At 46.5% G+C, this 134,182-nt stretch overlaps 1 protein-coding gene across 1 annotated transcript; it reads right to left on the reverse strand.

The window, feature by feature from the left end:
* Nucleotides 1–9,095: 9,095 nt before the first annotated feature.
* LOC143981559 (uncharacterized) lies at nucleotides 9,096–80,675 on the reverse strand. Its single transcript, XM_077479505.1, has 4 exons — nucleotides 80,555–80,675; nucleotides 51,125–51,418; nucleotides 46,670–46,903; nucleotides 9,096–9,694 (listed from the first exon to the last, which is right to left on the reverse strand). The coding sequence occupies exons 1-4, from the start codon at nucleotides 80,652–80,654 to the stop codon at nucleotides 9,504–9,506; spliced, it is 819 nt and encodes a 272-aa protein (XP_077335631.1). The 5' UTR covers nucleotides 80,655–80,675; the 3' UTR covers nucleotides 9,096–9,503.
* Between the last annotated feature and the right edge of the window lie 53,507 nt (nucleotides 80,676–134,182).

Consider the following 134,182-nt stretch of genomic DNA (forward strand, 5'->3'; position numbering starts at 1 on the left):
ACTATGAGCCGCTGCACAATAAAAAAATTAATCCCCCCCCAAAGATTCCCAGACCCTTAAAAGGATTCCAACCTTCACTAGCTACAGCTCTGGCTTTGCCTTTCAGGGATCTGAACCTTATCCATATGGGCCTGAACTTTGTCACTAATATCCCTGATCCAGGTATAGCAATCTTTACTTATGAATTCCCAGAAACCCCCCTTGGATTGTGGGAACTTCCTTGTAGCTTCAAAAGTTACATGAAACATCCCATCCTCAATGGATGAGAAATTGTTCAATCGTTTCATAAGCTCAAGTCCCCACCGTGTACAAGAAATTCCCTTCCAGCTGTCCCTGCCATTCTTACCTTCTCTCGCGATCGGCTGCGACATCAGATGCTGGGACGAGATTCACCAGCACACAGGAACCTCTTGCCTTAGGGGGAATTACCTTATAAGCTGTAGATCCACATTAATACAAAAATAAAGTTGAAACACACTTGTGGGCTACCTAGTTATCCCCATACCAAAACTGGCAAGAACCAGAGCGATTGTAAAAATTATAATTAATTTTACCCTCTAGAAATGTATCGTTAAATTCTATTGACAAGTATCTGTTTGGATTTTACTAGTTTGTCAAAACTTCTCACATCAATATGAACATCACATATATCATATACCGCCATCATCGCTGGGGCACTAGAGCTCAGTGGAGACTCAGAGTACACCCAACCATGTGTCCTGCTTCGCTTTCTTAGCTAGTTGGAAAATACACTTTAAAAATATAAATAAACAAAGATACTTCTCATCCTTTGGTGTAGTTGAGCAGCTTCTTGCAGTGACTGGCGTGGACCCAGTTGTCCCGTCCCTCAAGCTTCTTTACAATGGACCAGTCACCTGTCACAAACTTGTCTAGAATTAGAGCGGTTCGTATTATTGGTTTGAAAAATTGTCATTCTCACCACTCTCATCCCTCCTTTTTTTTTTCGCTCCTCATTACAAAATCCTCCATTTTGTAATGCGAACAGGACACGCAGGGTTTAGAATGGTGCAGAGAAAAAAACAGTGAAATAGCCTATGATACTTTTACCTTCTTATACACCTACTTTCTATGTACATACACTTTCAGAAACTCCTGAGACCTGAAAAGATACTTATAAACAAAAGTTATTACTCCGTCCTTCATATTTAACCTGCAAAGAATGGTAAACAATACAACATTCGTGTACACTGGTAAATTGTCACTAACATTCCTCAGATCCGATAATAACGAAACTCTCTGTAACCCTTAAGCCACGTACACACGGGCGGACTGTATGGCGAACTTAGTCCGTCAGACAATCCGACGGACAGTCCGTCCTACTTTCGAATGAATGGACTTGACCACACACGGATGCACAAACAGTCCGTCGAAAGCTTGTGCGATGACGTGTACAGCACGTACGACGGGACTAGAAATAGGAAGTCCAATACACAGCAATGCAACCTTTTGCCGTGTAAATCCTTTCTGAGCATGCGCCATACTTAGTCCGTCGAACTAGCATACTGACGAGCGGACTGTCCGCTGAAACCAAAGTACGACGGACAATATTACGGAAATTCCGAAAGACTTAGTCCGCCAGACTGCACGCTGAAAAAGTCCGCTGAAGCCCACACACGAGCGGACTGTCCTCTGAAATGTGTTTCGACGGACTAAGTTGGCCAGACAGTCCGCCCGTGTGTACGCGGCTTTACTTTCACGTTCTTTCTAAAATACAACACCCGCGACACGTAAGAGGGCTGTCGTGGTGGGTTCAGACATATTCTTTTTACTGCATACAAACAATGAGAAGACTAAAAACATGAGACAAACATTTAGATACAAATGTGGGGGGGATATTTCATAGTTCCCAAATCAAAAAAAATTAAAATTAAAAGCAAAGAAATGGAATGCTGCCTTCACTCTTTTAGCGATTGAAAAAAAAATACATACAGTGCGAAAGACACAAAAGTATCTCAGAATATTGTATGGACCAGCCACACAAAGTTCAAAAACGGGCATGAGAATTTTAACCACAGTTCCTCCTCTGAGAATCACAAAAGCAAGTACTACACATCCATCAATGCACTCACCATTACAGATTTCTGAAGCCGCAGTCGTGATACATCAACTCCAGAGGGATACCCAAAATAGTATCCTTGGACCACCTATGTCAATCTTTAAAGGGGTCTAATGGCCTTAGCCCCAAAACTAGGCTTTTATGTACTGTGCAGCTGTCTGACTGTGGGAAGCCTCCAATCCTTCCCTTGCATGGACCTCCTACTGCCCATGGCGATTTGAATCGGCTTATTGTCTTACCCCTGCGTCCAGAGAAACCATTGCACCTATTTAGTAGACCACCGCCCGGTGCCTTCTTTTACGGTGGATCGACAGACTACAACTACTATATCTGGTCTCGTCTGCCAACTAGAAACCCTCACCGAGGCATTATCACCCCCCAAATTAGGTCTCTACCCCTCACAGTGTATGCAAACACAAGCGTTTCCGTTGCACGCCCGTACACTGCGTTGCCAGACGAAACTACACAGAGCACTTACGCCTGCTTTCTTTTACAAAACAGCGCAGCTTCTCTCTGTACCTCCATATTACAATAACATGAAGGCCTCCTGTTTGCTCTCTACCCAAAACTGTATTACAGTATAAACTTTAGAAAAAAACAACTGGAATAAAAAATTTGAAACACTCTTTCAAATTCCAGTGTTTTCCACATTATCCTTCCAAACACATCTCATTGCTTGTGTCATAGGGCCCCAAGCTCCTCCCACCAACTTCCTGTGGATACATAAAATGCTGAAAAGAACTTCCTGTTGCATGCCCAGCTCTAAAAAAAAACAAAACATCAAAACTGGTTTATTTACATATCAATGCTACAGGAAAGGAGAGAGGGAGGGTAAACCTAGATTCATATGCAGGCTATACAACACAAGCCTAAAAAAAAAAAAACACTGAATTGCCCTCTGGGAAACCCCCATACATTTGTAAAATAGAAATAACACACACCGCTGTGTACAAAAACTCAGTTAAAGCTGGATTCACTATCCACTGAAACCAAGTGCAAAGCAGAGATCTTCACTTAAAACAAAAATTCAATACAGAAAACGCAATAGCTTTACTGAAAAGTTGACAAAAAGTACAAACCCAGCTAACCTACAATAGCTTGCATTCACTTATAGGAAATCAGAAATGATGCCTAGAAACAAGGTGGTGGCTCATGTCACATGATTTCACACACAGAGGAATGGTGGCTGCACCTTCCCCTATAGGATGACCCACAGGTCCTAAAAATGGCCACCGACCATGGCCACGTGGCAGACTACAAAAGCTAAGCCACGACAAAATGTCAAATTTTCCCACCAAAACCGAAATTTCTTCACTTAGCTACCCAAATTTCTCCCCACACAATTACACATTTGAGATACCAAATGAACACTTACAAACATTTCCCTCTACATACCACTAAGGACCTTGATCAACCAAAGAGCACCATTAAAAGTGTTAAAGTTACATGAAAAAGCACAATTTAAAACAAAATGGTAGATGAAATCTGGACCACAGCAAAATGGCCGGTGACAAAAGGGCCACACTAAAACACAAGCACATGAAATGCAATTGTTGAACACTTAAACCATAATAGAAACACTTTAGGAACAGTTCCACTGAAAGCATGTAATCTCGCCGCACAATTGAGAATGCAAACTTAGGAACACACGTTATCCAATGAAACAACAACGTCACATAACACGGCTGAAACATCATATTCCTGTCCCCCAAACAAAGTTCATATAGTCACTGTGGCATCAGCTTCCATAGCAAGCCATTGGGGAATACAAACAGTGATGCTTGCTCAGAACGCTCCCCTCCCACAGGGCGTAGCCCTTTCAACACAAAAATAGTTCCTATTGTAAAAACCATGCCTGCCCCTCCTCCACTGAACCTCATGGTAGCTAGCAGGCATTTTCTCAAATCAAAACTTTCAATCCCCCAAAACACAATGTCTCCATTTCTCCTTCAGTTACTTACACATACACACGAGCTTGCAAATACAAATCACCCCCCCCCCCCCACACACACACACACAGACATACGATCAAACTTCCAGCATTATTTCAAAAAGACGAAAAATGTGATCTTTCGCCAAGCAGTGCCTCCCCAGCACATCGGACCATGGACCCATTCTCCCTCTCTGCTGATCCGATGTTTAAAGAGGCCCTGTTCACTCCTCCTAAGGTCCTGACTCGCAATTGGGTGAAGGAGTAAATGTAGAGGAGGGAGAGGAAAGACAGAGATTAAGATAGAAGGTTAGAGGGAAAGGAGGAAAAGGTGAAGGTGAAGAGTAAAGGGGAAGGTGGAAGAGGAAGGGCCGAAAGGGAGGAGAATGAGTAGAGGAGGGAAAATTAAGGGAGGAGGGGGAGAAGTAAGAAATAAGAGAATTAGCAGGGGAAGGAGCAAATGTAGAGGGGTGAAGAGGAAAGGCAAGGGTGAAAGAGGAAGGTAAGAACGGAAGGGGTGAAGAGTAAAGGGGAAGGTATGAGAGGAAGGTAAGGACGAAAGGGGTGAAGAGTAAAGGGGAAGGTGGAAGAGGAAGGGCAGATAACGAGTAGAGGATGAGGAGGAAGAGCAGAGGGGGATAAGAAAGGGGAAAGGTTAAAAGGAAGATCAGAGGGGGAAGTGGAATAAAAAGAGCAGAGTAAGAGGAGAAAGAAAGAGAGGAGACAGAAGAAGGGCAAAAGGGAAGGAGGAATAGTAGAGAGAGAGAAAGAAGGGTAGAGGGGAAGGAGGAAGAGCAATGAAGAGAAAGACAGAAGGCATAAGAAGAATAATAAAGGTGAGGGTGGAAGAAGGGCAGTGGGAGAAAAAGAATAGAAGGGAAGGAGAAAGAGAAGAAAAGAATAAGGAAGACAAGAGGGGGAGGCAAAAGAATAGAGGGGGAAGGAGGCAGAGCAGAGGGGGAGAGGAAGGGAGGAGGAGGAGTAAGAAATAAGAGGAAAAGGACAAGCAAGGGGAAGGAGTAAATGTGGAGGAGGAAGAGGAAAGACAGAGGTGAAGGAATAGGGCAAGAGGCAAAGGAGGAAGGGGTGAAGGGGAAGAGTAAGAAGGTGGAAGATAAAGGACAGAGGAGGAGAAAGTAGAGGGCGAGGAGGAAGAAGGGCAGGGGGGATAATAAAGGGTAGAGGGGAAAAGGAAGAGCAGAGGGGGAGGTGGAAGAAAAAGAGCAGAGTAATTCCGCGTACACACGTAGCCAACTATCTGGCGCACTTAGTCCGGCGGACTTCCCGCCGGACTGTCCTTCGGACTTTACGAACGGGCTACTTGCCCACACATGGCACTTTTTCAGCGGACTAATACGGCGTACTAAGTCCGCCGTACTATCCGCCGTACTTTTGAAATGAACGGACTCGCCCACACACGCGCAGGAAAGTCCACTCATTTCGAGCGCGTCTCCAGGTAGGCGGGGCCCACGAAGGAGACGTTGCTGGCCCCGCCACCTGGTATGGACTTAAAGGGGAACCCCAACGCCGAAAAAAATCGGCGTGGGGGTACCCCCCAGGTCCACATCAGACCCTTGTCCGAGCACACTACCCAGCCGGCCAGGAAAGGGGGGGGCGAGCGAGTGCCCCCCCCCCCCTCCTGAGCCGTACCGGGCCACGTGCCCTCAACATGGGGGGTGCCTTGGGGAAGGGGGGGGGGCGCACGGCCCCCCCACCCCAAAGCACCTTTTCCCCATGTTGATGAGGACAAGGGCCTCTTCCCGACAACCCTGGCTGTTGGTTGTCGGGGTCTGCGGGTGGGGGGCTTATCGAAATCCGGGAGCACCCTTTAATAAGGGGGCCCCCGGATACCGGCCCCCCACCCTATGTTAATGAGTATGGGGTACAATGTACCCCTCCCTACCCATTCACCTGTAAAATAAAGTAAAAAAAAAACACAACACACAAGATAAAATAGTTTATTGCACAGCTCCGGGGGTCTTCCGTCTTCGGTGGTCTTCTCGCCGGACTCCTCCGCTATCTTCTGCTAGCTCTTTTACTAGCGGAGGAGCCCGGCTTTCTTCCTCGCCGCCGCCCTCTTCTTCCGACTTCGGGGGTCTTGTTCCCCTCTTCGGTTCTTCTGCCGGGCCACCGCGCCTTCTTCTAGCTCTTTTACAGGTGGTGTCCAGGTCTTCTGTCGCCGCTGTCGTCATCGTCGCCGCCTTCTGTTCTTCTCTTATTCTTCAGATGTTGCCTCGTTGCGTCCTCCGCTCACAATGGCTCCGACGCGACGCGCGGCGACTTATATAGGGACATCACCGGATGATGTTCCCGCCCATTATGGTGTCACAGTCCCAGAGGATGCTGGGACTGTGACATCATAATAGGCGGGGACATCATCCGGTGATGTCCCTATATAAGTCGCCGTGTGTCGGGTCCGTGCCATTGTGAGCGGAGGATGCAACGAGGCAACATCTGAAGAATAATAGAAGAACAGAAGGCGGCGACAACGACAGCGGCGACAGAAGACCGGGACACCGCCTGTAAAAGAGCTAGAAGAAGGCGCGGTGGCCCGGCAGAAGAACCGAAGAGGGGGACAAGACCCCCGAAGTCGGAAGAAGAGGGCAGCGGTGAGGAAGAAAGCCGGGCTCCTCCGCTAGTAAAAGAGCTAGCAGAAGATAGCGGAGGAGTCCGGCGAGAAGACCCCCGAAGACAGAAGACCCCCGGAGCTGTGCAATAAACTATTTTATCTTGTGTGTTGTGTTTTTTTTACTTTATTTTACAGGTGAATGGGTAGGGGTACATTTTACCCCATACTCATTCACATAGGGTGGGGGGTCGGTATCCGGGGGCCCCCTTATTAAAGGGGGCTCCCGGATTCCGATAAGCCCCCGCCCGCAGACCCCGACAACCAACAGCCAGGGTTGTCGGGAAGAGGCCCTTGTCCTCATCAACATGGGGACAAGGTGCTTTGGGGTGGGGGGGCCGCGCGGCCCCCCTTCCCCAAGGCACCCCCCATGTTGAGGGCACGCGGCCTGGTATGGTTTAGGAGGGGGGGTGCTCGCTCGTCCCCCCCTTTCCTGGCCGGCCGGGTAGCGTGCTCGGACAAGGGTCTGATGTGGACCTGGGGGGGACCCCCACGCCGATTTTTTCGGTGTAGGGATTCCCCTCTAAGTCCATACCAGGTGGCGGGGCCAGCAATGCATCCTTCGCGGGCCCCGCCTAGCTGGAGACGTGCTCAAAATGAGCGGACTTTTCTCCGGCGGGAAAAGTCCGTTCATTTCAAAAGTACGGCGGACTGGCATACACACGCCGGATTGTCCGCTGAAATGCAAGTCCGGTGGGAAGATTGGAGTGCAAAACTACTTTCTAAGTCCGCCGTACTTTCGGGTCAAAAAAGTCCGCCGGAGGCTACACACGGGGGGGATTGTCCAGCGGACTTGAGTTTGCTGGACTTTTCCACCCGATTGTTTGATCGTGTGTATGCGGCATTACAGGAGAAACAAATAGAGGAGACGGAAAAAGGGCAGAAGGGAAGAAGGATTAGTAGAGAGGGAGAAGGAAGGTCAGAGGGGGTAAGAGAAAGAATAAGGGTGAGGGTGGAGGAGGAAGGGCAGTGGGAGGCAATAATAGAAGGGAGGGGAATTAAGAAAAGAAGAATAAGGAAGACAAGAGGTGGAGGAGAAAGAATAGAGGGGGGAGAGGAAGAGTAAAGTAGAGGAGGTGGAAGAGGAAGGGCAGGGGGGGAGAGAATAGAGGAGAGAAGGAAGGCATGGAGGGGAAGAGTGGAGGGATGTAGAAGAGGAAGTTCAGACAGGGAGAAGGAAGGACCAGAATAGAAGTGAGGGGGGAATGAAACACTCTGTCATTTCAGTTTGGATCTAGGAGAGGAAATATCCCTCCAGGGATATAGTTTAGAAATTCGGAGTTTTGTTATAGCCTTGTCTGTCTGACAGCACACAATTTCTCGGCCGTCAGTTTCAGTATGGTGTTATCATGAGTTGCTCCAACATAATCGTAAGTTCAATTTCTATATTTACCTAATACCTCCTCTTCGTCCTTCTCTCACTCCATTTCATCTTCCTCTTCATCTTCAAAAGTGTGATAGGTAGGAATGAAATGAGATGTGTAATTTATTCTCCTAGAACGCCTGAAGGTACTACTTCAATGTTGAGCCTCTGTATGTGGCCAGGCTGTGTAAAAGTCTCACACATGTGGGATCGCCATACTCAGGAGGAGTAGCAGAATGTGTTTTTGGGTCTAATTTTTTCTATATACATGCTATGTGTTAGAAATATCTTATAAATTGACAACTTTGTGTAATAAAATTTGTTTTTTCATTTTTTTTTCCACATTTTCCAAAAACTTCTGGAAAAAAAAGTGAACCATTCAAAAGACTCATTATGCCTCCTAGATTATACGTTGGGGTGTTTGCTTTCCAAAATGGGGTCATTTTGTGGGAGTTTCCATTGTCCTGGTGCTCCAGGGCCTTCAAAAATGTAATAGGTGGTTGAGAAATGAGATGTGTCATTTATGCTTGTAGAACGCTTGAAGGTGCTACTTCAATGTTGGGCCTTTGTATGTGGCCGGGCTGTGTAAAAGTCTCACACATGTGGTATTGCCATACTCGGGAAGAGTAGCAGAATGTATATTGGGGTGTAATTTGTTGTATGTATATGCTCTGTGAGAAATAACCTGTTAATATGACAATCCGGTTAAAAAATAAAAAAAATCTTAATTTTGCAAAGAATTGTTGGAAAAAAATACAAATTAAAAAAACTTACTATGCTACTTGTTTAATACCTTGAAATGTTTACTTTCTAAAAAGGGTTCATTGGGGGAGGGGGATTTGTACTTTTCTGACTTGTTAGTGTCTGAAGAAATGCGTTAGGCCTTCAGTACATCAAGTGTAATCAGATGTGATCAATTTTCAGCGATTGGCACCATAGTTTGTAGATGCTATAACTATCACAAAGAGCAAATAATATACACTAATTTGGGTTATTTTTACCAAAGATATGTAGCAGTATAAATTTTGGGCAAAATTTATGAAGAAAAATTTCTAATTTGCAAAATGTTATGAAAGAAACAAAGAAAAAGGCATTTTTTTTCACAAAATTGACAGTCTTTTTTATTTATAGCACAGAAAATAAAAAACTTACTAGTGATTAAATACCACTAAAAGAAAGCTCTATTTGTGTGAAAAAAGGATGCAAATTTCATATGGGTACAAAGTGTGAGAGCGCTGAAAGCTGAAAATTGGTCTGGGCAGGAAGGGGGTGTAAGTGCTCTGTATTGAGGTGGTTAAACACTAGTAGCCCACTGGGGCGCTACATAACAGGTCTTACAGTCGTACAGTGGGCTAATGAGCTTTAAAAAGAGAAAAGATGTATGTTTGCTGGGGAGAAGGTTAGGCAGCGACCAAAAGAAAGAAATCTATACATATAGATACAAAATGGCAGATTAGCGTTCCTTGCAAGATAAGGGCAGATTTACAAATCCAGCACAGTAGATGTTTCAGTTACAGTCATCATAGTCAGTTGTTTCCATTTCCATCTCCATCTGATTCCTTCTCTTCGTCCTCCTCTCACTCCGACTCTTCTCATTTTTCCTCTTCCTCAGGTCATTGACTATAAAGATGAGTAGCCCAGTGTAGAGGACAAAGACCGCACCGGATGACAGGAGGTGACCCCAACTCTCAGGCCCACCTACCGGTGAATGAAGATAAAAACTAGGCGTTAGACAGCAATGTGAAATATAAAACACAATTAGAAAAAAAAAGCAAGGCAGTGGGAAGAGCAAAGTGCAGTGATTGACCAATCAGGTGTCAGGTAGTTGGGTCAGTGGTATGTGATATCTGATTTGTTGTTATGAATTTGTATGCAAAATACTAAATAGAGCGTAGTACAGATAGATCTGATGTTCTCTATATCCCTTGGGTCTGGTTGCGGGAATGTCGGTTCTGAGCAGCACATGAACCAGAGGTTAGACAGGCAGGTCAGGACAGGGTTGTGGAAGCATAAAGTAGCAGACCAGTAATCAAAATGAAACAAATGCAAACCAGTTCAGATCACTCAACTTCAGTCTTCCAGATATTTCTGAAATAATGTCACACTATTGTGGTGATATGAAAGTCACTGAAAGACTTATCTGTGAAATGCTTTTCTTGGGGTACATCACAAGACACAGGAATCGGTTAATTCTTCTACGTTGGGTTATGCTCCCCCTTCAGGTGATTGGACATGGGCAAATAGAAAAGCTAAAACCCAGTCCTGCCTAACCCCTCCCACTCCCAGCATGCCTCAGTTCCGTAAGCAAGCAATATATAGGTGAACATAGAAACAGAGGGGGTAGGGACTTGTGTCCTCTGATGTACTAAAGGATTTTACAGGGAAGTCAAATTTTTCTATTTTCTTTATCATGCATCCCAGAGCACAGATATTGGTTAATTCTTAGACCTTTTGGGCATCCAAAAGCAAGTATATGAGGGGCAGGTAATATGACACGCAACCGCTTATAAGGACCAACAAAAACCCAAATAAGGTAAGTGGAATGGAACCATAAATTAGACTGAGACAGAAATGCAGTAAACATCACACCTTTAATGTAATGGTAAATATGGTACAGGACAGTAAACATAGTTAAAACACAAGCCAGGGATCGGTAACCAAAGCGGGTAGTCAGGCAGGCCAGTAATCAGGAATCCAGAAATCAGCGTAGTCAGAGGCTAAAGATGAGCCGAACACCCCCTGGTTCGGTTCAGACCAGAACCTGTGAACAGACCCAAACTTCGTGTGAACTTTAGAACCCTATTAAAGTCTATGGGACTCGGACGTTCAAAATCAAAAGTGATGGGGGGCGTGGCCAGCGCATGAGCTGAATGGAAGCTCTGTGAGAGAGCTCCGTGACACGAACGGGCATATTAGCGACAATTCAAAGCGAATATCGTTAAAAAAAATACGAACAGATGACGGAAGAGTTCCTGAATCCGAAGGTGATGTCAAAAAAGCGGAAAGACGAATGGAAAATGAAAAAACTAACGACATTCTCCTCTCAGTCAGCGGGAGGGAGAAAAAAAGATGGCACAGATCCTCTCACAGCTGCTGTACCAGCAGCGGCCTCCTCAGGGAGAGCGCAATACACTGACAGGCCTGATGCTGCTCTAGAAGAATCACCTCACAAAACACATCTGGAATCTCCTCATGAGGAAGATTACCTCAGCCCTACATGTCGCAGCCCGGCTAAAACTCCTATCAAACTGGATTTCACAGGCCAGGAGGTAAGTCATAAAATACCTCATATTAGTCAAGATAACACAGTCATAACTCCTATAGCTTCACCTATAGCCGCATTCCCCACTAATAACCAGCCTATTCTGGACACCCAATTAAAAGAAATGCTATTAACTTTACATACTTCGCTTCATACGGATATTTTACAACTCACAAATCAATTCTCCAAAGCAGTGAACTCCTTAGGTGAAAGAGCACACACTATTGAGAACTCTATGGGAGACATGACCAATACTATTAATGACTTAATAGATGCTCATGAAGAAAATAAAGCTGAAAAAGAACGGCTTCAATTTAAAATCGCAGATTTAGAAGACCGCTCAAGGAAGAACAATCTCAAAATCAGGGGTATCCCTGAAAATATACAGCAGTCTGATCTTAAAAAATATGCCGCTGACTTATTCTCCAACTTGCTGCCAGCTATACCAGCCTTAGAGCTCACAATTGATCGTATCCATCGGATTCCAAAACCGTCATTTCTCCCTCTACAGATACCACGTGATGTACTACTTAGAGTACACTTCTACCATGTTAAAGAACAAATCCTATATACCGTATATACTCGAGTATAAGCCAATATTTTCAGCCTCTTTTTTGAGGCTGAAAGTGCCCCCCTCGGCTTATACTCGAGTCATCGCCGTCTACCTGCCCGATCAGCGTGTTGAGCAGACAGACGGCGGCCATTCAACTATTCAAAAGCCGCGCCTCCCTGTCTGTGATAGGCGGAACACTCAATTTCCCAGCAGTCAGTGGTCCGCCTATCACGGACATCCGCTCATCCTCATACTACGGACGAGGATGAGAGGATGTCCGTGATAGGCGGAACACAGACTGCTGGGAAATTGAGTGTTCCGCCTATCACAGACAGAGGCGCGGCTTTTGAACAGTGGAATGGCCGCCGTCTGTCAGATGAGAAGAGGTGCGGCGATCCTGGCATGGCCGCCGTATGTGCAGAAGCACACAGGCTCGGGACGCAGGCTCGGGACGCAGGCTCGGGACACAGGTAGGCTGGACACACAAGGCTGCACACACAGGGATGGACGGACACACAGGGATGGACGGACACACAGGGATGGACGGACACACAGGGATGGATGGACACACAGGGATGGACGGACACACAGGGATGGACGGGCATGTCTCACCCTCGGCTTATACACGAGTCAATAAGTTTTCCCATTTTTTTTGTGGAAAATTAGGGGCCTCGGCTTATATTCGGATCGACCTATACTCGAGTATATACAGTAAAGTGCGACATCTAGGACACTTCCACAACCATATAATACAATCCAGATTTATGCTGACTTGTCTAAACATACTCTAGATATGAGAAGACAACTTTCCACGATTACAAAAGCTCTGCGTAATCATAAAATTGAATACCGTTGGAAACAACCATCTAAACTACTGATACAGAAGAACGACACCTACCATACAATCACTTCTGTGGAACAAGGCATTAAGTTACTTCGCACATGGGGGTATTATCCCCGAACCAACTCCACCTATCGGAGCTAAGAAGAATCCGGAGAAACTTACGCCACAATGGCATTAGCTTTCATTGACTAGATCCGGTCAAAATACAATCCTATCTATAGGAAACCGATCTATCAGCTTACCCGCCGTGCCGTGTGATACTAAATCTTTGGAACAGCTGACCTTTGAACTAATTCCCCATTCTAATGTTGCAGTATGCATTGAAATGTTTACCACTGCAAGTTAAGTTTAATGTTTGGTTATATTTTTGTTTGTGCTTTTACTTTTATTTTTTTCCTCACAGTATCCTATACACAACTCATAGCATTCAAAGGGACAGGTATGTTGTGAACCTACAAAATTTGAATCAAAACTTTTCAGTCACTAAATTTTTGGACATTCATAGTAATTTCAGACTACAGATTGTTCACATGGAAGTAGAATTTAAAGCTATTATCAGGCTATTATCAGGCTAGTATGTACTTACTTTTTCCATCTTATTAATATCCTTTTATGAGTATAAAGTTAATATCTTTAAATACTAATGGTCTTAACTAGTGATGGCCCGAACCTCCGACGGGACGTTTCGCGAACGCGGACCGCGAACGAGGCTGACCGTTCGTGAAACCAAACGTTCGCCGCGGGCCCCATTGACTTCAATGGGAGGCGAACATTTCAAACCTTTAGGTCGAATTTGCAGCCACGAGGTAATTATTAGCAGGGAAAACATAGTCCCACCACCTGGCCAATGACATAATACATGTATGAGGTGAATTTGGGATCGATAACTACAAGCATTCCTTTTTTATATAGGAAATTGTTTTGACAATTCAGGACTGTGGAGCGCATGAAGGCAATGGAGGAGAGGGAAGGTCAGGGACCAGGGTAGGCAAAGAAGAGGGTGCAGGAGATGAACACCAGCAGCGTGACATACAGCACTGACATCAGCACAGTGATATACAGCACTGACAGCAGCACCGTGATAGAGAGTACTGACATCAGAAGCGTGACATTAAGCACTGACATCAGCACCGTGATATACAGCACTGACAGCAGCACCGTGATAGAGGGCACTGACATCAGAAGCGTGACATACAGCACTGACATCAGCACAGTGATATACAGCACTGACAGCAGCACCGTGATAGAGAGTACTGACATCAGAAGTGTGAGATAAAGCATTAACACCAGCACAGTGATATACAGCACTGACAGCAGCACCGTGGTAGAGAGTACTGACATCAGAAGCGTGACATTAAGCACTGACATCAGCACCGTGATATACAGCACTGACAGCAGCACCGTGATAGAGGGCACTGACATCAGAAGCGTGACATACAGCACTGACATCAGCACAGTGATATACAGCACTGACAGCAGCACCGTGATAGAGAGTACTGACATCAGAAGTCTGACATAAAGCATTAACACCAGCACAGTGATATACAGCACTGACAGCAGCACCGTGGTAGAGAGTACTGACATCAGAAGCGTGACATTAAGCACTGACATCAGCACCGTGATATACAGCACTGACAGCAGCACCGTGATAGAGAGTACTGACATCAGAAGCGTGACATTAAGCACTGACATCAGCACAGTGATATACAGCACTGACAGCAGCACCGTGATAGAGAGTACTGACATCAGAAGCGTGACATAAAGCATTAACACCAGCACAGTGATATACAGCACTGACAGCAGCACCGTGATAGAGGGCACTGACATCAGAAGCGTGACATACAGCACTGACATCAGCACAGTGTTATACAGCACTGACAGCAGCACCGTGATAGAGAGTACTGACATCAGAAGCGTGACATTAAGCACTGACATCAGCACAGTGATATACAGCACTGACAGCAGCACCGTGATAGAGAGTACTGACATCAGAAGCGTGACATTAAGCACTGACATCAGTACCGTGATATACAGCACTGACAGCAGCACCGTGACATTAAGCACTCACACCAGCACCGTGATATACAGCACTGACAGCAGCACCGTAAGCAGCCCCAGGAGTAAGTCAGCACAGCACAGGGATGGTGTGATCCCCTCATAATAAGAACCCCCAGGAGGAAGTCAGTACAGCATAGGGATGGTGTGATCCCCTCATAGTAAGCAGGCCCAGGAGAAACTCAGCACAGCACAGGGATGGTGTGATCCCCTCATAATAAGAACCCCCAGGAGGAAGTCAGCACAGCACAGGGATGGTGTGATCCCCTCATAGTAAGCAGGCCCAGGAGAGACTCAGCACAGCACAGGGATGGTGTGATCCCCTCATAATAAGAACCCCCAGGAGGAAGTCAGCACAGCACAGGGATGGTGTGATCCCCTCATAGTAAGCAGGCCCAGGAGAAACTCAGCACAGCACAGGGATGGTGTGATCCCCTCATAAGAAGAACCCCCAGGAGGAAGTCAGCACAGCACAGGGATGGTGTGATCCCCTCATAGTAAGCAGGCCCAGGAGAAACTCAGAACAGCACAGGGATGGTGTGATCCCCTCATAATAAGAACCCCCAGGAGGAAGTCAGCACAGCACAGGGATGGTGTGATCCCCTCATAGTAAGCAGGCCCAGGAGAAACTCAGCACAGCACAGGGATGGTGTGATCCCCTCATAATAAGAACCCCCAGGAGGAAGTCAGCACAGCACAGGGATGGTGTGATCCCCTCATAGTAAGCAGGCCCAGGAGAAACTCAGCACAGCACAGGGATGGTGTGATCCCCTCATAAGAAGAACCCCCAGGAGGAAGTCAGCACAGCACAGGGATGGTGTGATCCCCTCATAGTAAGCAGGCCCAGGAGAAACTCAGCACAGCACAGGGATGGTGTGATCCCCTCATAATAAGAACCCCCAGGAGGAAATCAGCACAGCACAGGGATGGTGTGATCCCCTCATAGTAAGCAGGCCCAGGAGAAACTCAGCACAGCACAGGGATGGTGTGATCCCCTCATAGTAAGCAGGCCCAGGAGAAACTCAGCACAGCACAGGGATGGTGTGATCCCCTCATAAGAAGAACCCCCAGGAGGAAGTCAGCACAGCACAGGGATGGTGTGATCCCCTCATAGTAAGCAGGCCCAGGAGAAACTCAGCACAGCACAGGGATGGTGTGATCCCCTCATAAGAAGAACCCCCAGGAGGAAGTCAGCACAGCACAGGGATGGTGTGATCCCCTCATAGAAAGCAGGCCCAGGAGAAACTCAGCACAGCACAGGGATGGTGTGATCCCCTCATAATAAGAACCCCCAGGAGGAAGTCAGCACAGCACAGGGATGGTGTGATCCCCTCATAGTAAGCAGGCCCAGGAGAAACTCAGCACAGCACAGGGATGGTGTGATCCCCTCATAAGAAGAACCCCCAGGAGGAAGTCAGCACAGCACAGGGATGGTGTGATCCCCTCATAGTAAGCAGGCCCAGGAGAAACTCAGCACAGCACAGGGATGGTGTGATCCCCTCATAAGAAGAACCCCCAGGAGGAAGTCAGCAGAGCACAGGGATGGTGTGATCCCCTCATAGTAAGCAGGCCCAGGAGAAACTCAGCACAGCACAGGGATGGTGTGATCCCCTCATAATAAGAACCCCCAGGAGGAAGTCAGCACAGCACAGGGATGGTGTGATCCCCTCATAGTAAGCAGGCCCAGGAGAAACTCAGCACAGCACAGGGATGGTGTGATCCCCTCATAAGAAGAACCCCCAGGAGGAAGTCAGCACAGCACAGGGATGGTGTGATCCCCTCATAGTAAGCAGGCCCAGGAGAAACTCAGCACAGCACAGGGATGGTGTGATCCCCTCATAATAAGAACCCCCAGGAGGAAGTCAGCACAGCACAGGGATGGTGTGATCCCCTCATAGTAAGCAGGCCCAGGAGAAACTCAGCACAGCACAGGGATGGTGTGATCCCCTCTTAATAAGAACCCCCAGGAGGAAGTCAGCACAGCACAGGGATGGTGTGATCCCCTCATAGTAAGCAGGCCCAGGAGAAACTCAGCACAGCACAGGGATGGTGTGATCCCCTCATAAGAAGAACCCCCAGGAGGAAGTCAGCACAGCACAGGGATGGTGTGATCCCCTCATAGTAAGCAGGCCCAGGAGAAACTCAGCACAGCACAGGGATGGTGTGATCCCCTCATAATAAGAACCCCCAGGAGGAAGTCAGCACAGCACAGGGATGGTGTGATCCCCTCATAGTAAGCAGGCCCAGGAGAAACTCAGCACAGCACAGGGATGGTGTGATCCCCTCATAATAAGAACCCCCAGGAGGAAGTCAGCACAGCACAGGGATGGTGTGATCCCCTCATAGTAAGCAGGCCCAGGAGAAACTCAGCACAGCACAGGGATGGTGTGATCCCCTCATAAGAAGAACCCCCAGGAGGAAGTCAGCACAGCACAGGGATGGTGTGATCCCCTCATAGTAAGCAGGCCCAGGAGAAACTCAGCACAGCACAGGGATGGTGTGATCCCCTCATAATAAGAACCCCCAGGAGGAAGTCAGCACAGCACAGGGATGGTGTGATCCCCTCATAGTAAGCTGGCCCAGGAGAAACTCAGCACAGCACAGAGGTGGTGTGATCCCCTCATAATAAGAACCCCCAGGAGGAAGTCAGCACAGCACCGGGATGGTGTGATCCCCTCATAGTAAGCAGGCCCAGGAGAAACTCATCACAGCACAGGGATGGTGGGATCCCCTCATAATAAGAACCCCCAGGAGGAAGTCAGCACAGCACAGGGATGGTGTGATCCCCTCATAGTAAGCAGGCCCAGGAGAAACTCAGCACAGCACAGGGATGGTGTGATCCCCTCATAAGAAGAACCCCCAGGAGGAAGTCAGCACAGCACAGGGATGGTGTGATCCCCTCATAGTAAGCAGGCCCAGGAGAAACTCAGCACAGCACAGGGATGGTGTGATCCCCTCATAAGAAGAACCCCCAGGAGGAAGTCAGCACAGCACAGGGATGGTGTGATCCCCTCATAGTAAGCAGGCCCAGGAGAAACTCAGCACAGCACAGGGATGGTGTGATCCCCTCATAAGAAGAACCCCCAGGAGGAAGTCAGCACAGCACAGGGATGGTGTGATCCCCTCATAGTAAGCAGGCCCAGGAGAAACTACGCACAGCACAGGGATGGTGTGATCCCCTCATAATAAGAACCCCCAGGAGGAAGTCAGCACAGCACAGGGATGGTGTGATCCCCTCATAGTAAGCAGGCCCAGGAGAAACTCAGCACAGCACAGGGATGGTGTGATCCCCTCATAAGAAGAACCCCCAGGAGGAAGTCAGCACAGCACAGGGATGGTGTGATCCCCTCATAGTAAGCAGGCCCAGGAGAAACTCAGCACAGCACAGGGATGGTGTGATCCCCTCATAAGAAGAACCCCCAGGAGGAAGTCAGCACAGCACAGGGATGGTGTGATCCCCTCATAGTAAGCAGGCCCAGGAGAAACTCAGCACAGCACAGGGATGGTGTGATCCCCTCATAATAAGAACCCCCAGGAGGAAGTCAGCACAGCACAGGGATGGTGTGATCCCCTCATAGTAAGCAGGCCCAGGAGAAACTCAGCACAGCACAGAGGTGGTGTGATCCCCTCATAATAAGAACCCCCAGGAGGAAGTCAGCACAGCACAGGGATGGTGTGATCCCCTCATAGTAAGCAGGCCCAGGAGAAACTCAGCACAGCACAGGGATGGTGTGATCCCCTCATAATAAGAACCCCCAGGAGGAAGTCAGCACAGCACAGGGATGGTGTGATCCCCTCATAGTAAGCAGGCCCAGGAGAAACTCAGCACAGCACAGGGATGGTGTGATCCCCTCATAATAATAACCCCCAGGAGGAAGTCAGCACAGCACAGGGATGGTGTGATCCCCTCATAGTAAGCAGGCCCAGGAGAAACTCAGCACAGCACAGGGATGGTGTGATCCCCTCATAATAAGAACCCCCAGGAGGAAGTCAGCACAGCACAGGGATGGTGTGATCCCCTCATAGTAAGCAGGCCCAGGAGAAACTCAGCACAGCACAGGGATGGTGTGATCCCCTCATAAGAAGAACCCCCAGGAGGAAGTCAGCACAGCACAGGGATGGTGTGATCCCCTCATAGTATGCAGGCCCAGGAGAAACTCAGCACAGCACAGGGATGGTGTGATCCCCTCATAAGAAGAACCCCCAGGAGGAAGTCAGCACAGCACAGGGATGGTGTGATCCCCTCATAGTAAGCAGGCCCAGGAGAAACTCAGCACAGCACAGGGATGGTGTGATCCCCTCATAAGAAGAACCCCCAGGAGGAAGTCAGCACAGCACAGGGATGGTGTGATCCCCTCATAGTAAGCAGGCCCAGGAGAAACTCAGCACAGCACAGGGATGGTGTGATCCCCTCTTAATAAGAACCCCCAGGAGGAAGTCAGCACAGCACAGGGATGGTGTGATCCCCTCATAGTAAGCAGGCCCAGGAGAAACTCAGCACAGCACAGGGATGGTGTGATCCCCTCTTAATAAGAACCCCCAGGAGGAAGTCAGCACAGCACAGGGATGGTGTGATCCCCTCATAGTAAGCAGGCCCAGGAGAAACTCAGCACAGCACAGGGATGGTGTGATCCCCTCATAAGAAGAACCCCCAGGAGGAAGTCAGCACAGCACAGGGATGGTGTGATCCCCTCATAGTAAGCAGGCCCAGGAGAAACTCAGCACAGCACAGGGATGGTGTGATCCCCTCATAATAAGAACCCCCAGGAGGAAGTCAGCACAGCACAGGGATGGTGTGATCCCCTCATAGTAAGCAGGCCCAGGAGAAACTCAGCACAGCACAGGGATGGTGTGATCCCCTCATAAGAAGAACCCCCAGGAGGAAGTCAGCACAGCACAGGGATGGTGTGATCCCCTCATAGTAAGCAGGCCCAGGAGAAACTCAGCACAGCACAGGGATGGTGTGATCCCCTCATAAGAAGAACCCCCAGGAGGAAGTCAGCACAGCACAGGGATGGTGTGATCCCCTCATAGTAAGCTGGCCCAGGAGAAACTCAGCACAGCACAGAGGTGGTGTGATCCCCTCATAATAAGAACCCCCAGGAGGAAGTCAGCACAGCACCGGGATGGTGTGATCCCCTCATAGTAAGCAGGCCCAGGAGAAACTCATCACAGCACAGGGATGGTGGGATCCCCTCATAATAAGAACCCCCAGGAGGAAGTCAGCACAGCACAGGGATGGTGTGATCCCCTCATAGTAAGCAGGCCCAGGAGAAACTCAGCACAGCACAGGGATGGTGTGATCCCCTCATAAGAAGAACCCCCAGGAGGAAGTCAGCACAGCACAGGGATGGTGTGATCCCCTCATAGTAAGCAGGCCCAGGAGAAACTCAGCACAGCACAGGGATGGTGTGATCCCCTCATAAGAAGAACCCCCAGGAGGAAGTCAGCACAGCACAGGGATGGTGTGATCCCCTCATAGTAAGCAGGCCCAGGAGAAACTCAGCACAGCACAGGGATGGTGTGATCCCCTCATAAGAAGAACCCCCAGGAGGAAGTCAGCACAGCACAGGGATGGTGTGATCCCCTCATAGTAAGCAGGCCCAGGAGAAACTCAGCACAGCACAGGGATGGTGTGATCCCCTCATAATAAGAACCCCCAGGAGGAAGTCAGCACAGCACAGGGATGGTGTGATCCCCTCATAGTAAGCAGGCCCAGGAGAAACTCAGCACAGCACTGGGATGGTGTGATCCCCTCATAATAAGAACCCCCAGGAGGAAGTCAGCACAGCACAGGGATGGTGTGATCCCCTCATAGTAAGCAGGCCCAGGAGAAACTCAGCACAGCACAGGGATGGTGTGATCCCCTCATAATAAGAACCCCCAGGAGGAAGTCAGCACAGCACAGGGATGGTGTGATCCCCTCATAGTAAGCAGGCCCAGGAGAAACTCAGCACAGCACAGGGATGGTGTGATCCCCTCATAATAAGAACCCACAGGAGGAAGTCAGCACAGCACAGGGATGGTGTGATCCCCTCATAGTAAGCAGGCCCAGGAGAAACTCAGCACAGCACAGGGATGGTGTGATCCCCTCATAAGAAGAACCCCCAGGAGGAAGTCAGCACAGCACAGGGATGGTGTGATCCCCTCATAGTATGCAGGCCCAGGAGAAACTCAGCACAGCACAGGGATGGTGTGATCCCCTCATAAGAAGAACCCCCAGGAGGAAGTCAGCACAGCACAGGGATGGTGTGATCCCCTCATAGTAAGCAGGCCCAGGAGAAACTCAGCACAGCACAGGGATGGTGTGATCCCCTCATAAGAAGAACCCCCAGGAGGAAGTCAGCACAGCACAGGGATGGTGTGATCCCCTCATAGTAAGCAGGCCCAGGAGAAACTCAGCACAGCACAGGGATGGTGTGATCCCCTCATAAGAAGAACCCCCAGGAGGAAGTCAGCACAGCACAGGGAGGGTGTGATCCCCTCATAGTAAGCAGGCCCAGGAAAAACTCAGCACAGCACAGGGATGGTGTAATCCCCTCATAAGAAGAACCCCCAGGAGGAAGTCAGCACAGCACAGGGATGGTGTGATCCCCTCATAGTAAGCAGGCCCAGGAGAAACTCAGCACAGCACAGGGATGGTGTGATCCCCTCATAAGAAGAACCCCCAGGAGGAAGTCAGCACAGCACAGGGATGGTGTGATCCCCTCATAGTAAGCAGGCCCAGGAGAAACTCAGCACAGCACAGGGATGGTGTGATCCCCTCATAAGAAGAACCCCCAGGAGGAAGTCAGCACAGCACAGGGATGGTGTGATCCCCTCATAGTAAGCAGGCCCAGGAGAAACTCAGCACAGCACAGGGATGGTGTGATCCCCTCATAAGAAGAACCCCCAGGAGGAAGTCAGCACAGCACAGGGATGGTGTGATCCCCTCATAGTAAGCAGGCCCAGGAGAAACTCAGCACAGCACAGGGATGGTGTGATCCCCTCATAATAAGAACCCCCAGGAGGAAGTCAGCACAGCACAGGGATGGTGTGATCCCCTCATAGTAAGCAGGCCCAGGAGAAACTCAGCACAGCACAGGGATGGTGTGATCCCCTCATAATAAGAACCCCCAGGAGGAAGTCAGCACAGCACAGGGATGGTGTGATCCCCTCATAGTAAGCAGGCCCAGGAGAAACTCAGCACAGCACAGGGATGGTGTGATCCCCTCATAAGAAGAACCCCCAGGAGGAAGTCAGCACAGCACAGGGATGGTGTGATCCCCTCATAGTAAGCAGGCCCAGGAGAAACTCAGCACAGCACAGGGATGGTGTGATCCCCTCATAATAAGAACCCCCAGGAGGAAGTCAGCACAGCACAGGGATGGTGTGATCCCCTCATAGTAAGCTGGCCCAGGAGAAACTCAGCACAGCACAGAGGTGGTGTGATCCCCTCATAATAAGAACCCCCAGGAGGAAGTCAGCACAGCACCGGGATGGTGTGATCCCCTCATAGTAAGCAGGCCCAGGAGAAACTCATCACAGCACAGGGATGGTGGGATCCCCTCATAATAAGAACCCCCAGGAGGAAGTCAGCACAGCACAGGGATGGTGTGATCCCCTCATAGTAAGCAGGCCCAGGAGAAACTCAGCACAGCACAGGGATTGTGTGATCCCCTCATAAGAAGAACCCCCAGGAGGAAGTCAGCACAGCACAGGGATGGTGTGATCCCCTCATAGTAAGCAGGCCCAGGAGAAACTCAGCACAGCACAGGGATGGTGTGATCCCCTCATAAGAAGAACCCCAAGGAGGAAGTCAGCACAGCACAGGGATGGTGTGATCCCCTCATAGTAAGCAGGCCCAGGAGAAACTCAGCACAGCACAGGGATGGTGTGATCCCCTCATAAGAAGAACCCCCAGGAGGAAGTCAGTACAGCACAGGGATGGTGTGATCCCCTCATAGTAAGCAGGCCCAGGAGAAACTCAGCACAGCACAGGGATGGTGTGATCCCCTCATAATAAGAACCCCCAGGAGGAAGTCAGCACAGCACAGGGATGGTGTGATCCCCTCATAGTAAGCAGGCCCAGGAGAAACTCAGCACAGCACAGGGATGGTGTGATCCCCTCATAAGAAGAACCCCCAGGAGGAAGTCAGCACAGCACAGGGATGGTGTGATCCCCTCATAGTAAGCAGGCCTAGGAGAAACTCAGCACAGCACAGGGATGGTGTGATCCCCTCATAAGAAGAACCCCCAGGAGGAAGTCAGCACAGCACAGGGATGGTGTGATCCCCTCATAGTAAGCAGGCCCAGGAGAAACTCAGCACAGCACAGGGATGGTGTGATCCCCTCATAAGAAGAACCCCCAGGAGGAAGTCAGCACAGCACAGGGATGGTGTGATCCCCTCATAGTAAGCAGGCCCAGGAGAAACTCAGCACAGCACAGGGATGGTGTGATCCCCTCATAAGAAGAACCCCCAGGAGGAAGTCAGCACAGCACAGGGATGGTGTGATCCCCTCATAGTAAGCAGGCCCAGGAGAAACTCAGCACAGCACAGGGATGGTGTGATCCCCTCATAATAAGAACCCCCAGGAGGAAGTCAGCACAGCACAGGGATGGTGTGATCCCCTCATAGTAAGCAGGCCCAGGAGAAACTCAGCACAGCACAGAGGTGGTGTGATCCCCTCATAATAAGAACCCCCAGGAGGAAGTCAGCACAGCACAGGGATGGTGTGATCCCCTCATAGTAAGCAGGCCCAGGAGAAACTCAGCACAGAACAGGGGTGGTGTGATCCCCTCATAAGAAGAACCCCCAGGAGGAAGTCAGCACAGCACAGGGATGGTGTGATCCCCTCATAGTAAGCAGGCCCAGGAGAAACTCAGCACAGCACAGGGATGGTGTGATCCCCTCATAAGAAGAACCCCCAGGAGGAAGTCAGCACAGCACAGGGATTGTGTGATCCCCTCATAGTAAGCAGGCCCAGGAGAAACTCAGCACAGCACAGGGATGGTGTGATCCCCTCATAATAAGAACCCCCAGGAGGAAGTCAGCACAGCACAGGGATGGTGTGATCCCCTCATAGTAAGCAGGCCCAGGAGAAACTCAGCACAGCACAGGGATGGTGTGATCCCCTCATAAGAAGAACCCCCAGGAGGAAGTCAGCACAGCACAGGGATGGTGTGATCCCCTCATAGTAAGCAGGCCCAGGAGAAACTCAGCACAGCACATTGATGGTGTGATCCCCTCATAATAAGAACCCCCAGGAGGAAGTCAGCACAGCACAGGGATGGTGTGATCCCCTCATAGTAAGCAGGCCCAGGAGAAACTCAGCACAGCACAGGGATGGTGTGATCCCCTCATAAGAAGAACCCCCAGGAGGAAGTCAGCACAGCACAGGGATGGTGTGATCCCCTCATAGTAAGCAGGCCCAGGAGAAACTCAGCACAGCACAGGGATGGTGTGATCCCCTCATAAGAAGAACCCCCAGGAGGAAGTCAGCACAGCACAGGGATGGTGTGATCCCCTCATAGTAAGCAGGCCCAGGAGAAACTCAGCACAGCACAGGGATGGTGTGATCCCCTCATAATAAGAACCCCCAGGAGGAAGTCAGCACAGCACAGGGATGGTGTGATCCCCTCATAGTAAGCAGGCCCAGGAGAAACTCAGCACAGCACAGAGGTGGTGTGATCCCCTCATAATAAGAACCCCCAGGAGGAAGTCAGCACAGCACAGGGATGGTGTGATCCCCTCATAGTAAGCAGGCCCAGGAGAAACTCATCACAGCACAGGGATGGTGTGATCCCCTCATAATAAGAACCCCCAGGAGGAAGTCAGCACAGCACAGGGATGGTGTGATCCCCTCATAGTAAGCAGGCCCAGGAGAAACTCAGCACAGCACAGGGATGGTGTGATCCCCTCATAAGAAGAACCCCCAGGAGGAAGTCAGCACAGCACAGGGATGGTGTGATCCCCTCATAGTAAGCAGGCCCAGGAGAAACTCAGCACAGCACAGGGATGGTGTGATCCCCTCATAAGAAGAACCCCCAGGAGGAAGTCAGCACAGCACAGGGATGGTGTGATCCCCTCATAGTAAGCAGGCCCAGGAGAAACTCAGCACAGCACAGGGATGGTGTGATCCCCTCATAATAAGAACCCCCAGGAGGAAGTCAGCACAGCACAGGGATGGTGTGATCCCCTCATAGTAAGCAGGCCCAGGAGAAACTCAGCACAGCACAGGGATGATGTGATCCCCTCATAATAAGAACCCCCAGGAGGAAGTCAGCACAGCACAGGGATATCATAAGCAGCCCCAGTAGAAATATGACACCGCTCAACCTCTTCAAAGAGGAGGGTAGGGGCATATAGTACGGTGTGCTTTTTTGGGACAAGGAAGTGAGCCAAATGAAGAAAGAAGGTCTGTGTGCTTGATTAAAAAAATTGTTTATAGACATATACATGGTCTACTGGTCACATGTGTTGAATTCCTCCGAGATCCATGCCTCATTCATTTTTATAAATGTGCAGTCAGCAGTAGTGCACCTCAACCCTATCTATTGTTAACACTGTCGTGAGCTAGGCGAGTACGCTTATCGGTCACGATCCCCCCTGCTGCGCTGAACGTCCTTTCGGACAGGACACTGGATGAGGGGCAAGCCAACAGTTCGATTGCAAATTGGGCAAGCTCTGGCCAGAGGTCAAGCCTGCCCACCCAGTAGTCCAGGGGTTCATCACTCCTCAGAGCGTCCACATCAGCCGTTAACCCAATGTAGTCGGACACCTGACGGTCTAGGCGTTCCCTGATGCTGGATCCGGATGACACCTGTCGATGGGTCGGCTGAAAGAATGACCTCATATCGGAAGTCACCAACACATCTTCAAACCGGCCTCTTCTTGCAGGCGCTGTTGGATTGGTACCCGCAAATCCTTCTCTGGAAGTGGAAATTGCTCCCCTGCCAGCGCACGCAAAAGCAGAATGCAGCATTTCTCGAAGCAAGGCCTGGAAGTGCTGCATTCTGACAGCCCTCTGCGACGGCGGTAACATTTCCGCCATTTTGTGTTTGTACCGGGGGTCTAAGTACGTTGCCACCCAGTACTGGTCCTTGACCCTTATGCTTTTTATACGGGGGTCCCTATTAAAACACTGGAGCATGAAGGCCCCCATTTGCACTAAAGTGGAAGCGGTGTGGTGGCCTGGCTCCTGCTCATCATCCAGGATAATGTCGTCCTCTTCATTCTCCTCTCCCCATCCACGCACAACAGGGATCCCAGAAAGGTTTAAAGCACGCTCTTCTTGCTCCTCCTCATCCGCCCCGGTACCATCCTCCTCTGACTCCTCTTCAGACTCCTGTTGTTGACTTGTCTCAGATAGAGTAGCCCCCCCTGGGAATTCATCCAGCATTGCGACTTCCTCATCTTCCCGCTCCTGCTCCTCCACAGCCTGATCAATGACACGACGCAATGCACGCTCCATAAAGAAGGCATAAGGTACCATGTCACTGATGGCGCCATGGCTGCGACTGACCAGTTTGGTGATCTCCTCAAATGGCCGCAGAAGTCTGCATGCGTCACGCATGAGCAGCCACTGGCGCGGTGAAAAAAACCCCAGCTCCTCAGAACCGTTTCTTTCGCAGAGTTCATACAGGTAGACGTTAACTGCACGTTTCTGCTGAAGCAGCCTATCAAGCATATAGAAGGTTGAGTTCCATCGCGTCGGGCAATCGCAAATAAGACGTCTGACCGGCAGATGGTGTCGCCGCTGAATGTCAGCAAGGTGAGCCATGGCCGTGTAAGATCTTCTGAAATGGGCCGAGATTTTCCTTGCCTGCCGCAAGATGTCCTGGACCCCAGGGTATTTGACAAGGAATCGCTGCACGACCAAGTTTAAGACGTGTGCCATGCATGGCACGTGCGTGATTTTGCCCTGTTTCAATGCGCTAAGCAGATTGGCACCGTTGTCACACACCACTTTACCAACTGTCAAATTGAGCGGTGTTAGCCACTGATCTGCCTGTGAACGCAAAGCTGAAAGGAGTGCCGGGCCAGTGTGGCTCTTGGCTTCCAGGCACAACAGACGCAGCACGGCATGGCAACGTCTCATCTGGCATGTGGAATAGGTTCTGGGGAGCTTGGGCGGTGCAGCGGAAGAGACGCTAGCAGCGGAAAAGGAGGAGGCAGCTGAGGAAGAGAGGGAGGAGGATGGAGTAGGAGGAGGAGGAGAAGAAGAGTCAGGCCTGCATGCAATCCGTGGCGGTAAAACCAAATCTACACGGGTGCCACGGGTTACATGCTTGACGGCCGTCAGAAGGTTCACCCAGTGGGCAGTAAAAGTGATATACCTTCCCTGCCCGTGTTTGCTAGACCACGTGTCTGTGGTCAGATGTATCTTGGCACCGACACTGTGTGCCAGAGATACATTCACTTGCCACTGAACATGGCCATATAGCTCTGGGATGCCCTTCTCTGAGAAATACTTCCTTCCTGGGACCTATCTATTGTGGACCGATAGCGGTCCTTACAGAACAGCAGACTGTACCGCACTCAACCCTATGTACTGTAGACCAAGTTACCAGTCCTTATAAGAACTTTTGTGGACCAAGCAGGTTGTGTGTTAGTGATTAGCAGACTGTACGTCAGTCCCTATACCAATGAAGGACTGCTGCCGTATAGGGCAGCAGTCAGCAGTAGTGCACCTCAACCCTATCTATTGTGGACCGATAGCGGTCCTTACAGAACAGCAGACTGTACCGCACTCAACCCTATGTACTGTAGCACCCTAGACCAAGTTACCAGTCCTTATAGGAACTTTTGTGGACCAAGCAGGTTGTGTGTTAGTGATTAGCAGACTGTACGTCAGTCCCTATACTGCTGAAGGACTGCTGCAGTATAGGGCAGCGGTCAGCAGTGGTGCACCTCAACCCTATCTATTGTGGACCGATAGCGGTCCTTACAGAACAGCAGACTGTACCGCACTCAACCCTATGTACTGTAGCACCCTAGACCAAGTTACCAGTCCTTATAAGAACTTTTGTGGACCAAGCAGGTTGTGTGTTAGTGATTAGCAGACTGTACGTCAGTCCCTATACTGCTGAAGGACTGCTGCAGTATAGGGCAGCGGTCAGCAGTGGTGCACCTCAACCCTATCTATTGTGGACCGATAGCGGTCCTTACAGAACAGCAGACTGTACCGCACTCAACCCTATGTACTGTAGCACCCTAGACCAAGTTACCAGTCCTTATAAGAACTTTTGTGGACCAAGCAGGTTGTGTGTTAGTGATTAGCAGACTGTACTTCAGTCCCTATACCAATGAAGGACTGCTGCAGTATAGGGCAGCGGTCAGCAGTGGTGCACCTCAACCCTATCTATTGTGGACCGATAGCGGTCCTTACAGAACAGCAGACTGTACTGCACCCTATGTACTGTAGCACCCTACACAGACCAAGTTACCAGTCCTTATAAGAACTTTTGTGGACCAAGCAGGTTGTGTGTTAGTGATTAGCAGACTGTATGTCAGTCCCTATACCAATGAAGGACTGCTGCAGTATAGGGCAGCAGTCAGCAGTAGTGCACCTCAACCCTATCTATTGTGGACCGATAGCGGTCCTTACAGAACAGCAGACTGTACCGCACTCAACCCTATGTACTGTAGCACCCAAGACCAAGTTACCAGTCCTTATAGGAAGTTTTGTGGACCAAGCATGTTGTGTGTTAGTGATTAGCAGACTGTACGTCAGTCCCTATACTGCTGAAGGACTGCTGCAGTATAGGGCAGCGATCAGCAGTGGTGCACCTCAACCCTATCTATTGTGGACCGATAGCGGTCCTTACAGAACAGCAGACTGTACCGCACTCAACCCTATGTACTGTAGCACCCTACACAGACCAAGTTACCAGTCCTGATAAAGAGCTTTGTGGAACAAGTGAGTTGTGAATGATTAGCAGACTGCAGCAGAAGGGCAGAAGTCATGTATAATATTCTTTCTATATTTGGAAGAAAGAATATTATACGTGTACAAGCCTATTACCGTACCACTGATACCAGTCCTGAAAAGAACCTTTGTGGAACTAATAGTAACAGCAAGTCTTTAAACTGACCCTCACTGCCTGACAACACTGCTTCCTTCCTGTCCCTATACAAAGTGGCAAAAAAGAGTAGACTGGAACGATTAGTGGTTACTGGAACAGCTCTTTTGTGGACCTGATAGTAACAGCTAATGATGATGATGATGATGATGATGATGATGATGATGATGATGATGATGATGACTAATCTGGCTGTCCCTGTAGCACACACCGTCCTTTCCCTTTCTCTAAACTGACAAAAGACACTCAGGCTGCTGCAAGAATCAGTAGCACAGCAAACCTATATACACCTAACACCTATACCAGTCCTGAAAAGAACTTTTGTGTACCAAATAGCTAGCGTTTTATCTCTCCCTATTCCACACAGCAACCTTTCCCTATAGTGACAGAAGAAAGAATGTAAAATGGCCACCGGATCGGGTGTATTTATAGGTTAGGGGGAACGTCCAAGTGTCCATGTGCTGTCATGTCCCAATTGGCTGTCCTGTACCCCATGATAGACGTGTCATCATAGGTCAAAGTTCTTTTACACATTAAACACGTAAGTCCGCCGGGGCGAACGACGGGAAAAGGCGAGCGAACGAGCGGACCGCGAACGACCGAAATTCGCCGCGAAACGACCGCCGGGCGAACTGTTCGGCCATCACTAGTCTTAACCATCCAGCAAAAAGAGCGTCGATGTGTTGTTGTAATCAAACTAAGGGCACTTTACAACATATATGGTGGGAGTGTGACCGAATCAGACCATACTGGGCCCAAGTGATTAGTATTATACAACAAATAACTGATACACAGATCCCCCTAGACGCTAAATGTTGTCTACTACATATTACTGACCTCTCAATGAGAGAATATAAAAAATCGCTGATCAGATTCCTACTAACTGCCGCCAAGACAGTGATACCGAGACATTGGAGGAACACCACGACTCCCTCAATTACGGAATGGCTGGGAGAGATAGGATATTTGCATAAAATGGAAGAAATTAGGGCTATAGCCCATGAAAGCACAGGCAAGTATATAGTTGTATGGCGACCTTGGGTAGTGTTTAGCTATTCTTCTGTTTACGCCTCTCTGATACAAACATGAGGTGGAGGGGGCGTTGTGTGTTAGAGCTAGCAATGCCCGCTTATTTCTTAGGGACAACTGTTTTTTTTTTTTTTTTTGTTTTTTTTTTTTTTCTTTCCCTCTTCTCCTTTCTCTCTTTTTTTCTAAGGTGCTAGCCCTGAGATAGGCTGTCACCTTTTTTCTATATCCATTAGTCACATTTGGCCTTTGTATGACAGGTAATAGGGTGAATTTAGAGTGGTATAAAGTTATAAGGCAGGCATGCCGGGACAGGCTTTTACAATCCATTGATATATATGTTTAGGTCCTATTGACGCTTTGGGATTGGTAATGTACCTATCCTTCTACTAAGAGGTCTTTCCATCTTTTGGAGGGGCTTATTAGTTTAAGGGGATCTCCTGTCAATCTGTTTATATGCAAACAAGAGGACTAAAAGTATGAGTCTGTAACACTATTGCTATCCTATTGTACACACAGGCAATTGTATTAGCGATTATTATGTATTGTTATATTTGTATTGTAACTGGCTAATTCTTTAATAAATTCTAATTGTAAAAAAATAATCTGGCTGTCCCTGTAGCACACACCGTCCTTTCCCTTTCTCTAAACTGACAAAAGACACTCAGGCTGCTGCAAGAATCAGTAGCACAGCAAACCTATATACACCTAACACCTATACCAGTCCTGAAAAGAACTTTTGTGTACCAAATAGCTAGCGTTTTATCTCTCCCTACTCCACACAGCAACCTTTCCCTATAGTGACAGAAGAAAGAATGTAAAATGGCCACCGGATCGGGTGTATTTATAGGTTAGGGGGAACGTCCAAGTGTCCATGTGCTGTCATGTCCCAATTGGCTGTCCTGTACCCCATGATAGACGTGTCATCATAGGTCAAAGTTCTTTTACACATTAAACACGTAAGTCCGCCGGGGCGAACGACGGGAAAAGGCGAGCGAACGAGCGGACCGCGAACGACCGAAATTCGCCGCGAAACGACCGCCGGGCGAACTGTTCGGCCATCACTAGTCTTAACCATCCAGCAAAAAGAGCGTCGATGTGGCAAATGGCTAACACCCAGCGATGTCAAATATTGTGTATACAAGAAACCCATTTCAAAACAGGCGCTATTCCCACTTGCACCCATAAGAACTTTCCTCACATATTTACAGCCTCAGACCAACAGAAAAAAAGAGGAGTACTTATTGCCATATCTCATTCAGTTAATTTTCAATTGCATGAATCTATTGTAGATACCAATGGACGATACCTCGTATTAATATGTACCATTGATAATACACTTACTACATTGGTAAATGTGTATGCACCTAATAAAAGGCAATCCCATTTTCTGAATGGCCTGATGAGAAAAATAGGTAAATGCCGAAAATGTGCCTTAATAATTTGTGGAGACTTCAACACAATACATGAACAAGAACTAGACACTTCTAATCCCAAAACCAGAACCAACTGTGCACTTAAATTTTTTTTGAATAAAAGCGATCTCTATGATGTATGGAGATGCCATCATCCTGGAGATCGTGAATACACATATCATTCCCTGGTACATAATACCTATACTCGTATCGATTATATTTTTACGGATAAGTGGTTATTGCAGCGGGTGAGGGAGTCTGACATTGCACCCATCACTTGGACTGATCATGCCCCAATTAGTATGACTATTCTACCTAAACACTCTCAAACGACCCATTTTCTATGGAGAACAAATGCATATCTTATCAAAATGCCCACCTATGCTACAGCTATACAAAACCAGATAACTGAATTCTTTAAATATAATGTGGGATCGGTGTCAGATTTCGCCACCCTATGGGGTGCTCATAAAGCATTTAGTAGGGGAATCCTAATGCAACTGAATGCTCAATCCAGGAAAAATAAAACGAAACTCATTGAGAAACTTACTGCTGACATTAAAACATTAGATTCCCAAAACCAATCTCACCCATCACAACAACTGAAAACTAAACTACAAATATTACGCCAGGAACTCAGAACAACTTTATTGGATACATTTGAAAAACATACTAGAAAACTTAAAGCTAAATATTACCATACTAGCAACAAAGCAGGAAAAAACATGGCACTTCGGATCAAAGGCAGATATTCCAAATCAAAAATTCCATATCTATACCACCCTATTACTAGAGAAAAATTGCAAGACCCCCAAGACATAGCGAATGCATTTAGCTGTTATTATAGCTCCCTTTACAATCTTAAAGATGATTCTCAAACTCCGACCCCTACCCCAAAGATAATAAGTGATTTCTTATGCCGCGTACACACGAGCGGATTGTATGGCGTACTTAGTCCGTCATACAATCCGACAGACAATCCGTCGTAGTTTCCACTGAACGGACTTGACCACACACGGATACACAAACAGTCCGTCGAAAGCTTGCGCGATGACGTGTACAGCACGTACGACGGGACTAGAAATAGGAAGTCCAAGACACAGCAAAGCACCCTTCCGCCGTGTAAATCCTTTCTGGGCATGCGCCATTCTTAGTCCGTCGAACTAGTCTACTGACGACCGTATTGTCCGCTGAAACCAAAGTACGACGGACAGATTTTTGGAAAAACCGAAAATCTTAGTACTCCAGTCTGCACGCTGAAAAAGTCCGCTGAAGCCCACACACGAGCGGACTGTCCGCTGAAATGTGTTTCGACGGACTAAGTACGTGAAACAGTTCGACCGTGTGTACGCGGCATTAGATACTATTAGTCTCCCATCATTAACTACTGATCAAATCTCTGATCTTAACGTCCCATTTTCAGTGGAAGAAATTGCTAGAACTATAGACTCCCTGCCCAACAATAAATCTCCGGGCCCAGACGGAATGATAGGAGAATACTATAAATTACTTCGAGATATACTGGCTCCCCACTTATGCTCACTTTTTAACGAAGCGGCATCCAAATCAGAATTTGCGGCTGAGATGCTTCAGGCCTTGATCATAACACTGCCGAAACCAGGCAAAGATCCCAATGCTCCCCAAAATTTCAGACCGATTTCATTATTGAACATTGACATCAAAATATACGCCAAAGCAATAGCGAATCGACTGATGAACTACATACCAGACCTCATTCACAAAGATCAATCTGGCTTTACTAAAGGTCGACAATCTTCAGATGCAACAAGACGTCTGATTGATATTATACAGTTCACTGAGAGACATCAAACGCCTTGAAGGCGTTTGATAGGGTCCATTGGGGCTATTTATAGTCAGTGCTTTTAAAATTCGGCTTTCATGGAAATATTTTATCGGCAATCTTTGCACTGTATAAGGGCCCCTCAGCGAGAGTATACACAAATGATATGATGTCTAGGCCCTTTGGCATCTCGAATGGAACACGACAAGGTTGCCCCTTATCTCCTTTAATATTTAATTTAGCCATCGAACCTCTAGCAGAACATATACGATCTGACACAAAACTATCTGGTATAAAAATTGGGCAAATAGATAATAAAAATAAGTCTGTTCGCAGATGACATAGTGCTTATAGTGTCTGATCCTATTTCATCTCTCCCGAATCTCCAAAATATACTAACGACATTTGGAGCAGCATCATATTATAAAATCAATGAAACTAAGTCCAATATTTTAGACCTAGGATTAGATAACACAACCAGGCAGTTATTGTCTAATAAATACCCCTACCACTGGAAAGACGAGGGGATTTCTTACTTAGGAATCACTCTCACTAACAAAACAAAACAGTTAGAGCCCATTCACACAGGGGCAACTTGGGATCCGACTTCAAGTCGCCCCAAGTCGCCCCAAGTCGCCTCAGGTCGGACAACACACAGAACTCAATGTTAGGCAATGACTGCCGTCTTTATGGACACTACTGAAGTCGTTCCGACTTCAGAAAAGGTTCCTGTACTACTTGTATCCGACCTCTGGGCGACTTGCATCCATTGAATTCAATGCAAGTCGCCTCCAGGTCGGATTACAGTACATACTGAGGCGACTTAACAGGAAACTGAAGTCAAATTATCATACAGCCAGCCCCCTCCTGCTCTGCAAGAGAATACCTCCATTTTTATTGCTCTGATTGCTCTGTTCTGTCCTGTTTTGTTCCTAAACTTCTGCAAAATGTCTAGCAGAGCCATGAATACCAGGGAGGTGGTGGACAATGAGGCCCTAATTAGGCATATTAGGGCTAGAAAATGCCTATACGATAAAAAAGATCCTGCTTACAAGGATCATGTGAAGAGGGACCATGCCTGGGTTGAAATATGTCGGCTATTCTTCCCAGATTGGGATCTCTTGTCAGAGACTGACCGCAGTGAAAAATGTAAGTAAACATTTTTATATTTCTCTCTGTTATCTTTGACTTGTCATGATGTTTGTATTTCCAGATTTATCCGTGCAGAATAGGTACCTGCCAGAAATTTTGTATTGTCCACTTGCCACGACTACTGCACAAGTTGTGTATTGTCCACTTGCCACGACTCCTGCCACAAGTTGTGTATTGTCCACTTGCCACGACTCCTGCCACAAGTTGTGTATTGTCCACTTGCCACGACTCCTGCCACAAGTTGTGTATTGTCCACTTGCCACGACTCCTGCCACAAGTTGTGTATTGTCCACTTGCCACGACTCCTGCCACAAGTTGTGTATTGTCCACTTGCCACGACTCCTGCCACAAGTTGTGTATTGTCCACTTGCCACGACTCCTGCCACAAGTTGTGTATTGTCCACTTGCCACGACTCCTGCCACAAGTTGTGTATTGTCCACTTGCCACGACTCCTGCCACAAGTTGTGTATTGTCCACTTGCCACGACTCCTGCCACAAGTTGTGTATTGTCCACTTGCCACAACACCTGCCAGGATTGCCACGTGACCCGCCACGAGTGCCACGTGACGTGCCACACGTGCCACGTGACGTGCCACGTGTGCCACGTGACCCGCCACAAGTGCCACGTGACGTGCCACGTGTGCCACGTGACCCGCCACGAGTGCCACGTGACCCGCCACGAGTGCCACGTGACCCGCCACGAGTGCCATGTGACGTGCCACGTGACGTGCCACGTGTGCCACGTGTGCCACGTGACCCGCCACGTGTGCCACGTGACCCGCCACAAGTGCCACGTGACCCGCCACGTGTGCCACGTGACCCGCCACGTGTGCCACGTGACCCGCCACGAGTGCCACGTGTGCCACGTGACCCGCCACGAGTGCCACGTGACCCGCCACGAGTGCCACGTGACGTGCCACGTGTGCCACGTGACCCGCCACAAGTGCCACGTGACGTGCCACGTGTGCCACGTGACCCGCCACAAGTGCCACGTGACGTGCCACGTGTGCCACGTGACCCGCCACGAGTGCCACGTGACGTGCCACGTGTGCCACGTGACCCGCCACGTGTGCCACGTGACCCGCCACGAGTGCCACGTGACGTGCCACGTGTGCCACGTGACGTGCCACGAGTGCCACGTGACGTGCCACGTGTGCCACGTGACCCGCCAAACTGCACATTCCAATTATACTTCAGATAACAGCAATGCTAGTGGTGCATTGATTGGATCAAGGGATCATTAATTAGGGTATTTAAATGTTCTATGAATCATTGCAAGCAATTACAATTGTTTCAAATATTTTTTAATAGTTCAGCAATCATTTTTAATTAACTATATAAACATAGGCAAAGTAATTATTACAACATTTTCATGTCAAAATTTACAATAAAAGACATTAACTATAACGGAACATATCGTGAACTAATTGTAAAATCAATACCTGCAGGCTCTAGAGAACAGTACAGCAAAAACAACTGATCATAATAGTAATCAAGTTATGAAATGGCGTCCATTTGCCATTCTATTTCGCCAGCCGGTGAAACAAAGTATGATGTGAATTGATTGCGCACAGTTGCACCGTCACTGGATCCCCTCGTAGCAGTGATGTGTGCACTTTCCAGGTTGTGCATGAGTGAATCCTCAAAACAATAACCATCACGTATTCGAACATAATTGTGCAGCACACATGCTGCTTTAACAGCAGCAATTGCATTTTCCACGTGCAAGGCTATTGGTGTATGTAAAAAACGCCATTTATTGGCAAGAATGCCAAAACTGCACTCAACCACCCTTCTTGCTCTTGTTAAACGATAATTGAAAATCTTCTTCTCAGTAGTGAGGTTCCTATTGGAATATGGCCTCATAAGGTGTTCTCCCAAGGCAAAAGCCTCATCTCCAACAAAGACATAGGGTAGTGGGGGTTCAGTTGTGCCTGGAAGTGGACAATTTGCAGGAAGATCGAGTTGATCCTCTCGTAGCCTTTGCCCAAAGGAGGAATTCGCAAAAATACGAGCATCGCAGGTACTTCCATAGGATCCTACATCTATGTAGGTGAAACAGTAATTTGAATCCGCCACGGCAAAGAGTACAAAGGAGCAATATTTTTTATAATTAAAGTACATACTTCCAGTTCCAATAGGCTTAATGACACGCACGTGCTTCCCATCAATAGCTCCAATACAATTGGGGAAATTGCACCGACTCCAATATAGATTAGCAATGTCCCGCCAATTCTCCTGTGTAGGTCTCTTCATAACGATGTTGTTCAGAACGTCCCATAAAATTTTGCTGGTTTCACGGATAATACAGCTTATTGTTGACTTGCCCACCATGAACTCGAAATGAAGGCTTGCTATAGAGTGACCGGTTGCCAGGTATCTAAAATAAAAAATACGTAAATGATTATGTTTCTGTTTATATTTTGCAGTAACCGTTTTACAGACACGATGGAAGGGTCTGAGGGACTGCTTTAAGCGCCACCTACGGAGACTGCACGAGGGCAGAAGTGGCTCAGGAAGTAGGCGGTGTGTTCCTTATGTCCACGCCGAGGAGCTGCAGTTTCTGTTGCCTTTTATGGAACCGAGAGAGTAAGCTAACATCTTTCATATTTCACAAGTGATATACTGTAACGTTCTATATATAAATTGTGCTAAAATTTGTATTATATGTTTTATGCAGAACACAGTCGAGTTGGGGTGAGGGACAGCAGTCACGTCGTGACGCATCATCACAGCCATTGCATGAGGCAGCATCTGCAGGAGCAAATCAGGATTTGCCACTACATGAGCCACTTGAGGCAGCTGACGATGAAATATTTTTACCGCCTTCTCCCCAGCATGATCTACAAATTGCATCTTCACAACAGGTTGAGCTGCAACAGGTGTCCCAACTCGACCTGCCCAATGTGGAGCAGCCCCAGGTGGAGCAACCACCAAACCAAAGGGCACCATTGCTTAGATCTAGCCGGCCTGTTGGGGGATCCAGGGGAGCCCAAACAATGGAGCGATTTGCAAACCTAATGGACCGCTTAGATAGGAAGTTGGAAACACTTGATACTGAGGAGAGTGCGTTTGGGGTGATGGTGGCTTCTATGCTCAAAAGAGTGCCAGATGATCGTAAAAATCTTGTCCGAAAAGATATCATGGACATTTTAGAAGCAAACATGATCACTCCTAATTCCACCAATCAGAGTGTTATGCTTCCAAACCCACCATACCCATCAGGACCTTATTATAATATGCCCAACCCTCCACCACCCCGTACCCACCCCTACTACCCCCCTCGCTTCCGTCCATACACGGATGAGTATGGGAATGCTCTAAATTCTGCCAATGCCCCGATCCCCTATCCATCACCATCCCCGATTTTTTCATCCCATGATGCACCTAATAATTCAACCATGATGCCATCCACACCATCCCCAATGCCTTCCACCAGCTCCAATTTAACTTACCACCAGCTATAATTTGATTATTTTGTTTAAAGTTTATTCTATTGTTTTTCTACGTTTGACTTGTTGTTCCTGTTAATTAAAGTTTTTTTGGTTATTAAAATGTTTAGAACCTACTCTTTTCTAAATCTAAAAATATATTTGGAAAGATTGTGTTATTAATATTCCCCAAAAATTTGGGTATGCTACTAATGTGCATATAAAATACTTTACCTTAGTGTAATAATAAGTCTTTCAGTGCTTGAGATACTCCTCCTGTATGATGTATTCTGTCGCTGAAGATGGATGTCAACCAGACCAAGCAATTCGTCAAAACTGCAATACAAAACCCAAAAAAATTGTCATTTACAATATTCTAAATCACAAATCTAAACCAATTGGTAGCTACACACACACACACACACACACACACACACTGCCGCTTAGCCAACCATATGCAAATATGTGGCCTCTCACACACACCAGGGTTTCTGCTGGGGGAAGGTGACATGGCAAGTGGACAATACTCAACTTTAATGCCGAAAAGTGCTTGACATTTGGCTACACATATCTCGGGGTCCCTTGTAGTTATAGATCCCAAATTTGGTAATTTTTTAGTGCTAGATCTACTGTGTTTGCAGACAGTTGAGGTTTCTAGCTATACTTGGCCACGAGATCCATGGCCCCAAAGTAGTGTCGCAAAATGTCATTCTCTGCTACATAAACGTAATTGCCATATTGTCCATATTTTGGGGTCACTTGGTGCTTGGAATCTCACAACTTGTGTCCGGTCACATGGCTCACACGGCACATTACATGACTCACATGGCACATCAATGGGGTTCATGGGGCGGGTCACGTGGCACACGTGACATGTCACACGTGGCCGGTCACGTGGCACACATGGCGGGTCACGTGGCACACGTGGCACGTCACGTGGCACACATGGCGGGTCACGTGGCACGTCACGTGGCACACATGGCGGGTCACGTGGCACACGTGGCACGTCACGTGGCACACATGGCGGGTCACGTGGCATGTCACGTGGCACACATGGCGGGTCACGTGGCACGTCACGTGGCACACGTGGCGGGTCACGTTGCACACATGGCGGGTCACGTTGCACACGTGGCACATCACGTGGCACGTCACGTGGCACACGTGGCCGGTCACGTGGCACACGTGGCACGTCACGTGGCACACATGGCACGTCACGTGGCACACATGGCGGGTCACGTGGCACACGTGGCACGTCACGTGGCACACATGGCGGGTCACGTGGCACGTCACGTGGCACACATGGCGGGTCACGTGGCACACGTGGCACGTCACGTGGCACACATGGCGGGTCACGTGGCACGTCACGTGGCACACATGGCGGGTCACGTTGCACACGTGGCACATCACGTGGCACACGTGGCACGTCACGTGGCACACGTGGCACGTCACGTGGCACGTCACGTGGCACACGTGGCGGGTCACGTGGCACACGTGGCGGGTCACGTTGCACACGTGGCACGTCACGTCACGTGGCACACATGGCACGTCACGTGGCACGTCACGTGGCACACGTGGAGGATCACGTGGCACTCGTGGAGGATCACGTGGCACTCGTGGCACGTCATGTGGCTCACGTGGCACGTGGACAATGCACAACTTGTGGCAGGTGACGTGGCAAGTGGACAATGCACAATTTGTGGCAGGTGACGTGGCAAGTGGACAATGACATGCAGCTTATGTACTTGCCTTGCGATGGACATCCGTGTATAGTTGGAAAACTTGTCCTCAAAAGCACGCAAGTTCTCGTACATAGCCCAGAACTGCCCTCTGTTAGGTCTATTGACAATGATTGGATGGATCCAGTAGCGACGTCTTCTTCTCATCCTCATCCTTCGCTTCCTTTCTTCTTCTTCCTCTTCCATCAACACTGCCAACCCAGCAGTTATGACAGCTGACATTAAATAACGCAACGAGAGCATTTTGGACACAGCACCAGGAAACAGGGAACCAGGAAACAGGGAATAGGAAGAGAACAGGAACAAGAATTATGTCACAAGAGCAGATAAGCTCTTATTGGCCACTTGTACACTATCCTTTGCTGGAGGCGACTTGTAAGTTGCCCCAAGTTGCGCTTGAAGTCATCACAAGTCGTTTTGAAGTCGTCCCAAGTCGTGCTGTGATCTTAACTCAAGTCGTGTCCAAGTTGCCTGACTCAAGTCGCCTACAAGTCGTGTTGCCCCTGTGTGAATGGGATCTTATTTAAAACAAACTTTTTACCATTTAAGAAACATTTTGAAACAGATCTGACAACACTTAGTAAATTCGAATTTACATGGGCTGGTCGCCTGGCAGCTTTCAAAATGATGACCTTACCAAAATTATTATATCAACTCAGGTCCCTTCCAATATGGATCCCTAAATACTACTTTAAATCCTTACAAAGCAGTTTGGGAAAATATCTATGGAATGGCAAAAAATCCCGTTGCGCATACCATATACTAATTAAACATAGAAATATAGGTGGTGCGACCGTACCTGATCTACAGGATTATTATGACGCAACTCTTTTGACCCAATTGCAAGAATGGTTCTTGCCTACTCCTAAAACTTTATGGGGACAAATTGAGAAAGACATCACACGACAGAATAATATGCAATTCTGGTTACTTAGTAGGAAAATTAAGTCCACAATTACAGCTCAATACCCACCAACGGTGAAAGCGACGCTACACTCTTGGCAGAGAATCATCACATACAAATGGGATAAAACTCCAATCACGGTGTTAAACCCTCCTCTAACAATTATACCAACATTAATTCCTGGCGTACAAATACACGACTGGAATTTGGGTGGGGATATCAAACTTGGTTCCTTCTTCCAACAGGGCTCATTAAAGTCTTTTTCTCAGTTAAGTAATGAATTACAGCTTCCGAATTCTGAGCGATCTACATATATTCAAATAGAAAAGTGTCTGCTACACAATCCACAACTCAGAGCTTCAATCCCGGTTAAAATATGGTCTTTCCTCAATAACCATGCCACCTCACAGAAAGGAGTAGCTACAATATACACAATTCTAGGGGAAAAAAAACATACCCAGCAAACTACCTTCCTTCCTTAAATGGGAACAAGATTTGGGGCAAGACTTTTCAATTAAACAATGGATGGCTTCCCTACGAAGCATATATAGGGCCACTGCATGTGTTACACTATGGGAACTGGCACAAAAAATTGTTCAAAGACAATACCTGACTCCACATATCCTAGGAAAATTCAAGGGGAACTCGTCACCTAATTGCTGGAGAAATTGTACCCAATTGGGGACCCTATTTCATATTATGTGGGACTGCCCAAGCTTACATAACTACTGGCAGGCAATCTCCCATTTACTCACTTCCGTAACAGGTATTGTCCTTCAACTTTCACCAGAACTAGCCATTCTGAATATGAATTTACATACGATTCCCAAACAATATGGTGAAGTAGTAACACATATACTTTTAGCTGCGAGACTATCCATAACTAGAAAATGGAAAACTGACTCTTCCTACTATGACAGAAGTTATAGAATTAACCCAACTCCACCACTCCTATGAATTGTTATTTCCTAATGACAAATCCCTATATATTAAGGAACAACAACTATGGGAACCTTGGAGTACATGGTACAAAAATTATACTTCCACAATTTAGATAATGCTGATTCTTTAATCATATAGAAGAAAGAACTCCTGTGGGTTTTAATATTTTTTTTTGGATGGCTTTAAAAATAATTTCATAACAAAGTGACAAATATATCACATGATTGTTTATCTGGATTGAGCTGCGGAGTAAGAATAGATCTTTATTTTCCTTCATAAAATATAACTACTGTGTTTGAATTTCCTTTAGGATGTTGGCCTAGGTACTCCAAGACACAGATAGATCCCTGTGAGGGGTGTCTTGGGGTCCAGAAGTGGCCGTTATCCATATCGCTATTTATAAATCTTACAATAATTATATTACGGACTTTATTATACAAATTCTAAGAGACTTACTCTTGTTCGAGTCCCTTTATGACTATGAATATTAGATACTTGGGAATACTACTTTATTCTTTATTGTGGATTATTTGTTTATATGCTATATTGTGCTGAGAAAACCCTGTCACTACATTATACTGTGTTATGTTACTTTTACTACTATATATATATTTTTTTTGTTTTGCAACCCTTGTTGTAACTAAAGCCGCGTACACACGGGCGGACTGTCTGGCCAAGTGAGTCCGTCAGACAATCCGACAGACAGTCTGTCCTACTTTTGAATGAATGGACTTGACCACACACGATGAACAGACAGTCCGTTGAAAGCTTGCGCGATGACGTGTACAGCACGTACGACGGGACTAGAAATACGACGTCCTATACACAGCAATGCAACCTTCGGCCGTGTAAATCCTTTCTGAGCATGCGCCATACTTAGTCCGTCCAACTTGCCTACTCACGAGCGGACTGTCCGCTGAAACCAAGTTTGGACGGACAATATTACGGAAATTCCGAAAGACTTAGTCCGCTGAAAAAGTCAGCTGAAGCCCACACACGAGCGGACTGTCCGCTGAAATGTGTTTCAGCGGACTAAGTTGGACAGACAGTCCGCCCGTGTGTACGCGGCCTTACTCTGCTAAAAATCTCAATAAAAACATTTGAAAAGAAAAGAACAATGAGGAGGAGATCAGGATCACACACAGGTAGAAGTATGAGATGATGGGGGTGATGATCATAGAGAGGAGAGAGGTGATGTACAGAACAATGAGGAGGAGATCAGGGTCACACACACAGGTAGAAGTATGAGATGATGGGGGTGATGATCATAGAGAGGAGAGAGGTGAAGTACAGAACAATGAGGAGGAGATCAGGATCACACACAGGTAGAAGTATGAGATGATGGGGGTGATGATCATAGAGAGGAGAGAGGTGAAGTACAGAACAATGAGGAGGAGATCAGGATCACACACAGGTAGAAGTATGAGATGATGGGGGTGATGATCATAGAGAAGAGAGAGGTGAAGTACAGAACAATGAGGAGGAGATCAGGATCACACACAGGTAGAAGTATGAGATGATGGGGGTGATGATCATAGAGAGGAGAGAGGTGAATTACAGAACAATGAGGAGGAGATCAGGATCACACACAGGTAGAAGTATGAGATGATGAGGGTGATGATCATAGAGAGGAGAGAGGTGAAGTACAGAACAATGAGGAGGAGATCAGGGTCACACACAGGTAGAAGTATGAGATGATGGGAGTGATGATCATAGAGAAGAGAGAGGTGAAGTACAGAACAATGAGGAGGAGATCAGGATCACACACAGGTAGAAGTATGAGATGATGGGGGTGATGATCATAGAGAGGAGAGAGGTGAAGTACAGAACAATGAGGAGGAGACCAGGATCACACACAGGTAGAAGTATGAGATGATGGGGGTGATGATCATAGAGAGGTGAAGTACAGAACAATGAGGAGGAGATCGGGGTCACACACAGGTAGAAGTATGAGATGATGGGGGTGATGATCATAGAGAGGAGAGAGGTGATGTACAGAACAATGAGGAGGAGATCAGGATCACACACAGGTAGAAGTATGAGATGATGGGGGTGATGATCATAGAGAGGAGAGAGGTGAAATACAGAACAATGAGGAGGAGATCAGGATCACACACAGGTAGAAGTATGAGATGATGAGGGTGATGATCATAGAGAGGAGACAGGTGATGTACAGAACAATGAGGAGGAGATCAGGGTCACACACAGGTAGAAGTATGAGATGATGGGGGTGATGATCATAGAGAGGAGAGAGGTGAAGTACAGAACAATGAGGAGGAGATCAGGATCACACACAGGTAGAAGTATGAGATGATGGGAGTGATGATCATAGAGAAGAGAGAGGTGAAGTACAGAACAATGAGGAGGAGATCAGGATCACACACAGGTAGAAGTATGAGATGATGGGGGTGATGATCATAGAGAGGAGAGAGGTGAAGTACAGAACAATGAGGAGGAGATCAGGATCACACACAGGTAGAAGTATGAGATGATGGGGTTGATGATCATAGAGAGGTGAAGTACAGAACAATGAGGAGGAGATCGGGGTCACACACAGGTAGAAGTATGAGATGATGGGGGTGATGATCATAGAGAGGAGAGAGGTGATGTACAGAACAATGAGGAGGAGATCAGGATCACACACAGGTAGAAGTATGAGATGATGGGGGTGATGATCATAGAGAGGAGAGAGGTGAAATACAGAACAATGAGGAGGAGATCAGGATCACACACAGGTAGAAGTATGAGATGATGAGGGTGATGATCATAGAGAGGAGACAGGTGATGTACAGAACAATGAGGAGGAGATCAGGGTCACACACAGGTAGAAGTATGAGATGATGGGGGTGATGATCATAGAGAGGAGACAGTGATGTACAGAACAATGAGGAGGAGATCAGGGTCACACACAGGTAGAAGTATGAGATGATGGGGGTGATGATCATAGAGAGGAGAGAGGTGAAGTACAGAACAATGAGGAGGAGATCAGGATCACACACAGGTAGAAGTATGAGATGATGGGGGTGATGATAATAGAGAGGAGACAGGTGAAGTACAGAACAATGAGGAGGAGATCAGGATCACACACAGGAAGAAGTATGAGATGATGGGGGTGATGATCATAGAGAGGAGAGAGGTGAAGTACAGAACAATGAGGAGGAGATCAGGATCACACACAGGTAGAAGTATGAGATGATGGGGGTGATGATCATAGAGAGGAGACAGGTGAAGTACAGAACAATGAGGAGGAGATCAGGGTCACACACAGGTAGAAGTATGAGATGATGGGGGTGATGATCATAGAGAGGAGAGAGGTGATGTACAGAACAATGAGGAGGAGATCAGGATCACACACAGGTAGAAGTATGAGATGATGGGGGTGATGATCATAGAGAGGAGAGAGGTGAAGTACAGAACAATGAGGAGGAGATCAGGGTCACACACAGGTAGAAGTATGAGATGATGGGGGTGATGATCATAGAGAGGAGAGAGGTGAAATACAGAACAATGAGGAGGAGATCAGGATCACACACAGGTAGAAGTATGAGATGATGAGGGTGATGATCATAGAGAGGAGACAGGTGATGTACAGAACAATGAGGAGGAGATCAGGGTCACACACAGGTAGAAGTATGAGATGATGGGGGTGATGATCATAGAGAGGAGACAGTGATGTACAGAACAATGAGGAGGAGATCAGGGTCACACACAGGTAGAAGTATGAGATGATGGGGGTGATGATCATAGAGAGGAGAGAGGTGAAGTACAGAACAATGAGGAGGAGATCAGGATCACACACAGGTAGAAGTATGAGATGATGGGGGTGATGATAATAGAGAGGAGACAGGTGAAGTACAGAACAATGAGGAGGAGATCAGGATCACACACAGGAAGAAGTATGAGATGATGGGGGTGATGATCATAGAGAGGAGAGAGGTGAAGTACAGAACAATGAGGAGGAGATCAGGACCACACACAGGTAGAAGTATGAGATGATGGGGGTGATGATCATAGAGAGGAGAGAGGTGAAGTACAGAACAATGAGGAGGAGATCAGGACCACACACAGGTAGAAGTATGAGATGATGGGGGTGATGATCATAGAGAGGAGAGAGGTGAAGTACAGAACAATGAGGAGGAGATCAGGATCACACACAGGTAGAAGTATGAGATGATGGGGGTGATGATCATAGAGAGGAGAGAGGTGAAGTACAGAACAATGAGGAGGAGATCAGGACCACACACAGGTAGAAGTATGAGATGATGGGGGTGATGATCATAGAGAGGAGAGAGGTGATGTACAGAACAATGAGGAGGAGATCAGGGTCACACACAGGTAGATGTATGAGATGATGGGGGTGATGATCATAGAGAGGAGAGAGGTGAAATACAGAACAATGAGGAGGAGATCAGGATCACACACAGGTAGAAGTATGAGATGATGAGGGTGATGATCATAGAGAGGAGACAGGTGATGTACAGAACAATGAGGAGGAGATCAGGGTCACACACAGGTAGAAGTATGAGATGATGGGGGTGATGATCATAGAGAGGAGAGAGGTGAAGTACAGAACAATGAGGAGGAGATCAGGATCACACACAGGTAGAAGTATGAGATGATGGGGGTGATGATAATAGAGAGGAGACAGGTGAAGTACAGAACAATGAGGAGGAGATCAGGATCACACACAGGAAGAAGTATGAGATGATGGGGGTGATGATCATAGAGAGGAGAGAGGTGAAGTACAGAACAATGAGGAGGAGATCAGGACCACACACAGGTAGAAGTATGAGATGATGGGGGTGATGATCATAGAGAGGAGAGAGGTGAAGTACAGAACAATGAGGAGGAGATCAGGACCACACACAGGTAGAAGTATGAGATGATGGGGGGTGATGATCATAGAGAGGAGAGAGGTGAAGTACAGAACAATGAGGAGGAGATCAGGACCACACACAGGTAGAAGTATGAGATGATGGGGGTGATGATCATAGAGAGGAGAGAGGTGATGTACAGAACAATGAGGAGGAGATCAGGGTCACACACAGGTAGAAGTATGAGATGATGGGGGTGATGATCATAGAGAGGAGAGGGGTGATGTACAGAACAATGAGGAGGAGATCAGGGTCACACACAGGTAGAAGTATGAGATGATGGGGGTGATGATCATAGAGAGGAGAGGGGTGATGTACAGAACAATGAGGAGGAGATCAGGGTCACACACAGGTAGAAGTATGAGATGATGGGGGTGATGATCATAGAGAGGAGAGAGGTGATGTACAGAACAATGAGGAGGAGATCAGGATCACACACAGGTAGAAGTAACCAATCAGTATGTAGGAGGCGGAGTCACACCTCTGACTCTCTGATGACAGGTATACAGAGGAAGTGATATATACTCTGTTATATCTGATCAGGAAAGATGTCGGTGAGAATTGAGGGTGAGATTTCCTTTTTAGACATCACTGGCCGCCGCCGGGACTCACCTGGAGGAGTATAGGGGATTATTATAGATGAACTCTTCTTACACACTTCATTATCCACAACACAGGTCAGAGTCACATTATGTTCAGGTCGGGGTTCGGAGTACGATTGTTCGTTGCCCACGGATCCTGTCTGTTTAAACCATTCATAGGTGACCCCCGGAGTGGAGCTTTCACAGTATAGTACAATATTCTCCTTGGTAGTTTGATGAGTGATGTTGGGCTCATCAGGACAAGCTGAAAGAAAAGAATATGACATGAGAGGATGAGATCTCCATCACCCGCTCCATCTATACCCAGACTTCCTTCCTTCCCTCTGTGGAGTACATTTCTTGTCTATGGAGAAGGTGGTATAATGGGATCTGTAAAGCAACATCCCGATCTTTACAACCCAGAGGAACCCTGAGGAAATTATTCTCAGGTCTTGGAGAACCTGTGATATAACAAAACTATTGTAGGTGATTAACCACTTCAGGCCCGGACCAATTGTCAGCCTAAGGACCAGAGGTCTTTTTACAATTTCGCACTGCGCTGCTTTAACTGGTAATTGCGCGGTCATGCAATGCTGTACCCAAACGAAATTTGCGTCCTTTTCTTCCCACAAATAGAGCTTTCTTTTGATGGTATTTAATTGCCTCTGCGATTTTTATTTTTTGCGATATAAATGGAAAAAGACCGAAAATTTTGAGAAAAATATATTTTCTACTTTTTGTTATAAGAAAAATCGAATAAAAACTCAATTTTAGTCATACATTTAGGGCAAAATGTATTCAGCCACATGTCTTTATTAAAAAAAATGTCAATAAGCGTATATTTATTGGTTTGCGCAAAAGTTATAGCGTCTACAAACTAGAGTACATTTTCTGGAATTTACACAGCTTTTAATTTATGACTGCCTATCTCATTTCTTGAGGTGCTAAAATGGCAGGGCAGTACAACCCCCCCCCCCAAATGACCCCATTTTGGAAAGTAGACACCCCAAGGAAATTGCTGAGGGGCATGTTGAGCCCATTGAATTTTTTTTTTTTTTTTTGTCCCAAGTGATTGAATAATGACACAAAAAAATAAAAATAAATAAAGTTTACAAAAAGTTGTCACTAAATGATATATTGCTCACACATGCCATAGTTATATGTGGAATTGCACCCCAAAATATATTCTGCTGCTTCTCCTGAGTACGGGGATACCACATATGTGGGACTTTTTGGGAGTCTAGCAGCCTACGGCACCCCGAAACCCAATCACTGCCTTCAGGATTTCTAAGGGTGCAAATTTTTGATTTCACTCCTCACTACCTATCACAGTTTCGAATGCCATAAAATGCCAAAATAGCACAAAACCCCCCCAAATGACCCCATTTTGGAAAGTAGACACCCCAAGCTATTTACTGAGAGGCATGTTGAGTCCATGAAATATTTTATATTTTGCCACAAGTTGCAGGAATATTACAATTTTTTTTTTTTTTTTTGCACAAAGTTGTCACTAAATGATATATTGCTCACACATGCTATGGGCAGAAGTCAAATTACACTCCAAAATAAATTCTGCTGCTTCTCCTGAGTACGGGGATACCACATGTGGGGGACTTTTTGGGAGCCTAGCCACGTACGGGACCCCAAAATCCAAGCACTGCCTTCCGGATTTAAATATAAAACGCTACCAAAAAAAACTGTTAGCGATCGCAGGGATCAGGCCTGACTCTGCGATCGCTGCAGTTATGTGTTTAGTGTTTTGTAAGTGACAGTGATCGATCGATACTGCACTTGGGTGGGCTGGGCAGAGGGGCAAAACGCAGGTGCCAGTAAGTATCTGGGCTGATCCCGCTAACAATGCATTTTTTTGGAACCCTAAACTGCTGGGGATGCTAGTATAGATCTGATCAGATCAGATATTGATCTGTTCAGATTCTATACCACTACGGGAGGTTTATGCTTTGCGTGTGGGTGTTAGCGGTACTGGCACTAACCTAGCGCTGCCTGGGGCGACGCAGACCCTGACTCTAAAACCTAATTGATATCACCCGCCGGGTGATCAGGGGGTTAAACCTTTATTGGGTAATAAATGGTGGGTGCCCTGATGCTATAAAAAGCAAACTAACTAACCAGAGTCACCCGTAACACTTATACGGTGATCACTGGTGAAAGAGTTAACTAGGGGCAATCAGGGGGTTCAAATTTTTATTAGGTAGTATATGGGGGTCCCTGGCGCTATATAATAACCTGACGGGGAACCTAAATAACTAACTGGCTAACCAGCATCACCAGTGACACTTATACTGTGATCGCTGGTGAAAGGGTTAACTAGGGGTAATCAGGGGGTTAAAACCATTATTGGGTAGTATATCGGGGTACCTAGCGCTATAAAAACCTGGCGGCGAACCTAAAAAAATAATAACTAGCTACCTAGCGGCACCAGTGACACTAATGCAGCGATCAGAAAAATGATCGCTTAGTGATACTGGCAAAAGGGGGTGAAAGGGTTAACTAGGGGCAATCAGGGGGTTAAACCTTTATTGGGGGGTGGTAGGGGGCTACCCTGGACCTAACACTAACTGCCCTGACACTTTTTACAACTGACACTGAATGCAGTGATCAGTAAATAAATAATCACTGCAATCAGTGACACTGTGACTGGGGGGGAGGGGGGATCGGGGGGCGATCGGGGGGTGATCGGGGGGGTTTGTGTGCCTGTGTGTTCGTTAGTGTCAGTGTAGTGTTTGGTGCAGACTTACTGTGTCTTCTCCTCGTAGTCCGGTCAATAAGACCGCCCCGAGGAGAATGACATCACTTCCTCCCTGCCTGTGTATACAATACACAGTGGGAGGAAGCTTCTCATTCGCCAGGAGCGATCGAGAGGGGGTGGCCAGAAACCAATGGCCATCCCCTCATCCCGGATCGCTCCTGAAGCGAAACGGACCACCGCATCCAGCAGGAGGGGGTCCTATCGGACCCCCCACCCGCTGGAAGGCGAGCATGTACATGTACGTGCTTGTGCCTGTACATGCCATTGTGAGGACGTACATTGGCAGGCGGCGGTCCTTAAGTGGTTAAAGAAAATGCACATCCAGTCAATGGCTGGCGGTTGGTGTCCTGCAGTCATCAAGTGGTATCGGTCCTGGACCAGCCAATGGGAGGTCAATCAGTCACAGGTCATGGAACTCCTAGATCAGGGATCTCCAAACTACGGCCTTCCACGTGTTGAAGAACATCCCATGATGCATTGTAAGATTCCGACATTCACAGACATCACCGGGCATGATGGGAATTGTAGTTCCTGAACAACTGGAGGGCTGTAGTTTGGAGCCCCCGGCTCAGTCTAGAGGAACTCCTAAAGGTTCCATGGAGGCTGGGCTGACAATGGCGGCCTCCAATACCAGCCACAAAAAACACACACACACCATTCCCCTCCATTCAGGTGGATCGGATCAAGGGCAGTCGTGTGTATACGGATAGCCGATCCATTTACAAACGATTGCCCATACAGCAGAGCAGGCCGTGTCCAGGTCAGCTCTACATAATCTGAATGGACACAGACCCGCCATTTGCCTGCTCAGCGGACAGATCACCCACTCAGCAAAGCGGACTCCGCCCTCTGTGGGAGGGGCCTTCATACTTCTGTCAGGTTATTATTACTGTGATTCCATTGGGGAGATTCTTCCTCACTTCCTGTCGCAGTGACACCTCCGCAGTAAGGCTGCATTCACACCTGAGCATAGCGTCTGAGTGCTTTTCACCATTTTTCAGCTGTCATTTATTTTTTTCTTTATTAGGCAGTAGAGAAAACTATTATCTGTTGCATAATTTGTTGCTAGGTTTTCCAGCATGTCTCAGTGTTTTTTATTTTTTTATTATTACTTGGGTATTGGGTGCTCAACCTGAGGCCCTCCAGCTGTTACAGAACTACAAGTCCCATCATGCCTCTGCCTGGGGGAGTCAAGCTTGTAACTGTCAGCCTTGTAATGCCTCATGGGACTTGTAGTTCCACAACAGCTGGAGGACAGGAGCCGTGGCTCAGCTTGGGCGCCCCCCATAGAAAGCTGCATGCTGTGGGAGTGGAGGCACTTAATAGGTGGGAGGGGCCAGGAGAGCAGAAGAGGGACCCCAGAAGAGGAGGATCGGGGGGCTGCTCTGTGCAAATCCATTACAGAGCAGGCAAGTAGAACATGTTTGTTTTTTGTGTTTTTCTTTTTAAAAATGAGAGTTTACAATCTCTTTAACCCCCTTACCCTAATGAAATAAAAATAAAACAGAAAATAAAAGCTGAAATCCCTAGCAACAGATGATAGTTTGTTCTTTGCAGAGGCGCCATCCCATAACGATCACATGATTACAGTGTAAACAAAACCGCCATGAATGGCTTCTATTCAGGACTGTTTGGCCCACAGCTGTCACATGGTACCAGGGCCAATCACAGCACCCGGTACCATGTGATTAGCTGAAGCCAATGGTAAAGACTTACCTCGTACAGTGAGGATTATATCTGTGTACTGATAAATATTATTCACCAACGCCTCCGTCCTGTAGTACCCGGAGTCCTCTATACGCAGGTCCTTTATGGTCAGCACTCCATTGGTTCTATTGATAGTCGCTCTGTCCCGTCGAAGATTGTAAAACAAGGGCTCATCCGGGGAGTTCAGCTCCATGTCCACCAGCATTTCACCATTTATCTTCCAGTTGATCTCTGAGGGATTTCCGGTGTATTTTGGCTCCAGAGTGACTTCACTTCCCTCCAATCTTAGGACTGTTTGTTGAGCTGCAGAGAGAGAGGAGGAAAGAGTTAAATTGTGTACAGAATACAGGGTGGGGGAGGGGCTGCACCTAACAGGAGGATGTGTGTGCGGAGGGGGGGGGGGGGGGCAGCATTGCAGCACCGGGGTCCTGAGCTCAGTGTGTATGTGAGATATGTCAGCCAACCATCACCCTCTATATGGTATATACCGATCTTCTAGGCCGGGGGGTCTCCAGCTGTTGCAAAACTACAAGTCCCAGGAGGCATTGCAAGGCTGACAGCTACAAGCATGACTCCCCCAGGAAGAGGCATGATGGGAGTTGTGTTTTCACAGACAGCTGGAGGGCCGCCAGTTTGAAGACCCCTATCCTAGGCGGTATACGCCGATCCGGAAAGTATTCACAGCGCTTCACTTTTTCCACATTTTTGCTATGTTGCAGCCCTTATTCCAATATGGATTCAATTCATTATTTTCCTCAAAATTTCACAAAACAATCCGATAATGACAACGTGAGAGAAATTTGTGTGAAATCTTTGCAACTTTATTAAAGGAAAAAAATCCCAAGTAAATAAGTAGCACAGGCTCCTCCCATGCACAGGCCCCTCCAATGCACACAAGTAGCGCAGGCTCCTCCCCTGTACACAATGATCAGGCCTCCCCCCCATGTACACAATGATCACAGACCTCCCCCCATGTACACAATGATCACAGGCCTCCCCCCCATGTACACAATGATCACAGGCCTCCCCCCATGTACACAATGATCACAGGCCTCCCCCCCATGTACACAATGATCACAGGCCTCCCCCCATGTACACAATGATCACAGGCCTCCCCCCATGTACGCAATGATCACAGGCCTCCCCCCCATGTACACAATGATCACAGGCCTCCCTCCCCCCCCCCCATGTACACAATGATCACAGGTCTCCCCCCCCCATGTACACAATGATCACAGGCCTCCCTCCCCAACCCATGTACACAATGATCACAGGCCTCCCCCCATGTACACAATGATCACAGGTCTCCCCCCCCCATGTACACAATGATCACAGGCCTCCCTACCCCCCCCCATGTACACAATGATCACAGGTCTCCCCCCCCATGTACACAATGATCACAGGCCTCCCTCCCCAACCCATGTACACAATGATCACAGGCCTCCCCCCATGTACACAATGATCACAGGTCTCCCCCCCATGTACACAATGATCACAGGCCTCCCCCCATGTACACAATGATCACAGGCCTCCCCCCATGTACACAATGATCACAGGCCTCCCTCCCCCCCCCCCATGTACACAATGATCACAGGTCTCCCCCCCCCATGTACACAATGATCACAGGCCTCCCTCCCCAACCCATGTACACAATGATCACAGGCCTCCCCCCATGTACACAATGATCACAGGTCTCCCCCCCCCATGTACACAATGATCACAGGCCTCCCCCCCATGTACAGAATGATCACAGGCCTCCCTCCCCCCCATGTACACAATGATCACAGGCTTCCCCCCCCATGTACACAATGATCACAGGCCCCCCCCCCATGTACAGAATGATCACAGGCCTCCCTCCCCCCATGTACACAATGATCACAGGCCTCCCCCCCATGTACACAATGATCACAGGCCCCCCCCCCCATGTACACAATGATCACAGGTCTCCCTCCCCCCATGTACACAATGATCACAGGCTCCCCCCCCCCCCCCATGTACACAATGATCACAGGTCTCCCTCCCCCCCATGTACACAATGATCACAGGCCTCCCCCCATGTACACAATGATCACAGGCTCCCCCCCCCCCCCCATGTACACAATGATCACAGCCTCCCCCCGCCCATGTACAGAATGATCACAGGCCTCCCTCCCTCCCATGTACACAATGATCACAGGCCTCCCCCCATGTACACAATGATCACAGGTCTCCCTCCCCCCATGTACACAATGATCACAGGCTCCCCCCCATGTACACAATGATCACAGGCTCCCCCCCCCATGTACACAATGATCACAGGCCTCCCCCCCATGTACACAATGACCACAGGCCTCCCCCCCCATGTACACAATGATCACAGGCCTCCCCCCCCATGTACACAATGATCACAGGCCTCCTCTCCCCCCCCCATGTACACAATGATCACAGGCCTCGCCTCCCCTCCCCCCCCCCATGTACACAATGATCACAGGCCCCCCCCATGTACACAATGATCACAGGCCTCCCCCCCATGTACACAATGATCACAGCCCCCCCATGTACACAATGATCACAGGCCCCTCCATGTACACAATGATCACAGGCCCCCCGCCATTTACACAATGATCACAGCCCCCCCCATGTACACAATGATCACAGGCCTCCCCTCCCCCCCCCCCATGTACACAATGATCACAGGCCTCCCCTCCCCCCCCATGTACACAATGATCACAGGCCCCCCCCCATGTACTCAATGATCACAGGCCTCCCCCCATGTACACAATGATCACAGGCCCCCCATGTACACAATGATCACAGGCCTCCCCCCCATGTACACAATGATCACAGGTCTCCCCCCCATGTACACAATGATCACAGGCCTCCCCCCATGTACACAATGATCACAGGCCTCCCCCCATGTACACAATGATCACAGCCCCCCCCATGTACACAATGATCACAGGCCTCCCCCCCCCCCCATGTACACAATGATCACAGGCCTCCCCCCCCCCCCCATGTACACAATGATCACAGGCCTCCCCCATGTACACAATGATCACAGGCCTCCCCCCATGTACACAATGATCACAGGCCTCCCCCATGTACACAATGATCACAGGCCTCACCCCCATGTACACAATGATCACAGCCCCCCCCCCCCCCATGTACACAATGATCACAGGCCTCCCCCATGTACACAATGATCACAGGCCTCCCTCATGTACACAATGATCACAGGCCTCCCCCCCAAGTACACAATGATCACAGCCCCCCCCATGTACACAATGATCACAGGCCTCCCCCCCATGTACACAATGATCACAGGCCTCCCCCCCATGTACACAATGATCACAGGCCTCCCCCCCATGTACACAATGATCACAGGCCCCCCCATGTACACAATGATCACAAGCCTCCCCCCCATGTACACAATGATCACAGGCCTCCCCCCCCATGTACACAATGATCACAGGCCTCCCCCCATGTACACAATGATCACAGGCCTCCCCCCATGTACACAATGATCACAGCCCCCCCCCCATGTACACAATAATCACAGGCCTCCCCCCCATGTACACAATGATCACAGGCCTCGCCTCCCCTCCCCCCCCCATGTACACAATGATCACAGGCCCCCCCCATGTACACAATGATCACAGGCCTCCCCCCCATGTACACAATGATCACAGCCCCCCCATGTACACAATGATCACAGGCCCCTCCATGTACACAATGATCACAGGCCCCCCGCCATTTACACAATGATCACAGCCCCCCCCATGTACACAATGATCACAGGCCTCCCCTCCCCCCCCCCATGTACACAATGATCACAGGCCTCCCCTCCCCCCCCATGTACACAATGATCACAGGCCCCCCCCCCATGTACTCAATGATCACAGGCCTCCCCCCATGTACACAATGATCACAGGCCCCCCATGTACACAATGATCACAGGCCTCCCCCCCATGTACACAATGATCACAGGTCTCCCCCCCATGTACACAATGATCACAGGCCTCCCCCCATGTACACAATGATCACAGGCCTCCCCCCATGTACACAATGATCACAGCCCCCCCCATGTACACAATGATCACAGGCCTCCCCCCCCCCCCCATGTACACAATGATCACAGGCCTCCCCCCCCCCCCCCCCCATGTACACAATGATCACAGGCCTCCCCCATGTACACAATGATCACAGGCCTCCCCCCATGTACACAATGATCACAGGCCTCCCCCATGTACACAATGATCACAGGCCTCACCCCCATGTACACAATGATCACAGCCCCCCCCCCCCCCATGTACACAATGATCACAGGCCTCCCCCATGTACACAATGATCACAGGCCTCCCTCATGTACACAATGATCACAGGCCTCCCCCCCAAGTACACAATGATCACAGCCCCCCCCATGTACACAATGATCACAGGCCTCCCCCCCATGTACACAATGATCACAGGCCTCCCCCCCATGTACACAATGATCACAGGCCTCCCCCCCATGTACACAATGATCACAGGCCCCCCCATGTACACAATGATCACAAGCCTCCCCCCCATGTACACAATGATCACAGGCCTCCCCCCCCATGTACACAATGATCACAGGCCTCCCCCCATGTACACAATGATCACAGGCCTCCCCCCCATGTACACAATGATCACAGCCCCCCCCCCATGTACACAATAATCACAGGCCTCCCCCCCATGTACACAATGATCACAGGCCTCCCCCCATGTACACAATGATCACAGGCCTCCCCCCCCATGTACACAATGATCACAGCCCCCCCCCCCCATGTACACAATGATCACAGCCCCCCCCCATGTACACAAGGACCACAGCCTTTGCTCAATACTTTGGTGAAGCCCCTTTGGCACCAATTACAGCCTCAAGTCATTTTGGAGGATGATGCTACAAACGCGGCACTCCTATTTTTGGGCAGTTTCTCCCTGTCACTGAAAAACATCCCCACAGTATGATGCTGCCACCACCATGCTTCACAGTAGGTATGGTACTGGCCGGGTGATGAGCGGTGCCTGGTTTCCTCCAGACATGACGCCATTCAGGCCAACGAGTTCAATCTTTGTTTCACCAGAGAATTTTGTTTCTTGTGGTCTGAGATCCTTCAGGTGTCTTTTGGGAAACTCCAGATGGGGCTGTCATGTGCCTTTTACCTTTGGAGTGCTGCAGAGATGGTTGTTCTTCTGGAAGGTTCTCCTCTCTCCGCAGAGAAATGCTGGAGCTCTGTCAGAGTGACCATCGGGGTTCTTGGTCTCCTCCCTGACTAAGACCCTTCTCCACCGATCGCTCAGTTTGGCCGGGTGGCCCGTTCTAGGAAGAGTCCTGGTGGTTCCAAACTTCTTCCATTTACAGATGATGGAGGACACTGTGCTCATTGGGACCTTCAATGCTACAGAAATGTTTCTGTGCCCTTCCCCCGATCTGTGCCTCCATACAATCCTGTCCCCGAGGTCTACAGACAATTCCTTGGACTTCAGAAACATCTGAAGGGTGATCAGTGGAAACCGGAGGAACCCGAGATCAATTCTGAGGGTCATGGCAAAGTCTGTGATACTTGTGTACATGGGAGGAGCCTGCGATCAATTCTGAGCGTCGTGGGAGGAGCCCTGCGATCAATTCTGAGCGTCATGGGAGGAGCCCTGCGATCCCCATGTAATAGAGCTACACAATTCTGGCAAAAATGAGAATCACAATTTTTTTGCTTAGAATAAAAAAAGATCACGATTCTCGCAATGTAAAATCTTTCACATTATATAAAAAATAAAATAATAAAAAATAAAAAAACACCAGTAAAGTTAGCCCTTTTGTAATTTTTTTGTACTCAGTAAAGTAATTTTTTGCAACAAAATTGCATTTGAAAGACCGCTGGGCAAATATAGCGCGACATAAAATATTGCAACAACCACCATTTTATTCTCTAGGGTGTATAAAAAAAAATGTATATATATATATATATATATATATAGTTGGGGGAGGGGGATCTCCTATACACAGAGCGGGCCCCACTACGCAGCAGAGGGGCCCCTGTACGCAACAGAGGCGCCCCTATAGACAAGGCGGGCCCCAGTACGCAGTAGAGGGGCCCCTATTCGCACCGCAGGCATTGAGTAGAAGGGCCCCCATACGGAACACTCACCCCGGGCACCGAGTAATACCCCCAGGAGGGTGAATAGGACTGTCAGCTAGTGATGTCCAGTTCATGAACAAATCGTTCTTTTGAATCGGTTCATTTTAGTGAACTGGATGAATCGATTCATCTGAGTGAACTGATTCGTTTGAAACATTTCACTATGACCTCAGTACATAGCAGAGCAGCAGAGCTGGCAGTGGTAATATGATCCTAGAGTGAGAGAGCTCCGCCCCTCCCTGCAACCAATCAGCTGACTCAAAGCACAGTGACAATCAGGAACTGGATACAAACTTAAAACAAGAGCCAGGAGTACACAGTACACTGAGATAAAGAATCATACAAGTTACCGAGTTAAAGAATCATACAAGTTACCGAGTTAAAGAATCATACAAGTTACCGAGTTAAAGAATCATACAAGTTACCGAGTTAAAGAATCATACAAGTTACGAGTTAAAGAATCATACAAGTTACCAAGTTAAAGAATCATACAAGTTACCGAGTTAAAAAATCAACCAGTACACCAAGTTAAAGAATCAAACAGTACACTAAGTTAAAGAATCATACAAGTTACCGAGTTAAAGAATCATACAAGTTACCGAATTAAAGAATCATACAAGTTACCAAGTTAAAGAATCATACAGGTTACCGAGTTAAAGAATCATACAAGTTACCGAGTTAAAGAATCATACAAGTTACCGAGTTAAAAAATCAACCAGTACACCAAGTTAAAGAATCAAACAGTACACTAAGTTAAAGAATCATACAAGTTACCGAGTTAAAGAATCATACAAGTTACCGAATTAAAGAATCATACAAGTTACCAAGTTAAAGAATCATACAGGTTACCGAGTTAAAGAATCATACAAGTTACCGAGTTAAAGAATCATACAAGTTACCGAGTTAAAGAATCATACAAGTTACCGAGTTAAAGAATCATACAAGTTACCGAGTTAAAGAATCATACAAGTTACCGAGTTAAAGAATCATACAAGTTACCAAGTTAAAGAATCATACAAGTTACCGAGTTAAAGAATCATACAAGTTACGAGTTAAAGAATCATACAAGTTACCAAGTTAAAGAATCATACAAGTTACCGAGTTAAAGAATCATACAAGTTACCGAGTTAAAGAATCATACAAGTTACCGAGTTAAACAATCAACCAGTACACCAAGTTAAAGAATCAAACAGTACACTAAGTTAAAGAATCATACAAGTTACCAAGTTAAAGAGTCATACAAGTTACCGAGTTAAAGAATCATACAAGTTACCGAGTTAAAAAATCAACCAGTACACCAAGTTAAAGAATCAAACAGTACACTAAGTTAAATAATCATACAAGTTACCGAGTTAAAGAATCATACAAGTTACCGAATTAAAGAATCATACAAGTTACCAAGTTAAAGAATCATACAGGTTACCGAGTTAAAGAATCATACAAGTTACCGAGTTAAAGAATCATACAAGTTACCGAGTTAAAGAATCATACAAGTTACCAAGTTAAAGAATCATACAAGTTACCGAGTTAAAGAATCATACAAGTTACCGAGTTAAAGAATCATACAAGTTACCAAGTTAAAGAATCATACAAGTTACCGAGTTAAAGAATCATACAAGTTACGAGTTAAAGAATCATACAAGTTACCAAGTTAAAGAATCATACAAGTTACCGAGTTAAAGAATCATACAAGTTACCGAGTTAAACAATCAACCAGTACACCAAGTTAAAGAATCAAACAGTACACTAAGTTAAAGAATCATACAAGTTACCAAGTTAAAGAATCATACAAGTTACCGAGTTAAAGAATCATACAAGTTACCGAGTTAAAAAATCAACCAGTACACCAAGTTAAAGAATCAAACAGTACACTAAGTTAAAGAATCATACAAGTTACCGAGTTAAAGAATCATACAAGTTACCGAATTAAAGAATCATACAAGTTACCAAGTTAAAGAATCATACAGGTTACCGAGTTAAAGAATCATACAAGTTACCGAGTTAAAGAATCATACAAGTTACCGAGTTAAAGAATCATACAAGTTACCAAGTTAAAGAATCATACAAGTTACCGAGTTAAAGAATCATACAAGTTACGAGTTAAAGAATCGTACAAGTTACGAGTTAAAGAATCATACAAGTTACCAAGTTAAAGAATCATACAAGTTACCGAGTTAAGCAATCAACCAGTACACCAAGTTAAAGAATCAAACAGTACACTAAGTTAAAGAATCATACAAGTTACCGAGTTAAAGAATCATACAAGTTACCGAGTTAAAGAATCATATCCGTTTTTAGAACCCAGTACACTGAAAGAACCGCGAGTCACCACCAGTAGTTATAACACATTTCCCTATGATCCAATTGATTATAACTCTGATCATACTGATCAAAAAGGAAGGAAAGTGTTAAATTCTCAATGGGTGACAATGTAAAAGCCTGTACAGTACATTCATTAACCATGAATTATATTTCTAGAATGATTGCAGTCACTGTAGCGTTTGTGGTGACACGTCACGTGTGAAGCAATCATGGTTTATGTACACGCGCATGCCCTACGCACATTTATTCACATGCAGATATCGGGGTTGGTGGGGATGGTTTTAGTTTTTATGTTATTCATTTTTTCACTTAACAAGCCCCTATGTGATCGTTTGTTGAAGTGACAGGTTCTCTTTATTGCATATGGGGTCTGGTATATGATTATATGAGTATAGGATTGTGCTCAGTAACCTGGGTAGCAGGTGTTCTGTCAGATCAAGCAATCTATAGGAGCAGCCAATATTGCCACTTACGGTGATGCACAAACAGTCGTGTAAATGAAAAGCGTGTTTTTTTGTGTGTTTTCTGCATTCTGATGGGCCAACTTCACAGGTAAGATCGCTGCCATCAGATTTGTCCGTAGTCTTTACAGTGTATAATGAGGCTCCTTTTACACTTGTGTGACTTATCATGCAACTTGGGACTACAAAGTCGCATGACAAGTCGTACCCCAAGATTTCCAATGAGTACCATTCATATCTGCGTGTCTTCCAGTCACAGCGACTTCAGAGTAGTTACTGCACTACTTTGGTGCGATTTTGATGTGACTTGAGGCCTCAGAGACCTCAAGATTACATAAATATTCCTTCAAGTCACATCAAAATCGCATCAAAGTCACGGTAAAAATCGTGGCAAAAATTGCATTGACTTTCAAGTCGCACAAGTGTGAAAGGAGCCGAACGATTGGATTTTACTACCGTGGATACTTCGCCCGCACGCGGAAGTAAAATACAATCATTTTTCCTGTGCATGCGCTGTAAAGAGAACGGAAAAATCTGATGTCCAGCAATGGTAACTGTGTAGTCGGCCCGTCACATGCACAAAAATCAGCTTTTCATTTTCACAGCTTTATGTGTCACCAAAATTGATGACGCGGCTGATCTGACAGAATAATAGGATTGTGATTGTAGCAAGGAACTAAATGCAGGTAAACCTCCCCAGGACCTGCCAACCTTCTGAGAAGAATCATTCTTTTCATTCTAATCATTGAAGAAGGTTGAATCAGAGCTTCAGTTCTATGCTTGTCAGTAGACTCAGCAAGTGATTATCACAACCTCAGACCTTATTATCATTGGTGGGGGAGGGAGGAGAGTGATATTTGTTGCTGGGGGGGGTGATCTTTGTTGGGGGAGGGGGATAATAATTGGAGGTTATCTTTGTTGGGGAGGGGGGTATTTGTTGGGGGATTATCGTTGGTGGGGGAAGGGGGAATCTTTGTGGGGAGGGGTGATCTTTGTTGGGGGAGATCTTTGTTGGTGGGGGAGGGGTGACCTTTCTTGGGGGAGGGTGATAATAGTTGGGGGTTATCTTTGTTGGGGAGGGTGATCTTTGTTGGGGGAGTGAAATCTTTGATGGTGGATTTGGATCTTTTTTGGGGGGAGGGTGATCTTTGTTGGGGGTGGGAAGATCTTTGTTGGGGGTTATCTTTGTTGGGGAGGGGGATCTTTCTTGGGGGAGGGGGATCTTTGTTGGGGGAGGGAAGATCTTTGTTGGGGAGGGGGATCTTTGTTGGAGGGGAGGGGTGATCTTTCTTGGGGGAGGGGGATCTTTGTTGGTGGGGAGGGGTGATCTTTGTTGGGGAGGGGGATCTTTGTTGGCAGGGAGGGGTGATCTTTGTTGGGGAGGGGGATCTTTGTTGATGGGGAGAGGTGATCTTTGTTGGGGAGGGGGATCTTTGCTGGTGGTGGAGGAGGTGACCTTTGTTGGGAGAGATCTTTGTTGGTGGAGGGAGATCTTTGTTGGAGGAGGGGGATCTTTGATGTCGGATTGGGATTTTTGTTGGGGGAGGAGGATCTTTGTTGGGGAGGGGGGATCTTTGCTGGTGGAGGAGGTGATCTTTGTTGGGGAGATCTTTGTTGGGGAAGGGGATCTTTGTTGGGGGAGGGTGATCTTTGTTGGGGGAGGGATCTTTTTTGGGGGAGGGATCTTTGTTGGGGAGGGATCTTTTTTGGGGGAGGGATCTTTGTTGGGGGGATCTTTGTTGGGGGGAGGGATCTTTGTTGGGGAGGGGGATCTTTGTTGGGGGAGGGAACTTTGTTGGGGGAGGGATCTTTGTTGGGGGGAGGGATCTTTGTTGGGGGGATGGATCTTTGTTGGGGGGATCTTTGTTGGGGAGGGGGATCTTTGTTGGGGAGTTGATCAGGAAATGGAGCACATGGGCACATCAAACTCAGAAACCAATCACATATCAGATGAAGTCCCTATATAAGGTGTGAGGTGTCGGTGCAGACATTGCTCGGTGCCTTGTATCCTCACTGTGACATCACACATACAGGATACACTATGATCTCATAGTTGGAAGGATTCATGTAGAAGACTGTACAATGTAACATTGGGGGGAGGGGGATTTCCGGGTTCTGCCCAAAGAAGTCAGTTGTTATCGGGTCACCAGGGGAGGGGATTCCGGGGAGTCTAAATGTTATTTTCTTTCATAAATCTGAACTCCGGACACAAAAATATTAATTGAAATAAATTTCCCAATTGCCACAAAGGATACAAATCCCCTTCATGTGCCGCAAACGTCTCTGCAAACCCAGATATGACCTTGTAAGAGTAGCTATAACATCATTCATCACTGCTCTGTATATAGCCCGTGCAGGCTCCACCCACTACAGAAAACGACAGGAGGGGGCGGAGACAAGACCAGTCACCCTACACAAGTAAAGAGAGCAGAGCTGTGGGAGGGGCCCAGAAGGCTCCACCCACTACATAAAAACTACAGGAGGGGGGCGGAGACAAGACCAGTCACCCTACACAAATAGAGAGAGCAGAGCTGTGGGAGGGGCCCAGAAGGCTCCACCCACTACATAAAAACTACAGGAGGGGGGCGGAGACAAGACCAGTACCCCTGCACAAGGAGAGAGGGCAGCAGTGGGCGGTCTTTATCACAGAAAGTCTCACACGGGATGACTCCATAGATCTGGAAGAATTACACAAAGATCCCAGAGATTCCAGAAGAAGACACCTGATGGATGTATTTAGATGAGATTTATTGATCTATTTACTGAACTTTCAAATGTTGGATTTTTTTTCCATTAGACAAAATAGAACATTACTGGGCTATTTCCTCTGCCGGTTGAATGTTCTCCAGTCATTGGAACATAAAGTGAGTCAGGAAAATATCACATTGTGGCCACTAGAGGGAGCTGATGAAAAATAAATACTTGTTTATAAGTGGCTTCCATCACAACTATGACCTACAGCTCCATCTGGTGGCCATAAGGCGGTATTTTCCTGATTCACACTATTCTTATAGATGAAGAACATCCGACCCAGAGAGTAAATAGCCTGGTAACATTCGCTTTTGCTGTCATTCACACAGAATGAATGCAGTTTTTGCAGCTCTGCAAACTTTTAATAAATGCATCTTTATGTGTCCCACTGGTCACCGGGACAAATGGACCCCCCTGAGGTTCTAACCCCCTCCCCCCATTCCATCCAAACCCAGCAGGTGATACTACTTAACCCGCTTGCTGACCACCTACCACAGATAGAGCCGACCTGCCGCAGTCTATTGCCTGTACATCATTTTGTGTAATAGACAGCGGGGGGGGTGGGGTGCGCGTTTATTGGCCAGAGTAGGAGCCATTGAGCGGGGTCCAGTGGATGCAATGCCGACCCGGACCCACCGATCGTTCCCTGGGGAGGCAGAACAGCGATCTGCTGATGTAAAGAGTAGTGATGGACGAACTTCCCACACGACCAAAAGTTTGCGAATCGCAAAGTTTGCGGCGGACGCCATTGACTTTAATGGCAGGCGAACCTTAAAAACCTCCAGGTCATATTTTCAGTCACAAAATACTTACTAGCTGTGCACACATAGTCCCACCACATGGACACTGACATAACACATGTATGAAGTGAATCTGGGATCAACAATGGCAAGCATTCTTTTTTTATATAGGAAATTTTGACAATTCAGGAGCGCATGAGGGCCATGGAGGAGAGGGAAGGTCAGGGTAGGCTATGAAGGGGGTGCAGGAGATGATCAGTGCCACAGTCAGGGCAGCACAGTCCTGTGCCAGTGTCCCAGTGTGCCAACCTGTGCTTCAGCCCCTCTCTCTACCCGGCCCTTACCCCCACCTATGCAGGGCTCCACTGCAGTGGTCCGGAGGTGCCAGTCCAGTGCTGATCCTCAGCCATGGTGCTGGCACTGCCTACGGATTGGCTTCTCCACTGCTATCTCCCTCACTGACACCAGCACTGAGATAGAGACTGAGCACTGACACCAGCACTGTGATAGAACACTGACACCAGCACTGAGATAGAGAGCACTGACAACAGCACTGAGATAGAACACTGACACCAGCACTGAGATAGAGAGCACTGACACCAGCATCGAGATAGAGAGCACTGACACCAGCGCCGAGATAGAGAGCACTGACACTCGCACCGTGATAGAGAGCACTGACACCAGCACCGAGATAGAGAGCACTGACACCTGCACCGTGATATAGAGCACTGACACCAGCACCGTGATCGAGTGGACTGACACCAGCACTGTGATATAGAGCACTGATACCAGCACCGTGATAGAGTGCACTGACACCAGCACAGTGATATAGAGCACTGACACCAAAACTGTGATAGAGAGCACTGACACCAGCACTGAGATAGAGAGTACTGACACCACACCAGCACCGTGATAGAGAGCACTGAGACCAGCACCAAGATAGAGAGCACTAACACCACACCAGCACCATGATAGAGAGCACTGCGACCAGTACCATGATAGAGAGCACTGAGACCAGCACCGTGACAAAGTGCACTGACACCAGCACTGTGATATAGAGCACTGACACCAGCACCGTGATATAGAGCACTGACACCAGCACTGAGATATAGAGCACTGACAACAGCACTAATACCAGCAACTCGCTGCTGGGCCCCAAAAATATGACACCGCTCAACCTCTTCAAACAGGAGGGTACGGGCATATAGTATAGTGTGCTTTTTTTTGTACAAGGTAGTGAGCCAAATGTAGAAAAAAGGTCTGTGTGCTTGATTAAATAAATAGTTTATAGAGTTATGCATATACATGATCTACTGGTCACATGTGTTGAATTCCTCCGAGATCCATGCCTCATTCATTTTTAGAAATGTGAGGTGCGCTTATCGGTCACGATCCCCCCTGCTGCACTGAACGTCCTTTCGGACAGGACATTGGACGAGGGGCAAGCCAACAATTCGATTGCAAATTGGGCAAGCTCTGGCCAGAGGTCAAGCCTGCCCACCCAGTAGTCAAGGGGTTCATCACTCCTCAGAGCGTCCACATCGGCCGTTAACCCAATGTAGTCGGACACCTGACGGTCTAGGCATTCCCTGATGCTGGATCCGGATGACACCTGTCGATGGGTCGGCTGAAAGAATGACCTCATATCCGAAGTCACCAACACATCTTTAAACTGCCCTCTTCTTGCAGGCGCTGTTGGATTGGTACCCGCAACTCCTTCTCTCGGAGTGAGAATTGCTCCTCTGCCAGCGCACGCAAAAGCAGAATGCAGCATTTCTCGAAGCAAGGCCTGGAAGTGCTCCATTCTGCCAGCCCTCTGTGACAGCGGTAACATTTCCGACCATTTTGTGTTTGTACCGGGGGTCTAAGTACGTTGCCACCCAGTACTGGTCCTTGACCCTTATGCTTTTTATACGGGGGTCCCTGTTAAAACACTGGAGCATGAAGGCCCCCATTTGCACCTGGCTCCTGCTCTTCATCCAGGATAATGTCGTCCTCTTCATTCTCCTCTCCCCATCCACGCACAACAGGGATCCCAGAAAGGTTTAAAGCATGCTCTTCTTGCTCCTCCTCATCCACCCCGGCACCATCCTCCTCTGACTCTTCTTCAGACTCCTGTTGTTGACTTGTCTCAGATAGAGTAGCCCCCCCGGGAATTCATCCAGCATTGCGACTTCCTCATCTTCACGCTCCTGCTCCTCCACAGCTTGATCAATGACACGACGCAATGCACGCTCCATAAAGAAGGCATAAAGTATGATGTCACTGATGGCGCCATGGCTGCAACTGACCAGTTTGGTGATCTCCTCAAATGGCCGCAGAAGTCTGCATGCATCGCGCATGAGTAGCCACTAACGCGGTGAAAAAAACCAAGCTCCCCAGAACCTGTTCTGCTGCAGAGTTCGTACAGGTAGACGTTAACTGCACGTTTCTGCTGGAGCAGCCTATCAAGCATATAGAAGGTTGCGTCGGGCAATCGCAAATAAGACGTCTGACTGGCAGATTGTGTCGCCACTGAATGTCAGCAAGGCGAGTCATGGCCGTGTGTAAGATCTTCTGAAATGGGCCGATATTTTCCTTGCCTGCCGCAAGATGTCCTGGACCCCAGGATATTTGACAACGAATCGCTGCACGACCAAGTTTAAGACATGTGCCATGCATGGCACGTGCGTAATTTTGCCCTGTTTTAATGTGCTAAGCAGATTGGCACCATTGTCACACACCACATAACTGTGAAATTGAGCAGTGTTAGCCACTGATCTGCCTGTGAACGCAAAGCTGAAAGGAGTGCAGGGCCAGTGTGGCTCTTGGCTTCCAGGCACAACAGACGCAGCACAGCATGGCAACTTCTCACCTGGCATGCCGAATAGGTTCTGGGAGCTTGGGCGGCACAGTAGAAGAGACGCTAACAGTGGAAAAGGAGGAGTCAGCCAAGGAGGAGAGGGAGGAGGATGGAGGAGGAGAAGAAGAGGCAGGCCTGCATGCAATCCATGGTGGTAAAACCAAATATACACGGGTGCCACGGGTTACATGCTTGACGGCTGTCAGAAGGTTCACCCAGTGGGCACTAAAAGTTATATACCTTCCCTGCCCGTGTTTGCTGGACCACATGTCTGTGGTCAGATGTATCTTGGCACCGACACTGTGTGCCAGAGATACATTCATTTGCCGCTGAACATGGCCATATAGCTCTGGGATGCCCTTCTGTGAGAAATACTTCCTTCCTGGGACCTTCCATTGTGGTGTTCCAATGGCCACAAATTTTCGAAAGGCCTCCGAGTCCACCAGTTTATATGGCAGTAGTTGGCGGGCTATCATTTCTGATAAGCCAGCTGTCAACCATTGGGCAAGAGGGTTATCCGGCATCATCATTTTTTTACGCTCGAACATTTGGCCCACGGAAGCCTGCTTTTTTCCAGAAAAACGTGAGGATGGCATGATGGAAGGTGGAGTGGCGGATAATTGTGAGGAGAGAGGAGAAGTAGAAGACGAGGCTCCTCTTCCTCTATTGTGGGCACCCACGTGACATCACTAGACACGTCATCACCAACGTCACCTTCCCCACCGCTATAATTAGAGATCTCGGAGTAGGCAGCAACACCGGGGACCAACATCCTCCTTGGGCTGATCTGGGTTCTGTCATCAGACTGCTGAGTGGCGGTTGTTGCTACCTCCTCTTCCTGATCCAATGCCAAGAGTGGCTGCGCATCGGCAATGTCTTGTGATGGATCAGAAAATAATTCCTGTGACTCAAGCGGAAGGTATGTGGTGGTGGTGGTGGTGGTGTTGTTGGTGGTAGTGTCTTTGGGGGTGCACGTAGCAGAGAGTGAAGAAGAGGGTGCAGATCGAGAGGATGAGGATGGTGCAGAAGAGTAAGGCTGAGCGAGCCACTCAACCAAGTCTGGTGCGTCCTTTGACGTAATCGCACGCACCTTCTGCAATTTGCCACTTTGGCTCAAGCCTGTTGCTCCTGTCCTACCCCTACCACCCCTGCGAAATTGTCTGCCTCTTCCTCTGCCTGTCAATTTTTTAAATGACCCAGTGACAAAAGTCTCTAGAGAAGTGCAGTATGTATGTGGAAGAAGGTATATAACACCCCGCTTCAATCTGTCGTTTTTGGGGGCCACTGGTCTATCAAAGCAGTTATAATACTTTTTTAAATTGTGTTTGTCACTCTTTGTAGTATCGCTGCAGAACCGCTCAGCAGTCATAATGCTGCACAGTGGAAATGCACTATACTATGTTTTCTATATGTGCAAGTATTTTATACGTGTATTACACACCTATATACTGCACACCAAATAGTACACCTATACCAGTCCTTAAAAGTACATTTGTGGACCTAATAGTAGCTAGCTAGTAACTAGTGAATTGCAGACTGTCCCGGCTCCAAAAAACAAACTGTCCCTCCCTACACTGAGAAACGACAGCTGCAGAATTGGTCAGCAGCACTGCATATGCTTTCTATATTTGAAAGAAAGTATAGTATACATGTACAACCCTGTAAACTGTACACCTATAAAAGGACCTTTGTGGACCTAGTAGCTAGTGATTTGCAGACTGTCTCTGCTCAGAACACCAAACTGTCCCTCAGTCCCTACACTGATAAAAGACAGCTGCAGAATCGGGGAGCACAGCAGTCAGCAGTACACCATAATATACTTTGCATATTTGAAATAAAGTATATTATACATGTACAACCCTTTATACTGTATACCTATACCAGTCCTTAAAAGCACCATTGTGGATCTAATAGTAATATCTAGTGATTAAACTGACTGTCCCTGCTCCACACAGCGTCCTGTCCCTACCAGTGGTGGCTGGTGAAGTTTTAGGATGGGGGGCGCAAGACCACGCCCCTCAGATTTGGCCCCTCCCACTTCCCACAAGCCACACCCCTTAGCGAATCAACATCATATACCAGGCTGCACATTATACACTGGGCTCTGCTAAAGCAGATGAATCATGCCTATCTTGTGTATAACCACATCAGGCACCTTTTGTGCAACCTGTAAATCGCACATATTTGAGATCTGCAACCTGTAAATCACAAATATCTGCATTCTGCAACCTGTAAATTGCACATATCTGCATTCTGTAAATCGCACATAACTGCATTCTGCAACCTGTAAATTGCACATATCTGCTTTCTGCAACCTGTAAATTGCCCATATCTGCATTCTGCAACATGTAAATCGCACACATCTGCATTCTGTAAATCGTACATATCTGCATTCTGTAAATCGCATTCTGTAAATCGCACATATCTGCATTCTGTAAATCGCATTCTGTAAATCACACATATCTGCATTCTGTAAATCGCACATTTCTGCAACCTGTAAATAGCTCATATCTGCATTCTGTAAATCACATTCTGTAAATTGCACATATCTACAACCTGTAAATCGCACATATCTACAACCTGTAAATCGCACATATCTACAACCTGTGAATCGCACATATCTACAACCTGTAAATCGCACATATCTACAACCTATAAATCGCACATATCTGCAACCTTTGAATAGCACATATCTACAACCTGTGAATCACATTCTGTAAATTGCACATATCTACAACATGCAAATCGCACATATCTACAACATGTAAATCGCACATATCTACAACCTTCAAATCGCACATATCTACAACCTTCAAATCGCACATATCTACAACCTGTGAATAGCACATATCTGCATTCTGTAAATCGCACATATCTACAACCTGTAAATCGCACATATCTACAACTTGTAAATCGCACATATCTACAACCTGTAAATTGCACATATCTATAACCTATAAATCGCACATATCTACAACCTGTGAATAGCACATATCTACAACCTGTGAATAGCACGTATCTGCATCCTGTAAATTGCATTCTGTAAATTGCACATATCTACAACATGCAAATCGCACATATCTACAACATGTAAATCACACATATCTACAACATGTAAATCACACATATCTACAACATGTAAATTGCACATATCTAAAACATGCAAATCGCACATATCTACAACCTGTGAATAGCACATATCTGCATTCTGTAAATCGCATTGTGTAAATCGCACATATCTACAGCCTGTAAATTGCTCATATCTAACATGCAAATCGCACATATCTACAACCTGTAAATCTTGTTTGGGGGGGCAGGTATGAGGGTTAATGCTGCCGACCACGCAGCATTAACCCCCATACCTGTCCCCCCCAACAAGATTTTAAAAAAGGGTTAATATCGGTGGTCGGCAGCATACTTCCCCCAGACAAGATTTAAAAAAAAAAGGGTTATTATTAATAACCCTTTTTCTTTTAAAGCTTCTTTGGGGGGGTATGCTGCCGGTCACTGATAACACTATCTCTTTAAATCTTGTTTAGCAGGAGGTGGGGAGGGGGGTTGGGGTATGCTGCCGAGTGCGACCACCATAAGATAGATCGATGTGGAGGGGGTACCGGCGGCTGGGTGGAATAAATGATCAAGATTGCTTAAGCTGCCATGCGGCAGCCCCTTACCTGATAAGACGGCAGAACAGAGAAGTGCCATGCCAATGTCACTTCCTTGAGTGATGGCGGAAGCACTGCCCACCGCTCACTCAAGTGCAAGTCTATGCACTTGCTCGGCCAGTCGATTGCGCCGGAAGCTGTGGCGCGATCGGCTGCGCCACAGAGTGCTCTTTTTTTGGGCAAATGAAGTGCCTCATCTGCAATCTTGTGATTGCATAGACATGACGCTTCCTATATTGCACTGCGCCCAGCGCCAGTGCACATAGGGAGGTAAATAAATAAAAAAAAATTTTTTTTTACTACATGGGAGAGGGGGCGGTGCCCGGGCACACCCTATGGACGGGCCTCCACTGGTCCCTACACTGACAAAAGACAGCTACAGAATCAGTCAGCAGTGCACTCAGCAATAACCAGCACAGCAATCAGCAGAAGTGCACCAGAACCCTATATACTGTACACCTATACCAGTCCTTAAAAGGACTTTTGTGGACCTAATAGCTAGTGATTTGTGTCACTACAGTCTGTCCCTGCTCCACGCAGCAACCTCTCCCTACACTGACAAAAGACAGAATGTAAAATGGCCGCCAGATCAGGTCTATTAATAAGGTAGGGGGAATGTCCAATTGTCCATGTGCTGAAATGTCTCAATTGGCTGTCCTGTACCCCATGATTGATGTGTCATGGGTCAAAGTTCTTCACAATGTAAACAAATATAGCTGCCGCGAACAGCGCCAGAAGTCTGCCGGTTTGGCGAATCGCGAACTAGCAAAATTCGCCATGAACTGACCGTCGGGCCAACCGCAAGGCCATCTCTATACAGGATGTCTCCAATTTACAAGACGACCTCAATGCTCTGTCTAATTGGGCGACTATGTGGCAGATGAGGTTTAATGTTGATTAAATGTAAAGTTATACACTTGGGCGCTAAGAATATGCATCATACATACTAGGGGGAGTACAACTGGGGGATCCATAGTGGAGAAGGATCTGGGGGGATCCATAGTGGAGAAGGATCTGGGGGATCCATAGTGGAGAAGGATCTGGGGGATCCATAGTGGATAAGGATCTGGGGGGATCCATAGTGGAGAAGGATCTGGGGGGATCCATAGTGGAGAAGGATCTGGGGGGATCCATAGTGGAGAAGGATCTGGGAGGGATCCATAGTGGAGAAGGATCTGGGAGGGATCCATAGTGGAGAAGGATCTGGGGGGATCCATAGTAGTGGAGAAGGATCTGGGGGGATCCATGGTGGAGAAGGATCTGGGGGGGTCCATGGTGGAGAAGGATCTGGGGGATCCATAGTGGAGAAGGATCTGGGGGGATCCATAGTGGAGAAGTATCTGGGGGGATCCATAGTGGAGAAGGATCTGGGGGGATTCATAGTGGAGAAGGATCTGGGGGGATCCTTAGTGGAGAAGGATCCGGGGGGATCTATAGTGGAGAAGGATCTGGGGGGATCCATAGTGGAGAAGTATCTGGGGGGATCCTTAGTGGAGAAGTACCTGGGGGGATCCATAGTGGAGAAGGATCTGGGGGGATTCATAGTGGAGAAGTATCTGGGGGATCCTTAGTGGAGAAGGATCTGGGGGGATCTATAGTGGAGAAGGATCTGGGGGATCCATAGTGGAGAAGGATCTGGGGGGATCCATAGTGGAGAAGGATCTGGGGGGATCCATAGTGGAGAAGGATCTGGGGGGATCCATAGTAGTGGAGAAGGATCTGGGGGGATCCATGGTGGAGAAGGATCTGGGGGGTCCATGGTGGAGAAGGATCTGGGGGATCCATAGTGGAGAAGGATCTGGGGGATCCATAGTGGAGAAGGATCTGGGGGGATTCATAGTGGAGAAGGATCGGGGGGATCCATAGTGGAGAAGGATCGGGGGGATCCATAGTGGAGAAGGATCTGGGGGGATCCATAGTGGAGAAGGATCTGGGGGGATCCATAGTGGAGAAGGATCTGGGGGTTCTGGTGGATCATAAGCTCAATAATAACATGCAATGCCAAGCTGCAGTTCTTGTATTAGGCCGCGTACACACGCGCGGACTGTTTGCCCAACCTTGTTCGTCAAACAGTTTCGGCAAACAGTCCGCTCAAAATTTGCATGAGCGGACTTGCCCACACACGAGCGGACTGTTTGACGAACAAGGTTGGGCAAACAGTTCGCTCAACTTTTGAAATGAACGGACTCGCCCACGTAAGGAGGAGGCAAATCCGCCCATTTCGAGCGCGTGTACAGGTAGGCGGGGCCCGCGAAGGAGACGTCGCGGGCTCCGCCGCCTGGAATGGGCTTAAAGGGGAACCCCAACGCCGAAAAAAATCGGCGTGGGGGTTCCCCCCAAGTCCAGACCAGACCCTTATCCGAGCACGCTACCCAGCCGGCCAGGAAAGGGGGGCGAGCGAGCGCGCCCCCCCTCCTGAGCCGTACCAGGCCGCGTGCCCTCAACATGGGGGGTGCCTTGGGGAAGGGGGGGCCGCGCGGCCCCCCCACTCCAAAGCACCTTGTCCCCATGTTGATGAGGACAAGGGACTCTTCCCGACAACCCTGGCCGTTGGTTGTCGGGGTCTGCGGGCGGGGGGCTTATCGGAATCCGGGAGCCCCCTTTAAGAAGGGGGCCCCCGGATACCGGCCCCCCACCCTATGTGAATGAGTATGGGGTACAATGTACCCCTACCCATTCACCTGTGAAATAAAGTACAAAAAAAAACACAACACATGGAAAAAGTATTTTATTGCACAGCTCCGGGGGTCTTCCGTCTTCGGGGGTCTTCTCGCCGGACTCCTCCGCTATGTGTGTGTAGCTCTTTTACTAGCGGAGGAGTCCGGCTTTCTTCCTCCCCGCCGCCGGCCTCTTCTCCCGACTTCGGGGGTCTTGTCCCCCTCTTCGGTTCTTCTGCCGGGCCACCGCGCCTGGTCCGGTGGCCCGGTCTTCTGTCGCCGTCTTCCGTTCTTCTGTCGCCGCCTTCGGTTCTTCTGCCGGGCCACCGCGCCTTCTTGTAGCTCTTTTACAGGCGGTGGCCCGGTCTTCTGTCGCCGCCGCTGTCGTCGTCGCTGCCGCCGCCGCCGCCGCCTTCCGTTCTTGTTCTTCTTCTTGTTCTTCTTCTTCTTCTCCTGGAGATGTTGACTCGACGAGCTCTCCGGCCGGAATGCCAGGGACACGCTCCGCTGCCACTTATATAGTGACAATGGGGCGGTGTCACATGGTATATGTCACATGGGTTGGTCACATGGGTTGATGTCACATGGGGACTATGACATCGTAAGGGGGCGGGGTCACCATGTGACCAACCCATGTGACATATACCATGTGACACCGCCCCATTGTCACTATATAAGTGACCGCACAGCGCGGCTCTGGCATTCCGGCCGGAGAGCTCGTCGAGTCAACATCTCCAGGAGAAGAACAAGAAGAAGAACAAGAAGAAGAACAAGAACGGAAGGCGGCGGCGGCGGCGGCGGCGGCGGCGGCGGCGGCGGCGGCGGCGGCGACGACGACAGCGGCGGCGACAGAAGACCGGGCCACCGCCTGTAAAAGAGCTACAAGAAGGCGCGGTGGCCCGGCAGAAGAACCGAAGGCGGCGACAGAAGAACGGAAGACGGCGACAGAAGACCGGGCCACCGGACCAGGCGCGGTGGCCCGGCAGAAGAACCGAAGAGGGGGACAAGACCCCCGAAGTCGGGAGAAGAGGCCGGCGGTGGGGAGGAAGAAAGCCGGACTCCTCCGCTAGTAAAAGAGCTACACACACATAGCGGAGGAGTCCGGCGAGAAGACCCCCGAAGACGGAAGACCCCCGGAGCTGTGCAATAAAATACTTTTTCCATGTGTTGTGTTTTTTTTTGTACTTTATTTCACAGGTGAATGGGTAGGGGTACATTGTACCCCATACTCATTCACATAGGGTGGGGGGCCGGTATCCGGGGGCCCCCTTCTTAAAGGGGGCTCCCGGATTCCGATAAGCCCCCCGCCCGCAGACCCCGACAACCAACGGCCAGGGTTGTCGGGAAGAGGCCCTTGTCCTCATCAACATGGGGACAAGGTGCTTTGGGGTGGGGGGGCCGCGCGGCCCCCCCTTCCCCAAGGCACCCCCCATGTTGAGGGCACGCGGCCTGGTACGGCTCAGGAGGGGGGGGCGCGCTCGCTCGCCCCCCTTTCCTGGCCGGCCGGGTAGCGTGCTCGGACAAGGGTCTGGTCTGGACTTGGGGGGAACCCCCACGCCGATTTTTTTCGGCGTTGGGGTTCCCCTTTAAGCCCATTCCAGGCGGCGGAGCCCGCGACGTCTCCTTCGCGGGCCCCGCCTACCTGTACACGCGCTCGAAATGGGCGGACTTTCCGAGCGGGAACAGTCCGCTCATTTCGAAAGTACAGCGGACAAGCCCACACACGGGCGGACTGTTCGCTCAAACACAGTTTCAGCGGACAGTTTTTCGGAATTTCCGAAAGACTTTGTCCGTCCAACTGTCCGCTGAAACTGTCCGCTGAAAGCCCACACACGAGCGGACTGTCCGCCCAAACACTGTTCAGCGGACAAGGTTGGGCGAACAGTCCGCCCGTGTGTACGCGGCCTTAGAGAGGTATGGACTCCAGAGAGAGAGACATCATCTGTACAAATCATTAGTAAGACCTCATCTGGAATATGCCGTATTTTGTTGCACTAGAGATATCAAATATGAGCAAGGCTGTATTATATGTGGGACGAGGGGGGAGGGGTTACAATTGTCCAGGATTGGGACACAATTAAGACAATATGACAGCAGTAAGTCAGTAAAAAGTTCTTCAATAAATGAATGACTTCTGATGTGAGTTCAATTGATGGGGAAAAATGGAATCTGTAGCCTGGGTGTATAACCACAGGGAAATGGAAGTGGCACAGACAGGAGGCGGCACGCTGAAGGGTAGAAACACCTTTAGGAGAAATATAAAAACAGAGAACAAGCAGCGCCAACCTGAGTGCAGTCGTATAACACAAGCTTTTAATTGTAGTAGAAAATGCACTCACTGTGTAAGATGTAAGCAGGCACATCATAAGAGAAATCCAAATGGACAGCAGGATGGACAGCGGGGCTTCAGAGGAGACCATCCTCTCCGGCTGTGTACACTTGTTTGGCGGCACTGGTGGATTTCACCAGCGCCGCGTTTGGAACAAGCGTGACGAAGGAGCACGCATGTTCCGAACGCGTGCACACCACTAGCATCATCTGACCGCGATCCGGGACTCTGTGGACTGATGATTATTTTGATCTGGGACACTGGAAACCGCCGGCAGGTCAGGAGAAAGCAGAGAGGTCGGCCTCTTATCACATGACTGGAGGATGAAGGCCGGCTGCCCTCATTTCTCCTCCTCAGTGTCACCCCATCTTCAGAAGCTTCAGCCAGAGTGCAGTGATCACCTGTAGGGATGGCCGAACTGTTCCCCCCGGCGGTCGGTTCGCGGCAAATTACGGCTGTTCGCGGTCTGCCCGTTCGGCGGACTACTGCCGTCATTCGCCCGGGGGACTTACGTGTTTACTGTGTAAAAGAACTTTGACCTATGATGACACATCCATCATGGGGTACAGGACAGCCAATTGAGACATTACAGCACATGGACACTTGGACATTCCCCCTAACTTATAAATAGACCCGATCCGGCGGCCATTTTACATTCTTTCTACTGTAACTATAGGGAGAGGTTGCTGTGGAGCAGGGAGAGACTGCAGTGACCCGAATCGCTAGCTATTAGGTCCACAAAAGTTCTTTTAAGGACTGGTATGGTATAGGTGTAGTTCAGGATATAGGTTTGAGGCACTGCTATTCAAGTCATTGTTGCAGCAGATTGTCTTTTGTCAGTGCTGAGAGAGGGACAGATAGGATGCTGTGTGTTGCAGAGAGGGACAGTCAGTTTAATCATTAGCTGTTACTATTAGGTCCACAAAAGTCCTTTTCAGGACTGGTATGGTAAAGTAGTACAGGATATAGTTTTGAGTGCTATTCAAGTTATTGTTGCAGCAGCCTGTGTTTTGTCAGTTTAAATAGGGACAGGCAGGAAGCTGTGTGTGGCAGTGAGGGACAGTCAGTTTAATCAGTAGCTGTTACTATTAGGTCCACAAAGGTCCTTTTCAGGACTGGTATGGTAATACGCTTGTACACGTATAATATTCTTTCTTCCAAATATAGAAAGAATATTATACTTCACTGCTGCCCTTCTGCTGCAGTAGTCCTTTATGAGTATAGGGACTGAGGTACAGTCTGCTAATCACAACCTACTAGTTCCACAAAGGTCCTTTTAAGGACTGGTAAGGTATAGCGTACTACAGTACATAGGGTTGAGTGTGGTACAGTCTTCTAATCACAACCTACTAGTTCCACAAAGGTCCCTAAGGACTGGTATAGGTGTACTATTTGGTGTGCAGTATATAGTTGTGTAATACATGTATAAAATACTTGCACATATAGAAAGCATAGTATAGTGCGTTTCCACTGTCCAGCATTGTGACTGCAGAGCGGTTCTGCAGCGATACTAGAAAGAGTGACAAACGCAATCCAAAAAAAAAGTATTGTAACTGGTGTGATAGACCAGTGGCCCCCAAAAGCAATAGATTGAAGCGGGGTGTTATATACCTTCTTCCGCATACATACTGCACTTCTCTAGAGACTTTTGTCACAGGGTCATTTTAAAAATGACAGGCAGAGGAAGAGGCAGGCCCTTCCGCAGGGGTGGTAGGGGTAGGGCAGGAGCAACAGGCTTGAGCCAAAGTGGAAAATTGCAGAAGGTGCGTGCGATTACGTCAAAGGACGCACCAGAATTGATTGAGTGGCTCACTCAGCCTTACTCTTCTGCACCCTCTGCTGTGCATATTATGAGGGGCTCCCACCATCCCTGTGCTATGCTGACTTCCTCCTGGAGCTGCTTACGGTGCAGGTGTCAGTGCTGTATATCACGGTGCTGGTGCTGGTGATCATCTCCCTCTTCTTTGCACCCTCTTCTTTGCCTACCCTGACCTTCCCTCGCCTCCATTGTCTCAAAAAAGGAATGCTTGTAGTTGTCGATCCCAGATTCACCTCATACATGTGTTATGTCATTGGCCATGTGGTGGGACTATGTGTGCACAGCTAGTAATTATTTTGTGGCTGCAAATATGACCTGTAGGTTTGTAAAGTTCACCATCCCTGTGCTGTGATGACTTCCTCCTGGGGCTGCTTATTATGAGGGGCTCCCACCATCCCTGTGCTATGCTTACTTACTCCCGGGGCTGTACCTCTGCTGTGCATATTATGAGGGGCTCCCACCATCCCTGTGCTATGCTCATTATGAGGAGCTCCCACCATCCCTGTGCTGTGCTGACTTCCTCCTGGGGCTGCTTATTACGAGGGGCTCCCACCATCCCTGTGCTATGCTCATTATGAGGGGCTCCCATCATCCCTGTGCTATGCTGACTTACTCCTGGGGCTGCTTATGGTGCAGGTGTCAGTGCTCTCTATTATGGTGCTGGTGTCAGATCACTCTATCACGGTGCAGGTGTCATTGCTGTATGTCACGCTGCTGGTGATCATCTCCTGCACCCTCTTCTTTGCCTACCCTGACCTTCCCTCTCCTCCATTACCTTCATGCGCTCCACAGTCCTGAATTGTCTGAATTTCCCATATAAAAAAAGAATGCTTGTAGTTGTCGATCCCAGATTCACCTCATACATGTGTTATGTCATTGGCCATGTGGTGGGACTATGTGTGCACAGCTAGTAATTATTTTGTGGCTACAAATATGACCTGTAGGTTTGTAAAGTTCACCATCCCTGTGCTGTGATGACTTCCTCCTGGGGCTGCTTATTATGAGGGGCTCCCACCATCCCTGTGCTGTGCTGACTTCCTCCTGTCACGCTGCTGATGTCAGTGCCCTCTATCACGGTGCTGCTGTCAGATGACTCTATCACGGTGCAGGTGCCATTGCTGTATGTCACGCTGCTGGTGATCATCTCCTGCACCCTCTTCTTTGCCTACCCTGGTCCCTGACCTTCCCTCTCCTCCATTGCCTTCATGCGCTCCATAGTCCTGAATTGTCACAACAATTTCCCATGTAAAAAAAGAATGCTTGTAGTTGTCGATCCAAGATTCACCTCATACATGTGTTATGTCATTGGCCATGTGGTGGGACTATGTTTGCACAGCTAATAATTGTTTTGTGGCTGCAAATTTGACCTGTAGGTTTGTAAAGTTCGCCTCCCATTGAAGTCAATGGGGCCCGCCGCAAACGTTACGGTTCGCGAACTATCGGCCGTGTTCGCGGTCCGCGTTCGCGAAACGTCCCGTTGGAAGTTCGTCCATCACTAGTCACCTGTGTGAGGACAGGTAGAATGTGGCCACACCCCAGTCCCGCCCACCATCTCCAACCATTTAGGGAGAAGATTCTGTGCTCTATAATCCTGTCTGCCGGCTTCCACCACCAGGGGGCTCTGGAGCAAATATACTGCAGACTGGGGGACACAATGCACCTTGGGGAGACAGCCACAGGCAGCCCCTGCAGGACTTGAACCCACCCCACCCCCGCTGACCTAAAGGGTAACGCACCCATGCTGAAGTTATAGGGGCCGGGGACTGCCTGTATCCCCCTATTGCCAGCCCTGAGTCATTGGGAGCTGAATCTGTCAAATTATTAAAATTATTATTATTATTATTATTATTATATTATTATTATACATGATTTATATAGCACCAACAGTTTATGCAGCACTTTACAATGTATGGGGGGACAGCACAATTACAGTACAATACAGAAGGGACCAGAGGGCCTGGCTCATAGAGCTTACATTCTAAAGGAAGGGGGTGGTGGTACGAAATGTAATAGATGCGGGAAATTATTTGATGGGGTTGTTAGGTGGGTGTGGGATAGGCTTCCCTGAATAAGTGAGTTTTCAGGGATCTCCTAAAGGTGGACAGGTTAGGGGCTGATCGGACATACCGGGGCAGGGAGTTCCAGAGGATGGGAGAAGCTCTGGAGAAGTCCTAAAGGTGAGCATGAGAGGAGGTAAGAAGGGAGCTAGAGAGCAGGAGGTCCCGGGAGGAGCGGAGGGGACAATTTGGGCGATATCTGCAGAGGAGGTTGGAGATGTAGTTGGGGGTGATGTTGTGGATGGCAAAATAAATGTTCTCCATTTGTAAGGCTAATAGCTAAGGGATTGGCAACAAAAAAATGCATGGGGGTTGGGCACTGCCTCTGGGGACATGTACCAACACAAAACTATTTCTTTTTAATGATTGTTTGGCAAGGAGAAGTTAGCTGAATGCTAAAAAGAAGTCCCATAAACCTTCTTATGAAGTGGCCCATCTCCACCATCTAAACAGGCAGTACAGCAAAAGTACATTTAATAAGGTAAAAAACCTGTTTAAAATGCTGATAATTCCTGTTTCTATGTAAGTTCTCTTTATTTGCACAAAATTCAACAGGAACCCCCAAAATATATATAGCAGACCCTCATCCAGGGGGGACAAGGACAATGAGGGTCTGGTATAGACATTTTGGGGCTCGTTGCATTTTTTGTACAAAAAAAAACTTGTAGGAAAAAGTAAATTGATGTTTTTTTTCTATTTATTACTTTTCCTATATAATTATGGCTGCCAATAAGGGGGTGGAGTCGGCTCTCCTGTACAGGGTCTGGGCCCCTGCAATTCATCAGGGAACCCGAAGGGCAGAGCAAGGCTTTTTGCATGAGGGCACCACAGAGTAATCTCCAACTTTGCAACAATAAAATAAAAATTTCCTGAGCACCATTTGTTCAGCGAGGGGTCGGGGGGCAGAAATGGGACTATTTACTGTTTTTGGAGCACAGGTAGAATAATCCTTGTACTGCGGGTTCTTACAATTAATTAAAGTTAGACATTTTTGACAAGTCCATTATTAACCACTTCAGCCCTGGAACGATTTTCCCCCTTAATGACCAGGCCATTTTTTGCGATACGGCACTACATCGCTTTAACTGACAATTGCGCGGTCGTGCCTGGCGCTTAGGAAGAGGAGCGGAGGAGACATGCTGGAGGAGCTGCTGCGGTAAGTCCCCTCTGTCAGAGCCACACGCGGGGGGGGGCGTTCAGTGCTGCCAGAGCCATGCGAGGGGGTGATGGTACTGCCAGAGCTGCACACGGGGGTTGCTGCCAGAGACGTGTAGGAGTGGGGGTTGGGTGATGTTAGAGATGTGAGTGGGGGGGTCGGTGGGCATAGTGGCTGCATATGATGGCACAGGTGGCTGCATTTGACAGGCACAAGTGGCAGCATATGATTGGCACAAGTGGCTGAATTTTATGGGCACAGTGGCTGCATATGATGGGCACAGTGGCGGCATTTGATGGTCACAAGTGGCTGCATATGATGGGCACAGTGAGGTTGCAATTTAAAGGGGGTTTCAATATTTTTGAAAAAAATTTGGAGCACCAGCTGCCACTGTTATAGAATACTGTACAAATAATGGAAAAGGTCAAGTGTTAATAGTGAAATAAAAGAAAAAAGAAAAGAATACTCTATCATCACCTCTTTATAATGTTCTTACATACCTGTGCCTGGACAGAGAAGAGTCCACAGGAGGAGGACACGGAGGGGACACAGGAGAAGGACACGGAGGGGACACAGGAGGACGACACGGAGGGGACACATCGCTGCAGTCGGGGTCTCTGGTCTGTGTGGATGAAGAATGAGAATTTTTAGAAAATAATAAAAGAGGAAGAAGATTCTGCATTGTGTGACTTGTATTTCCTTTTCTTTATCTATACAGTGCCTTGTGAAAGTATTCGACCCTTTTGAACTTTTCAACCTTTTGCCACATTTCAGGCTTCAAACATAAAGATATAAAATTGTTATTTTTTTGTGAAGAATCACCAACAAGTGGGACACAATTGTGAAGTGGAACGAAATCTATTGGATTTTTTAAACTTTTTTATCTAATAAAAAAATGAAAAGTGGGGCGTGCAAAATGATTGGGCCCCCTTGCGTTAATACTTTGTAGAGCCGCCTTTTGCTGCGATTACAGCTGCAAGTCGCTTGGGGTGTCTCTATCAGTTTTGCACATCGAGAGACTGAAATTCTTGCCCATTCTTCCTTGCAAAACAGCTGGAGCTCAGTGAGGTTGGATGGAGAGCGTTTGTGAACAGCAGTTTTCAGCTCTTTCCACAGATTCTCGATTGGATTCAGGTCTGGACTTTGACTTGGCCATTCTAACACCTGGATACGTTTATTTGTGAACCATTCCTTTGTAGATTTTGCTGTATGTTTGGGATCATTGTCTTGTTGGAAGATAAATCTCAGACGCAGTTTCAGGTCTTTTGCAGACTCCAACAGGTTTTCATCCAGAATGGTCCTGTATTTGGCTACATCCATCTGACATGTGAAGGACCTAACCCACAGTCACTTCAGCCACCCGTTAAACATAATATTCAAACCCTCCAAACCCCCTCACAAATGACATGAAAAGATTTTTGGAGTAAATGGCCTTGACGGCCTTTTATTAACAATTGCTTTAAAATTAAACAAATAACATTTTAAATAAATCTTAACCCAACTTATGTCCTCTTGGGGTATTCGAGGGTAACACACATCACTGGTCACTGCGACAAACTTCTTTTAACTTTAGGCCTCCAGTCACAAGCCCCCCGGACCCGGAAACGGTACTCAACTTTCGCAGTGACCTACCTTTTACCCCTTCCAGGTTAACCCCTCATTAACCAGAAGGTACCTGATAACCCCATCCACAGATGGGTACCACCATGTTAATCCCATACCACAAATGGGTACCAACCATGTTAACCCCATACCACAGATGGGTACCAACCATGGTATATATGCATATAACATCCATATTCTCCTCCTCCAAAGACCCAACCACTGCCACAGCACGAAAGGGGTAAAACCTTACCCTTGCGTGCGCCTCCACACCCTCCTTGCTCGCTGTATTCTTTCCTGCAAACCTAGAGTCCAAAGATCGTTTCCCACTTCATTAAAGTGCACCCCATCACTCCCAAGATACCTCCCTCTAACCACCTATAGCACTCTATGACGTATAATCCCACCCCTGTTCCAAATGTTGCTCAGCCCCGAAATTAGGCCGCGTAGCATGTCAATGGAAACTGGTTGCCTCATACTTTGAAAAGAAAGGCCAATTCTGCCAATTTCCAATCAAAGGCGGCTGCCGCTATACCTCTCTCAAATCCTATGTGAAGAAAAATTAGAGACCTGCTTGGCCTGCCTATCGACCCTCGGAGGCGGTGCCGCGCCTGTACCAGCCTACTCCACATTCCTGCCCTGCCGTGGAATAGCCCCCCCCCCCCAAGTTGTCGCAATCACAGAGATTCTAATCCCCTGTGCTGCGATCCCCAAGGCAATGCTCCACCTAAGTCAGAACAGCTGACCCGTGTTGTTCCATGTCTGGTGCCAACTCCCAGCACCTGACCTGCTGAAAACAAAACAAAGCTGCCGCCAAGATGTTATCAATACCTGGCAGGTATACAGTGTAATCGAAAGCATTCCGTTTGCAAGCAGCACAATGCCCAATGTCCCAACCACCGGCCTGGACGCTGCCGACCAGCCGTTACGAACCGCCCCCCCCCCCCAGGTTGCCACAAATGAGATGCACCTTTAAGTTCCAGAAGGATTCCCCCCACGTTTCCATCACTATCACAATTAGAAACAGTTCCAGGAGAACAAAGTTCCTCAAGAACAAGGCCTACCCCCCCCCCACACTGAGGGGAAAACAGTAGCACTACGGTCTTCCTGACAGAAGGCCCGATAGCTCGTGGAGCCTGAAGCGTAAGTGAACAATCTAACTCGCCATCGCTGATGGGACCATGCCTCCATAAAGTGTGCCCATTAACGACTCCAGGAATTCCCGCACCCCCTGCACCCCCGCAAGTGCCCTCTGTGCTCACAGTTGAGCTCACAAAGTTCTTCGGGGGCATTTACTACAGCAGCTGCTGCCGACAGTTGGCGGCCAAACCCTACCTATGGGAATTATATGGCAAGCAAAATTTTGCTTCCCCACAGCAATTGTAACTGACGCTGCTGCACTCGCGCCTAGTAAAGGTCCCACGACTCCTGCCTTGAGATTTTCTGCTTGTCCGTCGACAATCGGCATTCCATTCCACTAATCCACTGCAATTCCTAGGAAAACAATGGTAGACGTGGGGACCTACATTTTTATTGTTTTTTATTTTCATTTATTTATTTATTTATTTCTATTTTTTTTTTTATTTGCTAGCGGGACCCCAAATTTTCCACTATATGTTGCAATGTCCCCCCAACGATGCCAATGTTGTAACCTGGTTGAGAAACGCATATGAAGTCACCCATATAGTGAATGACTGAGTTGATCCCGGGGACGTTCCGTACTACCCAATTTATGAAGAAAGCGCCTGATGTGGAGCCTCTCCTTGGGAGACAACGATCCACGTTGTAAGCCACCTTCCAAGTACAGCCTGGCAGATGGCAATTGTCTGGACGAACTGGCAAAGGCCATAAAGCTGAGTCAATATCCGCTTTCAAACCGTGACCCCTACCCATAACGACGAACCCAAGATATTGCTGCATCAAACAAGTCTATGATACCGCCCACCCCTCCGGAGCAATCAAATCATTAACCAACCCCCCCCAAGGAAGGAAAGGTGGTGAATCAATCAGAGCTTGTTTGACCTCGGTCGGATGTAGTTGGGCCAAACTTAAAATCTACGCTAATGAGCATTTTATTTTGAAACCGCTCGAGAAACCCGATTCCAACACCTGAGCCGCTTTCTGGTCAAGGCCCTTACTGAGAAAAGGAAGTGTCCGATCCTTCCACCGGCGGCGTCCCTCCTCATCTGAACCACCTACCAGTGCATGGGAACCCCGCGGCCAGAACGCGTGTGCGATTGGAGTGACAGCTAGCCCCAAACTTACCTTTTTCAGTCAGTTGTCCAGAGGCTGCGGTACCTCCGACCCCTCCTGAAATTGATCAGGAGCCCGCTCCGCTGTCCTAAGCTTCATACACAGGCGAATATCCACGTAATCTCCATCGGCGTAGCTGTAGAACGGCCCCATCGTTGTCAAAATTGTCCGCTGCACCACAGCCATGCCCTAACACCATTCGTCAGACGTGTCTCGCTAATGGTCTCCAGGTATACTAACAACCCCAAGAAGGTGAACACCTGTAACCAAGTTGAAAAAAGGTATGAGGATTGGAATAGCAGATCACTGCGTTTCCACTCACCAGATCGAACTGCTCTATCGGCACTAATGTCAAGCCCTCCACCTATTCCCTCCTTTTGACTTCCTGCCCCTGATGAACTACTCTCAATTGGGGACCCTGCTGTCCACCCTGATCAACCCCCCTTTTTTTTTTAATAAAGAAGAAACAGGTAAGGAAGAATTGCACTCGCTGGGCTGCCCAGGACTGGGCCACCAGCCACCACTCTGTAATCTGCCGCTCCCGGATGTCCCTGGTCATCGCCCCTCTCTGACGCAGACAGTTCTCCCTCCGATCCGTCGTTGTTATCCTCTGGATGAACGACCCCTGGCTACACCCCAGAGGGTCCTGCGCTGGTTGCCGGGGGTCTGCGTCGCTGTTTGTCCTTCTCTCCGTCCTGATGCACCAGACTAGCTCATGCCTGCCTATCGGGGCTCCCGGTCTAGGCATTTGTTTCTCGACCTCTGACCTCGCTCCCACCTTCACAGCGCTTCTCCTGTCCTCCCATTGGTCACATGGGACAGCGGGCCTACTCTGCCACCTGACCTGCATCACGGCTCTCCCTTACTGGGCCAACTGGCTGCTCCAACCTTCTCCTGCAAACCTGGCCTCCCGTTCCTGGGGGGGGTGGAGCCGAGCCATGTGTTGAGCTGTGCTCCCCCACCCTTGTGCTCCTGTCCCTGCACTATGTATGTCTTGATCACCTTTCCTGGATCCCTGGGGCTGCTGTTCGCTGGAGGGGGATGGGTGGATGTTCTCTCCCTCTCCTTGGCTGTGATTGCCAGCCACCGCTCCCCTGGCGAGGTATCGGGCTAAAGTGCTCCAGCGGTAATGACCGCTGAGCACGTGGAGTCACTGGTCCCCCCCCCTGCTCCATTTGGCGCTGCTCTCTCTCCATAAAACTGGCCCCTGTCCATCCCCCTCTGCCACTGCCGCTACTCTTAGTCACTCTGGAAGGCCTCCTCCACCGCCATTACTGTAGCTTATAGGATGGGGAGAACGTGCGGTGAGAGTGTGTGTAATCTTCTCCACCGCCGCTCACTGCTGATGTCACGCCCCCTCCTTCCTCCTAGCTTCCTAACCCAAGTGCCTCCCCTGCTCCGGCCACTCCCCTTTTCTGAAAGGGGACACATTTTTCTTTCCCAATAGCATGACTGTGCTGTCCACACCTGTCATGCCATCCCTGCGCTAATTCTTTTCTCTCCTTCTGCTCCGGGACTCTCTTTCCCCTCAATTTTAAGCATCTTCTCTGTCCCTGTTGAAGAAAAGCAGGCCCAAACCATGATGCTACCACCACCATGTGTGACAGTGGGGATGGTGTGTTGAGGGTGATGAGCTGTGTTGCTTTTACGCCAAACATATCATTTTGCATTGTGAGCAAAAAGTTGGATTTTGGTTTCATCTGACCAGAGCACCTTCTTCCACATGTTTGGTGTGTCTCCCAGGTGGCTTGTGGCAAACTTTAGACGAGACTTTTTATGGATATCTTTGAGAATTGGCTTTCTTCTTGCCACTCTTCCATAAAGGCCAGATTTGTGCAGTGTACGACTGATTGTTGTCCTATGGACAGACTCTCCCACCTCAGCTGTAGTTCTCTGCAGTTCATCCAGAGTGATCATGGGCCTCTTGGCTGCATCTCTGATCAGTCTTCTCCTTGTCTGAGCTGAAAGTTTAGAGGGACGGCCAGGTCTTGGTAGATTTGCAGTGGTCTGATACTCCTTCCATTTCAAAATGATCGCTTGCTCAGTGCTCCTTGGGATGTTTAAAGCTTGGGAAATCTTTTTGTATCCAAATGCGGCTTTAAACTTCTCCACAACAGTATTACGGAACTGCCTGGTGTGTTCCTTGGTCTTCATGATGCTCTCTGCGCTTTCAACAGAACCCTGAGACTATCACAGAGCAGGTGCATTTATACAGAGACTTGATTACACACAGGTGGATTCTATTTATCACCATCAGTCATTTAGGACAACATTGGATCATTCAGAGATCCTCGCTGAACTTCTGGAGTGAGTTTGCTGCACTGAAAGTAAAGGGGCCGAATAATTTTGCACGCACCACTTTTCAGTTTTTTATTTGCTAAAAAAGTTTAAAATATCCAATAGATTTCATTCCACTTCACAATTGTGTCCCACTTGTTGGTGATTCTTCACAAAAAATTAAAATTTTATATCTTTATGTTTGAAGCCTGAAATGTGGCAAAAGGTTGAAAAGTTCAAGGGGGCCGAATACTTTCGCAAGGCACTGTGAACCTGATGTGGTAATACACCCACAACCAATACTTCTCTGTCTGGTAGATGCTGAAGAGATGAGTTCTTGGCTTCTCATGGCTCTGAACATCTCAAATCTCCTCTTTTTTTCTATTGTAGGAGATTATGACCTCAGGAGGGTATCTGACTGTCTTATATAAGAGGTACCAACATCCCTATCAGGAGTTATATCAATATACCAACGTGGGACTTTTTAGGTACTAATACACAAAAAAATGTTGTAAGTTTATTTGATCTCCTTAAAAGTTTTGATTAGAATATTGAGGCTGTACAGACTTTTTAAACATGAAACCAAAAATATTCCATCCCTTCTCTCTCTTTGTCCCTCCTGAATGGTATCACATATTCCAGATTTATACTTGGATTTCTAAGAATCCTCAATGTACACAGTTTCATGGACTATATTTCCCACTTCCTCAGGACAGGAGGCGGTCAGTGAAGGAACAACAAGGATGTCCATAGAATCAGCAAATAATCCCATGTAGATAATTTGAGATATATGAGGTTATGAGAATTCCTTATATAGTGGCCTCAGAACTTCTACTGGCAGGATAACTATAGACTGTATCTCTGATGGTTATTCCGTTGTTCCGCCACAATAAATGCCGTATCCACTCCAAAATCCACCATGGTCACTAGTTTGTCCCATGATGGCAGAAAGGAGACAAATGGCCACAACATCCTCTCGGGTCACTCAGGAGAATCCCCTGAAGAAATGGCAAATGACCCAACTAAATGGGTGTTTGCCTGAACCTATCCTCCAGCTGCAATGGGAATTGAAAGATTTAGCAGCAGTATTACTACCGCCACTAAATGTGACAGCTTCTTGCTCAGGGCTTCTGGTTGTTAGGGAGCTGGTGGCTGCCAGTGTCCTTACAACCCGCAATGTATCCCCACCCGGCCTATTCAGCAATCAGCTGACAAAAAAGTGCAAAAAAGGTGAAGTCTCCCCAATATTCATACCAGGACCTTCATCAACAATCACATCATCCAGCGATGCAGAATGATGACAGCCACTGAAAAACAAAAACCTGCCAACTGACAGACACATACAATCTCATTGTTTACTGGCACTGAATTACATCTCTTGTTCCCACCACTAAGAGCAACCAAAGGGATGGGGTCTCCTGGGTGATGTCATTGCCTAAATGTGGGCCATAATCGGTCAGTGATGTCACACTAACCATGCCTTTGTTTAAATGATGGGTTATTCTCAGCCATTAAATGGATGTAGCCAGGTGACATAACTGGTTCTATCATGTACCTGGTGAAGACTGGAATGTTGTGGCGGCCTCCCTTCCACCTCATGCCCACCACTCCTGGAAGACAAAGAGTGTGAAGACAAAGAGTAGCATGAGCGCTGGACTAGCTGGCTGATGAAGTCCACTCTCCAAGTAGGTAGAGCTGCTAGTCGCAGCCATCAGAATAGATGCAGAAGCAGCTTGGCACCAGGAGCAGGAGACAGAAGCAGGACCAGGAGACAGGCAGAAGTCAGCAACAACTGGGCAGCAAAGGAATCAAATCAGCAGGTAGAGCAAGTCCAGGAGTCAGGCTAAGGTCAGTAACAGCTGGTAAAAGCAGTACAGAATGAGCAGGCAAACACAAGTCCAGTAAACAGGCCGGGGTCAGGATAGTCAGGGAAACAGAGTTGAGGCAGGAGCAGAAGTGAAGTCCAAAGGCAACCCAGGACATACACAGGTAAGCAGATACAGCTGATCAGGTCTCAGGAAAACAGGAACAAGCTGAAGACCATTCAGAATCTGTTCATATTAACAGACCTCAGGATGACAGGCTCAGCAATAACATGCAATGCGTAGCTGCAGCAAGCAAAGACAGCAGAGTATAAAAAAGGGGATTTACCCAATAGATAAAACTACAGTTCTAACACTTTACAAGACTCTGGTTTGGTCACATCTGGAGAATTCCTTCCAGTTTGCTGGCTGATGATTGGCCAAGCATGAACTATGACCCGCATGCTTGCTCAATCACAGCGCCGTCTGTTCAGCGAGCTGTAATTGGCCAAAGCCAGGGTGGCCTCGGCCAATTATGGCTCGGGGGTTTAGTACACGCACCACACTATATAAGGCCCGCCTCTCGGTGAAGAGAGATAGACAGAGAGACAGTGGGGGTAATTTACTAAGATGAATGTGCTGCGCCGGTTCATACCTTAATTTGTGCACCAGATAAATTATTAATTGAGCGTGTGAACCGGCGCATGCATAAGCGCAACAGATAATATGCAAGTGCACGCGATAAATATATGCCATTGATAATAGCGCACGCCTTATCATTAACAGTCCATTCACACGGGGGCAGCACGACTTCCAGCGTGACTTTGGGAGGCAACTTGGACACGACTTGAGTATGAATCACAGTGCGACTTGGGGCGATATACAACACATGTGCAGGGCGCTGCCTCTGCGCGTTATTCCAAAAGTTCTTTGGTGTGGGCCTTTTTTGAGATGAGTGCATCAGATCGCACTGCTGCTATTTACAACATATGTCTCAAGCATATCTCACGTGGCCAAAACATCAGCCGCTTGGGCACCGCATGCTTTACCAGACATATGTCGACCTGGCATGTAGTTCGTTGGCAAGCGTACCTAAAAGACCCACATCAGGTGTGTCATAGCCAAGTACTTGCAGGCAATCTTCTATTGGTACACCGACATCCAATTGTACCAGGCAAATTTCCCTGCCCCAGCTACTGGACCCTCAAAAGAAGTTCACTCCCAGCCATCCACATGCCCAGCGGTTGAATGCTAGCTTGGCTAAATTGCTAGCACTTCAACTGTTGCCTTTTCAGTTGGTAGACTCTGCCCCCTTCCGTGAGTTTGTGCAATGTGCGGTTCCTCAGTGGCAGGTCCCCAAATGCCACTTTTTCTCATGGAAGGCGATTCCGGCTCTCTACTGCCATGTGGAAGGCAATGTCCTTGCCTCGCTGGACAGGGCGGTTAGTGATAAGGTGCATATTACTGCTGACTCATGGTCCAGCAGACATGGACTGGGACATTACCTATCTTTCATGGCGCTTTGGGTGACTCTTCTGGCAGCTGGGATGGATGCTGGACAAGGTGCAGTAGTGTTGGAGGTTGTTCCACCACCATGCCTCCAAAATGTTACTACTGGTGATTGTGACATACCTCTCCCCTCCACCCCCTCCTCTTCTTCTTCCTCCATGGCCTCTTCCTGTGCATTGTCCTTGGAACCAGCGGTGCTCCGTAGGCATTCAAGGGGCTACGCAAGTATGCAGGCAAAAAGATGCCACGCCATGCTTGCGCTGGTGTGCTTGGGGGACAGGAGCCACACTGGGTCAAAGATTCTGTCAGCTCTGCAGGGGCAGGCTGAGAAGTGGTTGATGCCACGCCAGCTTAAGCCATGAATGGTGGTTTGCGACAATGGCACCAACCTCCTCTCCGCCCTCCATCAGGGACAACTGACCCATGTGCCCTGTGTGGCTCACGTCCTTAACTTGGTGGTGTGGCGGTTCTTGGCCATGTATCTGGGCTTACAGCATGTCCTGAGTCAGGCCAGGAAAGTCTGTGTGCATTTCCGCCGGTCATATAATGCCAGTGCTTGGCTGGCTGACCTCCAAAAGGAATTGAACCTGCCCAACAACTGCCTAATCTGTGACATGCCCACCAGGTGGATCTCAACATTGGCCATGCTGCAGCGGCTACACACACAGCAGAGGGCCATCAATGAGTACCTGTGCGACTACGGCACCAGGACTGGGTCAGGGGAGCTTGTTTTTTTCCCCACGCCAGTGGGTCATGATTAGGGATGCATGTACTGTTCTGTCACCATTTGTGGAGGCCACGAGGATGCTGAGCAGTGACAGTTCATGCATCAGTGACACTGTCCCTCTTGTACACCTGTTGGAGCACACGCTGTGTGGATTAATGGACAGGGCACTTGAGGCAGAACAAAGGCATAAAGAGGAGGACTTCCTTGCTTCTCAAGGCCCCCTTTATCCAGGCAGTGTTCCTGTTGGCCCACCGTTCACACAGGAAGAGTAGGAGGAGGAGGAGGAGGATTGTGTCAGCATGGAGGTGGAGCCTGGCCCTCAGCTCATTGTCAGGGCTGGCTTAGCCCTTCCTTCTCTGGGCTAGCCACTCAGCTGTCGGCTAATTGCCAGCTCTCTTCTCTCTCAACAGTTACCAGCTATTCCCGATGATGCTCGTCTGACCTGCCTATTAAAAGCCTTCCAGCTCACTTCACCTTTGTCTTCGCATTGGTCACATCACAAGGAACCATCTCCTGCAGTTTGTTTCAACACTGGCTTGCTGACATCCCTCCTGGATTCTTATCCTGCTTGCAGTTACTCTACTTGGATCCCTGACTTCAGGGCTGGCTGATTACACGATCTGGTTATTGAACTTTGGACTGGCTGACTACCCGATCTGGTTACTGGACTCTGGCTATGCTTGACTAATCTTTTTCTATTTATCTTTTTATTTTTATTAATAAACAAGTGTGATTTAATTGTACTCCTGTCTCAGTCTGATTCATGGTTTCTGACACTCATTTACAGGGATCATTTACAGTCCCAAGAAACCCATGGACTTGTACGTGGCTGGAAGGAGGTGGCTGCAGATCATGTCGTCCTTAGTGACCCAGACAACGCCAGACCGAATGCCTCAGCTAACCTATGCTGCATGGCCTCCCTGATCCTGCAAAGCCTGCGGAAGGATCCTCATATTCATTGGATCAAGGAGAGGGATCATTACTGGCTGGCAACTCTCCTTGATCCAGGTTACAAGGGTAAGATTGCGGACCTTATCTTGCCGTCGCAGAGGGAGCAGATGATGAAATATCTTCGGGAGGCCTTGCAGAAAGGTCTGTGCAATGCGTTCCCAGAGATTGGGAGGTTACAAATTCCTAGTCCTGGACAATGTGTTGCTGAGGCTTCAGTCAGTCACAGAAGGAGCGGTGGAGAAGGCAGCCATCTAACCGATGCGTTCAGACAATTTTTTAGTACACAGCCCCAAGGTATGATCGGTTCCAGCAACCATCACTAGCATCTGATTTACATGGTGCAGGAATACCTAGGGGCAAGATCAGAATTGGACACCTTTCCCACGGAAAATCCTCTGGGTTACTGGATCTTGAGGATGGATCACTGGCCAGAGCTTGCACAGTATGCAATTGAGCTACTGGCCTGTCCTGAATCCAGCGTTCTTTCGGAACGCACATTCAGTTCTGCTGGAGGCTTTGTAAGCGATCACAGGGTGCGCCTGTCCACCGACTCAGTTGATCGACTGACCTTCATAAAAATGAATCAGTCTTGGATCACCACCAGCTACCAAGCACCTGAAGCTGATGTAACCGAATATTTTTTTTTTTTAAATGTCAGATCCCTTCAAGACTGCCTATGCTGATGCTGAGTGACTATCCTGTTATGCTGAGTGACTATCCTCTTCCTCCTCAATGATCATGCTGATAGCTTGGAAGAACATTTTTGTTCTGGGCAACGTCACCAGTGGCTAAGACCCAATTTTTCAGCCCCTGTTTAACAGGGGCGTGTAATTAAAAATACTTTGCAGCAGAGCTCATTCCTGCGCTCCAACTAGAGTATCTGTGAGGGGTTGCAGTGTTGTGGCACCAGCACAAGTGCCTAAGGCCTAATTTTTCAGCCCCTGTTCAACAGGGACGTGTAATTACAATTTTTGATGCAATATTTTGCAGGAGGGTTCGTTGCTGCACTCAACTAAAATTTTTGTGAGTGGTTGCAGTGTTGTGGCACCAGCACCAGTGCCTAAGGCCAAATTTTTCAGCCCCTGTTCAACAGGGATGTGTAATTACAATTTTTGATGCAATATTTTGCAGCAGGGCTCATTCCTGCACGCCATCTAGAGTTTCTGTGAGGTGTTGCAGTGTTGTGGCACCAGTGTTTAAAGCCCAATTTTTGTGCCCCTGTTCAACAGGTGCATGTAATTACAATTCTTGATATAATATTTCACAGCAGGACCCGTTCCAGTGCCCACCAAGAGTAACTGTGAGGACTTACAGTATTATGGCAGCAGCACCACCACCACCACCAAAGGCCCAATTTTTCTACCACTGTTCAACAATGGCATACAATTACAATTCTTGATATAATAGTTCATAGCAGGGCATTCCAGCACCCACCAAGAGTCACTTTAAGGGCTTACAGTGTTGTGGCAACACTAACACCTTAGGTTCAAATTTCTGCAGAGGCATAGGGCAGGCCCCTACTTTCAAATATCCAACTTACAAACGTCTCCTACTTGCAAACAGAAGGAGACAGCAGGAAGTGAGATGAAATCTACACCTAGGAAGGGAAAATCTCTCCTGTAAGAGTTGATATGGGAAAAATGTGTCTCCTCTCCACTGATGCTTTATCCCAATCCTTGTTTTACTAAAAACCCAAAAATTTTTTAAAACATTTGTCATTGGGACAGAAAGTGAGGTGAAATCTTCTAAAGAGGTGCACAGACAGCAAAAAAAAATGTTACAGGGGTGATAACCCTTCCCTATGTTTTCCAAAAAGCTTAAAAATAGATTTTTTGACTGGAACTACACTTTAAAAATGTACCAGTTCAAAATTACAAACAGATCCTACTTAACACAAAAAACCTCCACAGTCCTGTCTTGTTTGCACTGCCTGTATACTGCTGTTCTGAGTATATAGGAGTTAATAGCACACATACAAAATGAATATTTGTTGCCAATAAAATAGCATTAACATTACACAAATTAAACCATCAACATTTTTTAAAAAGTATAAAAATAGCATATAACAGAAAAAACAACTTGCAAAAAGCTGGGACTGGAAGATAAAGTCCAATATATCAGTGCTTATCAAGTCACCGCAGTGAGTCCAAACAAAGCTGCAAACCAGTGCCGTCACCAGGATTTTGATGCGCTTACCAGATGCGGATTAGATAGTAGCCTTAGTAATATTTATCCAAAGCAGGTTGTGGTCTTAGTAATAAAACATCCGATCATTCTTGCATCCCGATTACACTATCACCGGTATATGGCAGTATCACAGCACTAAAACTTCAACTGTCAGCAATCGCGTATGTCACCAGCATCAACCCCAGAAAGAAAAAGTTGCCTCCATAGCGTAAAACCATTCAAATATTTTATTAAAATAAAAATATCGCACTTACGTAAAGATTTCTTTAAAACAGCATCAAACTAAATCACAGAAAGCCGGCCGGCATTCAAAAAAGCGTCCCGTCCTCCCCTCGTAGAGCGTGGTGGCGTCACTGCGTACCATCCCAGACGCGTTTTGTCATAGATGACGTTATTAAGAGGCAACGGGCAACGCAGCGACGCACCACCATTTATACCCAGACCTCATTCTGAGATGCAAGATCCGGCCTACACCGCCATCTTAACTGATGGCAAAAATCACTGATAATTCCATATTAAGGAAGGGAAAAAAGGTAAACCAAAAGGGGCATATTATAACATAGCTCGTAATGACAAAGTTATAATATACAATTGTGACTGTGATAAGAGATAAACACAGAGGGGATCACCATAAGTTCGATATTAGATAAGCTATGTCTCAAATAGAAATCTAAAAATCGATGTATATAAATATGTGATGACTAAGTGTGTATATATATATAAGAAAATTCTCTTTGTAAGAAATTAATATATATATATAACGAATAACAAAATGAATTAAACGTAAACTAGTGTAAAAATGTGCATGTGTGAAAAATACATATCCCCACATAGACATAATTATTAATATATGAAAAATTAAATCCATGATGAAGAAATATAAAATGAAAAAATGTAGATTAAGTGTAAAATTAATAATGCAAAAATCAATAAACAAAAAAAGTTGTAAGTATACATATACCATAAATTAAATATGTGTATGTGTATAGAATTAAAATATAAAATTTGAATATATAATAAATCAATATAGATTAAGTGAAAAATTGATGATACAAAAATCCTAATCCATTAGAAAAAGTGTGAATATACACATAATTTATATGTACAATCATTAGCACACCCATTTTAGTTATATACTACAATAGTGGTATTTGAGGCCCGTCCCGCATCTCAGAGCGGGTTTACACAGACACAATAAAATGAAACATGCCCATAGCACATATAATAGTAATCAGAACAGGCCTAACTGATAAAAGAGACAAATTCAGGAATTATCTATGAAAGCATTAATATCGGTATCAATATTCAATCCATATGGAGTATATGATTTTAAACGATGGATCCAAGACATTTCAAGTCTTGAGATCCCTATCACCAAAGAGCTACCGCGCCAATGGGGCTTAAATTTGTCTATTCCCAAAAATAGGGTATTTGAAGGATCTTTATTATGCGCCACCAGGTAATGCTTGGACACAGAGTGTTTGGGGAACCCTATCAGTATATTGGTGATGTGCTCGTTTAAACGCACCTGTAATGGGCGCTTGGTCTGACCCACATACTGTAGCCCACAGGGGCACTGCAGCAAATAAACTACCCCAGTAGTGGAACATGTAATGCAAGGTTTGATGACATGATTCTGCCCTGTGGCTGTACCAACAAATGAAGTAGTACGTCTATGTGGGCATGAGTTTAAGGAGCAGACTCTATATCTTCCACATTTGTAGAAGCCAGTTAACTGAAACCTTTGCTAACATCAGAACAGCAGATCTTGGACAAAGGGTTAAAATTTGTGCCACCCACTAGTCTGAATAAATTTCAGACGTATATGGATGTCCACAATAGGGATGGCCGAACAGTTCGCCCGGCGGTAGTTTCGCGGCGAATTTCGGCTGTTCGCGGTCCGCCCGTTCGGCGGACTATTGGCGCCGTTCGCCCGGCGGACTTCCGTGTTTTTACTGTGTAAAAGAACTTTGACCTGATGACACATACATCATGGGGTACAGGACAGCCAATTGAGACATTACAGCACATGGACACTTGGACATTCCCCCTAACTTGTAAATACACCCGATCTGGCGGCCATTTTACATTCTTTCTTCTGTCACTATAGGGAAAGGTTGCTGTGTGGATTAGGGAGAGATAAATCGCTAGCTATTTGGTACACAAAAGTTCTTTTCAGGACTGGTATAGGTGTTAGGTGTATATAGGTTTGCTGTGCTACTGATTGTTGCAGCAGCCTGAGTGTCTTTTGTCAGTTTAGAGAAAGGGACAGGACGCTGTGTGCTGCTGTCGGGACAGCCAGATTAGTCATCATCATTAGCTGTTACTATCAGGTCCACAAAAGTGCTATTCCAGTAACCAGTTATTGTTCCAGCAGCCTCTGTTTTGCCAGTTTATATAGGGACAGGCAGGAAGCAGTGTGTCAGGCAGTGAGGGTCAGTTTAAACAGTAGCTATTACTATTAGTTCCACAAAGTTCTTTGCAGGACTGGTATCAGTGGTATGGTAATAGGTTTGTACACGTATAATATTCTTTCTTCCAAATATAGAAAGAATATTATACTTGACTGCTGCCCTTCTGCTGCAGTCTGCTAATCATTCACAACTCACTTGTTCCACAAAGCTCTTTATCAGGACTGGTAACTTGGTCTGTCTAGGGTGCTACAGTACATAGGGTTGACTGAGGTACAGTCTGCTATTCTATAAGGACTGGTATAGGTCCACAATACATAGGGTTGAGGTTCACTACTGCTGACCGCTGCCCTATACTGCAGCAGTCCTTCATCGGTATAGGGACTGACGTACAGTCTGCTAATCACTCACACACAACCTACTTGGTCCACAAAGCTCTTTATCAGGACTGGAAACTTGGTCTGTCTAGGGTGCTACAGTACATAGGGTTGAGTGAGGTACAGTCTGCTATTCTATAAGGACTGGTATCGGTCCACAATACATAGGGTTGAGGTGCACTACTGCTGACCGCTGCCCTATACTGCAGCAGTCCTTAATCGGTATAGGGACTGAGAGCTTTGTCACAGGGTCATTTAAAAAATGACAGGCAGAGGAAGAGGCAGGCCCTTCCGCAGGGGTAGTAGGGGTAGGGCAGGAGCAACAGGCTTGAGCCAAAGTGGGAAGTTGCAGAAGGTGCGTTCAATTACTTTAAAGGACGCACCAGACTTGGTTGAATGGCTCGCTCAGCCTTACTCTTCTGCACCCTCCTCATCCTCTCAATCTGCACCCTCTTCTTCACTCTCTGCTATGTGCACCCCCAAAGACACTACCACCAACAATACCACCACCACCACCACCACCACCACATACCTTCCGCTTGAGTCACAGGAATTATTTTCCGATCCATATCAAGAGGACATTTCTGATGCGCAGCCACTCTTGGTATTGGATCAGGAAGAGGAGGTAGCAACAATCGCTACTCAGCAGTCTGACGACAGTACCCAGATCAGCCCAAGGAGGAGGTTGGTCCCCGGTGTTGCTGCCTACTCCGATATCTCTACTTATAGTGGTGGGGAAGGTGACGTTGATGATGACGTGTCTAGTGATGTCACGTGGGTGCCCACAAGAGAGGAAGAGGAGGGGAGTTCAGAGGGAGATATGGACCAGCAGATAGGGAGGAGAAGCAGGAATAACTTACATTGCACAGGAGGGACAAAGCAGACTGCAAATGTATCAGGAGCGAGTCATCGACCATGTACGGTCACATCTGGAGCTCCCAGGACACCGGCACATGGCTCCGCAGTGTGGGCTTTTTTTAACGTGTCCGCTGCTGACAATAGCGTTGCCATCTGCAATCTTTGCAGTCAACGCATTAGTCGCAGTAAGCCCAACACTCACCTAGGGACGACCGCCTTAAGAAGGCACATGAGCAGCCATCACCGAGCCCAGTGGGAGCAACGGAACACACAAAGCCACACTGCAGGCTCTCACCGTCCAGCCTCGTCTTCTACTTCTCCTTCTCCTCTCTCCTCACAATTGTCCTCCACTCCACCTTCCATCACGCCAAGCTCACGTTTTTCTGCAAAAAGGCAGGCTTCCGTAGGGCTAATGTTCGAGCGTAAAAAAAAATGATGACGCTGGATAACCATCTTGCCCAACGGTTGACGGCTGGCTTGTCAGAACTCATAGCCCGCCAACTACTGCCATATAAACTGGTGGACTCGGAGGCCTTTCGCAAATTTGTGGCCATTGGAACACCACAATGGAAGGTCCCAGGAAGGAAGTATTTCTCAGAGAAGGGCATCCCAGAGCTATATGGCCATGTTCAGCGGCAAGTGAATGTATCTCTGGCACACAGTGTCGGTGCCAAGATACATCTGACCACAGACACGTGGTCTAGCAAACACGGGCAGGGAAGGTACAGTATATCACTTTTACTGCCCACTGGGTGAACCTTCTGACGGCCGTCAAGCATGTAACCCGTGGCACCCGTGTAGATTTGGTTTTACCGCCACGGATTGCATGCAGGACTGACTCTTCTTCTCCTCCTCCTCCTACTCCATCCTCCTCCCTCTCCTCCTCAGCTGACTCCTCCTTTTCCGCTGCTAGCGTCTCTTCCGCTGCACCGCCCAAGCTCCCCAGAACCTATTCCACATGCCAGGTGAGACGTTGCCATGCCGTGCTGCGTCTGTTGTGCCTGGAAGCCAAGAGCCACACTGGCCCGGCACTCCTTTCAGCTTTGCGTTCACAGGCAGATCAGTGGCTAACACCGCTCAATTTGACAGTTGGTGAAGTGGTGTGTGACAACGGTGCCAATCTGCTTAGCGCATTGAAACAGGGCAAAATCACGTACATGCCATGCATGGCACACGTCTTAAACTTGGTCATGCAGCGATTCGTTGTCAAATACCCTGGGGTCCAGGACATCTTGCGGCAGGCAAGGAAAATCTCGGCCCATTTCAGAAGATCTTACACGGCCATGGCTCGCCTTGCTGACATTCAGCGGCGACACAATCTGCCGGTCAGACGTCTTATTTGCGATTGCCCGACGCGATGGAACTCAACCTTCTATATGCTTGATAGGCTGCTCCAGCAGAAACGTGCAGTTAACGTCTACCTGTATGAACTCTGCGGCAGAACCGGTTCTGGGGAGCTGGGGTTTTTTTCACCGCGCCAGTGGCTGCTCATGCACGACGCATGCAGACTTCTGCGGCCATTTGAGGAGATCACCAAACTGGTCAGTCGCAGCCACGGCGCCATCAGTGACATGGTACCTTATGCCTTCTTTATGGAGCGTGCATTGCATCGTGTCATTGATCAAGCTGTGGAGGAGCAGGAGCGGGAAGATGAGGAAGTCGCAATGCTGGATGAATTCCCAGGGGGGGCTACTCTATCTGAGACAAGTGAACAACAGGAGTCTGAAGAGGAGTCAGAGGAGGATGGTGCCAGGGCAGATGAGGAGGAGCAAGAAGAGCATGCTTTAAACCTTTCTGGGATCCCTGTTGTTGTGCGTGAATGGGGAAAAAAGCATAAGGGTCAAGGACCAGTACTGGGTGGCAACGTACTTAGACCCCCGGTACAAACACAAAATGGCGGAAATGTTACCGCCGTCGCAGAGGGCTGTCAGAATGCAGCACTTCCAGGCCTTGCTTCGAGAAATGCTGCATTCTGCTTTTGCGTGCGCTGGCAGAGGAGCAATTCCCTCTCCCAGAGAAGGAGTTGCGGGTACCAATCCAACAGCGCCTGCAAGAAGAGTCCGGTTTGAAGATGCATTGGGGACTTCGGATATGAGGTCATTCTTTCAGCCGACCCATCGACAGGTGTCATCCGGATCCAGCATCAGGGAACGCCTAGACCGTCAGGTGTCCGACTACATCGGGTTAACGGCCGATGTGGAAGCTCTGAGGAGTGATGAACCCCTGGACTACTGGGTGGGCAGGCTTGACCTCTGGCCAGAGCTTGCCCAATTTGCAATCGAACTGTTGGCTTGCCCCTCGTCCAGTGTCCAGTCCGAAAGGACGTTCAGCGCAGCAGGGGGGATCGTGACCGATAAGCGTACTCGCCTAGCTCACGACAGTGTTAACTACCTCACATTTCTAAAAATGAATGAGGCATGGATCTCGGAGGAATTCAACACATGTGACCAGTAGACCATGTATATGTCTATAAACTATTTTTTTAATCGAGCACAGAGACCTTCTTTCTTCATTTGGCTCACTTTCTTGTCCAAAAAAAGCACACCGTACTATATGCCCGTACCCTCCTCTTTGAAGAGGTTGAGCGGTGTCATATTTCTACTGGGGCTGCTTATTATGAGGGGCTCCCACCATCCCTGTGCTGTGCTGACATCCTCCTGGGGCTGTACCTCTGCTGTGCATATTATGAGGGGCTCCCACCATCCCCGTGCTGTGCTGAGTTCCTCCTGGGGCTGCTTACAGTGCAGGTGTCAGTGCTGTATATCACGGTGCTGATGTCAGTGCTCTCTGTCACAGTGCTGCTGTCAGTGCTGTATATCACGGTGCTGGTGTGAGTGCTTTATGTCACGGTGCTGATGTCAGTGCTCTCTATCACGGTGCTGCTGTCAGTGCTGTATATCACGGTGCTGGTGTGAGTGCTTTATGTCACGTGGCTGATGTCAGTGCTCTCTATCACGGTGCTGTTGTCAGATGACTCTATCACGGTGCAGGTGTCATTGCTGTATGTCACGCTGCTGTTGTCAGTGCTCTGTATCACGGTGCTGCTGTCAGATGACTCTATCACGGTGCAGGTGTCATTGCTGTATGTCACGCTGCTGGTGATCATCTCCTGCACCCTCTTCTTTGCCTACCCTGGTCCCTGACCTTCCCTCTCCTCCATTGCCTTCATGCGCTCCACAGTCCTGAATTGTCACAACAATTTCCCATATAAAAAAAGAATGCTTGTAGTTGTCGATCCCAGATTCACCTCATACATGTGTTATGTCATTGGCCATGTGGTGGGACTATGTTTGCACAGCTAATAATTATTTTGTGGCTGCAAATTTGACCTATAGGTTTGCGAAGTTCGCCTCCCATTGAAGTCAATGGGGCCCGCCGCGAACGTTCCGGTTCGCAAACTATCGGCTGCGTTCGCGGTTCGCGTTCGCGAAACGTCCCGTCGGAAGTTCGTCCATCACTAGTCCACAAGTTTGTGAGGAAACTTAATATAAAAAGATATATGGTTGGATGTTCCAATAGTAACAGTGGAAGTAATTTCAGTACTACAACCACGCAGGTGGCCCATTCGGGTCTAGCAAATGCCTTACTTTTTAACCCTCCAGGAACACTTCCACCTGCTTTGCGAGTGTTTAAAGATTTATTATTAAGGGATTTGGATTTATTGGAAGTCAAAAAAAACAGGATGAATAAAAGCTTGCAAGAAGGCTTGGATTCATTATGCAATAGGAAGGACTTGGTTATCAGGCCAGCTGATAAGGGCGGTGCGATAGTGGTGTTAGATCGTGCAGATTATCTATCCGAAATGAGTAGAATCTTGGGTGATACTGACACCTATATCGTTCTGCCCTCCGACTCAAAGACACAATATAAAAGGGAACTTGAAAAAATAGTTGCTGTAGGTCGTGAGGCTGGGATTTTAGATACTAAGGAGAGTTTATTTTTGATCCCAAAGGCCCCGCATACTCCAATTTTATATTATTTGCCCAAATTACATAAGAACCCTGTCTGCCCCCCGGGACGACCCATAGTAAGTGGGATTGATTCCATCACGTCCCGGGTGGGCAGGTATATAGATTTTTATCTACAACCATTAGTTCGGGAAACGCCCTCCTATGTTAAGGATTCAAGACACATGATTAGTATGTTGGCAGCTATTTCTGCCAAACCTGGTATCTGGATGGTTGCAGCTGATGTTACATCACTGTATACCATCATTCCACACAATTTGGGGTTTGAAGCAGTTCAAGCATATTTGGATAGAGATTCTGGCCTTTCTGGTGAGCAAGTTACTTTTATTATGTGTTTACTTGAATTCGCAGCCTCACATAATTATTTTTGGTTCGGTAATCAATTCTACAGGCAAGTTAAGGGAGTTGCTATGGGGGCTAAATATACCCCCAGTCTGGCGAACCTTTTTATGGCCCGATGGGAGGAGGACGTCATCTATGCCCAAAATATACCACAAATAGTCTGATGGGCTAGGTATATTGATGATGTCCTCCTCCTATGGGATGGTAGTGACCATGACTTGAAAGGGTTTTTAGAATCTTTAAATAAGAAGGGGCATACGACTCAATTACGAGATGAGTCAATCTAAGATTCATTTCTTGGATCTTGTTATTACCGTGAAAGAAGAATTTTTTATCACTTCCACGTTTTTCAAAGATACAGATAGGAACTCTTTCATTCCCACTGATAGCTGTCACCACACCCCTTGGCTCAAGTCAATCTCGAAAAGCCAGTACATAAGACTGAGACGGAATTGCTCAGAGGTTGGAGAATTTCTGTCACAGGCAGAGACTCTCACCACAAGGTTCCTTGAGAAGGGTTATCAGCCAGATTTTTTGTCTGAGACTATCAGAAAAGTGACTAGTATGAGTAGACAGGAATTACTCGTTGAGAAAGGTCCACGAGCTAACAATATCCAGGGGTCTGTTCCCTTTGTGACCATTTATTCTATTCAACAGAGGAATATAAAACAACTTGTTAACAAACACTGGCATATTGTTAGCAGCGATACGGTATTGAAACAGGTGGTCCCAGAGAGACCGAGAATAGTTTTCAGAGGTTGCCTCGTCATTGAGAAATCGTCTGGCCCCTAACGTCATTGACCCACCATCGAGAAGTAGGGTTTTTTTTGATCAGTTAACTGGCTTCTACAAATGTGGAAGATGTAGAGTCTGCTCCTTAAACTCATGCCCACGTAGACGTACTACTTCATTTGTTGGTACAGCCACAGGGCAGAATCATGTCATCAAACCTTGCATTACATGTTCCACTACTGGGGTAGTTTATTTGCTGCAGTGCCCCTGTGGGCTACAGTATGTGGGTCAGGCCAAGCACCCATTACAGGTGCGTTTAAACGAGCACATCACCAATATACTGATAGGGTTCCCCAAACACTCTGTGTCCAAGCATTACCTGGTGGCGCATAATAAAGATCCTTCAAATACCCTATTTTTGGGAATAGACAAATTTAAGCCCCATTGGTGCGGTAGCTCTTTGGTGATAGGGATCTCAAGACTTGAAATGTCTTGGATCCATCGTTTAAAATCATATACTCCATATGGATTGAATATTGATACCGATATTAATGCTTTCATAGATAATTCCTGAATTTGTCTCTTTTATCAGTTAGGCCTGTTCTGATTACTATCATATGTGCTATGGGCATGTTTAATTTTATTGTGTCTGTGTAAACCCGCTCTGAGATGCGGGACGGGCCTCAAATACCACTATTGTAGTATATAACTAAAATGGGTGTGCTAATGATTGTACATATAAATTATGTGTATATTCACACTTTTTCTAATGGATTAGGATTTTTGTATCATCAATTTTTCACTTTATCTATATTGATTTATTATATATTCAAATTTTATATTTTAATTCTATACACATACACATATTTAATTTATGGTATATGCATACTTACAACTTTTTTTTGTTTATTGATTTTTGCATTATTAATTTTACACTTAATCTACATTTTTTCATTTTATATTTCTTCATCATGTATTCAATTTTTCATATATTAATAATTATGTCTATGTGGGGATATGTATTTTTCACACATGCACATTTTTACACTAGTTTACGTTTAATTAAGTTTGTTTTTCGTTTTATATATATATTCATTTCTTACAAAGAGAATTTTCTTATATATATATACAGTGGTGTGAAAAAGTGTTTGCCCCCTTTCTCATTTCCTGTTCCTTTGCATGTTTGTCACACTTAAGTGTTTCGGAACATCAAACCAATTTAAACAATAGTCAAGGACAACACAAGTAAACACAAAATGCAATTTGTAAATTAAGGTGTTTATTATTAAAGGTGAAAAAAAATCCAAACCATCATGGCCCTGTGTGAAAAAGTGATTGCCCCCTAAACCTAATAACTGGTTGGGCCACCCTTAGCAGCAACAACTGCAACCAAGCGTTTGCGATAACGTGCAATGAGGCTTTTACAGCGTCCTGGAGGAATTTTGGCCCACTCATCTTTGCAGAATTGTCCTAATTCAGTTACATTAGAGGGTTTTCGAGCATGAACGGCCTTTTTAAGGTCATACCACAACATCTCAATAGGATTCAGGTCAGGACTTTGGCTAGGCCACTCCAAAGTCTTCATTTTGTTTTTCTTCAGCCATTCGGTGGTGGACTTGCTGGTGTGTTTAGGATCATTGTCCTGCTGCAGAACCCAAGTTCGTTTCAGCTTGAGTACACGAACAGATGGTCGGACATTCTCCTTCAGGATCTCTTGGTAGACAGCAAAATTCATAGTTCCTTTTATCACGGCAAGTCTTCCAGGTCCTGAAGCAGCAAAACAGCCCCAGACCATCACACTACCACCACCATATTTTACTGTTGGTATAATGTTCTTTTTATGAAATGCAGTGTTCCTTCTACGCCAGATATACTTGGACACACACCTTCCAAAGAGTTCCACTTTTGTCTCATCGGTCCACAGAATGTTGTCCCAAAAGTCTTGGGGATCATCAAGATGTGTTGTGGAGAAATTGAGACGAGCTTTGATGTTCTTTTTGCTCAGCAGTGGTTTTCTCCTTGGAACTCTGCCATGCAGGCCATTTTTGCCCAGTCTTTTCCTGATGGTGGAGGCATGAACGCTGACCTTAACTGAGGCAAGTGAGGCCTGCAGTTCATTGGACGTTGTTGTGGGGTCTTTTGTGACCTCTTGGATGAGTCGTCGCTGCGCTCTTGGGGTAATTTTGGGTGGCCGGCCACTCCTGGGAAGGTTCACCACTGTTCCATGTCTTCGCCATTTGTGGATAATGGCTCTCACTGTGGTTCGCTGGATTCCCAAAGCTTTGGAAATGGCTTTATAACCCTTTCCAGACTGATAGATCTCAATTACTTTCTTTCTCAATTGTTCCTGAATTTCTTTGGGTCTCGGCATGATGTGTAGCTTTTAAGGATCTTCTGGTGGACCTTACTGTGTCAAGCAGCTCCTATTTAAGTGATGCCTTGATTGTGAACAGGTGTGGCAATAATCAGGCCTGGGTGTGGCTAGAGAAATTGAACTCAGGTGTGGACAACCACAGTTATAGTATGTTTTAACAAGGGGGGCAATCACTTTTTCACACAGGGCCATGATGGTTTGGATTTTTTTTCACCTTTAATAATAAACACCTTCATTTACAAATTGCATTTTGTGTTTACTTGTGTTGTCCTTGACTATTGTTTAAATTGGTTTGATGTTCCGAAACACTTAAGTGTGACAAACATGCAAAGGAACAGGAAATGAGGAAGGGGGCAAACACTTTTTCACACCACTGTATACACACTTAGTCATCACATATTTATATACATCGATTTTTAGATTTCTATTTGAGACATAGCTTATCTAATATCGAACTTATGGTGATCCCCTCTGTGTTTATCTCTTATCACAGTCACAATTGTATATTATAACTTTGTCATTATGAGCTATGTTATAATATGCCCCTTTTGGTTTACCTTTTTTCCCTTCCTTAATATGGAATTATCAGTGATTTTTGCCATCAGTTAAGATGGCGGTGTAGGCCGGATCTTGCATCTCAGAATGAGGTCTGGGTATAAATGGTGGTGCGTCGCTGTGTTGCCCGTTCCCCATTGATAACGTCATCTATGACAAAACGCGTCTGGGAAGGTACGCAGTGACGCCACCACGCTCTACGAGGGGAGGACGGGACGCTTTTTTGAATGCCGGCCGGCTTTCTGTGATTTAGTTTGATGCTGTTTTAAAGAAATCTTTACGTAAGTGCGATATTTTTATTTTAATAAAATATTTGAATGGTTTTACGCTATGGAGGCAACTTTTTCTTTCTGGGGTTGATGCTGGTGACATACGCGATTGCTGACAGTTGAAGTTTTAGTGCTGTGATACTGCCATATACCGGTGATAGTGTAATCGGGATGCAAGAATGATCGGATGTTTTATTACTAAGACCACAACCTGCTTCGGATAAATATTACTAAGGCTACTATCTAATCCGCATCTGGTAAGCGCATCAAAATCCTGGTGACGGCACTGGTTTGCAGCTTTGTTTGGACTCACTGCGGTGACTTGATAAGCACTGATATATTGGACTTTATCTTCCAGTCCCAGCTTTTTGCAAGCTGTTTTTTCTGTTATATGCTATTTTTATACTTTTTAAATTTTTTTGATGGTTTAATTTGTGTAATGTTAATGCTATTTTATTGGCAACAAATATTCATTTTGTATGTGTGCTATTAACTCCTTATTGACATTTCATTGGAGATGTCTTTTACTACTAAATAGGACCAGTGGCGCAGCTTTCCAAACTTTCTTATATTCATTCTAGTGTGTGTATCCCACTTAGAGCTGCAGCCTTTATTTTAATTTTTAATTGCTATATTTTTTTCCTGAGCACATTTTATTTTTATTTGCTATACTGAGTATATAGGGCCTGGGGGTCCCACGCCTTTCCTTTTTTAAATTTGGGTACGGGGTTCCCCCTTAATATCCGTACAAGACCCAAAGGGGCTGGTAATGGGCAGGGGGGTACCCATGCCATTTTTCTCAATGATTTTCATCCATATTGCCAGGACTTGACATTAGATTAAAAACGCAAGCAGTTTTAAATTACTTTTTTTCCGTTAGAAATGTCATTTTGTGCAAAGACTGTTCTAAACACGGGAAACATGTGCCACTTAACAGGCATACTATAGACATCCCCCAGGCACCATATTTAAGGAATATTTCTTTTTTTTTTCACTTTAAGCATCATTAATCAGTGCTCCCGAAAAAACTTTGTTTTTAAAACTTTTTTATGCATTGATGCAAAAATTGGGCCTTTGGTGGTGGTGGTGTTGCCATAACCATGTAAGCCCTCACAGTTACTCTTGGTTGGCGTAGGAACGGGCCCTGCTGTGAAATATTATATCAAGATTTGTAATTTCACGCACCTGTTGAACAGGGGCAGAAAAATTGGGCCTTTGGTGGTGGTGGTGTTGCCACAACACTGTAAGCCCTCCCTCATAGCTACTCTTGGTGGGCGCAGGAATGGGCCTTGCTGAGCAATATTAGATCAAGAATTGTAATTACATGTCCCTGTTAAACAAGGGGCAGAAACATTGGGCCTTAGGCACTGGTGCCACAACACTGCAACCCCTCACAAATACTCTAGTTGGATAGCAGGAATGAGCCCTGTTGCAAAGTATTGCATCACAAATTGTAATTACACACCCCTGTTAAACAGGGGCTGAGAAATTGGGCCTTAGGCACTGGTGCCACAACACTGCAACACCTCACAAATACTCTAGTTTGAGTGCAGGAATGAGCCCTGCTGCAAAGTATTGCATAAAAAAATGTAATTGCACGTGCCTGTTAAACAGGGCTGAAAAATTGGGCCTTAGCCACTGGTGGTAGCGCCCAGAACCAAAAATGTTCTTCCAAGCTGTCAGCATGATCATTGAGGAGGAAGAGGATAGTCACTCAGCATTACAGGATAGTCACTCAGCATCAGCATAGGCAGTCTTGAAGGGATATGACATTTTAAAAAAAATGATTCGGTTACATCAGCATCAGGTGCTTGGTAGCTTGGTGATCCAAGACTGATTCATCTTTATGAAGGTCAGACGATCAACTGAGTCGGTGGACAGGCGCACTCTGTGATCGGTTACAAAGCCTCCAGCAGCACTGAATGTGCGTTCTGAAGGAACGCTCGATGCAGGACAGGCCAGTAGCTCAATTGCATACTGGGCAAGCTCTGGCCAGTGATCCATCCTCAAGACCCAGTAACCCAGAGGATTTTCGGTGGGAAAGGTGTCCAAGTATGATCTTGTCCCTAGGTATTCCTGCACCATGTAAGTCAGATGCTGGCGATGGTTGCTGGAACCGATCATATCTTGGGGTTGCAGACTAAAAAAAATGTCTGAACGCATTGGTCAGATGGCCACCTTCTCCACCGCTCCTTCTGTGGCTGACCAAAGCCTCAGCAACACATTGTCCGGGACCAGGATTTTCTAACTTCCCAATCTCTGTGAATGAGTTGCACAGACCTTTCTGCAAGGCCTCCTGGAGATGTCTCATCCTCTGCTCCCTCTGTGATGACAAGATAAGGTCCGCAACCTTACTCTTGTAACGTGGATCAAGGAGGGTTACCAGCCAGTAAAGATCCTTCTCCTTGATCCGAGGAATACGAGGATCGTTCCGCAGGCTTTGCAGGATCAGGGAGGCCATGCAGTGTAGGTTAGCTGAGGCATTCGGTCCGGAGTCCTCTGGGTCACTAAGGAAGACATGATCCGCAGCCACCTCCTCCCAGCCACATACAAGTCCACGGGTTTCTTGGGACAGTAAATGATCCCTAGAAGACTGCTGCTGCTGCTGATGCTGAGTGCCAGGCTCCACCTCCATGCTGACACAATCCTCCTTTTGGAGGTCAGCCAGTGGAAATGCACACAGACTTTCCTGGCCTGCCTCAGGACATCCTGTAAGCCCGGGTACCTGCACAAGAACCACTGCACCACCAAGTTAAGGACTGTCAGGCTAGGAGCAGATAACAGGTAACAGTTCAGGTGTGCTGATTTTACAAAGAGTTCAAAGAACAAGAGCACATACCATGAGCAGGACTAAGCAGAACAGGTCAGCTGGGACTTGTAGTTCACCGCTGCAGATGAAGGTAGATGTTTGCTGGAACTTTGTAGTTCACTGCTGCAGATGAAGGTACTACAGTAGAATCAGGCAAAGCATAGTCTAGGCAAGCTGGGTCATACAGAGGTAGATCAGAGTCCAAATGGTACTGAATCAGAAGCGAGCAAGGATGGTCAAACAAGCCGGGTCATACATGAAAGACACAGAGCAGTTATAAGCTGGATCAAACACAAATGTAAATTCTAACATGAGCACTGACTGAATGCTGATACAGGTGATTTAAAGGTAAACTGGCCAATCACTGTTTCCCAGACAAAGGCTGTGTCAGGTGTTGTGCTGGGTCCTAAAGGGATTCTAGTACTGACAAGGATGTGAGCCAAACAGGGCACATGGGTCAGTTGTCCCTGTCGGAGGGCGGAGAGGAGGTTGGTGCAATTGTCACAAATCACCATTCCTGGCTTAAGCTGGCCTGGCGTCAACCACCTCTCAGCCTGCCCCTGGAGAGCTGACAATCTCTGACCCAGTGTGGCTCCTGTCCCCCAAGCACACTAGTGCAAGTACCACGTGGCATCTTTTTGCCTGTGCACTTGCATAGCTCCTTGAACGCCTACGGAGCACCGCTGGTTCCGAGGACAAAGCACAGAATGAGGCCATGGAGGAAGAAGAAGAGGAGGGGGTGGAGGAGAGAGGTGTGTCAGAATCACCAGTAGTATCATTTTGGAGGCGTGGTGGCGGAACAACCTCCAACACTACTGCACCTTGTCCTGCATCCTTCCCAGCTGCCAGAAGAGTCACCCAATGCTCCGTGAAAGATAGGCAACGTCCCTGTCCATGCCAGCTGGAGCATGAGTCAGCGGTAATATGCACCTTACCGCTGACCGCCCTGTCCAGCGAGGCATGGACATTGCCTTCCACATGCCAGTAGAGATCCGGAATCGCCTTCGAACTGCATGGCTGATCGACATATATCTGGTCAAGCATGTGGTGCCCAAGCGGCCGATTTTTTGACCACACAGGATACACTTGAGACATATCTTGCAAATAGCAGCAGTGCGATCTGATGCACTCATCTCAAAAAAAGGCCCCCACCAAAGAACTTTTGGAATAACGTGCAGAGGCAGTGCCCTGCACATGCGGAGCTCTGCGGTGTGATGCAGTCGGTGTGCTGCCCTTAAGTTGGCCCCTAACTCATTGGAGATGCGCCTCCTCCTCCTCCTCTCTCCTATCAGGCACCCACATGGAGTCAGTGGCCTCATCATCCCCTCCCTCCTCATCACTGGAGCAAACCTGGCAGTATGCTGCAGCTGGGGGAACATGACTGCCAGATTGCTGTCCTTCTTGGGCATCCCCTCTCTCTGGGCTCATGTTACTGCCTTCCTTCAGCTGGGTATCATCATCAGAGCCTTCAAAACGCAGGGCATCCTCATGGAGCATGTACCCAACACTGTGCTCAAACTTTTTGGGGGACTCCTCAGGAGTCAGCTGCCAAAAAAAGGACAAGCAACTCCCACGGCCATGTGCTGATGAGGATGCACTGTGTCCATGACCAGCGCTGTTGTCTGTAGACACAGAGCCTGTTTGCCCTCTTTTATTGGCTTGTGACTGTCTGCCTCTCCATGTTAGCCTTACAGACATACTAATGGCCTGCAGGGAGATATAGCTGCACAAAGCTGGGACGTATATACTGATATACTGCAGCTAGCAGAATCAACTGCCTGCTTGTAGTATTATTAGTATGAGAACACCAGCAATTGGGGTAGCTTTATGTGCACACTGTGCAGAGTACACAGTACACCGACTGCAATTACTACAGCTGCCTGCGGTATAGGATCAGCAGAACACCAGCAATTGGGGTAGTTTTATGTGCACACTGTGCAGATGGCACAATACGCCAACTGTAATTTCTACAGCTGCCTGCGGATAGGATCAGCAGAACACCAGCAATCGGGGTAGCTTTAGGTGCACACTGTGCAGACGGCACAATACACTGACTGTAATTACTACAGCTGCCTGCGGATAGGATCAACAGAACACCAACAATTGGGGGAGTTTTATGTGCACACTGTGCAGATGGCACAATACGCCAACTGTAATTTCTACAGCTGCCTGCGGATAGGATCAGCAGAACACCAGCAATCGGGGTAGCTTTAGGTGCACACTGTGCAGATGGCACAATACACCGACTGTAATTGCAACAGCTTCAAATGACACACACTGTCTCTGTGTCCATCTCTCTCTGCTGCCGCAACACATGGACATGGGTCTGGCAGAGATGGTCAGCAGGGGTATCCGAGATCCATCACAGTAGTATCAACTGTACTACGGCTGCACTGTATTTTTTGTGTGTGTATATATATATATATATATATATATATATATATATATATATATATATATATATATATACAGTGGTGTGAAAAAGTGTTTGCCCCCTTCCTCATTTCCTGTTCCTTTGCATGTTTGTCACACTTAAGTGTTTCGGAACATCAAACCAATTTAAACAATAGTCAAGGACAACACAAGTAAACACAAAATGCAATTTGTAAATGAAGGTGTTTATTATTAAAGGTGAAAAAAAATCCAAACCATCATGGCCCTGTGTGAAAAAGTGATTGCCCCCCTTGTTAAAACATACTATAACTGTGGTTGTCCACACCCGAGTTCAATTTCTCTAGCCACACCCAGGCCTGATTATTGCCACACCTGTTCACAATCAAGGCATCACTTAAATAGGAGCTGCTTGACACAGTAAGGTCCACCAGAAGATCCTTAAAAGCTACACATCATGCCGAGACCCAAAGAAATTCAGGAACAATTGAGAAAGAAAGTAATTGAGATCTATCAGTCTGGAAAGGGTTATAAAGCCATTTCCAAAGCTTTGGGAATCCAGCGAACCACAGTGAGAGCCATTATCCACAAATGGCGAAGACATGGAACAGTGGTGAACCTTCCCAGGAGTGGCCGGCCGCCCAAAATTACCCCAAGAGCGCAGCGACGACTCATCTAAGAGGTCACAAAAGACCCCACAACAACGTCCAAGGAACTGCAGGCCTCACTTGCCTCAGTTAAGGTCAGCGTTCATGCCTCCACCATCAGGAAAAGACTGGGCAAAAATGGCCTGCATGGCAGAGTTCCAAGGAGAAAACCACTGCTGAGCAAACAGAACATCAAAGCTCGTCTCAATTTCTCCACAACACATCTTGATGATCCCCAAGACTTTTGGGACAACATTCTGTGGACCGATGAGACAAAAGTGGAACTCTTTGGAAGGTGTGTGTCCAAGTATATCTGGCGTAGAAGGAACACTGCATTTCATAAAAAGAACATTATACCAACAGTAAAATATGGTGGTGGTAGTGTGATGGTCTGGGACTGTTTTGCTGCTTCAGGACCTGGAAGACTTGCCGTGATAAAAGGAACTATGAATTCTGCTGTCTACCAAGAGATCCTGAAGGAGAATGTCCAACCATCTGCTCGTGTACTCAAGCTGAAACTAACTTGGGTTCTGCAGCAGGACAATGATCCTAAACACACCAGCAAGTCCACCACCGAATGGCTGAAGAAAAACAAAATGAAGACTTTGGAGTGGCCTAGCCAAAGTCCTGACCTGAATCCTATTGAGATGTTGTGGTATGACCTTAAAAAGGCCGTTCATGCTCCAAAACCCTCTAATGTAACTGAATTAGGAAAATTCTGCAAAGATGAGTGGGCCAAAATTCCTCCAGGACGCTGTAAAAGCCTCATTGCACGTTATCGCAAACGCTTGGTTGCAGTTGTTGCTGCTAAGGGTGGCCCAACCAGTTATTAGGTTTAGGGGGCAATCACTTTTTCACACAGGGCCATGATGGTTTGGATCTTTTTTCACCTTTAATAATAAACACCTTCATTTACAAATTGCATTTTGTGTTTACTTGTGTTGTCCTTGACTATTGTTTAAATTGGTTTGATGTTCCGAAACACTTAAGTGTGACAAACATGCAAAGGAACAGGAAATGAGGAAGGGGGCAAACACTTTTTCACACCACTGTATATATATATATATCTCAAATATACTGCCTGTACTGACTGAATATAAAGTTTACATTGTATATATAGGCTACAATGAATGCAGAGTACACACACAGTCTACTAGTGTGTATGTATGTATTGTAGAGGGTCAGCCTGGGGCAGGGTTAAGAGGGGGTTAATTGAAGAAGGCAGGTACTTCCCCTTCAGGCCTGCTTATTATCAGGTGTGCTGAAAGTGTCAGTGTGGAGTTGTTGAGTAGGTGAAAGAGACACAGCAGCACGCTGAGTGGAAAGGTCCATTGCTGGATGGTGTACCTGCTGGGTGAGCTTAAACCACAAAAAGACTGTAGCTGTGTTTGGAGTGCCCTCAGTGTAGTATATATAATACAATGCAGGGTATATAGTACAGTGTACAATATATAATATAGTGTATTGCAGTGGCAATAAATTACAGACGTGAGCAATTTTAAATGACATTTTTTTATTTTAGAAATGTCATTTTGGGGGGCGTGGCTTGGCAGCTGAGGAAGATGGTCGCTTAAGTCTCCCACTCCCACATACAGGGACAATTTTTCATTCTTATCGGAGGTAATATTTATCATTTTCTTGAAGGAAATCTATGGGAACATCTCCTGATACCTTCTCCATCTCAAGTTTCCGATAAATCAAAGATTTGCTTCCATATTTGATTGATCTTCTGCCTTTTTTGTCCCGATCTCAATCGGCTGACATGGCTTTTTCCCGAAATAGGAATTTAAGGCCGGGACATTTACAAATACGTGACAATTCGCCTATTTCACATTTACCTCCTGCTGACAGTGATAATACTACTGTATTTTCTGGCGTGTAAGACTACCTTTTACACTTAAAAAAAATTCCCAAAAATCGGGGATCGTCTTATACGCCGGGTATACAATGCTGCCCGATGGATGTCAGCCCCCAAATGTCTCCTAATACTGTATGTGGCTTCAGCTACAAACAGTATACGCCGGTGAGCCAATCCCCGGCGAGCGATGTATTCTATTAATGAATACAGAGCCTGCTTGGATTGGAGTAACAACCTCTGCCAATCCGTGCAGGCTACATAGAGTAGCCTGCTTGGATTGGCTTTGAGAGAGAGAGGGGCAAGGGCTGATGATGCTACAGCCTCTGCCAATCCAAGCAGGCATTGTATTCATTAAAATAATACACCGCTCACCATACTTCCCTGGGTAAATCCATTCACCGATCTCCTACTACTATACATCCTGCTGTTTGCCTTTGAGGTCCCAGGCACCCAAGAGGGACAGGTAAATCTGGGACATATGACAGGGGGGTTATTAAATGCATTTTGGTGGACAATTCCCATAGAATGTAACCCAAAAGTGGTATAGGTTTGGTTAGTGAAAAATTCTACTTTCCAGAGTTGTGGCATTCAATAGATCTCTGTTTGTGTTATTAATGTTTGATTTACTTTATGACCTATCACAGCATGGCGGATGAGTAGTTGGCATTCTTGCTTTGTGTTTTTTTTTTAAATTGTGTTGCCTCAGAAGGGGGGTAGTCTTATACCGCGAGTATTGCCCAAAACCTATGTTTTCACTTGAAAAATAGGGGGTCGTCTTATACGACCAGTCGCCTTATACGCCGGCAAATACGGTATTTTACTTTCACCTGATCAGCCACCAAGTCTAAATGATCTCCGTGCTATTGTGGCAGACATAAAGGACTCTTTATCTGCAAAGATGACGGCCGCCATATCTGATTTACGTATTGATATTCAATCTGCTGCGGGCAGGGTGCATGATGTTGAGAAAATCAGTGCTTCTCATTCCCTTAGCATTGCAAAATCTCAAAAAAAGACTTAAAGCGGAGGTCCACCCTAAAGTGGACCTTCCACTCATCGGAACCCTCCCCCCCTCCGGTGCCACAATCGGCACCTTTCAGGGGGGTGCAGTTACCTGGATAATCCAGGTAACTGCACCCACTTCCGGGATAGCTCTCTGCGGAAAGGGGCGTAACTTACGCCCCTTTCCGCTGCCTGCCCACCCCTTCCCGCAAGTGCCCCGCTGCCTGCTGGGAAACACACAGATCCCAGAGGCAGCGGGGAGCGTCCTTATTGCGCAGCGCGATTCGCGCATGCGCAGTAGGGAACCGGGAAATGAAGCCGAAAGGCTCCATTTCCTGATTCCCATACCCAAGATGGCGGCGGCAGGACCCGACAGACGACCTAGAGATCGGCTTCGGGTGCCGACATCGCGGGCACGCTGGACAGGTAAGTGGCACTATTTTAAAAGTCAGCAGCTGCAGTATTTGTAGCTGCTGGCTTTTAAAAAAAAAAATAAATGCGGACTCCCGCATTTAATGCTCATTCTTTACATCTACGTGATTATAATAGACATTTAGAAGACCTTGACAATCGTGGAAGACGTCATAATTTAAGATTGAGAGGACTCCCTGAAACTGTGACGCAAGATCAATTACGAGTTGTAGTAATTGGTATTTTCAACAAAATTCTGGAAAGGGAACTCTCAGTGCCGATTGCTATGGAAAGGATTCATCGTGCTCTTAGACCCAAAGGCAAAGACTCTGATCCACCGAGGGATGTAATATGTTACATTAATGATTATCTCCTCAAGGAAGATATCTTACGGAGAGCAAGGAACAAATCGTTGCTTTCTCATAATGGTAACAATCTACAATTGTTTCAAGATCTATCTACTATTACCCTCCAACGCCGTAGAGAACTTAAACCCTTATTAGATATCTTGCGTAAGAAAGGTATTTCTTATCGATGGAAATTTCCCTTTTGTTTATCTGCGTCATCACAAGGCCGCACTGCACTGCTTAAAGTACCTGAAGATCTTCCTCATTTTTGTGACGTACTTGATATTCCGCTTATTGATGTGCCAGACTGGTATGCTGAGTCTCAAATACCGAATCAAATGTCTTCCAATATTGAACCGATGGAGACCCAGGATGTCCGCTTCAGGAGAAGAAGATCTCCTTCTGAATCTTTCTCACGTACACCTAATGGTACACATACGGATTCCAGCCCTCAGATTGCACCTAGATCCAGAAGAGCCCGTCGAGATCAATAATACTGTTTTATGCACCCATTCTCCGCTCTGGTTTGTGTTACTACTGTTGTGAAGATGAGGATTCTCATACCTTCTTTTATCTTCTGTTTAAATACTTTGATACATTGACTTGATATATTTTTATGTCCTCTACTTATTCTACATTGTAACTTTGTAGTTTTTATTTGAAAATGTTTATCCCCATTGCTGGTTACATATCTATAAACAAATCTTCCTCTATATGTTCTGCTGTAGTAGCGGATAATATTAATTTATTATTTATTTATTTATTTATTTATTTTTTCTTTTTAATTTCTTCTAGATGCTTCTTAATTTTTTATTATTACAGCTTACATGAAGCAATTGCAATATTTAACTGCTTGTTTACCTCCATTTTTTTTTAGAAAAAACGGAAAAAAATAAAATGAAGGGGAGAAAAAAGAAAAAAAAAAAATATAAGAAGGGTCATGATTTTCATATACGAATACTTATTTATTTGTTTTGCTTAATTTTGGTTGAGATAGCGGATCTTTCCCTAGAATCTTTTGCTGTAGTAATAGTTGTTGTTCCATCTTACTTACAGCGATGTTGACATTCCTCGCTTTCTTTTATCCTGGTTATGTCATCAATTTAATTTGATTTTAATTATTTATTTATTTTTATTTTTAGGTACACAACATGAATTGCAAAATAACTATATAGAAATAACAGAGGAATGATTTAAAAGTTATATATTTTAATTCCTCCTTCTATATCTTTATTCTCTGTATAAAGGGTTACTGTATATTGATTTTTGAGACTTGTTTACTCAGTCTCTGGTTTCGTGCCCAGAAGTGGTTTTGATTACCGATTTTATTTTTTATTATTTTTTTTGCTTTTTATTGATATCATACCACTGCTGATTTCCGTTTACACCGTTTTGTTGGTGTGTTACATCTTCGAATTAGTAAATTATTATTTTTTTACTAGTTAACGGTTTATAGTTTTTTTTTTTGTTTTTTTTTATTTATATATATATTTTTTTTTTTTTGTTATTTGATCCTTACTTTTTTATTGTTTTATTTATTTATTTATTTGTTTTCCTATTTATTTTATGTACTATTTCCTTTTAATTTCATGGTGATCATTTATTATTGGTGTCACGCTTTACCACTGACGCATATCCACCTTTTTCATTGATAAAATATTTGGCTTTATAATGTCTTTTTCTTCTTCTAAGACAAAGTTACCTTCTCTTAAACTCATTTCTTTGAATGTAAAAGGACTTAATTTACCAGAAAAACGTTCTCAATTACTTCATTCTATGCATAGAAGTAAAGCCGATGTTATTTTTTTGCAAGAAACTGATTTTTAGAACAAATGCTATTCCTAAGCTTCATGATACACGTTTTCCAACTTCTTTTAATGCAACTAATAGATTTTCAAAATCTAAAGGGGTATCTATTTTATTTGCTAAACACTGCTCTTTCCAAATCGATGATAAATGTGTTGATGTTGATGGTCGTTATATATTTTTTTGAAAGGCACATTATATGGTAAACCGATTACTTTTGCAAATATATATGCACCTAATTCTAACAAAGTGCTATTCTATAAATCTACTCTTAAATTACTTGCTGACTTTCAGAAGGGTATACTCCTCTTAGGTGGAGACTTTAATGTACCTCTTAATCCCTTACTTGCCACCTCTACTGGAACCTCTTCAATGCCTTATGTAGCCTTGCGTGCCATTAAAATATTACTCCAAAAATTGACACTTCATGATTTTTGGTGCACCCTTTATCCTACTGTTAAGGATTATACTTTTTATTCAGCTCCACATAATCGTTATTCTAGAATAGATTATATTTTTATATCTCAACAAGATTTACCATTAGTACCTTCTGCAACTATAGATCCTATGTTCTTATCGGATCATCATCCGATCTCTATTTCTCTTACCTTTCCTGATATGCCAATGAGATCTAATATTTGGCGTCTAGATCCCTCTCTCTTTTTACTGACAAAAACGTCACCACTTATATTAACGAACAATTATCAAATTTTTTTTTTTACTTTCAAAATATTTTATTTTCAGAACAAAGCAAAAGGAAAATGACATAGGCCTACATGGCCAAGAGGTGACTTGATACAGCACATATACAAAGCATATTAAAACAATTTCTCAATACAACCTTATAAACAATTGTGCTGAATCTACCCACCTATGGCTACAGGAGAACCAGTAAAACTACCCCAGCTAGTACTCAGTCAAGGGAGCTTCTGCCGAGATACCAGGTCAAGGCTACTCCAAGGTAACAAAAAAAGGAAAAGAAAATTGGACAAAAGATAAAAAAGCAGATCAAACCCAACAAGGGGATTTACGCGATACAATAAGAGCACTGTCTTAGGTAGGGGCGAGATACCGTGATGCCTGCTGTAAATCCCTGCCATCGGGGCAGAGGAAGAACCTCAGCGGCCCCTGAGTCACTCGACACCCGTCACAGGATCAAGCTGTGCCAAGTGAGGGACCCGACCAGGGAACCCCCCGCTCCCGAGAGACCACCCCTCCCGCCCCTATTATCGCCCATAGGAACCCTCCTGTTATGTCTGCTTCAACTTATAACTGTTTAACTGGAGGTCAACCTTCGGCCATCTGGGCCATGAATGAAAGGAAAGAAGAGATAGGAAAGAAGAAGGGGTGGAGAGGGTGAGAGAGGGAAGGGTGAGGGACCCAGTAGAGTAAAACCAAAAGTTTATAGGACCGTGCTATCTGCCCGGTAACCATTGTTCTAGACCATACTGTAAGTGCTCATCGCCCCAAAGGGGTGTGTGTCAGGGAGGTGCCCATATGAAGAGCCCATGGTTCCCAAATAATATCAAATTTGGAGCGGGTATCAGAGAGTATACTAGACAGTTTTTCCTGGGCCATTATCCATGAGATCTTTCTCTGAGTGGCCTTAACAGAGACGGAGGGTTGTTTCCAAGCTTTTGCGATGGTGAGTTTGGCCCCTATTAGGATAAACTGTATCAATTTCCTAGTTTGCCTGGGGGTCTTGGGAATTGGTTCATTAAGGAGAGCAATGGTAGGGGACCTGGGGAATTATCTAATTTTTTTTAAAGACAATGCTTCCTCAAATGTGTCTGCTATGACACTGTGGGAAGCTCATAAATGTTTCATTAGGGGCTCATTAATAGCCGTTTCTATACCTCGTAAGAAAGAACGTATAGCTCTCATTAATAAATTGACGTCTCGTATTCACATATTAGAAAAGACCCATAAGGCTACGCAAGCAATTTCTTCTTTGAATGAGTTGACCCAGGCAAGGGAAGATTTATTGCTTGAATTACACAAACGAACCAAAAGAAACTATATTCTTTCGAATAAAATATTTTATGAATTTAGTAATAAATCTGGGAAATTGCTAGCTAATGCTCTTCGTAGTAAAAGGTCCTCCAATTTAATTCATTCAATTACCACTCATATTTTGAATTGAATTTGAATGAGTTGACCCAGGCAGCATCAATTCTCCAGGCCGTTTCCGGGGGAGGAGTCTGTGATGGTGCGTGTCAGCACCTAGCGTTCAGGTGTGCTCCATGGCCCCCACCGTCCGGAGAATGCCGCTGAGTGCGGCTCCCTGCTAATCCCCCCCTGCCGGCCTCCTTGACTCGATCCTAACTCCCTCGGAAAACGAGGATTTTTCCCCCCGCCTATCCTCCTACCTTCCCCCGCCGTCTCTCCCCCCTGGTCCGGGATAAGTATCAGCACGATTCGGACCTTTAATGGAGTCCGTGGGGCTCCAGCGGGTGTACGGACGTGTGCCGGCGTGACTGGTCTGCTGGAACAACGGGCAGTGCAGGGCTGTGCTCTGGAAAGCTTCGGTATACTTCGCTAACCCTCGGAAAGCCTGCAGTGAGTTCCTGACGCCACCTACTGGACAACGCAAGATAAAGCTCCTAGGACTCAGGAAGGTATCGTATTGTATTGCACTGACAAATAGGCAGAAATCTAATGAAGGTCAGTAAAAAAAAAAAAAATGGGGGCTGAATCTGAAAGAAAATGTTGAATATTTGAAGGCTTAATATATCATATAACTAGAACAACTATAACAACAAGGTAAACCTCACTATAAAGTAAACGGTAAATGGTAAATGGACGGAAAAATTTATAAAAAAAAGAGGTTAAAAATATATTGTACCATAATATCCGTTAAACAGGGGAATGCTTGGAAAATTTACCTGTAAGGGTCAATACATAAGCAGGAACATACAATTTCTGTGGCGTAACATCAGTGCCAAGATAATTCGTAAATATAGTGATAAAACTATTTCTCAGCAGTCACGGGAGGCTGTCGATACCCCAGGACAATAAATAAATAAAAAATAAAAAAAAGGGGGAGAGAGAAAAGGGAAGAGGAACACACATAATAATAGCAATAAAAGGTGTTCAACTATTTCTGAGCATGATGAAGGGAAAATCAGCAAAAGCAGGGGCCACCCCAAAATCCCCACGCCGGAGCTTAGTAGCCAGTCCAGGCGCAATGAATAAATACGTTACACAGACGGCAGCCATAGAGAAGCAGCAAGTAGAAAAAGCTCAATTGCATTACACAAAAACTCAACAGACAGAAACCAGTGACAAAAGGGAAAGAGAAAAGAACAAAAAGGAGAAAAGAAAACATCAAGCGCTAAATAGCTCCGTACAGGATCTAGAAATATTGGCTGATGTCCCATTAGAAGAAGGACAAAGATTAACAACTGAATCAGATTGTATGGTTGAACCCTTAATAATCCAACAGATACAGCAGGATAACCTCCAGGTTTTGCCCACTAAAGAAGAGATGATCTCTATGTTTGCAGCTCTGGAAAATACCATCAAAGCCGAAATGGAAAGATTACACAAAAACCTTGGTCACATACTTGAAAGGGTAGAAGAGGTGGAAAAAACAGTGGAAAAAGAAACGAAGATAATAAAGAACCTGGAAGCAGAAATACAAAACCTAAAAATAACACAAAAAGATCAAGCATACAAGATCGAAGAACAAGAAAATAGACACAGAAGGAAAAACCTTAGAATACGTGGGGTGCCAGACGCACAACAACGTGAGGATCTGACAGAAATAATTATGAAGATCTGTAATCCCTTAATGAATAAAGAAATAACTAATGAGATAAAAATAGTGAGGGTGCATAGAATAAGGAAACCTAAGGGTCTCCCACAAGAAATGCCACGGGATATCATAGTGTGATTCCAAAATGAAGAGGAAAAATATCAAATATGGAAGAATATAAGATTAAAAGCACCTTTAAGATACGAAGGAAAAGACATTCAAATATTTCAAGATTTCTCACAAGAAACTCTGAAGAGAAGAAGAGCCCTAAAACCGCTATTGACAATATTGGTAGAGAACGAAGTGCAGTATAATTGGGGCTTTCCTGCAAGTTTAATAGGGAGAAAAAATGGTCGGATAGCAAGACTGAGATTTATAGAAGAAATCGCAGAATTTTGTGGAAAATTGGGGATCCCGGTTCCGGGGGGGGGGGGGATGGAGGGGGGGAGGCGATGGGGGGAGGACGAAAACTGGTCCCGCCCCTCGGTGCCTGGGGAGGGCGGGGGGGAAGTGAGATAGAGCGAGATGTAAATTAGTGGAGGAGGGAGTTTTAGTCTGGTGGGACGTTTTTCTTCTTTGTTCCTGCCCGGTCCCCTCCCCTCCCCCTCTTTGTTGGGGGGGAGGGGGATGGGAGGGGTTGGGTTAGGGGGGTCGGAGGGGGGGAGGTGGGGGGGGGAGTGGTGGGGGCTGGGGGAGCCCCTAATGGGCGTGATAACCACCTTGCCAATAGAAGGCGAGATGGGTGATGGCACTATTAAACAGAATTCCACCCTAGGGCCAAGGGATAATTGGAACGAGGGTGTTCCAGATAAAAGGTCCCGGACCAATGGGTCAACTATACATCTAGTGGGGGGACAGGGAGGGGGGAGAGCGGGGAGGGTTAAGGGGAGGAGGGAGGGGGGTAAAGGGAAGGGTGGGAGGGTTAAATCTGTTAACACGAAACCACAGCTCCTAGAAAAAAATGTTAGAAAAATTTTTAAGTACGTATAATGTCAGAAATCAAAATAGCAACATATAATGTTAGAGGAATGAATTCTCCAAAAAAAAGAAATAATATACTAAGGGAGATAGAGGGATACTCTGTGGATATCGTGTTTTTACAAGAAACGCACCTGACGCTAGATTTATGTATTAGATTAAACACACAGAAGTATCCAACGTGGTATTATGCAGATACTCCAACAAGGGGCTCCAGGGGAGTGGCAATTGGGATCTCTAAAAAAGTCAAATGGAAAATGGAAGAAATAATAATAGATCCACAGGGGAGGTTTCTATTGGTAAAAGGATATATAGAAAGAAATAGATATACATTAGTAAATATATACTGTCCCAATGAAGGCCCAAAAAAATACCTGAATAAAATCCTGAATAAATTAGATATACATAAACAGGGTCATATAATCCAGGGTGGGGATCTAAATTTTGCCATGGATCCGCATATAGATAGTACTTCACGGGGTATGGTACATGAAATTAAACAACATTGAATCTTAAAAAAGAAGATGGCCCAGCAACAATTAATGGACACATGGTGAATATTCAAAATGGGGAAAAAAGATTACACATATTATTCCACAGTACACGACATGTATGTCAGATTGGACTACATACTCGTTGACCATGAATTATTAGAAAACATACTAGAAGAAAAATAGGACCCATAACCCTTTCAGATCATGCTCCGGTAATAATAAAATTAAAAGATCCAGGAAAAGAATCTAGTAAAGGGATATAGAGACTTAATGAGTCCCTATTAGAAAACGTGGAAACAGAAAATATCCTCAAAAATGAAATTGAACAATATTTTTTATTGAATGATTCGGAAGAGATCCCAAGGGCTACTCTCTGGGAGGCCCATAAAGCTTTAATTAGGGAGAAATTAATCTCTATAGGGTCCTGGAAAAAAAAAGAAAGTGAAAAGCAGCAAAATGACTTAAAAGAAGAACTATATTTATTAGAACAAAAACATAAGTCTCATCTCGATAAAAACATATATAAAGAAATAATACATAAACGTACCCAATTAAAAAACAGAATGGAACAAGAAGTAAGAAAAATCTATAAAAATGTAGCAAAAGAGAGATATATGTGGGGAAACAAGACGGGGAAACATTTGGCCAGATTGGTAAGAGATAAAAAAGCTATTAACTATATAGAAAAGATTAAGAACGGGAAAGGCAAAATAAAATATAGAACATCAGAAATAGCGGAAGCGTTTAAAACATATTACGGCGCCCTATATTCAATTAGGAGCAGGGAGACTGAAAGTCAAAAGGAGACTAGAAAAATCAAAATACAGGAATACCTGAAGGAAATAGACCTACCAAAAATAACTCCAGAGATGGCCAGAAACTTAGAAGACCCGATCACCCCAGAAGAAATAGAGAACGCAATACAGGATATGCCCAATGGGAAAAGCCCAGGACCAGATGGTTTTACCATCAGATATTATAAAAAATTTAAACAACAACTGGTCCCCCAGCTATGTAAATTTTGGAATAAACTGGTAGAGGATGAGTCCATGAGAAAAGAATCACTACTAGCAAATATTATTCTTATACCAAAACCCGGTAAAGATCCTTCGATCTGCTCTAATTATCGTCCAATAGCGTTGCTGAACACGGACACTAAATTATATGCAAAAGTATTAGCAACGAGGATAAAAAAACTACTCCCAGAAATGATTAATGGAGATCAAGTAGGGTTTGTCCCAGGAAGGGGGGGACGAGATAACAGCCTTCGAACGCTGTTACTAATGGGGAAGGATGGAGAAACTAAACCTCCAATGATATTGGTTTCGATTGATGCTGAAAAAGCCTTTGATCGAGTAGATTGGAGCTTTATCATGGAAACACTACAGACATACGGCTTTGGGCCAAAAATGATGAAATGGGTGAATAACTTATATATGTATCCATCAGCCAGAGTGGGGGTTAATGGGAGTATGTCGTCTGCCTTTGATATGCATAACGGTACAAGACAGGGGTGTCCCCTCTCGCCGTTACTATATGTGATAGCTCTGGAACCCCTATTAGCAAAAATTCGAATTAATTCAGTCATAGAAGGAATAAGAATGGGGGGGTAAGAACATAAAGTGGCGGCATATGCAGACGACATACTCCTATATATGACTAACCCCCAAACATCGTTATCAGGTCTGATAAAGGAGATAGGAGATTACGGGGCCCTCTCTAATTTTAAAATAAATCCAATCAAAACTGTTATTCTGAATATCGGCTTAGACTCGCAAGAAGAAGAATTGACACGGCATAAATTCCCTTTTACATGGGAAAAAAAGAAATAATATACTTAGGGATTAAAATAACAAAGTCAATTCAAGGGTTATATCAAGCTAATTATATCCCGCTAATAAATTAAATCAAGGAGTTAATCACAAGGATGAACAAAGGAACAATATCCTGGATGGGAAGAATTAATGTGTTGAAGATGGTGGTACTACCAAAAATTACATATAAAATGCAAATGCTTCCGATAAAAATACCAATTTGTTTTTTTAATATAATAAGAGCGTTATTCTTAAAATTTATATGGCAAAACAAAAAACCTAGGATAAAATATAATTTATTAACAAGGAAAAAAAAACGGGGAGGAATGGCACTACCAGATATACACAGATATCACTTAGCAATCACTATATCGAGATTGGTCGAATGGTCAAACTCAACCACTAAAAAGAAATGGGTAAAAATGGAGGAGATATTGATGGGGTCACAATTACAAAAAAATATTTGGATTCCACCAAAATTTAGAGCAATTAGTAGTAGGACACACAAAATCACACTAATGACACTGAAAAAATGGGACACAATACAAAGTAAAAACAAATGGCAACACAATTCACCCTTAATCCCTTTAGAGGGCACGAGCTTCTTTACACCAGGACACGACACTCCATTAGGGAAACAAATGAAGGACTTACAATTAAAAGACATTATAAAGGAGGGGAAGTTAATGCCAAAACTTGATCTAATGATGAAGCATAAATGGCAAAGGTTAAAAGATTGGGAATATCAGCAGATCCTGCATTTTGTGAACTCCATCCCAAAACCATTAAGAAATGAAAGTAGTTTAACACTAATGGAAAAACTATGTATAAGGAAATCAGCAGTTAAGCATTGTGTCTCACTGATGTACGATGGCCTTTCCGAACTAGAGGGCCAAGGAAATATCCCACCTATAGTCAAATGGGAGAAAGATCTTGGCTATAGAGTGGATGAGACCCAAATGATTAACTTGACATATGATTCCATACATGATATAAGATCAATTGAAGTAAATTACAAATGCTTAATGAGATGGCACTTAACACCAGATAAATTACATCAAATTCATCCCTCCAACTCTAAACTATGTTGGAGAAAATGTAGTATACCTGGATCAATTTTTCACTTCTGGTGGGAATGCCCAGTAATAAATCAATACTGGAGTAAAATAATAGAATATATAGAGAAGATAACAGGGCAAAAAATACCTTTATCCCCAGGGGAGTGTTTGTTCTTGGGAGTAGAGGAAAAGATGAGTAAGCAATCCAAAAGAAGAACAAGAAATTCATTAATACCCGTCCTACTTAATGCTGCAAAAGCCATAATACCAAAAAATTGGTTACAGGTGAAAGGACCCTCGATAAGAGAATGGATCCAAAAAATTGAATATATAAATAATATGGAGTATCTAAGAAAAATGGAGGAAAATAGAATGACACAATTCCGTAGAACATGGGAAAAATGGAGAATATTTAAAAAGACGAAGCTGTCAGAGTCTAGGATGAGGCCGAAATGCTGAGAGGGCTCCCCTTGCGGCCGAGCGCAGCACAACCCTGAAGTTGGCACAGGGATGTAGTGCCCACAGTGGCACGGGTTGCCGGGTAGCAATAGTAGAGACCAGGTAGCAGATGGACAAGCCTGGATGGGCAACCGTGCTTAGGAGATCCGAGAATAGGCAGCGGAAGTCCAGAGAGTGGTCAAGACAGGCCGAGGTCGGGTTCAGGAAGCAGATCTGGAACGTCAGGTACAAGCCAAGATTCGGAGCCAGGGAGACAACAGGAACGGGTCAGACAAGCCGGGTCGGTGCACAGAAGATCAGGTAACAGGAAGCACAGGTACAGGTTCTCAGGAGAGCTGACGATAATCCAGCAATGCAGGAGTGTCAGGCGAACGTTTAAATAGGGGAACTGGCCGGGTCACGCCGCGGGCGCGTCGGAGCGATCGTACGCCTACGTCTGGTACGTTGCGTATTCGTGGCATCACCGCGTAAGCCCGCCCGGTTAGACGTCGCGTCGGTCGTACGTCTAAAAACTACTTTGCGCTTGTGTAGGCGCCGACGCGCGTTAACACGAACGTGTCTCACAAAACTGCGGCTATTTCCCTGACAGTGCCCCCCCCCAAGGGGCAGCCTCCGGATGCCCAACCGAGCCCACTTTTCAGGGTGTCGGGTGCGGAACCTTCGTAAAAGTTCAGGAGCATGTACGTGATCGGCAGGCTCCCACGAGTTCTCTTCAGCAGGATACCCTTTCCATTTAATTAAAAACTGAATGGTCCTACCTCTTCGACGACAGTCGAGGATGGACTCAACTTCGTATTCGGTTTCTTCACCAACCTGAACCGGAGGCGGAGGCATTTCTTCTCTTCCTGAAAATGGACTAAAGGTAACAGGTTTAAGGAGGGAGACATGAAATATAGGATGGATCTTAAACGAGTCAGGTAAAACAAGTTCAAAGGCTACGGGATTAATCTCTCGTTTGATTTCAAAAGGACCCAGAAATTTAGGTCCCAGTTTCCGGGAAGGACAAGGCAGTCTGAGATTTGCTGCTGAAAGCCACACCTTATCCCCTGTCTTAAAGATGGGGTTGGCTCGCTTCCTTCTGTCATACTGCTTCTTATATTCCTCCTGGGCCCTTCTCATGGTGTTTTGGAGTATTAGATAGTTCGAGTGAATAAATTTTACTCGGTCTTGAACTGCCGGGACGGATGACTCAGGGATGGTGTTAGGCAGGAATGAAGGGTGGAATCCGTAGTTTGCCCAGAAGGGTGACTGGTTGGTGGAGGCGTGCACGGAGTTATTATAGGCGAATTCCGCACAAGGTAGCAAGGAGGCCCAATCGTCCTGGGAGAAGGAGCAGAAGCATCGCAGGTACTGCTCTAGTGTTTGATTAGTTCTTTCGGTTTGTCCGTTACTCTGTGGGTGGTAGGCAGATGATAGACAAATCTTAATTGAAAGCAATTTGCACAGTTCCTTCCAAAATTTAGAGGTGAATTGAACCCCTCTGTCAGATACTATACTATCAGGTACCCCGTGTAACCGGACAATCTCTTTAACAAAAGTTTTTGCTGTATCCAGGGCAGAGGGAGTCCCTTTAAGCGGCAAGAAATGTGCCATCTTGGACAGGCGATCTACGACCACCAAGATGGCCGTAAATCCTTCAGAGGGCGGTAGTTCCACAATAAAATCCATGGAAATTTCTTTCCATGGTTTCTCCGGGACTGGCAGCGGTCTTAATAGACCCCAGGATCTGGTGTTAGGTCCTTTGTTGCGCTGGCAGATGGTGCAGGAATCTACGTATGCCTTACAGTCCGCCTTTAAGGTAGGCCACCATAGGGACCGCCGTACAAGGTCTGTCGTCTTCCGCACTCCAAAATGGCCTGCAAGTGGGTGATCGTGGAAGGTCTTCAGTACTAGTAGCCTGACCTGCTGGGGAACAAAAACCTTGTCCTGGTGCCATAGAAGCCCTCCTTGACTCCTCAGGGTGGAAGCTTCGGTCTCCGTGCACTGTCTAGTAGCCAGTTCAATAGAAGATTTCAGGTCTGGTTGTATTAACAGGAAATTCTGGGAGGATAAAATTGTACTAGGTGGGGCCCCCTCAGGAGTGTCGGGGAACATTCTAGATAAGGCATCCGCTTTGCTGTTTTTAGATCCTGGGCGGTAGGTAATATGGAAATGAAATCTTGAAAAGAACAAGGCCCACCGGGCCTGTCGGGGTCTTAGGCGTCTGGCCGTACGGAGATACTCCAGGTTCTTATGATCTGTGAAAATTAAAATGGGGTGAGCGGCGCCCTCTAGGAGGTACCTCCATTCTTCAAGGGCGGTCTTGATCGCTAGAAGTTCCCGGTCCCCTACATCATAGTTCTTCTCTGGGGGACTCATCTTCCGAGAGAAGAAGGCTACAGGGTGCAGTAAGGCTTTGGGACCTTGGCGTTGGGATAAGATCGCCCCGGTGGCCACCTCCGAGGCATCAACTTCTAGTACGAAGGGTAAGGCGGGATCTGGGTGTCGCAGGATGGGCGCGGAGGTAAATAGGGTCTTGAGCTGATCGAAAGCGGACTGAGCTTCTGGGGACCAGTGAAACTTGGTGTGCTGGCGAGTAGTCATAGTGATGGGAGCTACGATGGTGGAGAAGCCCCGTATGAACCTTCGATAAAAGTTTGCGAAGCCAATAAACCTCTGTACACCCTTCTTGTCAGCAGGAGCGGGCCAGTCCAGAATGGATTTCACCTTCTGCGGGTCCATGGCGATTCCCCCTGTGGAAATAATAAGTCCCAAGAAATGGATAGATTCCTTTTCAAAGTCACACTTTTCGGCTTTGGCATATAACCCATAAGTTCTAAGAATATGTAGTACTTTCTTGACATGTACTCTATGAAGCTCTAGTGAGGGTGAGAAAATCAGGATGTCGTCAAGGTAGGCGACAACAAAGTGGTCAAGGTACTCCCGAAAAATATCATTGATAAAATGTTGAAAGGTTGCCGGGGCGTTACATAACCCAAAGGGCATGACCAGATATTCGAAGTGACCGAATCTTGTTCTGAACGCAGTCTTCCATTCGTCCCCTTCCCGGATACGGACAAGATTATAAGCCCCACGTAGGTCAAGTTTTGTAAAGACACGAGAGGTACGGAATCTTTGAAGGAGTTCAGGGATAAGCGGAAGAGGATACCGGTTTTTGAGGGTAATATTATTTAAGTCCCGATAGTCCACACATGGTCTTAGGGTCTTATCCTTCTTCTCCACAAAGAAGATACCTGCTCCGGCAGGGGATGAAGAGGGACGAATGAATCCCTTGGCCAGGTTTTCGTCAATGTACAGTCGTAGAGCCTCCAGTTCCGTCTCCGAAAGGGGGAATATCCGACCAAAAGGAATGGGGGCCCCAGGTAGTAATTCAATGGGGCAGTCATAGGGGCGGTGCGGAGGTAGGGTATCGGCTCTCCTTTTATCAAAAACGTCTCTGAATTCCTGGTAGACTGTTGGTATGCGAGAAGCCGGACCGGGAGCGGGTTGCACGGTCAAACAGCCGGGCAATTCGTGAGGGGTGGAGTCCAGACAGTGCTGCTGGCAATAGGCCGATGTGAAGGAAACCGCCCTTGTGAGCCAATTGATCTGGGGGTTGTGAGCTTGTAGCCAAGGGATCCCTAGGATAAAAGGGAACATCGGGGAGCTCAGAATGTCGAATTTAAGGAATTCTTGGTGACCCGAACCGGTGATTGTCAGGATGGGACTAGTTTCCTGGGTGACAAGACCTGAACTAGGTAAAGAGCCATCGGCCAAACGGACGGTCAGTCTCTGTTCCTTGCGATTCAGTGGGAGAGCCAGACTCCTGGCCAAGGTTAGGTCCAGGAAGCAACTACAGGCTCCGGAGTCAATGATTGCTTGTAGGGGGATCCTGCTGCCCGCCACCATCAACGTAACTGGAAGAGCGATGTGGGCAGAAACTGTCATTGCTACCTGAAGATGGGAAGGAGTGTTTGGAGCTGGCTTACTCGGCCTTGTAGGGCAGTTGCTAATGAAATGTCCTGATCCCCCACAGTAAAAACAGAGATGTGCCTGACGACGGAGGAGTCTCTTTTCAAAGGTTAAAGCGGGACGAGGAATGCCCCTCAGAACGGGGGATACTGCTGGGCAGGCTGGAGGTGGGGCCTGGATGGAGCACGCAGTCTGAGAGCGTTCTAGCTGACGTTCCCGTAAACGCCTGTCAAGCTGGATGGCGAGTTGGATGAGTTCTTCGAGCGTAGTGGGGATCTTTAGTCTGGCCAACTCATCCTTAAGAGCTTCGGACAACCCCATACGATATTGAAATTTGAGGGCCGCCTCATTCCAGCCAGAGTCAGAGCTCCAGGTACGGAACTCCACTGAATAGTCCTCTGCAGGTCGCCCATCCTGGCGAAGAGTATGCAAGGCTGCCTCGGCTGTGGCTGTCCGGAAAGGGTCATCGTACAAGCGGGCCATGGCTTCAAAGAACAGGTCCAGGGTATTCACACAAGGGCTGCATTGTTCCAGCAGGCCATGGGCCCACATCTGGGGATCGTCCCTCAGTAATGAGATGGTGAATCCCACCTTGGTTGTCTCTGAAGCAAAGGTCTGAGGTTGCAGGGAAAAGTAGAGGAAACATGAGTTTCTGAAAGATCTGAATTTTCTCCGGTCCCCGAAGAAGTGTTCTGGAACTGGGACTCGTGGTTCTAGGACCGCTGAAATTGTAGACACCGGAACTTGACCAGAGCAGGTGGGTGGTTCAGGCGGATGTTGCAGGCGCTCCTCCAGCCGGTGATGTTTCTCTCGGAGCTCCTGAATAGCTGGAGCAAGGGCCGTGAGTTCTCGTAGGACGGCCTCCAATGGGGAGTCACCTCTGTCGACCTCTGTCATGGCTGGATTATACTGTCAGAGTCTAGGATGAGGCCGAAATGCTGAGAGGGCTCCCCTTGCGGCCGAGCGCAGCACAACCCTGAAGTTGGCACAGGGATGTAGTGCCCACAGTGGCACGGGTTGCCGGGTAGCAATAGTAGAGACCAGGTAGCAGATGGACAAGCCTGGATGGGCAACCGTGCTTAGGAGATCCGAGAATAGGCAGCGGAAGTCCAGAGAGTGGTCAAGACAGGCCGAGGTCGGGTTCAGGAAGCAGATCTGGAACGTCAGGTACAAGCCAAGATTCGGAGCCAGGGAGACAACAGGAACGGGTCAGACAAGCCGGGTCGGTGCACAGAAGATCAGGTAACAGGAAGCACAGGTACAGGTTCTCAGGAGAGCTGACGATAATCCAGCAATGCAGGAGTGTCAGGCGAACGTTTAAATAGGGGAACTGGCCGGGTCACGCCGCGGGCGCGTCGGAGCGATCGTACGCCTACGTCTGGTACGTTGCGTATTCGTGGCATCACCGCGTAAGCCCGCCCGGTTAGACGTCGCGTCGGTCGTACGTCTAAAAACTACTTTGCGCTTGTGTAGGCGCCGACGCGCGTTAACACGAACGTGTCTCACAAAACTGCGGCTATTTCCCTGACAGAAGCATTATACACAAGCATTAATGGAATGAAGAGCTGTGGAGATAGGGAAGGTTAACAGATAATTAGAGAAGAGGGAAGGACGGGGGTGGTATAACTGAATTAAATAAAGAATAAATGACTAGGATAAGGCAACAACTATATGAGGGCAAATATAATTTAGGAGATGATAGTTTTACTCATTGTTTTTTCTATTCTCTTTTTTTTCCTCTTAAAATGTATATGGTCTTCTCTTTTTAATGGATAAACATTAAACTGATATAAGGTATAACGAGAAGATTAAAAAAAAAAGAGATAGTGAAAAGAAAAAGATACCTTGCCACAATGATGTTAACAACAAAGATTAGGATTCTGAGAGTCAAACTGATTAGAAATCACTAATAACAAGAATCCTACTGAGTGGCAAAAAAAAAAAAAAAAAAAAAAAGGAAAAAAAAAAAAGAATGAGTTGACCCAGGCAAGGGAAGATTTATTGCTTGAATTACACAAACGAACCAAAAGAAACTATATTCTTTCGAATAAAATATTTTATGAATTTAGTAATAAATCTGGGAAATTGCTAGCTAATGCTCTTTGTAGTAAAAGGTCCTCCAATTTAATTTATTCAATTACCACTCATATGGGACGAAAATTAGTGACCAATACGGACATTGCTACTGAATTTGTTCAATATTATACTCACCTTTATAACTTAAAATCTACTGAATCTCCTATTACTGACTCAGGCCGAAATCATTTGATTGTGCGTTTTCTTGAAAAATATACTCCTAATAAATTATCTGAATATGACACTGAAGCTTTAGACAAAAATATATCTTCTGAAGAATTTGATTTAGCTCTTAAGCAATTTAAACCAGGAAAAAGTCCTGGTCCTGATGGACTTACTACTGGATATTATAAAATATTTTGTAACACACTTCGACCATTTTTTTTTACCTGCATTCAACTCTTTTGCATCTGATCATTCTCCACCTAGGGATCTTCTTAATGCACACATATCTGTGATTCCTAAACCTCATAAAGATCTTACTTTAATTGCTAACTATAGACCAATTTCTCTTTTAAATGTTGATCTTAAAATTTATGCTAAAATACTAGCCAATAGACTTCTACCCTTGCTTCCTGATCTCATTCATTTGGATCAAGTGGGATTCATACCGGGCAGAGAAGCAAGGGATAATACAGTTAAGGCACTGAATATACATAAATGGATGACCTCTACAAATACTAATGTTTTTTTTTTTTTATCTCTGGATGCGGAGAAGGCTTTCGATAGGGTGGCCTGGGATTTTATGACAGAAAGTCTTAGAATACTTGGTATCCCACATCGTATGTTGAACTTTATTCTTGCTTTATACTCCACTCCCACTGCCCAAGTTAGGCTTAATGGTCACCTATCGAAAGCCTTCCCGATCTCTAATGGTACTCGTCAAGGTTGCCCCTTATCTCCTTTCATTTATGTTCTTACTCTAGAACCTTTTTTACACCGCATTAGGTCTAATCCCGATATTACAGGTGTCACTATTGCTCAACATACTTATAAAATTGCAGCATTTGCTGATGATATTCTTTTATTTCTTACCAATCCTCACATTACCTTACCAAATATTCTCAAAGATTTTGAGTTGTTTAAGAAATTGTCGAATCTTCAGATACATTTTTCTAAGTCAGAAGCGTTAAATTTATCTCTGGATTCTAAATTGATATCTATATGTCAATCTAATTTTCCTTTTAAATGGAACTTCAATTCCATTACTTATTTAGGCATTCAATTACCTTCATCCCTTTCTGACTTGTATTCTAAAAATGACATACCAATTTTACAAAATATTCAAAAAGACTTAAAATCTTGGTCCTCTGGACTTTTTTCTTGGTTTGGTAGAGCCTCAATAATTAAAATGAACATACTACCTAGATTATTGTATATTTTGCAGACCATACCTATCAAACTACCCAAAGCCTTTTTTACTTCCATTCATCGTACTTGTTCTGAATTTATCTGGGGCAAATCTAAACCTAGAATTAGCTTTGAGAGACTTAATTTACCCAAACTTAGAGGAGGCATTGGTCTTCCAAATTTCACTAAATATTATTGGGCTTGCCATTTGACGATTATTGATTGGAATGTTCATTTAGCTACTAAAGCTTGGGTTGTTCTTGAACATGCATTCTCTAATGTGCCTCTTCATCACTTGCCATGGACTTCTGCGACTCATGTGCCATTGGAATGTAAAAAACATCCTTTCATTCCTAACACCTTACAAATTTTTCGTAAATTATGTGACACCTATAATATATCTTTCATTTCCGGACCTCTTACACCTATCTGTAAAAATCCGGATTTCCCTCCGGGAATGACAGTATCTTTTCTGAAAGGATTTCAATCTAATGTTATTTTCAAAGCTGACAAATTTTTTCGTGACAATTCTTTTATTTCCTGCAAAGATCTTAGTTTAATTTTTCCAGATCATTCTTTTCCATATTGGTCATATCTACAAATTACACATTTTTTGAATGATCCTCGCACTCGTACTTCTTATTCTAGAAAACGTACTCCCTTTGAACATTTTTGCACTAGATTGGAACCTCAAAAACATTTGATTTCTAATATGTATTCACTTTTTTTTTCCACTCACTCACCTAAATCCAATCTCGCATGTAAACATTGGGAAAGTGGTCTTAATGTTGAATTATCAGATGCATAATGGGAAAATATTTATTCTTACATTCACAAAGGCTCACCAAATGTTTCTGCTCAAGAAAATAACTTAAAAATTTTCTGCAGATGGTATCATACGCCTGTTTGGTTGCATAAAATATCTTCTTCTTTTCCTCCTAACTGTTGGAGATGTACCGATCTCAATGGTTCACTATTGCATTTATTTTGGTCTTGCCCCTTACTTCAACCTTTTTGGGAGGAAGTTCACCGTTTAATATCTTTAATTACATGATATCCATTGGATTTTTCTCCTGCTCAAATGCTTTTACACCATTCTATGCCAAAATCTGCTTATCGAAAATCTTTAATCTTACATTTATTAAATGCTGCTAAAATTTGTATCCCAAAATATTGGAAATCTACAGTTATTCCTTCAATTTCAGAATGGTTTAGATGTGTTCATACTATTGCTGCCATGGAAGATCTCATTCATCAATCTAAGGATTCACCTGATAAATTTCAGAATATTTGGTCTTGTTGGCTACACTTTAAATCCTCTACTGAATATTCACGATTGTTTGTCTAATGATACTGTATTTCTTGTTCTTTTCTGCCAGTGGTGAAGATGTTCCTGCTTTATTTTTTATTCCCATGTTACTATTATTGTTTTTGTTGTTTGTGATTCTATGTAACTTTTCATTCACAATATATGACTTTGTATCTTCTTTCCTTTCTTAATCAATAAAATATTTTATTGGAAAAAGAAATGTCATTCTGCTGCAGTACTTTTGTAAACATGGGGGGAAAATGTGCTATTTTACAAGCAGACTAAGGCACCCCCCCCCCCCCCCCCCACGGAAGATATTTAAAGGAATATTTCATTTTTATTGTTTCACTGTAAGCATTCTTAAAATCACTGCTCCTGAAAAAATAGCCATTTTAAAAAACTTTTTTTTGCATTGAT

Source organism: Lithobates pipiens, unplaced genomic scaffold (genome assembly GCF_037356315.1).
Source record: "Lithobates pipiens isolate NorthernLeopardFrog02 unplaced genomic scaffold, aLitPip1_a1.2 Scaffold_16, whole genome shotgun sequence".
In the NCBI taxonomy this organism is placed as follows: Eukaryota; Metazoa; Chordata; class Amphibia; order Anura; family Ranidae; genus Lithobates; species Lithobates pipiens.

Bases quoted from the DNA above. Each gene is read 5' to 3' on its own strand.
- LOC143981559 (XM_077479505.1), bottom strand. From the start codon at position 80,654: ATGTGTCCCCTCCGTGTCGTCCTCCTGTGTCCCCTCCGTGTCCTTCTC. The intron at 51,419-80,554 runs GTATGTAAGAAC...CTCTCTCTGCAG, and splicing joins TCTTCTCTGTCCAGGCACAG to CTCAACAAACAGTCCTAAGA. The intron at 46,904-51,124 runs GTAAGTCTTTAC...CTTTTCTTTCAG, and splicing joins TATAATCCTCACTGTACGAG to CTTGTCCTGATGAGCCCAAC.